The sequence below is a fragment of the Nomascus leucogenys genome, chromosome 17 (assembly GCF_006542625.1).
Source record: "Nomascus leucogenys isolate Asia chromosome 17, Asia_NLE_v1, whole genome shotgun sequence".
Lineage (NCBI taxonomy): Eukaryota > Metazoa > Chordata > Mammalia > Primates > Hylobatidae > Nomascus > Nomascus leucogenys.
Genome location: NC_044397.1, coordinates 82,188,838 through 82,327,689, shown reverse-complemented (window position 1 = coordinate 82,327,689; position 138,852 = coordinate 82,188,838). Strand labels below are relative to the sequence as shown.

The window sequence follows — 138,852 nt, the reverse complement described above, 5'->3', positions numbered from 1 at the left end:
CTAGGGAATGGGTAATAACTTTTGGGTCATCAAGTCAATGCCATGGAATAACTCCCTGGTGTCGCGATGCCAATGGTAAACTGACATGGCGCACTGATCGGCATGTCTTATGGAAAGCTCATTCCACCCCAGCCCTGTTTCAGCTAGTCCTCAATTTGGTCCAGTGTCTGAGCCCTGCCTCTGGAGTTAAGTCCCACCTCCTACCTCATAAGGAGAGACGTAAATCAGTGGAATAGAATCGAGAGTCCAGAAATAAACTCATACATCGATGATCAATTGATTTTCAACAACGGTGCCAAGACCATTCAGTGGGGGAAAGAATCATTTTCAACAAATGGTGCTGGATAACCACATCCAAAGGAGTGCAACTGGGCCCCTATCTCACACCATATACAGAAATTAAATCAAAGTGCCTCAAACACTAAGAGCTAAAACTATAACATTCTTAGAAGAATACAGGGATACATCTTTATGACCTTGATTTGGTAATTGATTTTTAGATAACACTAAAAGCACAAGCAACAATAGAAAAAAAAAAAAAAGTAAATTTGACCTCATCAAAATTTTAAACTTTTAGGCTGGGTGCAGTGGCTCACACCTCTAATCCAAGCACTTTGGGAGGCTGAAGCAGGAGGATCACTTGAGCCCAGGAGTTTGAGACCAGCCTGGCCAACATGGTGAAACCCTGCCTCTACTAAAAATATAAAAATTAGCCAGGAGTGGTGGTGGCCGCCTATACTCCCAGCTACTCGGGAGGCTGAGGCCTGAGAATCACTTGAACCCAGGGGGCGCAGGTTGCAGTGAGCCGAGATCACGCCACTGCACTCCAGCTTGGGGGACAGAGTGAGACTCTGTCTCAAAAACAAACAAACAACAACAAAAAAAACCCCCACAACTTTTGTGCATCAAAGGACACAACAAAATAATGAAAAGACAACCCACAGACTGGGAAAGAATGTTTTGCAAATTATATATCTGATAAGGGTCTAGTATCCAAAATATATAAAGAATTCTTACAACTCAACAATAAAAGATAAGCAACTCAGTTTTCAAATGGGCAAAGGACTTGAATAGGTATTTTTCCAAAGAAGATATACCAGTGTTCAGTAAGTACATGAAAAGATGTTCAACAGCATTAATCCTTAGGGAAATGCAGGTCAAAGCCACAGTGAAATACCACTTCCTACCCAGTAGGATGAATATGAGCAAAAAGAAAAAAAGAAGAAAACAACAAGTGTTGGTGATGATATGGAGAAATTACAACCCTCACACATTGCTGATGGGCATATAAAATGGCGCAGCTGCTTTAGAAAGCCGTTTGTCATTTCTTCTAAAAGCTAAACATAGAATTCTACTGTATGACACAGCAATTCTACTCCTACATATATACCCAACAGGATTTAAAACAAGTTTTCGAATAAAATATTGTACACAAATGTTCATAACTGCATTATTCATAGAGACAAAGAGTGGAAACAACCAAATGTCCTTCAACTGATGAATGGATAAACCAAAAGTGGTCCATCCATACAATGGGAAATTATTCCATCATAAAAAGGAATAGGCTGGGCGTGGAGGCTCACACCTGTAATCCCAACATTTTAGGAGGCCAAGGAGGGCAGATCACTTGAGGTCAGGAGTTTGAGACCAGCCTGGACAACATGGTGAAACCCCGTCTCTACTAAAAATACAAAAAATTAGCTAGACGTGGTGGCGGGCGCCTGTAATCCCAGCTACTCTGAAGGCTGAGGCAGGAGAATTGCTTGAACTCGGGAGGCGAAGGTTGTGGTGAGCCAGGATCACCCCTCTGTACTCCAGCCTGGGCGATGGAGCGAGACTGTGTCTCAAAACAAACATACAAAAAAGGAATGAAATACTGATATATGCTGCAATATGGATGAACCTTGAAAACATGCTAAATGAAAGAAGGTCACATATTGTATGAATCCATTTATATGAATTGCCCAGAATAGGAAAATGTGTTGAGACAGGAAATAGATTAGCAGTTGCCAGGGAGGAGGAGGAAGGATGGAGAGTGACTGCTCACAGGTACATGGTTTGTTTGGGGTGATTTGGGAACCGGATGGTGGTGATGGTTGTACAACATTGTGAATGTACCAAAAACCACTGAATTATATACAGTTTTAAATGACTAAAATAGTGATTTATATATTGTATGAATTTTACCCCCGTAAAAATGGAAAAAAAATCTAAAGTTATAATGACCGAATGAGACATATTGATTTTGTAACAAAAAGGCAAAAACAGAGCCGGTTACATTAGCACATGCTTGTAATCCCAGCTACTCAAAAGGCTGAGGCAGAAGGATCACTTGAGCCCAGGAGTTCAAGTCCAGCCTGGGCAACATAGTGAGACCCCATTTATATTTAAATAAATAAAACTTTCTTTTTTTTTTTTGAGACAGTGTCTCACTCTGTTGCCCAGGCTGGAGTGCAGTGGCACCATCTTGGCTCACTGCAACCTCTGGTTCCCAGGTTCAAGTGATTCTCGTGCCTCAGCCTCCCAAGTAACTGGGACTATAGGCACACACCACCATGCCTGGCTAATTTTTTGTATTTTTAGTAGAGACGGAGTTTCACCATGTTGGCCAGGCTGGTCTCGAACTCCTAAGCTCAGGCAACCGCTCACCTCAGCCTCCCAAATTGCTAGGATTACAGATCTGAGCCACCGTGACCAGCCAATAAAACATTTTTAAATAGCCAAAACACAGGCAGGGTGCAGTGGCTCACACCTGTAATCCCAGCACTTTGGGAGGCCGAGACAGGCGGATTTCTTGAGCCCAGGAGTTCGAGACCAGCCTGGGCAACATAGGGAAACCCCATCTCTACAAAAAATGCAAAAATTAGCCAGGCGTGGTGGCATGCGCCCGTAGTCCCAGCTACTTGGGAGGCTGAGGTGTGAGGTTCGTTTGAGCCTGGGAGGCAGAGGTTGCAGTGAGCTGAGATAGCGCCATTGCACCCCAGCCTGGGTGACAGAGAGAGACCCTGTCTCTAAAAATTAACTAATTAATTAATATTTGAAAAATCACCCAAACACAAACTTGGCATCTTGGGAGGTGCAGAGTTGGGGATGGGCAGTAATGACCTCTGTCTTTCAGAACTACTCCTAGAAGCTTTCCCCTCCTCCCAAAGAAAAATAAGAAGAAGCACCCGGTCCTTGCCTTTCCAAGCTGCTGGACTGCTTTGAATTCAAATTGACTGTGACCCTCCACTTGACCCCTATCCTTCCACCTGCTCATCTGCCACCTGGGCCCAGCTCCTGGACAGGACCAGAACACCCACCTGGGGTTGCTGTCCACACTCCTCAGAGACACTGTTGTCATGGACATGCAAAACCCACCTGGAATTGACTGCCTTGGGCATTCCCTCTTACAGCAAGGACTGAGCAGGTCTGTTTGGAATGGTCTAGCAACTTTAGGGCTGGAGGGCCCAGGCTGGAAGACCACATACTGGGGCCCCTGAACCTCTAATGAATGCACCTCCTGCCTGGGGTTCCCTAAAAACTGTAAACTCTCCGTCTCCAGGGGGCACCACGTGTGCCCTCTGGGATTGTACTTTTCTTTTTTTTTTTTTTTTTTTTTTTTGGAGACTCCCAGGCTAGAGTCCAGTGGTATGATCTCAGCTCACTGCAGCTTCGAATTCCTGGCCTCAAGTGATCCTCCCACCTCAGCCTCCCAAGGAGCTGTGACTATAGGCGCACACCACCATGCCTTTTTTGCATTTTTTGTAGAGATGGGGTTTCTCTATGTTGCCCAGGCTGGTCTTGAACTCCTGGGCTCAAGTGATCTTCCTGCCTCACCCTCCCAAAGTACTGGGATTATAGGCATGAGCCACAGCACCTGGCCTGGGATTATATTTCGTGTGTGTGTTGTCCCCTGATTATTAGGACACTGTCTCAGCCCTGAACAGTGTTCAGATCAGCTTCAACTTAGTGCTCAGCTGTACTTGCTGTGCCTGAGTCAATATCTTGAACCACATAAAACAATTCATACAGAAACAAAGAGGAAGCCACTTGGCTTTCGAAGATAGATCTCTGTGGTTAGTGGGATGTGCTTTTTTTTCTTTTTCTTTTTCTTTTTTTTTTTTTTTGAGAAGGAGTTTCGCTCTTGTTGCCCAGGCTGGTGTTCAGTGGCGTGATCTCGGCTCACCACAACCTCCGCTTCCCGGGTTCAAGCGATTCTCCTACCTCAGCCTCCCAAATAGCTGAGATTACAGGCACGCACCACCATGCCAGGCTAATTTTTTGTATTTTTAGTAGAGACGGGGTTTCTCCATGTTGGTCAGGCTGGTCTCGAACTCCCAACCTCAGGTGATCTGCCCACCTTGGCCTCCCAAAGTGCTGGGATTACAGGAGTAAGCCACCATGCCCGGCCAATTTTTGTATTTTCAGTAGAGACAGGTTTTTCACCATGTTTTCCAGGCTGGTCTCGAACTCCTGACCTCAAGTGATCCACCCACCTCGGCTGCCCCAAGTGCTAGGATTACAGGCATGAGCCACCACTCCTGGCCAGGCGAGTTTTACTTTGTACAATGTCTCTCCTTTTGCTTTTGTCTGATGTTTCTTTATAATTAGATTCAGATTATACATCTTTGGCAGGAATATCACAGAAGAGACTTTTCTGTGTGTCCCCACTGCATTTATCATGTGCTGCACGATTTCAATTTGTCCCAGTATTGATGACATTTCACCTTGATCACTTGATTTAAAGTGGTGTCGGCCAACCTTCACTGTCAAGTTACTTTACTCTTTGTAATTAGTGTTTCGTAAGTTCTATAAAACAGTGTAAATATCCCATTCTTCATCAACCTTTGGATTCATTCATTTATCTACATATATCAGTATTGACTTGTGGTTTCCTATTTTATTCAGTGGGCTACAATGTTACTCTCTGTATCCATCGGCTTGGGCTCCCGTAACAAAATTCACAGACTTGGGGGCTTCAACAACAGAAATTTACTTCTCACAGTTCCAGAAGCTGGAAGTGCAAGATCAAGGTGTTGGCATGGCCGGGCGCGGTGGCTCACGCCTGTAATCCCAACACTTTGCGAGGCTGAGGTGGGCGATCACTTGAGGTCAGGAGTTTGAGACCAGCCTGGCCAACATGGTGAATCCCCGACTCTACTAAAAACACACAAAAAATGAGATGGGCATGGTGGCTCATGCTGTAATCCCAGCTACTTGGGAGGCTGAAGCACGAGAATCACTTGAACCTGGGAGGCAGAAGTTGCAGTGAGCCAAGATCACGCCACTGTATTCCAGCCTCAGCCTGAAGGACACGAGACTCTGTCAAAAAAAAAAAAAAAAGGTGTTGGCAGGTTGATGTGTTTTTGGTTTTTATTTCTTTTGAGTGTCATGCTCTATCACCCATGCTGGAGTGCACTGGTGTGACAGTAGCTCACTGCAGCCTCAACCTCCGGGGCTCCCTGGGCTCAAGCCATCCTCCTGCCTCAGCCTCCCAGAGTAGCCGGGACTACAAGGCATGCACCACCACGCCCGTCTAATTTTTAAAATTTTTTTGGAGAGATGGAATCTCTCTTTGTTGCCCTGGCTGGTCTCGAATTCCTGGGCTCAAATGATCCTGCTACCTCAGCCATGAGCCACGGTGCCCAGCCTGGCGGGCTTGGTTTCTCTTAATGCCTCTCCTTGGCTTGCAGATGGCCGCCTTCTGGCTGTGTCCTCTCTCTCGTGGCCTTTCCTTCATGGGCACACATCCTTGTTCTCTCCTTCTTCTTATAAAGACATAGCATAATTGGCAGGGCACTGTGGCTCACGCCTGTAATCCCAGCATTTTGGGAGGCCAAGGTGGGCAGATCACCTGAGGTCAGGAGTTCAAGACCATCCTGGCCAATGTGGAAAAACCCTGTCTCTACTTAAAAATACAAAAATTATCCAGGCATGGTGGCGCATGCCGGTAGTCCCAGCTACTCGGGGAGTGAGGTGGGAGGATTGTTTGAGCCCAAGAGGCGGAGGTTGCGGTGAGCCGAGATCAAACCACTGCACTCCAGCCTGGGTGATGGAGTGAGATTCCATCTCAAAAAAAAAAAAACAAACAAAAAAACCCCAAAGCATAATGGAGTAGGGCTCCACCCTCATGACCTCATGTGATCTTAATTACCTCTCTAAAGACTCTGTCTCTAAATACAGTCACTCTAGAGATTAGGATTCAACATATGAATCTGGAGACAGAGACACAATTCCGTTCATCACACTCTTCTTATTTATTTTGGTTCTAAAATTAGCCGGGAGTGGTAGCTCACGCCTCTAATCCCAGCATTTTGGGAGGCTGAGGAGGGCAGATCACCTGAGGTCAGGAGTTCAAGACCAGCCTGATCAATATGGTGAGACCCCATCTCTACTAAAAATACAAAAATTAGCTGGGCATAATGGTACCTGCCTGTAATCCCAGCTACTCGGGAGGCTGAGGTGGGAGAATTGCTTGAACCCAGGAGGCGGAGGTTGCAGTGAGCCAAGATCGCACTATTGTGCTCCAGCCTGGGTGACAGAGGGAGACTCCATCTCAAAAACACAAATAAATAAATAAAATTGCCCCAGATTCGGCCATTGAGAGATCCTTCAGGCTGATCCCTCTGTCATTTTAATATGTCCTCATCATTCGTCAAGCACTTCCTTACTTTTCAGGCACAACGATATGTACCAGTTTCCTCTCATACTTCCATAGTGGAGGGATGTAGAAGCCAATATCTGGGTGCTTGGTGTATTCATTACTACCGGGGTGTCACCATTCCCAGGCCCTCTCAGTGGACAGAACTAGGGAGTGTGTGTGTGTGTGTGTGTGTGTGTGTGTGTATAATGTTGATAAATGAATATATGGATAGATGGAGATAAACACACATTCTATCTATATTTATTTTTATTTTTTCTTTAAAATTTTTCTTTCAACAGTCCTACTGCGGAAGATATTTATTTATCTAACTCTTTACATATATATATATATATATATATATATATATATTACAGACATGTGCCACCACACCCCACTAATTTTTTGTATTTTTAGTAGAGATGGGATTTCAACATGTCGGTCAGGCTGGTCTCAAACTCCTGACCTCAGGTGATCCGCCCACCTCGGTCTCCCAAAGTGCTGGGATTAAAGGCTTGAGCCACAGCACCCAGTCAATACTTTCCATTTCACAAGTGTTACTCCTTGAAAATGCTTTTGCACTTTTTTTTTTTTTTTGGAAGCAAGGTCTTGCTCTGTTGCCCAGGCCCAGGAGTGCAGTGGCACAATCATAGCTTGCTGCAGCCTCAACCCCCCAGGCTCAAGCAATCCTCGTGCCTCAGCCTCCTGAGTAAGTAGGACTACATGTGCACCACTATGCCCAGGTAATTTTTTATTTTTTGTAGAGACGGGATCTCACTATGTTGCCCAGGCTGGTCTCAAACTCCTGGCCTCAAGTGATCCTCCCAAAGTGCTGGATTATAAGTGTGAGGCAGCGTCTCTGGCCTGCACTTCAAAATCCATCTCAGGATTGCTTCCTAGTGAAGCAGAACCGCACAGCTTCTACCGGGAGTGGTCTGAGAAAGCAGATGGTAACATGAGGCTTGGGAACCAAATCTCTTGGCGCCTGGCTGACAATGAGGGCACCATCCCAGGGGGTAGGGGAAGCACAGTCCCTGGCACAGGTGACAGTCCAGTTGTTGAAACTGTCACCAACGGAGGCTTGGGAGAATGTGCTGGTGGAGGAGATACATGGGCAAATGAGTTGATTCAGCCTTTTGAGATGTACAGCAGGAAAACTAAATACAAGGAAAATGGAACTGGATGATTATTACCTTGTTGCCTGGACATCGTCAGGCATCAAATGAAAGACTGGGGATGAGGCTTGGCATGGTGGCTCACGCCTGTAATCCCAACACTTTGGGAGGCCGAGGCGGGTGGATCACTTGAGGTCAGGAGTTTGAGACCAGCCTGGCCAACATGGCGAAACCCCATCTCTACTAAAAATACAAAAATTGGCCAGGCACAGTGGCTCACGCCTGTAATCCCGGCACTTTTGGAGGCTGAGGCAGGAGTTCAAATTCAGCCTGGCCAACATGGAGAAACCCTGTCTCTACTAAATATACAAAAATTAGCTGGTATGGTGGCATGCACCTGTAATCCCAGCTACTCAGGAGGCTGATACAGAAGAATCGCTTGAAGCCGGGAGGCGGACGTTGTAGTGAGCTGAGATTGCACCACTGCACTCCAGCCTGGGTGACAGAGCAAGATTCCATCTCAAAAAAAAAAATTAATGGTTGAATGAGTTATCATGGGAGTGGGTGAGTTATCACCACAGTGGATTTGGTATAAAAAGCCAGTTTGGCCTTCAGTGCATTCCTCTTGGCCACGATGCCTTTTGCCATATTATGACGCAGTACAAGACCCTCACCAGAGGCTGACCAGAAAAAAACCCTCATCCTTGGACTCCCCAGCCTCCAGAACTGGAAGAAATAAACCCCTTTTCTTTATAAATTACCCAGTCTCAGGTATTCAGTCACAGCAATATAAAATGGACTAAGACAGTTCTTTAAAGGTAATTTTTCTAATTAAGTTGGATACCTGTTATAGGATTTTGGTGGGTTCCTTTTATCAGATTGAAGACTATTATCATGGCTCACTGTAGCCGCAAACTCCTGGACTCAAGCAATCCTCCTGCCTCAGCCCCCTGATTAACTGGGACTATAGGAGCGTGCCCCCACACTTGGCTAATTTTTTAATTTTTATAGAAACAAGGTCTTTCTTTGTTTCCCAGCCTGGTCTCAAACTCCTGGCTTCAAGTGATCCTCCCACCTCAGCCTCGAAAAGGGCTGGGATTAACAGGTGTAAGCCACCACGCATAGCCTAGAGTGTCAAATTCTATCAAATGATTTTTATCTTTTCATCTGTTAATACGATGTATTACATGAATATATTTTCTTTTTAAATTTTTTTTTCTCTTTTGACATGGGGTCTCTCTCTGTCACCCAGGCTGGAGTACAGGGGCAAGATCTTGGCTCATTGCAACCTCCGCCTCCTGGGTTTAAGTGATACTCCTGTATCAGCCTCCCAAGTAGCTGGGACTACAGGAGCCCACCACCACACCCAGCTAATTTTTGTATTTTAGTAGAGACGGGGTTTCACCATGTTGGCCAGGCTGGTTTTGAACTCCTGACCTTAAGTGATCCACCTGCCTCAGCTTCCCAAAGTGCTGGGATTACAGACGTGAGCCACTGCGCCCGGCCTCTTTCTAAATTTTTGTTGTCAAATACATCGTAGGTACAAAGACATGCTGGATGCTGTAATATGCCACCCACACCCCCTCTTCAGGACTGAGGCATTCTTTCTGCCAGCAGCCTGGGGTGTTGGTAGCTGATGGCTTACAGCTGCACCTCTCTCTGGGACTTCAGCTGAAGAAAGCCATCTGGCTCAAGGTTATCCCCAATCCCCAGGGGCAGCCCACATTCTATATCTGGTTCATAAGGAAGTACAAAGGCCTGGCCCCATGCCTCAGCCAGGGATCCCTCGGACAGGCCACCCCAGCTCCGCATTCTCTGCCGTCCTGGCTGAGGCTCTGGTGGCAAGCACATCACACTTCCACGCCTCCCTCTGCCCACTTTGCCCTCCTCTCTCCCTTAGAAGTTTCCCCCCACAGAGCACTCCTCCAAAACCATCTGCCTGCAAATCTCCACCTCGGAATCTGTTTCCCAGGAAACCCTACATAAGTAACAAAGTGTGTGTGCTTGTGTATTTATTTTTAAACAATAATAAAATACTTATCTGTCCACCAACTAAGTTCTGAAATGGAATATTACCAGTGCTTTAAAAGCCTGCTTTCCTTTCCCTTCCATCATACTCAGAGATCATCAATAATCTGATTTTTTTTTTTGAGACAGGGTCTTGCTCTGTCACCCAGGCTGGAGCACAGTGGTGTGATCTCAGCTCACTGCAGCCTCCATCTCCCGGGCTCAAGGGATCCTCCCACCTCAGCCTCGCAAGTAGCTGGGACTACAAGTGTGAGCCAGCACACCTGGCTAATTTTTGTTGTTGTTTTTGCTGTTGTTGCAGAGATGGGCTCTCACTATGTTGCCCAGACTGGTCTCAAACTGCTGGACTCAAGTGCTCCTCCTGCCTTGGCCTCTCAAAGTGCTGGGATTATAGGCGTGAGCCACCATGCCCGGACTCCGATTTGTTTTACTAAAGGCTCATAATGTAGGAGTCTGCAGGGCCAGGCTCCCAGCTGAGTGCTTCGAGAGGATCATCCCAGGAGTTGCCACCGACGCAGGATTTTTCTCAGCCACATTGCCCAGGTCTTGCACCGTTCCAGGTTTTTGCAGGAGGCACCCTGCCCACTCGGCCCACCAGGGCACAGCTGGATTGCACTCTGGCATGGATCTCACAGCCACCGTGACATTGCACTCAGCCCCTGGTGGGAGGGGGTGTATGAGCCAGCAAGTGTGGGGTCCCACTGGCCCCTGCAAGCACTGACACAGGGGCAGGCTCCATGTAGGGCTTGTGGCTGGACCAGGTGCGTTGCAAGCGGCTCCCACTGTGTACTCTGGCATTCAGACGAGGAGAACACAGCGGCACCCAAACAGGGAAGCCCATGACCCTGAAGTCCCAGAGCCGGTGTTATAGCATGCTAACAGCTCTGTTAGTCCCTCCATGGCCTGACGAATGGAGGCATGTTAGCAGTTCTGTCATGTTGCCCCACTCTGGCCTGTAGCTCCAGGGCTGGCCTGGTCTTGCCACTGCTTTCTGTTGCATGGGGTGGCCGCTAGGCACCAATCGGGGGGAGCTACGGTGCTACCACCTTCTTTTTGCCTACATTCGGCAGGGTCCCAAGTTCTTGTCCCACGTCCAAGAAGAATGAGATCACACTGACAATCCAAGGGTGAGAAGGGTGGAGAAGAGTTTTATTATTAAGTGACGTAAAAGCTCTCAGCAGACAGGGGACGTGAGGGTAGTCCCCCACCTGAAGTTAGGTGGTCTCTCCCTCAGTGTGGCTGGGTCTGGGGCTTTTACGGACTTAGAATGGGGGAGTGCATGCTGATTGGTTTGTGAGTATGCAAAAGAGGCTAAAACAAAGGCACCATTCAAAGATGGGCATGACAGTGTAAAAAACCAATTACAGGCCGGGAGCAGTAGCTCACGCCTGTAATCCCAGCACTTTGGGAGGCCAAGGCAGGCAGATCACCTGAGGTCAGGAGTTTGAGACCAGCCTGGCCAACATGGTAAAACCCTGTCTCTATTAAAAATTCAAAAATTAGCCAGAGGTGGTGGCAGGCACCTGTAATCCCAGCTACTTGGGAGGCTGAGGCAGGAGAATCACTTGAACCCAGGAGGCGGAGGTTGCAGTGAGCCAAGATCATGCCACTGCACTCCATCCTGGGCAACAGAGTGAGACTCCATCTCAAAAAAAGAAAGAAAAGAAAAAAAAATTAGGGAAGGGTAGGTACATGTAAAATAGATGAAGGGTGGGGAGGAATCAGAGGAAAGTGCGCCAAACGGGAAGACAAGTTCTCAATCTGGTCCGTGGATTTATCTGAGACTTGCAGCTTGGACTTCAGGCTTAAAACTGTCTTTGGCTTGAAGATGAGGTTTCACTGGGGAACCACTCCTATCTGCCAAGGGATTTGACTGCCTCCTGCCACTATCACCACCACAGATAACCACAAGCCAGGATACTAATGTGATGGATGATGGGCCCAGGCGATGCACTGCACAAGGTAAGGGACTGTAGGAACACGTGCCCTATTGCGTGGGCCATCTCTCCAGAGGCTGGAAAGTTAGATTTGTATGTGACATCCGCCCATTTTTCACTGTTTGCAATCATTGCGCCATTTTTTTTTTCTGAGTCGGAGTCTCACTTTGTTGCCTAGGCTGGAGTGCAGTGGAGCAATCTCAGCTGACTGCAGCCTCTACCTCCCAGGTTCAAGCAATCTTCACATCTCAACATCCCAAGTAGCTGGGATTACAGGCGTGTGCCACCACTCCAGGCTAATTTTTGTATTTATATTTGTATTTTTTTATATTTATTTATTTTTGAGACAAACTCTTGTTCTGTCACCCAGGGTGGAGTGCAGTGGCACAATCTCAGCTCGCTGCAACCTCCGCCTCCTGGGTTCAAGTGATTCTCCTGCCTCAGCCTCCCAAGTAGCTGGGACCACAGGTGCCCGCCACCACGCCTGGCTAATTTTTGTATTTTTAGTAGAGACAGGATTTCACTATATTGGCCAGGCTGGTCTCAAGCTCCTGACCTTCTGATCTGCCCGCCTAAAGTGCTGGGATTACAGGAGTAAGCCACTGCGCTGGCCCACTGCACCATTTTTTAAAACACAACACCTGACCAGTAAGTGCAGAAAAATGGGCAAAGGTGATTAACAGACAAATTATGTAGAAAGAAATGCAAATAGCTCTTAAACACATGAAAAGATGACCAATGTCCTTATCTTAGGAGAAATGCGAAGGAAGATACCAGGGCGATACCTTTTTTTGTTTTCTTTTCACTTCTTAGATAGGCAAAGACGTAAACTTTGTTTGTTTGTTTGTTTGTTTTGAGAAGGAGTCTTGCTCTGTTGCCCAGGCTAGAGTGCAGTGGCACAATCTCGGCTCAGTGCAACCTCCGCCTCCTGGGTTCAAGCAATCCTCCTGCCTCAGCCCTCCTAGTAGCTGGGATTGTAGACACATGCCACTACACCCAGCTAATTTTTGTATTTTTAGTAGAGACGGGGTTTCGCCACGTTGGCCAGGCTGGTCTCAAACTCCTGACCTCAGGTGATCTGCCTGCCTTGGCCTCCCAAAGTGTTGGGATTATAGGCGTGAGCCACCGCACCCCGCCTGTTTATTTGTCTTGAGATAGAGTCTTGCTCTGTCACTCAGGCTGGAGTACAGTGGCATGATTACAGCTCACTGCAGCCTTAACCTCCCAAGGCTCAGGTGGTCCTCCTGCCTCAGCCTCCCAAGTAGCTAGAACCACAGTCACACACCATCATAACCAGGTAATTTTTTAATTTTTTATAGAGATGGGGGTCTCACTATGTTGCACAGGCTGGTCTTGAACTCCTGGTCTCAAGTGATCCTGCTGCCTCCCAAAGCACTAGGATTACAGGCATGAGCCACTGTGTCCGGCCAATGTAAACATTTGATAACACATCAGATTGGCAAATGTCAGGGCCTCCTAGTTCAGTTCTTCATGGTTGATGGGAATGACAGTTGGGGTTTTATTGTGATGGAAGGCTTTAGATTTAACTGGGTAGAAACAGGCCTTGCTCAGCAGAAAGAGCTGCAAAGTAGGCACATCGGCCTGCACCACGTGAGGAGACACCAGGAACAAATGTGACTCCGAGGGAAAGCACGACCAAGACCATAAATAAAACCTCCCTTCCTGTTCAGATCCAAGCACATGGACAGGCTCTGAGTGACAACCACATTCAGTGGGCTGCCCTGCTAGGGGTTCCCCAGGCCTTTCCACCGGTCCTGAATCATCAGCCTTCCTGAAACTTGCTCCGACCTACAGCCGAAACCTCAGCAGGTCCAAGGCGGTAACCAGGGCTCCTTACATTGGGTGAGTCAAATCACACTCCCTGCAGGAAAGGAGACTAAAAACTAGAATATCAATAATAAAGAAACAAGGCCAGATGCAGTGGCTTATTCCTGTAATCCCAGCATTTTGGGAGGCCAAGGAAGGCGGATTGTTGAGCTCATGAGTTCGAGACCAGTATGGGCAGCACAGCGAAATCTCATCTCTACAAAAAATACAAAGATTAGCCGGGCATGGTGGCGTGCCCCTGTAGTCCCAGCTACTTGAGGGGCTGAGGTGGGAGGATCACTTGAGCCCAGGAGATCAAGGCTGCAGTGAGCTGTGATCATGTCACTGCACTCCAGCCTGGGTAACAGAGCCAGACACTGTCTCAAAAATAAATAAATAAATGAAAAATAAACAATTCCACTTTTTGTAATAATAACAATAATAAAGAAACAAGCTCAAATCCATGGGTATCAGCACACTGGTGACACGTGTTAGCACAAGTATGCATTAGCTTTGTAATCATTATAATAACACACAATTGCTTTGTCTATTTGTTAAGGTATTTACAATAATCGCAAACATCTGACATTAGATTTGTGAAGGCTTTAAGCGATGGCCTTTGGAAGGAATGTTGAAATGATTAAGGAAATCTGGTTTGGAGGAAGATTTAGAGGAACAAATGTTTAATGATTTTATCAAAGAACAAAGATTAGTTAGTATTCTTGTCCCTACGTACGCAATCCCCTGGATGTCAGAGAATTGAGCAGCATGAAGAAATGGCTACTTATGGCCAGGCGCGGTGGCTCACGCTTGTAATCCCAGTAGTTTGGGAGGCCAAGACAGGCAGATCACCTGAGGTCAGGAGTTTGAGACCAGCCTGGCCAACATGGCCAAACCCCCTCTCTACTAAAAGTGCAAAAATTAGCCAGGCGTGGTGGCACGTTCCTGTAATCCCAGCTACTCGGGAGGCTGAGGCACAAGAATTGCTTGAGCCCGGGAGGTGGAGCTTGCAGTGAGCCAAGATCTAGCCACTGCACTCCAGCCTGGGCAACAGAGCGAGACTCTGTCTCAAAATAATAATAATTAATAATAATAAATAATAAAATGAATTAATTAAAATAAAATAAAATAAGGAAGCTCCCTATGTAGTGATATGGAAAGAGCCTCAAAATTTATTAAATGGCCAGGCGTGATGGCACATACCTATAATCCCAGCACTTTGGGAGGTTGAAGCAGAAGGATCTCTTGGGCCCAGAAGTTCGAGACCAGCCTGGGCAACACGGCAAAACCCCATCTCTACAAAAAATACTGGGACTGAGTGCTGTGGTCCCAGCTACTCAGGTGGCTGAGGCAGGAAAATTGCTTGAACTGGGGAGGTCAAGGCTGCAGTGAGCCGAGATCACACCACTGCACTCCAGCCTGGGTGGCAGAGCGAGACCCTGTCTCAAAAAAAAAAAAAAAAGGCAGAGAAGATGGGCCCAGATGAGAGTCTGTCTGTCTGTCTGTCTGTCTGAGTCTCCTGTGCCCTCTTCTCACCCTCCTCCCCAGAGAACAGGCCACCCAACATTCATGTGTAGGAAAAACAAGAACTGAAGGGTGGTTCCCTAAAGAGCTCCAACTCTGACAGCCTGAGGTGGTAACTATGGTAGATGCTGGCATCTGAAATGGAAAAAAAAAAAAAAAAAAGGCAGCCAGCCCTACCCTGGCACTTGGGGCAGACGGGAGGAGCAGCTGGAAGTGGGGCTCTTGGACACTTCTCTGCCCACTAGTGAGACCAGCCTGTCAGCAAGCCCCTCTGCCCCACCCGAGACGCAAAGCTCCATTCATGCTCTAACGCAGGCCGGAGCTGGCGGGAAAACTGTCTGATATTTAGAATAGGAAGCACACCCCCATCACCTACAAACATCAGCCTTGTCCCTTGTTGGGAAAGTCAAGAGGCAAGCAAGGCTGACCAAATAGGAAGAGAAAAATCAGCACCAACCAATGGAACCCAAAGTCAACAGCTAATTAAGGACCCAATCAAGGTGCAACTACTATACCTGGTTGTGAAGATCTCTTTGCTCTCTTTTGTGATTATTCATACACTGACTTTCTGAAGAGTCCTGGCCAATTATCTTGGGGATGTCCCCCATTCTCAATGCATGATGATTTCCCTTTTTTTGTTTGTTTGTTTTTGTTTTTGTTTTTGAGACAGGGTCTTGCTCTGTTGCCCAGGCTGGAGTGCAGTGGTGCAATCATAGCTCAGTGTAACCTCGACCTCCTGGGCTCAAGCAATTCTCCCATGTCAGCCTCACAAGTATTAATAGCTGGGACTATAGGTGTGTACCACCACACCTGGCTAGTTTTTGTTTTTTTTTTTTTTTTTTTTTTTTTTTTTTTTTTTTTTAGAAATAGGGACTCGCTATGTGACCCAGGCTGGTCTCGAGCTCCTGGGCTCAAGTGATCCTCCCACTTCAGCCTCCCAAAGGGCTGGGATGACAAGCATGAGTCAGCAGGCCCTGCCTATTACCTCATTATTAAATTTACGTTCAAAGTTTAGGTCAGGCCAGGCAAGGTGGCTCACACCTGTAATCCCAGCACTTTGGGAGGCTGAGACAGGTGGATCACCCAAGGTCAGGAGTTCGAGACCAGCCAAACCAACATGGCTAAACCCCATCTCTACTAAAAATACAAAAAAATTAGCCAGGCATGGTGGTGTGCACCTGTAATCTCAGCCACTTAAGAGGCTGAGGCAGGAGAATCCCTTGAACCTAGGAGGTGGAGGTTGCAGTGAGCCGAGATCGTGCCACTGCACTCCAGCCTAGGCTATAGAGCGAGACTCCATCTTAAAAAAAAAAAAAAATTAGGCCTAACGCTTTTTAAAAATAAGAATTGCATATAGAACCTAGGCAGCTTGGTGAAACCCCATCTCTACAGAAAAATACAAAAACTAGCCGGATGGGGTGGTGCACACCTGTAGTTCCAGCTACTAGGGAGGCTGAGGTAGGAGGATCACTTGAGCCTGGGAGGCCGAGGCTGCAGTGAGCTGTGATTACAGTACTGCACTCTAGCCTGGGTGTCAGAGAGATACTCTGTCTCAAAAAAAAAACAAAATTTATGTAGGCAATTTTGTGTCACATCAAGAGACACTGACATCACAATGTCCCATTATTGGGATACTGTTCCATCACTTGGTTAAGAAGGTGCCTTCCAGAGTTCCCCCACCCCACTGCATAGGTACATTTTTTCCCCTTTGTAATGAATAAGGCATCTGTTGGGTGATAATTTTGGACTACTCCCCAACAACCTCTTACCAATGCTTTAGCATCCTTTGATGATCCAAATTATTTAACTTGAGACCCCCTGTGTTTCTTCTAATTTATCTGTAACAAACAGATATTATCTGTAGAAGTAAATTGTTTAGTGCCTGTAAAAGTATGTAGACTGCATCTGGCTCACAGCAGTCGCTTAATAACAGTATTAATTTTAAAAATCATCCCAGCACCAGGGCTAAAATCTCTTATCTGAAAACCTATAGTTTCTTCATAAATTAGGCCCCCAGCTCTTCAAATAGTGAGACCTGCCTGCACTCACATTAGGCTTATACCCTCTCTTCCACTAAGTGTGTATTTCTCTCCACACAAACTTTTTTTTTTTTTTTTTTGAGACAGAGTCCCTCTGTTGCCCAGGCTGGAGTGCAGTGACACGAGATCTCAGCTCACCACAACCTCTGGCTCCCAGGTTCAAGCGATTCTTCTGCCTCAGCCTCCCAAGTAGCTGGGACCACTGGTGCGCACCACATACCCCGCTAATTTTTATATCTTTATTAGAGACAGTGTTTCACCATGTTGGCCAGGCTGGTCTCGAACTCCTCACCTCGAGTGATTCACCTGCCTCGGCCTCCCAAAGTGCTGGGATTACAGGCGTGAGCCACCGTGCCCAGCCTCCACACAGACTTTGAAGCAGAAATATCATGCACTTTGGAGTACTGCCCCCACCCCCGGGGGATATTGCAGAACACTGTATGGATATCTGAACTGTATTTTAAAATCCAGGCCTGGCTCACGCCTGTAATCCCAGCTACTCAGGAGGCTGAGGCAAGACGATCCCTTGAGCCCAGGAATTCAAAGTTGCAGTGAGCTATGTTCGAGCCACTGCACTCCAGCCTGGGTGACAGAGACAGACCTGGTCTCAAAAAAACTAGATAAATAAAAAATAAATAAAATAAGACCGGGAGTGGTGGCTCACGCCTGTAATCCCAGCAATTTGGGAGGCTGAGGTGGGTGGATCACATGAGGTCAGGAGCTCGAGACCAGCCTGGCCAACCTGGTGAAACTCCATCTCTTCTAAAAAATACAAAAATTAGCTGGACGTGGTGCCGGGCACCTGTAATTCCAGCTATTCAGGAGGCTGAGGCAGGAGAATTGCTTGAACCCGAGAGGCGAAGATTGCAGCGAGCCGAGATCACGTCACTGCACTCCAGCCTGGGCAACAGAGCGAGACTCTGTCTCAAAAAAATAAAATAAAATAAAATAAACCCCCCAAAATCCGGAATGCAAAACAAACCTAGGCCTACGCCTTTCACATAAGGAACTGCGTGTGGATCTGTGCTAAAAACTCTACCAATAATACAGTAATTTTACAACCCACAGCAGAAAATGCTTTCAAAGGCGATTGGTACAAATAATGTAATAGTAGTCAAATTAGCGTTGGCTCTGAGTCCAGCACTGCGCTCCGCGCTGCACACGCAATCTCACGCCGTCCTCACGATGGCGCTGTGGGGCCTGGCTGAGGTTTCCAGGGGAAGGGTCCTTGGGCAATCCAGGCTCTCTGGCTGTGTGACCCCTCTAAGCTAGCGACTTGGACTACGTGCAACAGACCAGGTATCTCTGGACTTCAGTTTCTCAGGAGAGGCGTCCATGAGGAGGTCACGCATACAAAGCATTTAGCACAGTGGCAGATACGAGCCAGTGGGCCTGGAGAATGATTTACCAGCGTTGGGGAGGCCTGGCTTCCAGAAAACTAGCTCTGGGGTGTCTGAGATCAGTGAGGTCCCTGGTGCAATCTAGGGCCATCAGAAGGGACTGCAAAGACCCAAGGGCAGAGGTAAAGGGAGAAAATGGGTCGTGGCTCCAGCCTGACCGATACTGAACCTCCGGATTAATTCAGTTGTCTATAGCTGGGGGGATGGGGAGGACAGGGGAGTCCTAAGGTGGGAGGGTACAGGTTTGTCATTGCCACAGAGAGTGCGTGTGGTGAAGGAATTTAATTTAAGATCAGGCCCGGGCTTCTGAGAATCTGGCCCTGGGAAGCAACGTAAATACAAGAAAATCCCTGTGGCCAGGGACTTTGATCCAAGTGTTTCGAATCAGGCCCGGGGTCGGGATCACAGCTAAGCGGTTTACCAACCGTGGACCTGTGCAGGATACCATAGATGTGAGGGGTGGAGACGGCCGCAAGCAGGAGGCCAGAACCAGAAGGAAACGGAATTTGGGTGGGGGTGGGGAGCTAGGACCAGTCCCCCCGCGAGGGCGTCTTGGGGATGTGGAACTCGCCCACCCAGAGGAGGTGGCTCTCCCGGGGCGGGCCCCGGATCCTAGGGGCGCGGGGCTGGCCCCGCTCCCCGCCGGCCTCGCGGCAGCTGGGCTGCCCCCTGGCCGCACGCAGCCCTCCCAGCTCCCCCGCCCGCCCTCGCTCCCGCTGGGCCCCGCAGCCGGAGGAGGGGCGGCCTCCCGCCCCCGCCCGCTGGATCTCAGAGTCGCCGCCCCCGGCGCCGGGCTGCAGCCGCCACGCCCCGGGAGAGGACCGACCGCCCAGACCGCCGGTGCCGGGGCTCCCTGGGCCACACCGATCACTGGGAGCCCCCCGACTGCCTCCCAGAGCAAAGTGGGAAAGGGAAGCTTAGCCCGCAGCTGCCGCCTCCGAGCAGCACGCCAGGTGAGCGCCAGGACAGGTAGGGGACCCAGGTCGGGACCCAAGCGTCAGTCCCGTTCTCGCCCACAGCTGGGGCGCCCCGGGAAGGATTCCCGCGCCAGGCCCTGCCCGGAGGGGCGGGTCCCTGGGAGTCCCATAACCCGCAGCGTCCCTTCCCCGGGCCCTCCCTCGGCCTGAGGCTCCTTTAAACCCAAAGTTATACAAATGCACGTTAGAAAGCCCTAAATCTGGAAGGGCTTTGCTTTGAACGTGGGTGTTCGAACGCCCAGGCCTCTCCACCCCTGCGCTCGTCCGCGGAGGCCACCATCCAAAACCCCTGCCAAACGCTGCAAACCAACACGTGGGCGCAACAGCCCGGGGAAGGCCAGGCCGCTTTTTACCGTTGCTGGATTTTCTGTCTTCTGGCCGTTAGCCCCTTCGCAGAATCTGTGAATCAGAAGCCTTGGAGGGCGGTTTCTTGATTTAGCAACTTGGGCACATTATGTGTTTTGCTATGGCCCCAACTCTCAATTTAAATTTTGTTCTGCCAAGTTACTTTTGCAATGTTCAGTGATATGTTCTAAAGCTCTGTATACTGCCTCTTCAACTTTAGACAGCGTCTATTTACTCCATATTTTGAAAGACAAATATTATGAGAGTCTAGTTGTAAAGTAAATAATACTTGTTTAAAAATGTTCCAGTAATACACGACACAGACACGTAGGACAGGACAGAGCTTTGCATGAAAAACAACACGCCTTTAAACAACCTCTCGCTCACCACCGCCCCCAACCCCCGTCGGCCAAATACATTTTTTTGTAACTACATTACTTTTCAAAAATGGCAAGAAGTAACTCGTGATCGCTGGTGCCTCGTTTTTAACTTTTTCCACTTTTTATTCCTCTGGTATCTATTTCCAAATCTTTACAGCAGATTTTTGGATTTTTATTTCTTATTTCATCAACTTTTAGATAACGCGTCCATGGATCCCTTGCTAAAAATAGGAGACAACTTTGATCATCTCCGTGGTTTTCCTCCTCCCTATATAGTCACCTCCCTGTATAGTCAGGACATTACTTTCGGCTTCTCTATTGGCTACTTTTCTAACATAAAATAATTTTTTTAACTTGTATTTATTGTTCCATTAAATATGCCTAGTATCTGTTGACTCTCTTTTTGTAAGGCTTGGCTAAGGAGCTTCTTTTTAAAAAATATATTTTTAGGCCAGGCATGCGCGATGGCTCACGCTTGTAATCCCAGCACTTTGGGAGGCTGAGGCGGGCGGATCACCTGAGGTCAGGAGTTCAAGACCAGCCTGGCCAACATGAAACCCCCCGTCTCTACTAAAAGTACAAAAATTAGCCGGGTGTGGTGGTATGCGCCTGTAACCCTAGCTACTCAGGAGGCTAAGGAAGGAGAATCGCTTGAACCCTGGAGGTGGAGGGTGCAGTGAGCCAAGATTGTGCCACTGCAGTCCAGCCTGGGTGACAGGAGCGAGACTCTGTCTCAAAAAATATATATATAGATAGATCTATATATATTTGAGACCCCGTCTCAATCAAATCAAATCAAATAAAAACTGTGTTGCCCAGGCTGGAGTACAGTGTCATAATCATGGCTCACTGCAGCCTCGACCTCCTGGGCTCAAGAGATCCTCCCACCTCAGCCTCTTGAGTAACTAGGGTTATAGGCGCATGCCCCCCCACAAACCCCACTAATTTTTGTATTTTTTGTGGATACGGGGTTTTGCCGTGTTACCCGGGCTGGTCTCGAACTCCTGGGCTCAAGCCATCCGCTCATCTTGGCCATCAAAAGTCCTGGGATTACAGGTGTGAGACACCGGCGCCCAGACAAAAAGATATATTTTTAAAATAACATTTTTGTATTTATGTAAATATTAATTTCTTCAATTCTGATCAAGTTCTACATATGGCTTACAAATCAAATAGAAAAGTTTGCCTTAATTTTTTTCTATAATAAAAGTAATATAATCTCTTTTAGAAAAATGGAAAACGAAATGTTTTAGATTAAAAGAGATGAGTGAGACCTGCCACTCCCACTGGTGTTTGAACCCCCATGGGGATCTTGTTAGGAGGAAACAGCCACAGAAGACCTGCTAGAGACAGTAGGGGAAATTGTTCACGGAGTGGGTATTGACGGCAGAATGGATTTTTGAGACGGAATCTCGCTCTGTCACCCAGGCTGGAGTGCAGTGGCACAATCTCGGCTCACTGCAACCTCCACTCCTGGGTTCAAGCGATTCTCCTGCCTCAGCCTCCCTAGTAGCTGGGATTACAGGCATGTGCCACCACGCCTGGCTAATTTTTTTGTATTTTTAGTACAGACGGGGTTTCACCATGTTGGTCAGCCCGGTCTCGAACTCCTGACCTCGTGATCCACCTGCGTTGGCCTCCCAAAGTGCTGGAATTACAAGCGTGAGCCACTACGCCCGGCCAGGTTGCCCTTAATCTTAGGAGATTCATTAGGAAGTACTGAAGAGTAGTTCATCAAGGCCGCCAGGCGCGGTGACTTACGCCTGTAATCCCAGCACTTTGGGAGGCCAAGGAGTTCGAGACCAGCCTGGCCAACATGTTGAAACCCTGTCTCGACAAAAATAAAAATTTAGCAGGGCATGATGGCTGGTACCTGTAATCCCAGCTATTCAGGAGGCTGAGACAGGAGAATCGCTTGAACCCAGGAGGTGGAGGTTGCAGTGAGCCGAGATCGTGCCATTGCACACCAGCCTGGGTGACAAGAGCAAAAATCTGTCCAAAACGAAAAGAGAGAAAGCGCAAATATGGCAAAATGTGGAGCATGTAGCGATGTTCATTTGATTACTCTTTCAACTTGTCTATAGAATGAAATTTCATAGTAAAAATTGGGAGAAAATAAGTAAGATTATTTTGAAACAAAGAGACAGAAGACATGTATACAGTAGCACAAACTATGGAGTCCTATATACCAGGATTCAAATCCCAGCAGGTTTTTTTTTTTTCTTTGAGATGGGGTCTCACTGTGTCGCCCAGGCTGCAGTGCAGTGGCACATTCACAGCTTGCTGCAGCCTTGACCTCCTGGGTTCAAGCAATTCTCCTGCCTCAGCCTCCTGAGTAGCTGGGATTACAGGTGTGCACCACCACACCCAACTAATTTTTGTATTTTTAGTAGAGATGGGGTTTCACCATGTTGGCCAGGCTGGTCTCGAACTCCTGACCTCAGGTGATCCACCTGCCTTGGCCTCCCAAAGTGCTGGGGATAACAGGCATGAGTGAGCCACTGCGCCCGGCCTAGTTCTTTTGTTTGTTTGTTTTTTTCTATTATTCTTTTCCCTTGGTCCCACCTTATAAAACCCACCATTCTCTTACTACTCAGTGGGGGTCTCAGTCTGTTTTGTAGAATGGAGGCTGCCCCATTCAGGAATCTTGAATAAAAGCCCATTAGATTTATAACTAAATTTGTTGTAATTTTGTCTTTTGACATGGCTCTGTTGCTTCTTTGCTGGGTGACCTTGGGCACATTGCTGTCATCCTCCAAGCCTCAGTTTCCCCATGTGCCTACTTCATGGGGTGGTTTGAGGCTTCCGTGAGACTTTGTAAAGCAATTCCCACATGCCTAGAGCAAAGTAAGTGCTCAGTTAACAGTAGCTGTTAGTATTTTGTGAAGGCATTTCCTTAACTATTATAGCCTGTTCACCTATGACTAACACTGTCAACGTAATTGCTGCAGCTGGGCCCATTCTTTTTCTTTTCTTCTTCTTTTTTTTCAATTGAGACAGGGTTTCACTCTTACCCAGGCTGGAGTGCAGTGGCACAGTCTCAGCTCACTGCAGCCTCAACTTCCTGGGCTCAAGTGATCCTCCCACCTCAGCCTCCCGAGTAGCTGGGACCACAAGTGCACACCACCATGCCTGGCTACTTGTTAAATTTTGTTTGTAGAGACAGGGGCCTCACTATGTTAGCCAGGCTGGTCTTAAACTCTTGGGCTCAGGCCATCCTCCTGCCTTGGCCTCTCAAAGTGCTGGGATTACAAGCGTGAGCCACTGCAGCCAGTCACCTCTCATTTTTCTAGGGATAGATTTGGAACTTGGTATTTTCTTTTTCCTTTTGCAAATTCATCGAATGGTCGTGCCAGAGGTTCAGTTTTTGTCCTGCTGTGTTTCGCCTTGTTTTTTCCTAAGCACTTCTGTCCTTATCCCACATTCTTCTAGTCTCTGATGGCAGCATATGGAGGTGCCCACGTGGACTCTTCCAATCCCATAGCTGGGCGTTTGCTGCTAATCATAGTAACTCCTCACAGTGGCAGCAAACATTTGTCGAGGGCCAGGCCCTGATCTCATGAAATTTCCCTACAGTCGTGAGGGGCAGGGGTTATTAGAGGTCCATCATCTCTGATCCAAAACTCTTGGGGCCAGATGCATTTGGGAATCTAGACTTTGAATTTTTTTTTTTTTTTTTGAGACAGACTTTCGTTTGTCACCCAGGCTGGAGTGCAGTATTGTGATCTCGGCTGACTGCCACCTCCACCTCCCGGGTTCAAGCCATTCTCCTGCCTCAGCCTCCCAAGTAGCTGTGATTATAGGCATGCACCACCACGCCCAGATCATTTTTGTATTTTAGTAGAGATGGGTTTCACTATGTTGACCAGGCTGGTCTCGAACTCCTGACCTCAAGTGATCTGCCTGCCTTGACCTCCCAAAGTGCTGGGATTATAGGCGTGAGTCACCATGCCCAGCCTAGACTTTGAATGTTAAGCAAGTCTTACGGAGCCCATTTGATATGTTACATAAGTTCCCCAGTAGGGCTGAGGAGTATTTGTGTAATCAAACACTAATAGGCCTTCAGTGAAATGCACGTTCATTCTCAGGGGAGTAACTAAAGACTATACAAAACCTCATGACAGCTCGAGTCAGCTCCTGCCACCAAATGGGTCTGGGAAAAACTTTTGGTTTTCTGAGCTTTTGAACATGTAGATTGTGGATGACAGATGTGGACCTGCATATTTCCCATCTTGCAGAGGGGACATCCTCACACACAAAGAGAGAAAGGGCCAGCCGTGGTGGCTCATGCCTATAATCCCAGCACTTTGGGAGGCTGAGGTGGGCAGATCATTTGAGGTCAGGAGTTCAAGACTCAGCCTGGCCAACATGGTGAAACCCCATCTCTACTAAAAACACAAAAATTAGCCAGGTGTGGTGGTGTGTGCCTGTGGTCCCAGGTCCAGAGGAGGCTGAGGCAGGAGGATCGATTTAGTCCAGGAATTGGAGGCTGCAGTGAGCTATGATCATGGCCACGCACTCCAGCCTGGGCAACACAGTGAGACCCTATCTCAAAAAAAAATTTTTTTTTTTTTTTGCTTTTGATAATCATTCACGTTCTGGGTACTTGTGGCTTATTCCTTATTTTGTATTTGTAATATTTATAATATTTTTATTTGTAATATTTGTATTATTGTGCTATATAGTAGTCCATCTTATCTTATTAATGACTTCTTTGTATGTGCTACAGTGGACGGGCATCTGGGTTTTCCAATCTGAAGCTGTTAGGAACAATACCACCATGAATATTCTTGTATGTGTTTTCTGGCTCTGGGGTGGAGTTGCTGGGTCATGGGGCAGGCACATTTTCATTTTTACTTCAGTAAAAAATGTCCAATGGGCCAGGCACAATGGCTCTGGCCTATAATCCCAGCACTTTGGGAGGCCAAGGCAGGTGGATCACTTGAGCTCAGAAGGTTGAGACCAGCCTGGCCAACATGGTGAAACCCTGTCTCTACTAAAAATACAAAAATTAGCAGAGCGTGGTGGCAGGTGCCTGTAATCCCAGCTACTTGGGAGTCTGAGGCACAAGAATCACTTGAACCCAGAAGGCGGCGGTTGCAGTGATCAAGATCATGCCACTGCACTCCAGCCTGGGTGATAGAGTGAGATTCAGTCTCAAAAAAAAAAAAAAAAAAAAAAAGCCCAACGGTTTCCAAAGTGATTCCAAACGGATTCCACCGGGAATGTATGGGAGTTCTCTTTTATAGTATTTTTAATGAATTTGCAGTAATATTGCACTGTTTTGTGTTTGCTCATTTTCTTTTTTCTTTTCTTTGGAGATGGGGTCTCACTCTGTCACCCGGGCTGGAGTGCAGTGGCGGGATCTCAGCTCACTGTAGCCTCAACTTCTGGGTTCAAGCAATCCTCCCACCTCAGGCTCTCAAATTACTGGGACTACACACACGCGCCACCATGCCCTGCTAATTTTTTTGTAGAGACGGGGGTCTCACTATGTTGCCCAGGCTTGTCTTGAATTCGTGGGCTCAAGCGATCATCCCACCTCAGCCTCCCAAAGTGCTGGGATTACAGGAATGAGCCATCGCACCCGGCTGTACATTTGCTTTTACACTGTCAAGGTGGAAACATCTACAGTCTGTTCTGTTTCCGTATTTAAGCCCTACATGCTTTAACTGCAAAGTTTGCCATGTTTTTTTAATCAGCTTTTTTGAGGTGTAATTTACATACCAAAAAATTCAGCCCTGTTAAAGTGGACAACTTTGTGGTTTTTAGTGACTTCACAGAGTTGTGCAACCATTGCCACCGTAACAAAGCATGTTCATCACCCCCAAAATATCCCTTGTGCCTATTTGTAGTCACTCTGTTCCCAGCCTCGCACAAGGCAACTACTAATCTACTTTCTGATCAAATAGATTTGTCTTTTCTGGTCATTTCATAGAAGCACATCATATAATATGTGGCCTTTTGCATCTGCCTCTTTCATGTAGCATATTGCTTTGGGGTTTATTCATACTATAGCGTGTTCCTTTTTATTGCTTAACAATATTCTATTTTGTGGACATGGCATATTTTATGTATCCATTCATCAGCTAATAGACATTTGGAGTGTTTCCAAATGTATAATGCTGCTATGAACATTAGCATACGAGAGTTTGCATGCAGGTAGAAGGTGTGTTTTCATTTCTCTTGGGTAGATAATCTAGTCGTAGAATTGCTGGGTCTCATGTAAGTTTATGTTTAACTTTTTTTTACCCTTTTTTTTTTTTTTTTTAGAGATAGGGTCTTATTCTGCCTCCCAAGCTGGAGGGTGGTGGTGCATTCATAGCTCACTGCAGCCTGGAACTCCTGGACTCAGGCGATCCTCCTACCTCAGCCTCCCAAAGTGCTGAGATTACAGGCATGAGCCACTGCACCCAGCCATGTTCAACTTTTTTTTTTTTTGGAGACAGAGTCTTGCTCTGTTGCCCAGGCTAGAGTGCAGTGGTACAGTCTTGGCTCACTGCAACCTCCACCTCCCAGGTTCAAGTGATTCTCCTGCCTCAGCCTCCCGAGTATCTGGGATTACAGGCGCCCACCACCATACCTGGCTAATTTTTGTGTTTTTAGTAGAGACAGGGTTTCACCATGTTGGCCAGGCTGGTCTCGAACTCCTGACCTCAGGCCTCCCAAAGTGTTGGAATTACAGGTATGAGCCACTGAGCCTGGCCTCAACTTTTAAAGAAACTGCCTAATGGTTTTCCAGGTTGGCTGTACATCTTACATCCCCACCAGCGATGTCTGAGGGTTCCAGTTTCTTCATATCCTCGACTACACCTGTCAGCATCGTCAGTTTGAATAATAGCCAGGGTAGTGGGTATGAAGTGGTGTCTCATTGTGAATTTAATTGGCATTTCCCAGCTGGGCATGGTGGCTCATGCCCATAATCCCAGCACTTTGAGAGGTCAAAGAAGGAGGATCCTTTGATCCCAGGAGTTCAAGACCAGCCTGGGCAATATAGGAAGACCCATCTCTATAGAAAATTCAACAATTTGCTGAATGTGGTGGTGGGTGCATCTGCAGTCCCAGCTACTTGGGAGGCTGAGGTGGGAGAATCACTTGAGCCCAGGAGGTTGAGGCTGCAGTAAGCCGAGATCGTGCCACTGCACTCCAGCCTGAGCAACAGAGAAGACCATATCTCAAAAAAAAAAAAAAAAAAAAATGCATTTTCCTAATGACTAATGAAGTGGAGCATCATTTCATGTGCTCATTACTCATTTGTATATGTTCTTTGGTGAAATGTCTACTCAAATCTTTTGTCTTTCTTTCTAATTTATTTATTTTTTTTGAGACAGAGTTTCGCTCTTGTTGCCCAGGCTGGAGTGCAATGACGTGATCTCAGCTCACTGCAACCTCTGCCTCCCAGGTTCAAGCAATTCACCTGCCTCAGCCTCTTGTGTAGCTAGGATTACAGGCTAATTTTTTATATTTTTAGTAGAGACAGGGTTTCACCATGTTTGCCAGGCTGGTCTTGAACTCCTGACTTCAGGTGATCCACCTGCCTCAGCCTCCCAAAGTGCTGGGATTACAGGCGTGAGCCACTGTGCCCAGCCTTTTGTCCATTTTTTAACTGGGTTTATCTCATTGAGTTTTATGAGTTCTTTATATATTCTATACACAAGTGCTTTATCAGATCTATAATGTGCAAGTACAAAAGTTTTAACTTATGATAATGTCTAATTTATCCATTTTTTCTTTTATGAATCATAGTTTTTGGTGTTGGATCTAAAAAATCTCTGCTTAACACAAGATCATGAGATTTTCTCCTGTTTTCTTCTCAAAGTTTTATAGTTTTAACTCTTAAATTTAGATGTATGATTAATTTCATGTTGATTCTGGTATGAGGTAATGGTCTAAATTCATCTTTTTGCATATAGATTTCCAGTTGTCCCAGCACCATTTGTTGAAAAGAGTCTTTTTCTCAAGAAAACCCTTAAGTAAAGCCAATGTAAAGAGAATGCCCCTAGCCTCCAGGTCAAAAGTATTCCTTTTTTGTGAACTTTATCAAATAGCTGTAACACAGATGGAGTTTTACGTTTTTCCTAGAATTTCTCATAGCTTTAATTTTTCCATTTTGAAAGAGGCATTTTTCTGTTAGTAACTCATTCAATCCATTTCTTTGGATTTATTTTTCTTCTTGTAGACATTCTTCCTTTTATAGTATCCTGTTCTTACTCTGTTTAGAACATCTTTGCAAATCTGTGTTCCCAGGACTAGCTACATGATTTGCATGGCCCATTGCAAAATGAAAATGCAAGGCCACTTGTTCAGAAATAATTAAGAATGTTGAGGCCAGGCTCGGTGGCTGAGGCCTGTAATCCTAGCACTTTAGGAGGCTGAGACAGGAGAATAATTTGAGCCCAAGAATTTGAGACCAACCTGGGCAACATAGTGAGACCCCATCTCCACACACACACACAAAATTTTTTTAATTTAAGAGAATGTTGGCCAGGAGAGGTGGCTCATGCCTGTAATCCCAGCACTTTGGGAAGCCGAGGTGGGTGGATCACCTGAGGTCAGGAGTTTGAGACCAGCCTGACCAACATGGTGAAACCCCGCTCAACTAAAAATACAAAAATTAGCTGGGCGTGGTAGCGCGCACCTGTAGTCCCAGCTACTCAGAAGGCTGAGACAGGAGAATCGCTTGAACCCAGAAGTGGAGGTTGCAGTGAGCCAAGATCACGCCACTGCACTCCTGCCTGGGTGACAGAGTAAGACTCCATCTCAAAAAAATAAATAAATAAATAAATAAATAAGAATGTTGAGGCTGGGAGTGACAGCTCATGTCCGTAATTCCAGCACTTTGAGAGGCTGAGGTGGGCAGATTGCCTGAGGTCAGGAGTTCAAGACCAGCCTGACCAACATGGTGAAACCCCATCTCTACTAAAAATACAAAAATTAGCCGGGAACGGTGGCTCATGCCTGTAATCCCAGCACTTTAGGAGGCTGAGGCAGGTGGATCACCTGAGGTCAGGAGTTCAAGACCAGCCTGGCCAACATGGCGAAACCTTGTCTCTACTAAAAATACAAAAATTAGCCTGGCTTGGTGGTTCGTGCCTGTAATCCCAGCTACTCGGGAGGCTGAGGCTGGAGAATCACTTGAACCCAGGAGGTGGAGGTTGCAGTCAGCTGAGATCATGCCATTGCACTCCAGCCTGGGCAACAAGAGTGAAACTCTATCTCAGAAAAAAATAAAAATAAAAATACAAAAATTAGCCAGGTGTGGTGGTGGGTGCCTGTAGTCCCAGCTACTTGGGAGGCTGAGGCAGGAGAATCGCTTGAACCTGGGAGGCAGAGATTGCAGTGAGCGGAGATCATGCCGCTGCACTCCAGCCTGGGTGACAGAGTGAGACTCCATCTCAAACAAACAAAATTAATAAGGGAGAATCAGGTAGAGGACAGTATCCTGAAGATATGAAAAGGAAACCATTCTGTGCAAACTTTATAAAAAGATTGACAATACCAATACCAGGTGCTGGCAACTGCAATACCTAAAGAATTTTTGGGAATGCAGATGGCACAATCATGCTGGAAAACTGCTGGGCATTTTCTTGTAATGTTAAATATACACCTGCCATGTGACTCAAAAATTCTACTCCTAAGTATCTACTCAAGAGCAATGAAAACGGCTGGATGCGATGGCTCACTCTTGTAATCCCAGCACTTTGGGAAGCCGAGGCAGGCAGATCACTTGAGGTCAGGTGTTTGAGACCAGCCTGGCGAACATGGTGAAACCCTGTATCTACTAAAAATACAAAAATTAACCAGGCGTGGTGGCACACACCTGTAATCCCAGCTACTTGGGAGGCTGAGGCAGGAGAACTGCTTGAAACCAGGAGGTGGATGTTGCAGTGAGCCGAGATTGCACCACTGCAATCCAGCCTGGGTGACAGAGCGAGACTCTGTCTCCAAAAAAAAAAAAAAAAAGCAATGAAAACATATGTCCACACAAACACTTGTACATGAATATTCATAGCAGCTTTATTCATAATATCCCTAAGCTGGAAACAACACAAATGTCCATCATACTGAGTGGATAAACAGGTTGTAGATTATGTGTTTAGTGGACTATTACCCAGCAATAAAAAGGAATAGACTACTGATTGATACACAACAAGTGGATGGGCCAGGCACAGTGGCTCTTGCCTGTAATCCCAGCAATTTGGGAGGCCAAGCTGGGAAGATCGCTGAGCCCAAGAGTTCAAGGCTAGCCTGGGCAACATAGCAAGACCCTGTCTCAAAAAAAAATTTAAAAATTGGCCAGGCGTGGTGGCTCACGCTTGTAATCCCAGCACTTTGGGAGGCCAAGACGGGCAGATCACGAGGTCAGGAGATCGAGACCACAGTGAAACCCCGTCTCTACTAAAAAATACAAAAAATTAGCCGGGCATGGTGGTGGGCGCCTGTAGTCCCAGCTACTCGGAGAGGCTGAGGCAGGAGAATGGTGTGAACCCGGAAGGCGGAGCTTGCAGTGAGCCGAGATTGCGCCACTGCACTCCAGCCTGGGCGACAGAGTGAGACTCCATCTCAAAAAAAAAAAAAAAATTTAAAAATTAGCTAGGCATGGTGGGGTGCACCTGTGGTCCCAGCTACTTGGGAGGCTGAGATGGGAGGATTGCTTGAGCCTGGGAGGTCATGGCAGCAGTGAGCTATGATGGCACCACTGCCCTCCAGCCTGGGCAACAGAGTGAGACCCTGCCTCAAAAAAAAAAAAAAAGAGTATGAATGAATCACACAGACATTATGCTAAAGGAGAGGACAAATCACCCTAAGCCATGCCTACAACTCAAGGAATATTACAGGCATGAGCCACTGCACCTGGCCCAGATGCCTTCTTCACAAGGAGACACATACTGTGTGTATCAGTCGGGATCCAACCAGGAGACAAACCACACAGTAATTTAAACAGCGATTGTTTAATACACAGAATTGTTAACTATAATAGGGGATTAGAGTAAGAGGAACTGGTTACTAAGAAATAAAGAGAATGCTAACGAATGTAGAAATAGACTGGGCACAATGGCTCACACCTGTAATCCCAGCACTTTGGGAGGCGAGGCAGGTGGATCACCAGGTCAAGGGATCAAGACCATCCTGGCCAACATGGTGAAACCCCGTCTCTACTACAAAAAATTAGCTGGGCGTGGTGGCGTGTGTCTGTAGTCTCAGCTACTCAAGGAGGCTGAGGCAGGAGAATAGCTTGAACCCAGGAGGCAGAGGTTGCGGTGAGCCGAGATCATGCCACTGCACTCCAGTCTGGGCGACAGAGAGAGTCCATCTCAAAAAGAAAGAAAAGGAAGGAAGGGAGGGAGGGAGGGAGGAAGGGAGGAAAGAAAGAAAAGAAATAGCAGATACAAGGAGCAGCCACTCCTCCTAAGTCTAAGATAGCCCGAGAAAGATGGGAGCCCCAGGCTGAACCCCCGACCTTGCTGGAGTAGTCTTGGCCACGGCTCACCGAAGGACAAAGGCATCCCTATGGTGTGGCACCAGTAGAACGCGGCAGAAGTGCATCCAGTAAGATGGGGGGGAAAGCAGCTGACAGGGAAGTGTCTCAGCTGAGGTGGGTGCTGCTGACTGCCATATTTCAGGAGCCATGTGCCAGAGAAACTTCCTGACACTAAAGAAACCGCACGCATGTAGGAGTCAGAGGCTGGACAAGCATGCTCGCTGCAGGAGTAGCTGCACTGCAGGAGCCAAGTCTGGAAACTGGAAGCCAAACCCTTTCCTCCTACAACGTCTCTCCAGCGCCCTCTACTGAAAAAAATTTAGCATCATGTCAGTCAGCAAAGGAAGAAGATTTAAAGGGCCAAACTCCAATTATTATTTATTTATTTATTTTTATTTTTATTTATTCATTTTTTTTTGAGACGGAGTTTCGCTCTTGTTGTCCAGGCGGGAGTGCAGGCGTGAGCCACCGTTCCCGGCGCTTTTTTTTTTTTTTTTTTTAACAGCGTCCCTGGGTGGGCTAGAACCAAACTCCAGTTTCGCAGCTTAGAACAATGAGGTCGTAGGTTGATAGCCGACACACTGTATGATTCCATTTACGTGAAATTATAGAAAAGAAAAATTGACTTTATAGTAACAGAAAGCAGCCGGGCGCGGTGGCTCACGCCTGTAATCCCAGCACTTTGGGAGGCCAATGCGGGTGGATCACTTGAGCTCAGGAGTTCAAGACCAGCCTGGCCAACATGGTGAAACCCTGTCTACTAAAAATACAGAAATTAGCCGGGCATGGTAGTGCGCACCTGTAATCCCAGCTACTCCAGAGGCTGAAGTAGAAACATCTCTTGAACCCGGAAGGCGGAGGTTGCAGTGAGCCAAAATCACGCTCCTGCACTCCAGCCTGGATGACACAGCAATACTCCGTCTCAAAAAAACAAAAACAAAAAACGCAAAACAAAAAAAACACCAGAATAGTGGTTGACATTGGGTAGGAGTGAGGAGGTTGGCTGGGAAGGGATAAACCTTTTGGGGCAATAGAAATGTTCCATATCGGCTGGGCATGGTGGCTCACACCTGTAATCCCAGCACTTTGGGAGGCCGAGTTGGGTGGATCACCTGAGGTCAGGAGTTCGAGACCAGCCTGGCCAACATGGTGAAACCCCCGTCTCTACTAAAGATAGAAAACTTAGCCAGGCGTGGTGGTGCACACCTGTAATCCCAGCTACTCGGGAGGCTGACACGGGAGAATCGCTTGAACCCGGGAAGCAGAGGTTGCAGTGAGCCGAGATCATGCCATTGCACTCCAGCCTGGGCGACAGAGGAAGATTCCAAATCAAAAAAAAAAAAAAAAAAGTGGCCGGGTGCAGTGGCTTATGCTTGTAGTCCCAGCACTTTGGGAGGCCGAGGCGGGTGGCTCACCTGAGGTCAGGAGTTCAAGACCAGCCTGGCCAATATGGCGAAACCCTGTCTTCACTAAAAATACAAAAATTAGCCGGGTGTGGGTGGCACACACCTGTAATCCCAGCTACTCGGGAGGCTGAGGCAGGAGAATCCCTTGAACCTGGGAGGCGGAGGTTACAGTGAGCCGAGATCGTGCCACTGCACTCCAGCCTGGGCGACAGAGCGAGACTCTGTCTCAAAAAAAAAAAAAAAGATACTATTTGGTTTATTTCCGAAAGTAGCTGGACAGACCAGGTGAAAATAGAGAGAAATGTCTAAGGAGCACCAGCTGTTCGGGTCTCCTCACTTCAGCTGCTAGACTAGGATGGAAGAAGCCTCAGATGACCCAGCCCCATCCACCATCTGACGGCAAAGGCACGAGTTCCCTAAGTGAGGACCGCATAGCTGATCCCAGTCCCCAGAGCCATAAAAAAAAAAAAAAGAAGAATGGCTTATTATAAATATACTCTGGCAAAATTATACTCTGGACAAACCAAAAACAAACTGGTGTCATGATTCACAGAGGTATTTTTTTGTGCAGAATTTTCCAGTCAGTATAAAAAGGTCTCTGGCCTCAAAAAAACTATACAATTTGAGAATCTGCTGAGGAGATACTTATAAGCTAACTCTTAATCATTTTCACAGATTCTTCTATTTTAAAGTAGTCACATCTTTTGTTTGATGGCTTTGAGGAAAGTTTTTGGACATCTTTTTTTGTTCCTTTCCATGGACTACCATATCTGTTTTTCTTGTTTTCATCATTTTTAGCAAACGTTGAGGGTTTTGGGTATGTGTTCTGTTTGGGTGGTAGTGGTGGTGGTTTGTTTTTTTGTTTTTGGAGACAGAGTCTCACTCTGTCACCCAGGCTGGAATGCAGTAGTGCAATCATAGCTCACTGTACCCACGAACTTCTGGCCACAAGCAATCCTCTCACCTCAGCCTCCCGAGTATCTGGGACTACAAGTACACAACACCAGGTCCAGCTAATTTTTTAATGTTTATTTTTTGTAGAGATGGGTTTTTTTTTTTTTTTGTAGGCTGGTCTCAAACCCCTGGGTTCAAGCGATCCTCCCACCTCAGCCTCCCAAAGTGCTGGGATGACACGCATGAGCCATGGTACCCAGCCCATTTTTAGCAAATCTTTTATAGAAAATGCACAAATTGCACAGCCTAATGAATCCCAGCACTTTGGGAGGCTGAGGCGGGCGGATCACAAGGTCAGGAGTTCGAGACCAGCCTGGCCAACATGGTGAAATCCTGTCTCTACTAAAAAAGAAAAATACAAAAATTAGCCAGGCATGGTGGCATGCACCTGTAATGCCAGTTACTCGGGAGGCAGAGGCAGGACAATTGCTTGAACCCAGGAGGCGGAGATTGCAGTGGGCCAAGATCGGGCCACTGCACTCCAGCCTGGGCAACAGAGGAAGACTCCGTCTCAAAAAAAAAAAAGAAAAAGAAAAAAAGAAAGAAAGGCAGAGGCTGCATACTCTTTTATGATCCAGCCTCAGAAATCCCTTAGCAGGCCGGTCACAGTGGCTCATACCTGTAATCCCAGGACTTTGGGAGGCCGAGGCGACAGGATCACTTGAGCCCAGGAGGAGACCAGCCTGGGCAACATAGGGAGACCCCTCATTTCTAGAAAAAAAAAAATATAAAACAAACTAACCTGGGCATGGTGGCATGTGTCTGCAGTCCCATCTACCCAGGAGGCTGAGTTGGGAGGATCACTTGAGCCCGGGAGTTCGAGGCTTCAGTGAGCCATAATCACGGCACTACACTCCAACCAGGCGACAGAGTGAGACTTTGTCTCTTAAAAGGAGAGCGAGAAAGAGAGAGAGAATGAAATCCCTTAGCAATGTCACTTCTGCAGTGCTCTGAAAGTTGAGGCAGTTGCAAAAGCCTGCACGTGCCCAGGGGAGGAATGTGGACCCCACAGCTTCACGAGCAGTGGTGAACTGAAAGAGCGTGTCAGACAGGAAATGTTCTCATAGCCACTTCTAAAAATACAGTCTGCTGTAGTAGCATCCTGGGTCCCTTTGGGTAGCTGAGTACCAGTAGCATTGCCCAGTCACTCTGACAGCCAGTAACTTTCCTCCAAACACACACTTTCCCAAAAACCCTGGAAGCAGGCAGTACCAGGCCCTACTTGTCCTATTGTGACCCAGCCAGTAGTTGGCATTCAGTCTTGCAGTGGGTACTTTTCAACCTTTCCCAAAAAAAAATCGGCCAGAAGCCCCTCTCAGGCTTATTCTCCAAAATAAACCTGTCTTTGACTGTTGAGCCACTTTTCGTGTTTCTTTCCTCTTTCCTTTTTTTTTTTTTTTGAGACAGTTTCACTCCTGTTGCCCAGGCTAGAGTGCAGTGGCACAATCTCAGCTTACCACAACCTCCACCTCCTGGGTTCAAGGGATTCTCCCACTAGCCTCCCAAGTAGCTGAGACTACAGGAGCATGCCACCACACCTGGCTAATTTTGTATTTTTAGTAGAGACGGGGTTTCACCATGTTGGCCAGGCTGCTCTCGAACCCCTACCCTCAGGTGATCCACCCACCTTGGCCTCCCAAAGTGCTGAGATTACAGGCATGAGCCACCATGCCTGGCCACAAACTTTTTTTTTTTGAGACAGGGTCTCACTCTATCACCTGGGCTGGAATACAGTGGCCCCTTCACGATTCACCACAGCCTCCACCTCCCAGGCTCAGGTGATCCTTCCCCCCTCAGCTCCCAAGTAGCTGGGACTACAGGTGCGTGACACTATGCCTGACTAATTTTTTTGTATTTCTTTTGTAGAGGCAGGGTTTCGTCATGTTGCCTAGGCTGGTCTTGGACTCCTGGGCTCAAGCAATCCTCCCGCCTCAGCCTCCCAAAGTGCTGGGATTACAGGCGTAAGCCACCACACCGGGGCCCCATACAAGCATTTAATATGGTTTGTGTGGTATAGCTGAGGGCTCATACAGTACATTTCTTGAACATCTCTGCTCCTTGGTGAAGTCAGGCTGTCCTCATTGGGCGAGGGGCCTACCCCCAACCCCAGAGATCCTCCTTTTGCCAGTGGGAACACACTCCTAAGGAGAATAGGAACTGCCGGGCGTGGTGGCTCAAGTCTGTAATCCCAGCACTTTGGGAGGCCGAGGCAGGCAGATCACAAGGTCAGGCGTTCGAGACCAGCCTGGCCAACATGGTGCAACCCCGTCTCTACTAAAAATACAAAAATTAGCCAGGCATGGTGGCAGGTGCCTGTAATCCCAGCTACTCGGGAGGCTGAGGCAGAGAATCGCTTGAACCCGGGAGATGGAGGTTGCAGTGAGCCGAGATCGTGCCACTGCACTCCAGCCTGGGCAACAGAGTGAGACTCCATCTCAAAAAAACAAAAAAGAAGAAGAGTGGGAGCTAAGAACTCCTCCTAAGAAGAACTCCAGGAAATTAAACTCTGGTGAACATCACACCCATGCCAGGCAGGCTGGTAGACTTGTTTATAAACCTCAGGGAATTATTTATTTACTTTTGAGACAGAGTCACTCTGTCACCCAGGCTGAAGTGCAGTGAGTGGTGTGGTCTTGGCTCACTGTAACCTCCACCTCCCGGGTTCAAGCGCCGGGCCCTAGTGAACTATTAATGCAACTCAGAACCAGCTGGAGAAAAGCACAGCTTGGTCTTTGTAAAGTCTGTCTCTACAGCTTCATTCTTTCTGCAGTAGGAATGAAGATGATGTCAGGGGCTGGGCATGGTGGCTCACACCTGTGAAAATTAATATTAATATTTTAAAAATTAATGTGAAACACTAAATTATGTTAGTTGCCATTATTATGACACATCATTTTTAAAATGTGACAGCAACTATTTTATTTATTTATTTATTTTGAGGCAGAGTCTTGCTGTGTGCAGTGGCATGATCTTGGCTCACCGCAACCTCCACCTCCGAGGTTCAAACGATTCTGCTGCCTCGGCCTCCTGAGTAGCTAGGATTACAGGCTCCCGCCACCACGCCCAGCTAATTTTTGTATTTTTATTAGAGACAGTTTCGCCATATTGGACAGGCTAGTCTTGAACTGCTGACCTCAAGCGATGCACCCACCTCCGCCTCCCAAAATGCTGGGATTACAGGCATGAGCCACCGCGCCTGGCTGACAGCAACTATTTTAGCTGTGACATTTCATTTAGTGGCATTTATTGGCCCTTATTAAGCCACTGTGCTGAGCATTTAAGCTGGATCAGCTCCTGAATTCCATCATCTTGTTTAATGGGCAAAACTCTCCTTTGAGGGTGCCCTTTAATGATCTAATGCTTGTTATCTGCATGTGCCCAATAAGTGCTCAATTCATGTCAGCTATTGTCATTTTTAAACAAATTAAGGTTTTATTTAAAAAAAAAGAAATAAGCCTGTATCAGGCAAGTAGTCCATGAATGCAGCAAAAATTCCTGACATCATCTTTTTTTTTTGAGACGGAGTCTCAGTCTGTTGCCCAGGCTAGAGTGCAGAGGCACGATCTCGGCTCACTGCAACCTCCACCTCCCGGGTTCAAGTGATTCTCCTGCCTCAGCCTCCCGAGTAGCTGGGATTACAGGTGCCCACCACCACGCCCCGCTAATTTTTGTATTTTTTGTAGAGATGGGGTTTCGCCATGTTGGCCAGGCTGGTCTTGAACTCCCGACCTCAGGTGATCTGCTCACCTAAGCCTCCCAAAGTGCTGGGATTACAGGTGTGAACCATCATGCCCAGACTAATATTAAATTAATATCACTCTTGTTTAGGAGCCTGCAGGGGCTTTTCCTAAGTGCTTTAAAATACTCCTTTCATCCTCACAACAGCCCTATGATGGAGGCACCGTTAGCAGCCCCATTTTCAGAAAGGGAAACTGAGGTATAAAGAGATGAAGTGACTTGCCATTGGTCATATATTTTATAGCAAGAAGTGGAGCTGGAGCCGAGCACAGTGGCTCACACCTATAATCCCAGCACTTTCGGAGGCCAAGGCAGCAGGATCCTTTGAGCCCAAGAGTTTAAGACCAGCCCGGGCAACATGGTGAAACCCTGTCTCTACTAACAATACAAAAATTAGCAGGGCGTGGTGGCACGCACCTGTAGTCCCAGCTAATTGGGAGGCTGAGGCACGAGAATCACTTGAACGTGGAGCCAGAGGTTGCAGTGAGCTGAGATTGTGCCACTTCACTCCAGTCTGGGTGTGAGAGGGAGACTCTGTCTCAAGAAAGAAAGAAAGAAAGAGAGAGAGAGAGGAGGGAGGGAGGGAGGGAGGAGGAGGGAGGAAGGAAGGAAGGAAGGAAGGAAGGAAGGAAGGAAGGAAGGAAGGAAAATGTTTTAGAAAGAATGGAAGCAGAAAATACTGGGTAGACAGCTTTTTTAAGAAGTTTTACCACAAAGAGAAACAAAGACGCTGGATGTGGTGACTCATGCCTGTAACCCCAGCAGTTTGGGAGGCTAAGGTGGGAGGATCACTTGAGCCTGGGAGGTTGAGGCTGCAGTGAGGCGTGATCACACCACTGCACTCCCGCCTGAGTGAAGAAGCAAGACCCTGTCTCAAAAATAAAAATAAAAAATAACATTCTCAGGCCAGGCGCAGTGGCTCATGCCTGTAATCCCAACACCTTGGGAGGCTGAGGTGGGCGGATCACCTGAGGTCAGGAGTTTGAGAACAGCCTGGCCAACATGGTGAAACCCCATCTCTACTACAAATATAAAAATTAGCCAGGTGTGGTGGCAGGCGCCTGTAATCCCAGCTACTCGGGAGGCTGAGGCAGGAGAATTGCTTAAACGCGGGAGGTGGAGGTTGCAGTGAGCTGAGATCGTGCCATTGCACTCAAGCCTGGGCAACAAGAGTGAAACTGTCTCAAAAAAAAAAAAAAAAAAAACATTTTTGGCCCGGCACAGTGGCTCACACCTGTAATCCTAGCACTTTGGGAGGCTGAGGCAGGTGGATTACTTTAGGTCGGGAGTTCGAGATCAACCTGGCCAACATGGTGAAACCCTGTCTCTACTAAAAATATAAAAATTAGCCAGGCGTGGTGGCAGGGGCCTGTAATCCCAGCTACTAGGGAAGCTGAGGCAGAATCGTTTGAACCCAGGAGGCAGAGGTTGCAGTGAGCTGAAATCAGCCACTGCACTCCAGCTTGGGCGACAGAGTGAGACTCCATCTCAAAAAAGTAAATAAATAAAAAATAACACATTCTCTTGCACACACCCTTGCCCCCTTTGGCTTCCTCCTGCATGAGACCCTGGTTAAATCCAGCCTTCCTCTCTGCCGTGCCTGCATCCACACAGCTCGAATGAGCTAAAAAACAACACAGCCCCCTGCCTAGACTAATTTCAAGTCTGTGAACTTGACCCTCAGGCGGACCCCAATGCTGCCTGGCAGCCATATGACATTTCTCTGATCCCCTCCTTCCTCCTGTCTTCTAGACAACTAATTCACACCTTTTCCCTTCTCCTCTAATCCTTTCCAACACCTCCTCCCCGCCTTTCATTCTCCCTTGGCTTATTTTGCAGAGAAAATGCAAGAGATGAGAAGTGAACTTCCACAGCCGCCCCCGCCTCTACCACCTACCTGCACCCTTGCCCACAACCGTTTTCCTGCTGTGACTGTTCCATCACCTGCTCCCACCTTCCCGCCCACTTCCAGCCACCGTCCCTGGTTCTCACCTCTCTCTGCTGCTCATTCAGTTTCCCCCATGCACTGGATCTCCTGTTAGCCCACACAGCGTCCTGTCTCCCATCTCAAAACAAACCCTCTCTCGGCCGGGTGCGGTGGCTCACGCTTGTAATCCCAGCACTTTGGGAGGCCGAGGCGGGTGGATCACGAGGTCAGGAGATCGAGACCACGGTGAAACCCTGTCTCTACTAAAAATACAAAAAATTAGCCGGGCGTGGTGGCGGGCGCCTGTAGTCCCAGTTACTCGGAGAGGCTGAGGCAGGAGAATGGCGTGAACCTGGGAGGCGGAGCTTGCAGTGAGCTGAGATTGCGCCACTGCACTCCAGCCTGGGTGACAGAGCGAGACTCCGTCTCAAAAAAAAAAAAAAAAAAAAAAAAAAAAACCCTCTCTCTTTTTTTTTTGTTTTTGTTTTGTTTTGAGACAGGGTCTCACTCTGCCGCCCAGGCTGGAGTGCAGTGGCGCGATCTCAGCTCATTGCAACCTCTGCCTTCTGGGTTCAAGCAATTAACTTGCCTCGGTCTCCCGAGTAGCTGGGATTACAAGTGCGCACCACCACACCCAGCTAATTTTTGTATTTTTTGTGGAGATGGGGTTTCACCATGTTAGCCAGGCTGGTCTCAAACTACTGACCTCAAATGATCTGCCCACCTCGGCCTCTCAAAGTGCTGGGATTACAGGTGTGAGCCACCATGCCCAGCCCAAACCCTCTCTTGACCTCACCTCCCCTTATAGCTACAGCCCCACTTTTTTTGCTATTCTTTTTATTTTATTTTAGAGACAGGGTCTCGCTTTGTTGCCCAGGCTGGAGTACAGTGGCACAATCATAGCTCACTGCAGCCTCCAACTCCCGGGCTCAAGCGATCGTCCCACCTTAACCTCTGGAGTAGCTGGGACTACAGGTGGGCACCACCACATCTGGCTAATTTTTTTTATTTTATTTTTTGTACAGGTGGAGTCTCGCTGTGTTGCCCAGGCTGATCTCAAACTCCTGGCCTCAAACAGTCCTCCCACCTTGCCCTCCCAAAGTGCTGGGATTACAGGCATGAGCCAGAGTGCCAGGTCAAGAATGTTTTTAATGATTAACCATGGAATTTAAGCTGGCTAAGGAAGAAATGAGGGGATGGGAGGTGAGGGGGAGTAAAAAATGAAAGGGACAATGGATGGGAGATCACAGTGGGTTGGAAGGATCGTGGGAGTCGGGCACTGGAGGGAATGAGGTGGAAAGAGAAAGTGATGGGTGGAGAGTGAGTGTGTGAAATTGAGGTTCCGAAGAGGCTGCTGTTATTGAAACAAGGTCTGGGTTTGACTATGAGAGGGAGAGGTTGGGGAAGGATAAAGTCACTAGAGGGAGGTCAGGGAACAGAGAGGTTGGGGCTGTGGAAGAACTATCTATCTGGTTATAGAAATCACTGAGAATGATGCTAAGAGCAGCGGGAGTGGCCGAGAACCCAGAGCTAAAATTAGGGAGAAGAGAGGAGTCATGATCTGGGTCAGCAGATGATGCACGAGGCAGGGTAGTGATGAGATTCGTCGCTGGGGGTTTTGGGGAGGGTGGAGAGAGAATGGTCAGGAAGCAGCTCCCAGGAGCACAGAGACCTCCCCACTTGGAAGGCCCACAGGAGAGCTGGGTTCCAGTTAGAGCAAGAAGGTGGTAGGAATGTTCAGAGAAGTAACTGAGGCAAGAAGAGATTTTGCTGAAGATAGGTCATGGGTTCCAAAGGTCACAGTAGTTGGAACACATTGGGGTATGGGGTAGAAATTGTTTCTTCCACAGTGGCTTTCCTTGTGGGTCTGTAACCCAACCCAGGTTTGGCCACTCGACATTCGAAAGCCAAACTCAGGTCAGGCGTGGTGGCTCATGCCTGAAATCCCAGCATTTTGGGAAGCTGAGACAGGTGGATCACTTGAGGTCAGGAGTTCGAGACCAGCCGGCCAACATGGTGAAACCCCATCTCTACTACAGAAATTACTGGCTCGGTGTGGTGGCACACACCTATAATTCCAGCTACTTGGGAGGCTGAGGCAGGAGAATCGCTTGAACCCGGGAGGCGGAGGTCGCAGTGAGCTGAGATTGTGCCACTGCACTCCAGCCTGGGCAAGAGTAAGACTCAGTTTCAGAAAAGAAAGCCAAACTTGGGCTGGGCGCGGTGGCTCAAGCCTATAATCCCAGCACTTTGGGAGGCCGAGGTGGGTGGATCACCTGAGGTCTGGAGTTCGACACCAGCCTGGCCAACATGGTGAAACTCTGTCTCTCCTAAAGATACAAAAATTAGCCAGGTGTGGTGGTGCATTCCTGTAGTCCCAGCTACTCGGGAGGCTGAGGCAGGAGAATCACTTGAACCTGGGAGACAGAGGTTCCAGCCTGAGTGACAGAGTGAGGCTGCCTCAAAAAAAAAAAAAAAAATAGAAAGCCAAACTCAAGAGAGATGACAGTTGGTGGGAGGCAAAGCAAGTTTATTTGGAGAGCCAGCAAACCGAGAACACAGTGGACTATGTGTTCATCCTAAAGTACCATCTTAAATCAGTACAATTTTATTTTTTAAGGGCAGAGGGAAGAGAAGGGCATTGTGATCAAGAGGTGACCAACAGGCCAGGCGCAGTGGCTCATACCAATTCCAGCACTTTGGGAGGCTGAGGCAGGAGGATCACTTGAACCCAGGAATTCAAGACCAGCCAGGGCAATGTAGTGAGACCCCGTCTCTACAAAACAATAAATAAATAAACTAGCTGGGCATAGTGGCATGCATCTATAGTCCCAGCTACTTGGGAGGCTGAGGCAGGAGGATCACTCGAGCCCAGGAGGTAGAGGCTATAGTCCTGGTTTCTAGCTCCACAAAAAAGTAATAATAATAAAAATAAGGAGGTGACCACTGCAGACATCTGAGTGCCAGCTAGGGTCCAAGGAGGTTGGTGACTTCTTTGTCCTTGGTTGGGTCACAATGCTCCTATAAATCTTTGAAAAAACAGGCCGGGTGCGGTGGCTCATGCCTGTAATCCCAGCACTTTGAGAGGCTGAAGCGGGTGGATCACAAAGTCAGGAGTTCGAGACCAGCCTGGCCAAAATGGTGAAACCCTGTCTCTACTAAAAATACAAAAATTAGTTGGGCGTGGTGGGGGGGCGCCTGTAGTCCCAGCTACTCGGGAGGCTGAGGCAGGAGAATCGCTTGAACCCAGGAGGCGGAGGTTGCAATGAGCCAAGATCGTGCCACTGCACACTCTAGCCTGGGCAACAGAGCAAGACTCTGTCTCAAAAAAAAAAAAAATCTGTGACAAAACATAGTTGTTTACATACTTCTTTAATCCCAGAGTTAGTTTTAAAAACTACATGATTGCTGTTTTTGCATATTATCTCAGCGGTCTAAAATTAACCTAGCCTATGGGCAGGAATGGGTAAAGTCCCCTTAAACAAAAATGGGGTTAGTTATGTTAGTTCTTTTGCCATTTCACTGGCATATACGTGAAGCGCTTAGCCTGACACAAGTGAACGCCAGACGGAAGCCGTGATCAGCGGTCCTGATGAGGGTCAGAGTCAGACCAGGGGTCTTTTACCCAAGTTGGGAAGATGGGGAGAGGCCCAGGATCAGAGAGGGAAATGGGTCCCTGGTTGCCCATGGACCTAATTGGGTCTCTCCAGCAGTAGGGGCCTTGCGCCCTGGGAGGCAAGGTAGGGAGGGGGTGGCCTGGCTTCGCTGACCCGCCTACCGACCCCTCTCGACCTGCAGGACTCCGGCTGCTGGAGATGGGCGCCCGGCTCTCGCGGCGACGGCTGCCGGCGGACCCGTCCCTGGCCCTGGACGCTCTGCCCCCGGAGCTGCTGGTGCAGGTGCTGAGCCATGTGCCGCCACGCGCCTTGGTCACGCGATGCCGCCCAGTGTGCCGCGCCTGGCGCGACATAGTGGACGGGCCCACCGTGTGGCTGCTGCAGCTGGCCCGCGACCGCAGCGCCGAGGGCCGCGCACTCTATGCAGTGGCCCAACGCTGCCTGCCCAGCAACGAAGACAAGGAGGAGTTTCCGCTGTGCGCCCTGGCGCGCTACTGTCTGCGCGCGCCCTTAGGCCGCAATCTCATCTTCAACTCCTGCGGAGAGCGTGGGTGACGGGCGCAGGGCCCAGGAGGCTGGGGGGGGCGGGGTGAGCGAGGCAGGGGCGGGGCCGGGACAGAATCTGAGAGACAGCCAATGGGCAAGGCCGCTGGATGAGCCAGGGGGCGGGGCCGAGGGACGCAGTGCCCGGGCGGTAGGCCCGGTGGGCGGGGCAAGGCAGGAAGACCCTGGCTGGGCCAGGGGAGAAAGCAAGTAGTTTGATATGCAGAGGGGATGCATAACAGGACAGGGGCCAGGCGCGGTGGGAATGGCAACGCTTTGGGAGGCCAAAGCAGTAGGATCGCTTAAGCCCAGGAGTTGGAGGCTGCAGTGAGCTATGATCGTGCCATTGCACTACAGCCTGGGTAACTGAGATCTTGCCTCAAAAAAAAAAAGGGTGGGGCACAGTAGCTCACGCCTGTAATCCCAGCATTTTGGGAGGCTATGGTGGGAGGATCGCTTGAGGCCAGGAGTGCGAGACCAGCCTGAACAACAAAGTGAGACTCTGTCTCTAAAAAATTTAAAAATTAGGCCGGGCGCAGTGGCTCACGCCTGTAATCCCAGCACTTTGGGAGGCCGAGGCGGGCGGATCACCTGAGGTCAGGAATTCGAGACCAGCATGGCCAACATGGTGAAACCTCGCCTGTACTAAAAATACAAAAATTAACTGGGTGCGGTGACAGGCACCTGCAATCCCAGCTACTCAGGAGGCTGAGTCAGGAGAATCTCTTGAACCCGGGAGGCAGAGGTTGCAGTGAGCTGAGATCATGCCATTGCACTCCAGCCTGGGGGACAAGAGGGAGACATCTCAAAAAAAAAAAAAGTTAAAAAAAAAATTTAAAAATTAGGCCAGGCACGGTGGCTCACGCTTGTAATCCCAGCACTTTGGGAGGCCCAGGCAGGCAGATCACTTGAGGTCAGGAGTTCGAGACCAGTCTGACCAACATGGTGAAACCCCATCTCTACTAAAATACAAAATTAGCTGGGTGTGATGGTGTATGCCTGTAATCCCAGCTACTTGGGAGGCTGAGGCAGAAAAATTGCTTGAACCTGGGAGGCAGAGGTTACAGTGAGCTGAGATCATGCCATTGCACTCCAGCCTGGGCAGCAAGATCAAAACTCCGTCTCAAAAAAAAATAATAAATTAAAAAATTGAATTAGCCAGGCGTGGTGGCATACATCTGTGGTCCTAACTACTCTGGAGGCTGATATGGGAGGATTGCCTGAGCCCAGGAGTTTGAGGCTGCAGTGAGCTATGATGGAGCCACTGCACTCCAGCCTGGGCGACAGAGTGAGACCCTGTCTCTCTCTGTCTCACGCACACACACACACACACACATAATGAAGAGCAGGAGTGAAGGAGAAAGAGCAAGTAAGGGTGGCTGAAGAGAAGCTGAGTGCATGGGCAAGGCCGAGAGTCGCAGTTGTGGGGTAGGACCAGGAATACAGGATAATGGGAGGAAGAGTCAGTAGGAGAAGCCAGGGGGGATTGGAGCTCAAGAGGGAGGGGCTGGTGGACAACAGAAGCTGGGTGGTTGTGGGGTCTCTGCTGGGCAGGCTGGCAGGTGAACCATATGTTCAACTCTTGTTTTCCCACAGAGGGCTTCAGAGGCTGGGAGGTGGAGCATGGCGGGAACGGCTGGGCCATAGAAAAGAACCTAACACCGGTGCCTGGGGCTGCTTCGCAGACCTGCTTTGTGACATCTTTTGAGTGAGTGGCCCAAGTGAGAGGCCCCGATCCCTGAGGCAAGGGCCCCAAAGAGAGAAAGGGACCCTACCCCCCACACGGTCCTCATCGTCACCTTCGCCCTCTCCTTCCCCCATTTATTTATTCATTGATTCATTCCATCAATCAACAAATACTTGTTGAGGGTACTGTTTTATGTGCCAGAGATACAAGGAAAAATCAGGAAGGTTAGCAACCACAGGCAACAATGCTCTGTGCAACATCGCCTGCAGTTTGTGAGACAGCAGCTGGACCGCTTTGATCTAAAGACAGGGTTTTGGGCCGGGCACGGTGGCTCTCGCCTGTAATCCCAGCACTTTGGGAGGCCGAGGCGGGCAGATCAATTTAGGTCAGGAGTGCGAGACCAGCCTGGCCAACAGGGGGAAACCCTGTCACCACTAAAAAGACAAAAATTAGCTGGACGTGATGGCATGCACCTATAGTCCCAGCTACTCGGGAGGCTGAGGCAGGAGAATCGCTTGAACCCAGGAGGCAAATGTTGCAGTAAGCCGAGATTGCGCTACTGCACTCCAGCCTGGGCGATAGAGTGAGATTCTGTCTCAAAAAAAAAAAAAAAAAAAAAAAGTGAACATGGCAGATTAGCATCCAAGATGGAGTCACTTTTGCCTCCACAAGGAGTTACTCTGTACTAGACACTTTACATATAATTCTGGCAACAACCCTGTGACATAGATACTATTATTGCCCCCACTTTATAATAGGAAACTGAAGGCTGGGCATGGTGGCTCATGCCTGTAATCCCAGCACATGGGGAGGCCGATGTGGGAGGATCTCTTGAACCCAGGAGTTCGAGGTTGCAGTGAGCCTAGGATCATGCCACTGCACTCCAGCCTGGCAACAGAATAAGACCTTGACTCAAAAGAAAACAAATGAGAAGGAATCTGTTCCCCATAGAATGATGGTGCCACCTCTATGGTTTATGAAGTTTCTATGCATACCTACATCTGTCCCTGGCACTCTGTTTTTTTTGTTTTTGTTTTCTGAGATAGAGTCTCGTTTTGTTGCCCAGGCTAGAGTGCAGTGGCACAATCTTGGCTCGCTGCAGCCTCTGCCTCCTGGGTTCCAGTGATTCTCCTGCCTCAGCCTCCCTAATAGCTGGGACTACACGGGTACGCCACCATGCCTGGCTAATTTTTGTATTTTTTGTAGAGAAGAGGTTTCACCATATTGACCAGGCTTGTCTCTAACTCCTGACCTCTGGTGATCCGCCTGCCTCAGGCTCTCAAAGTGCTGGGATTACAGGTCTAAGCCACCGCGCTCGGCCAGTTCCTGGCACTTTGTTCTATTCCATTGCATTACTTACCTGTCTTTCCACCAATACTGCACAATTTATGTTATTATGGCACATTCTAGTTTGAGGAGAAGGACTGTTCACCAAGTTGTAGGCAGGAGCCCCTGAGCTAGTAACAGGAAAGGAACATTACCATCCCTAGACTACTAGAGGTGAGGGGAGGAAACAGTTACTGAAAAATGAGGAGAGAGTGCTATGGAGCTTTGCTTTTTCCTTGGGGGACAAGGCAGTCCCTTGAGAAGGACCTAAGAGGATAAATACCCGGATTTTAGTCGCCTCTTTCACTTCCATCCCCTGCTGGAGCATCCCATTGGCTGATCCAACAGGAAGCAACAGGTGACAGAGACCAGGCCATCCAGCTTTAGACCCGGGGCCCTCGCACTTTAGGAGGCCACAGAGCTCCCCACTCACATGTCTAGTATGTGGCCTTCATTGTAGTCATGTCCTGCCCCACAAAGATGAGGGTCAGGCTTTCAGAGAGGTCAGCTGCCTGGAGCCCACAGCAGGGTGGAGAATGGCAAAGGGAATCCAAGAGGCTAAGGAGAGACGTATAGCCCATCATACATCTTCAGGTCTGCTAGAGCAAACCCTGAGGGCTGCTTTAGAGAGGGTTATCAAGGGAGGCTTCTTGGAGAAGGTGGTTTTTGACTGTGACTTGAATGCCAGGACTGTTTGCCCTGCCCCCTGCCATCTCTCCTTCCTAGATGGTGCTCCAAGAGGCAGCTTGTGGACCTGGTGATGGAAGGGGTGTGGCAGGAGCTGCTGGACAGCGCCCAGATTGAGATCTGTGTGGCTGACTGGTGAGTGAGGAGCGGCACCCTGCCCCAGAGCGGCAGCAGGCTTGGCAGCGGCTCTGCAGCAGGGGCTCATTTCCTGCCCCATCAACCCCACAGGTAGCGGCTGTCACTGTGCACCCTTTGTGATGAGGCTGAGAGGGGAAGTGATGCAGAGCCAGGGAGGGTAGAGCTTTGGAGAAGCCAGAGCCCCCACTCTGCACTCCTGCCCACCCTCATCCCAGCAGGCTGGGGTGGCCCACAGGGGGCCACTGACAGGCTTGATACCTCTCTGAAACGAGACACCTCCCCTGACCCCCTTGTGGATGCCCAGGGTCTCTGAAGGGGTGGGAGCATGGTGCCCTGTGAGCTGAGGCTCAGGGAGCATAGTTGGGACAGGACTGGCTTCAGAGCCTGCAGGCTTAGGATGAATGCCTTCTTCCCAAAACACCCAGGTTCTGCCCCAAAGCATTCCAGCTCCTCCTTCAGGCTGTGGCTCTTCCACAGAAAATCTGGTCTCTTCCCTGGGGCTCTGGCTCCTCCCTGAAGTCATCAGGCACCTGCCCTGCATTGTGGTTCTTCCCCAGAGCATCCTTGCCCGTCCCCCAACTACCCACCCAAAAGCCTCCAGAATCAACCCCAGGACCACCCAGGCTTCTCCCCCAGGACCATCTAGGCTCCTCCCCCAGGACCACCCAGGCCCCACCCCAGGACCACGCAGGCTCCTCCCCCAGGTTCTGGCTACACCCCAGGATCACCCAGACTCCTCCCCCAGGACCACCCAGGCCCCTCCCCCAGGCTCTGGCTCCACCCCAGGGTCACCCAGGCTTCTCCTCCAGGTTCTGGTTCCACCCCAGGACCACCCAGGCTCTTCCCCCAGGTTCTGGCTCCACCCCAGAACCACCAAGGCTCCTCCCCTAGAGGTTCCCAGGCCAGGACGTCTCCAAATGTGGTCCAGATGTGCAGGACCCTCATCAAGATGCAGCCAGCCCTCAGCCTCCCACCCCGAAACCCAGAAAGCTGGCTGGGTGACAGGGGCATAGAGGCTGACTGCTGCCTGGCAGGTGGGGCGCTCGGGAGAACTGCGGCTGCGTCTACCAGCTCCGGGTCCGCCTTCTGGACGTGTATGAAAAGGAAGTGGTCAAGTTCTCAGCCTCACCTGACCCGGTCCTTCAGTGGACTGAGAGGGGCTGCCGACAGGTGGGTCCAGACTACCTTCCAGCTCCCCTCTGACCTGCTAAAGCCACTCGTCTGCTCGGTTTCCCTTCTGTCTCCGCTGGATATCTATAATCATAACAGCTAAGAAGTATTGAGCCCTTCTTACATCCCCAGCTCTGTGTCAAGAGGCTTACATTCATTTCATTAGCACAACCCCTTAATGTTCAACAAACACTGATTGAGCACCTACTGTGTGCTGGGCACCGCTCTATGTGTTGGAAATGCAGCGGTGAAGCAAAATCCTATCTCCATTCTAGAGTTGAGGAAACAGAGGCACAGGGAGGTTATATGGCCCAGTGCAGAGCTGGACTCAAGCCCAGTCTGGCCCTAAGACTATGCTGTCTTGATCCTCACACCTCAGTTACCACAGTAAATGTTTCGGCTGGGCACAGTGGCTCATACCTGTAATCCCACCACTTTGGGAGGCCAAGATGGGAGGACAGCTTGAGGGCAGGAGTTTGAGGCCAGCCTGGGCAATATAGCGAGACCCCCATCTCTACAAAGAAATTAAAAATTAGATGGGCATGGTGACTTGCACCTGCAGTCTCAGCTACTCAGAAGGCTGAGGTGGGAGGATGGTTGGAGCCCAGTTGGTCCCACTGCACTCCAGCCAGGGCAACAGACTGAGACCATAACTAAAAATAATAATAATAATGAGTCAGATCACAAGTCTCCCTGCTTGTAATGCTCCTGTGGCTACATCTCACAGTAAAAGCCAAAGTTATGCAGCCACGGAAAAGAAATGAAGCACCAATTCACACTGCAACGTGGATAAACTTTGAAAACATGATGCTGAAAGAGGCCAGACATGAAATGACAAATACTGTATGATTCCACATATATGAAATGTACACTAAGAAGATTGGTGACTGCCAGGGGCTGGGGGAGGGAGGACTTGGAAGTGACAGCTCATGGATGCAGAGTTTTTTCCTGGGGTGATGGGAATTAGGTAGTGGTGATGGCCACATAACATCATGAATCAACTAAAAACCACTGAATTGTACACTTTAAAAAGTGAATTTTGGGCCGGGTGTGGTGGCTCATGCCTGTAATCCCAGCACTTTGGGAGGTCAAGGCGGACGGATCACTTGAGGCCAGGAGTTCAAGACCAGCCTGCCAACATGGTGAAACCCCGTCTCTACTAAAAATACACAAATTAGCCAGGCACGGTGGTGGGCGCCTGTAATCCCAGCTTCTGGGGAGACTGAGGCAGGAGAATTTATTGAACCGGGGAAGGTGGAGGTTGCAGTGAGCTAAGATCATGCCACTGCACTCCAGCCTGGGCAATGGAGCGAGTCTTGGCCTCAAAATAAATAAATAAAATAAAATGGTAAATTTTGGCTGGGCGCAGTGGCTCACGCCTGTAATCCCAGCACTTTGGAAGACCAAGGCGGGTGGATCACCTGAGGTCAGGAGTTCAAGACCAGCCTGACCAACATGGAGAAACCCCATCTCTACTAAAAATACAAAAATTAGCCGGGCGTGGTTGTGCGTGCCTGTAATCCCAGCTACGCGGGAGGCTGAGACAGGAGAATCGCTTGAACCTGCGAGGTGGAGGTTGCATTGAGCCGAGATCATGCCACTGTACTCCAGCCTGGGCGACAGAGTGAGACTCCATCTCAAAAATAAATAAATAAATAAAATTTTGCTTTAGGAAAACTTTATCTCGACTTTTTTAAATTGAGAAAAAAAAAAGCCAAAGTCCTCCTGTGGCCCACAAGGCCATGATCTGCCCATGACCTCCCTGACCCCTCTCTTACTTCTCCCCTCACTCAGCTCCAGGCATTCTCCCACCTCAGGGCCGTTCCCGCTGCCTGGGACACCCTCCCTCCAGAGCCCCTCCTGGCTCCCTCCCCTCCTTCAGGTGTCACCTCTGTGGGGCCTTTGCTAACTCACTCTACTCACATTCCTGCCACCTTCCTGGCAGAATGCCCCTGGCCCCTCATCCCCACCTATCTCCAGCGTCCGGGCCCCCTGCTAGAATGGCAGTTCCATTCTAGGAAAAGGGCTGGGTCCTTTTCCGGCTTTATTCACTGCTCCATCCCCAGCACCTAGTGCAGGACTGGCACCTCGTCAGTCCTTTGGGCCTATCTGTTGAGGTGGAGGAAGAGAAGGGGCCCACAGGCCCTCAGCCTCTCACTCCCCTTCCCCCTGCAGGTCTCCCACGTCTTCACCAACTTTGGCAAGGGCATCCGCTACGTATCTTTTGAGCAGTACGGGAGAGACGTGAGTTCCTGGGTGGGGCACTATGGCGCCCTTGTGACCCACTCCAGCGTGAGGGTCAGGATCCGTCTGTCCTAGCGACTGGACTACTGCCTGACGTTGTCAAGTCAAGACCAGCCTTGCAGCGGGTGCGGTGGCTCACACCTGTGGAATCCCAGCACTTCAGGAGGCCGAGGTAGGAGGATCACTGGAGCTCGGGAGTTCAAGACCAGCCTGGGCAACATAGTGAGACCCTGTCTCCACAAATAATTTTTAAAAAATTAGCCAGGCATGGTGGTGCCGCCTGTAGTGCCAGCTACTCAGGAGGCTTGGGTGGGAGGATTGCCTGAGACCAGGAGGTCGAGGCTGCAGTGAGCTGTGATTTCACCACTGCACTCCAGCCTGGGTGAGAAAGCAAGACCCTGTATCAAAGAAAAAAAAAAAGACCAGCCTTGCAGCCAGAAGCCAGAGGATACCCAGGGACAGTAGGGGTCCCACGTGGCTGGTTCTCAGCACACCTTCCATGAACCCGCTTGCTGCTGGTGGCCATCATGCTGTGTGACAAATCAGGCTGTTCACAGGCTTCCTCAGCCCCCCCAAAAGAAGGGTGTCAGGAAAGAGACATTTAGTTCATTTGCCTGCAAATTGTCTTCTCCTGCAAGGATCTCGGTAGACTCAGTCACAAAACAAAGGCTAAACCAGGATTTGTAAGAGAGGGGGAAGGCCGCTGACACAGGGAGCAGAGACCTGCCGGCATGTTTTGGGGGTAACAATCATGGGCAGGGAGCAGAGGTCCACTGAGGCAGTCTGTCCTTGAGACCAACAAAGTCATCTGCTGTTTGGGGAATCTCTGGTGTTGGGAACAGGCCCCCAAATCTGGCCATAAACTGTCCCCAAAACTGGCCATAAGCAAAATCTCTGCAGCACTGTGACATGTTCGTGATGGTCACGACCGCCACGCTGAAGACTGTGGGTTTACTGGAATGAGGGCAAGGAACACCTGGCCCACCCAGGGCGGAAAACCGCTTAAAGGCGTTCCTGAACCACAAACAATAGCATGAGCAATCTGTGCCTTAAGGACATGTTCCTGCTGCAGATAACTAGCCAGACCCATCCCTTTATTTCAGCCCATCCCTTTATTTCCTGTAATAAATGCTTTTAGTTAATCTATAATCTATAGAAACAATGCTTACCACTGGCTTGCTGTCAATAAATATGTGGGTAAATCTCTGTTCGAGGCTCTCAGCTCTGAAGGCTGTGAGACCTGATTTCCCACTCCACACCCTATATTTCTGCATGTGTGTGTGTCTTTAATTCCTCTAGCACCGCTGGGTTAGGGTCTCCACGACCGAGCTGGTCTCGGCAAGTGGCGCCCATACGTGGGGGCTCAAACCCAGGTCGAAGAGTCACCGGAGTGATGGTTGGAGAACGTGGAACTAAGCAGGAGGACACCCGAGTACTCTTAAGCAGTCCCTGTGGTAAGAAGGGGAGCTCGGAAGCGTCAGGGTAACAATGGGACAAGTGTGGGGTCGTTCATTCCACGTTGGAAACTTTTCACACTGACGATGAGAGGAAGGAGAGTAAAATGAAGTAACGGAAGAGGTAACAGAGCAGATTTGTTTGCCAGTTAAAGCTAAAGCGGCAAAGGAGGAAGAGGTTCATCCCTACCCTTCTGCACCCCCTCCTTAGTGTGAAGAAAAAGAGGGGCCTGACCCTCCAGATCTTTCTTTTCCAGAGGACACTGGGCGGAAAGTAGTTGCCCCAGTGACTGTTCGAGCAGCACCTCGAGCGACTGCTCTCAGTTCCATTCAGGCAGGAATTCAGCAAGCTAGATGAGAGGGTGATTTAGAGGCTTGGCAGTTCCCTATTAGAATACACCCCCCAGATCAACAGGGAAATATTATAGCTACACTTGAGCCTTTTCCTTTTAAATTACTCAAAGAATTTAAACAAGCTATTAATCAGTATGGACCAGGTTCTCCTTTTGTAATGGGACTCTTAAAGAATGTTGCTGTTTCCAGTCAGATGATTCCTCCTGACTGGGATGCTCTTACTTGAGCTTGTCTAACTCCTGCTCAGTTCTTACAATTTAAAACTTGGTGGGCAGATGAAGCTTCCATTCAGGCTCCTCGCAATGCCCAGGCCCAACCTCAAATTGATATAACTGCAGACCAACTTTTGGGGGTCAGCGGCTGCGCTGGTTTAGATGCACAAGTGGTTATGCAGGACGACGCCATAGAGCAGCTTAGAGGAGTGTGCATCAGAGCTTGGGAAAAAATCGCTTCAGGTGGAGAACAATACCCTTCCTTTGGTGCCGTAAAACAGGGACCAAAAGAACTGTACGCAGATTTTATAGCCTGGATACAGGAGTATCTTAAGGTGATTGCAGATTCGGCTGCTCAGGATATAGTGTTGCGGTTATTAGCTTTTGACAATGCTAATCTCGATTGCCAGACTGCTCTGCAACCTATTAGAGGGAAAGCACATTTAGTTGATTATATCAAGGCCTGTGACGGTATCAGAGGTAATCTGCATAAAGCTACTTTGTTGGCACAGGCAATGGCAGGACTGAAAGTGGATAAAGGAAATACCCCATTTCCTGGAGCTCGTTTTAACTGTGGGAAGCATGGGCACACTAAGAAAGAATGTAGAAAAAATCAGCGAGTCAGGTCACCAGATAGGGGAAAAAAGAAAACTGCTGAGCCTGAAATATGTCCAAAATGTAAAAGAAGGAAAACATTGGGCTAATCAGTGTAACTCTAAGTTTGATAAAGATGGGAACCCGACTTCAGGAAATGCCATGAGGGGCCCATCCGGGGCCCCGTTTGAAACCAGGGGCATTTCCGGCTCAGGCCACTCCTTCACCCCTGTACAATGTCTGTCCCCCGCCACAGCCAGTAGTGCCGCAGGAGATTTATGCTGCACAAAAGCTGTGAGCCTTCTGCTTGGGGAATCCCCACAAAAAGTTCCAACAGGGGTCTGTGGACCCTTACCAGCGGGGACGATAGGATTACTTCTAGGGAGGTCTAGTTTAAATTTAAAAGGGGTACAAGTACAAACAGGAGTCACTGATTCAGATTACAATGGGGAAATTCAAATTGTTATATCTCCATCTGTTCCCTGGAAAGCAGAGCCAGGAGAGCACGTGGCACAGCTCCTGATTGTGCCGTTATGTGGAAATGGGGAAAAGTGAAATTAAACGAACAGGAGGATTTGGAACCACAAATAAACACGGCAAAGCAGCTTACTGGGTGAATCAAATTACTGATAAACGTCCTACCTGTGAAATAACTATTCAGGGAAAGAAATTTAAAGGTTTGGTAGATATAGGAGCAGACATTTAAATCATTTCTCTACAGCACTGGCTGTCCATGTGGCCAATTCAACCCGCTCAATTTAACATAGTTGGAGTTGGTAAAGCCCCTGAAGTGTATCAAAGTAGTTATATTTTGCATTGTGAGGGGCCCGATGGACAACCTGGGAGTATTCAACCAATTATAACTTCTGTACCTATAAATTTATGGGGAAGATATTTATACAACAATGGGGAGCACAAGTTCTAATTCCAGAACAATTATATAGCCCTCAAAGTCAACATATGATGCATGAAATGGGGTATGTCCCTGGTATGGGACTAGGAAAAAATTTACAATGTTTGAAGAAACCACTTCAAGCGGAAATACAAAGTTCCCGCCAGGGTTTAGGATATCATTTTTGATGGCGGCCATTGTTAAGCCTCCAGAACCTATACCTTTAAAATGGTTAACAGATAAGCCAATTTGGATAGAACAGTGGCCCCTAAGTAAAGAGAAACTGAAGGCTTTAGAGGACTTCGTTAATGAACAATTAGAAAACGGACACATAGCTCCAACATGTTCCCCTTGGAATTCTCCAATTTTCGTAATTAAGAAAAGAATCAGGTAAATGGAGAATGTTAACTGACTTAAGGGCCATTAATTCAGTTATACAACCTATGGGAGCATCACAGCCAGGATTGCCTTCTCCTGCTATGATTCCAAAAAATTGGCCTTTAATAGTCATAGATTTAAAAGACTGTTTCTTTACTATCCCCTTAGCTGAGAAGGACTGTGAACGGTTTGCATTTACAATTCCTGCAGTAAACAACCTGCAGCCTGCTAAGCATTTTCACTGGAAAGTATTGCCACAAGGCATGTTAAACAGTCCAACAATTTGCCAGACTTATGTAGGACAAGCAATTGAACCTACTCGTTGAAAATTTTCAGTGTTACATTATTCATTATATGGACAATATACTTTGTGCTGCCCCCACTCGAGAAATATTACTCCAATGTTATGATCACTTACAAAATTCGATTTCTCGCGCTGGTTTAATTATAGCTCCTGACAAAATTCAGACTACTACTCCTTACTCCTACGTGGGGACCTTAGTAAATGACACTACCATTGTGCCACAGAAAGTAACCATTTGTAGGAATCAATTGAAAACATTAAATGACCTTCTGTAATCAGTGCACTTATCTGCCACCCCCTCTGATCCTAAAAGACCTTGTGGCCTCATGTTTACAATCAGGAGACCCTCAGGAGGCTGTGTGTTGAGCGCCATGAGGAACTCGGAGACAGCTATGATGCACCAAACAGCTCTCAGGCATGCACCCTTATCAGCGCCATCTGGTCCAGGCTCAGAGTGTAAACCACCTGCCCAAGGTCACCCAGCCAGTAAGTACGGGAGGCAGGGCTTGGAGCAGTGCTGGGCTCCAGAGCCCAGTGATATAAACACAGTTCCAACATCATTGTTTCTTTTCTTGAGACAGAGTCTCACTCTGTCACCCGGGCTGCAGTGCAGTGGTGCTGATCTCGGCTCACTGCAACCTCCACCTCCCAGGTTCACGCGAGTCTCCTGCCTCAGCCTCCTGAGTAACTGAGATTACAGACACATGCTACCACGCTCGGGTAATTTTTGTATTTTTAGTAGAGACGGGGTTTTGCCATGTTGGCCAGGCTGGTCTCAAACTCCTGACCTCAAGTGGTCGGCCCACCTCAGCCTCCCAAAGTGTTGGGATTACAGGCATGAGCCACTGCACCTGGCCCCACTTCTTAACTCTTATGTGGCCAAAAACATGATCAGGTGCAGTCAGTATTATCATCAGTGCCATTTTCCAAGGGAGGAAACCGAGGCTCATAGGGGGAACCAACATAGCCAGGTCTCATAGCAATTATGACGGGGAGCAGGATTTGAGCTCAGGTGAGCCCAGTAATAATTTTATATTATTATATAATATAATGGTGGCTCACACCTATAATCCAGCATGTTGGGAGGCCAAGGTGGAAGGATCTCTTGAGGCCAAGAGTTTGAGACCAGCCTGGACAACAAAGCCAGATTCCCACTCTAAAAAAGTGGAAAAATTAGCCAGGTGTGGTGGCACACACCTGTGGTCCCGACTACTCAGGAGGCTGAGGCGGGAGGCTCTATTGAACCCAGGAGGTCAAGGCTGAAGTAAGCTTTGATCATACCACCGCACTCCAGCCTGGACAACACAGTGAGACTCTGTCTCTCTCTCTCTCTCTACACAAACACACACACGCACGTATAAAATAAAAGAACAGCTCCCATGTGTGGAGCAACACACCCCATTGAATCCTTTCCACACCCCTTCCACATCAACATTACAATTACTGCCACCAGATGTCCATGCTTGAGGGCAGAGTTTATGTGCCCAGAACCCATGGCCTGCAGGAAGGAGACCTGGGCCTCTGTGCCACCTACCTGACTCCTAAGCTTAAAATACAGTAGCCCTCTGCCGGGCGTGGTGGCTCACACCTGTAATCCCAGCACTTTGGGAGGCCAAGGTGGGCAGATCACCTGAGCTCAGGAGTTTGAGACCAGCCTGGCCAAGATGGTGAAACCCTGTCTCTACTAAAAATACAAAAATTAGCCAGGCCTGGTGGCGGGAGCCTATAATCCCAGCTACTCGGGAGGCTGAGGCAGGACAATCACTTGAACCCGGGGGGCAGAGGTTGCAGTGAGCTGAGATCGCGCCACTGCACTCCAGCCTGGGCAACAGAGCGAGACTTTGTCTAAAAAAAAAAAAAAAGAGTAGCCCTCCGTGCGTGTTACGCACATAGAGCATCGAATTTAATCTTCACCAAACCAAACAAGAGATACCACCAATGCAGCTATTTTCTGGAGGAGGAAAGTGAAGCTCAGAGATGTCCGTTGCTACAGCCACACTGAGGGCAAATACTCCACAAGGGGATTCACATCACAAGCGCCAGGATCTGTTTATTAAAACCCCTTCCCAGCAGAAGGCAGTACAGTGTCTTGTCCCAGCAGAAAAGGTCCTTCAGGCCACCCCTCTAAACACAGGAGCCAAGGGTGTTGACAGAGGGGCACCCTTTGCACCCCCAGGACTCCTGTGGCTTAACAGTGGTCCTGATGGAAGAGGCGGAGCCAGGACTTGAATCCATGAGTGGCCGCCTCTAGAGGTGCAAAGGCCGGCATCGGAGGACCCTGCAGCAGCCAGGAGCGGAAGGTTCATGTTCTGCAGGGGCGCCTAGCCCACTGTGCCCCCAGCCGTCACTTCTTCTGCACGTGGCCACAGTCGTACTTGCCACGCACGACGGTGAGCTTGACGCCCGGCAGGTCCTGGGTGCGGCCGCCCTCCACGAGGACAATGTGGTGCTCCTGCAAGGTGTGGCCCTCCCCAGGGATGAAGCAGACGGCCTCCTGGCCCGTGCTGAGCCGCACTCGACAGCACTTGCGATTGGCCGAGTTGGGCTTCTTCGGCTTGCGGGTGAAGGTGCACAGGACCACACCCTTCAGCTGCGGCCGGCCTTCCGTGGGGCCCAGCTTCCGAGGCGGCCGCTTGGGGGGCCCCAGGCGGTGCATCTGGTTCAGGGTAGCCATGGAGCAGGTGGCCCAGAGCCGGGGAACCAGAGCTGGGCCTGGAGAGGGCCGAAAGGGGTTATTATCCCAGAGAACAGATCCCAGGTGTAGTAGCAACTCAATTTTGGTGTTTTAGGCATTGTTTAAAGCACTTTACAAGGATGCATTTGTTCACGTCTAGTGTTATTTACAGACAAAAGTAACTCTTTATTCTTCAAGGAAGCATTACCTTTTTTTTTTTGAGACGAAGTCTCACTCTGTCGCCCAGGCTGGAGTGCAGTAGCTCAATCTCGGCTCACTGCAACCTCTGCTCCCTGGGTTCAAGCAATTCTCCTGTCTCAGCCTCCTGAGTAGCTGGGACTACAGGCACCCACCACCACGCTCGGCTAATCTTCGTATTTTTAAGTAGAGACAGGGTTTCACCATGTTGGTCAGGCTGGTCTCGAACTCCTGACCTCGGCCTCCCAAAGTGCTGGGACTACAGGCGTGAGCCACCACGCCTGGCCAGGAAGCATTATTTTTAATGCTGTTTAAAATAATAGTAGGCTCAGTGGCTCATGCATGTAATCCTAGCACTTTTGGAGGCTGTGGAGGGTCACTTGATCTCAGGAGTTAAGGCCAGACTGGGCGACGCAGGGAGACCTCCGTCTCTACAAAGAATCAAAAAGTTAGCTGGTTGTAGTTCTGCAGGCCTGTGGTCCCAGCTACTTGGGAGGCTGAGGCGGGAGGATCACTTGAGCCCAGGAGGTCGAGACTGTAGTAAGCTGTGATCACACCGCTGCACTCCAGCCTGGGCGACAGAGGGAGATCTTAAATAAATAATAAAACTGACCCAAACGCCGCTTGACACGCAGTAGCCCTCCATGCAGCTGCTTCCCACCTCTTGCTCTAGCAGCACGAGCTCTGCCAAAACCCCACCGTGTTTTTCCACCCCCGTTTCCCTTGGGGCTCCGATGGAGGCACACAAGTCCAAGAACGAATAACCCTCCTCCTCTAGCCTCGTCCCTGTAGCCCGAGTCCCCCACTCACCACAAGTTAGGGACGTGTTGAGGCCACGGAGAAGGCCAGACCAGGACATCCTGCCGTCTGGGCCGTCCCTGTGGTAGGGAATAAGAGACTCAGAAAGGAGGAAAAAGTGGCCGATCCGCAAATGCTCCCCGATCCGCTCTCAGGACCTTCTGGCTTAAATCAAAGGAAATACTTATATAGGTCTAACCACAGGCACTCATGCTGCTAACAGAAAGTCCCTCCGTAAATTTAGCCTCGCTCTGAGTGGGTTCCCGAGGGCCCAACCACTCTCGCCCGCACAAAGGAAGAAGTGGGAAACTGGGGAGATGGCCTGGTAGATTTGGAGGACCCCAGGATTCCACCGACCTCACAGGCCCTAGCGGTGAGGTCGCGGACACGCTGAATCCTGCCTCTAGCCTCTTCCGGGCACGATGATTCCACTGACCTCACAGGCCCTAGCGGTGAGGTCGCGGACACGCTGAATCCTGCCTCTAGCCTCTTCCGGGCGTCATCCGTGCAGGGATTGGCTGGTTCTGCCTTCGCGTCACTGAAGAGGCGGGACACAGACGACGATTGGGCGACAACCGACTCTATCGCGGTCAACCTTCCTCAGGATCTGACTGGCTCGTCACGATCAGGTTCGCTGCTTTGCAATTGGTCTAAACGCGGAATAGGCGGGACAAAGTGCCGCCTTGTCCCCGGTCTAAGATGGCTGCGTCCATGGCGCGGCGCTTGTGGCCTTTGTTGACTCGTCGGGGGCTCCGGCCCCGGGGAGGCTGCATCTCCAACGATAGTCCAAGGAGAAGTTTCGCTACAGAGAAACGAAACCGGAACCTCCTGTACGAGCATGCGCGCGAGGGCTACAGCGCACTCCCTCAGCTGGCCATAGAGCGGTTCTGCGCATGCCCAGAAGAAGCCGCACACGCCCTGGAGCTCCGCAAGGGGGAGCTGCGCTCGGCGGACTTGCCCGCGATCGTGAGTGCGCCTGCGCCGGCCGCGGGGTGCAGGCGTTTGCTTTACGGAAGAATTGGGTTTGCAAGATGCCCTCCGGCAGGGGGCGAACCTGTAGTAGGAATTTTAGTTCTTTCCCAAGTTAGCCAACGTCTTGTGCATGGCACCCACTTATGTGCCAGTTGTCCAGTGAGTGCTGAGGCCCTACTATGTGCCAAGAATGCCTACTGTGTCCTAGACACCCGTTATGCGCTTGTTTCATATTGCTCGCTGGGTACCTACTGTCCTCTAGGAACTTGCTAGTGACATTGCCCTCCGTGCTGCAACCTCATGCCAGCCTTTCCCTAAGACCACAAAGGAAAATGGGGAGCCAAGTGTGAATCGGACGGGGTCAGGGCTGGGGTGTGATGGAGCTCTTGCCTTTGGAGAGAGAGGTAGGGAGAGTTCTGCACCTCCGCCACACGTAAAAGGCAGTTAAATAGAGTTACTTAATGAATGAATGAATCCATTAATGAATGGTTCTATTAAACTGATACTTAAGGTGCAACTGCTATATTCTGGTGTTCTAGATGTTGCAAATATGTGGTGAATAGTAATAAAATTGCTAGCACTTATAAAAAGGAATTAGGACCGGGTTCACGATATCTCTGTGTTGAGGTGCTAAGGATAGTGGGGTCCCCACGTCTTCCCATTTCTCTCTTGGACTCCCCTGCCAGCCTGTTTGAAGTGCTTTATTCACTTTAGCCTCGTTTAATTTTCACAACAACAATTCTATGAAGTAGGTGCCATTATTTCTCCCATTTTATCAGAGGGGAAACTAAGGCTTTGAGAAGCTAATTCCCTTGCGCTAGGTCATGCAACTGGGAAGTGGCAGAGTGGGAATTTTTTTTTTTTTTTTTTTTTTTTTTTTTTTTTTTGAGGTAGGGTCTTGTTCTGTCGCCCAGGATGGAGTACGGTGATACAATTGCAGCTCACTGGAACCTTGAACTCCTGGGCTCAAATAATCCTCCCAGTCAGCCTCCCGTGTAGCTGGGACTACAGGCAGACACCACCACACCCGGCTAAACTTTTGTATTTTTTGTTGAGACAGGGACATACTATGAACTCCTGCGCCCAAGTGATCCTCCTACCCTGGCCTCCCAAAATGCTGAGATTACAGGCATGAGCCACCACACCCAGACTCCACAATCTTAAGTACCCTACTGTGCCCTCTCATGATCTGAGTTCACAGTCTAGTAAAAGACATTTTTTTTTTTGAGATAGAGTTTTGCTCTTGTCTCCCAGGCTGGAGTGCAGTGGTGCGATGTCAGCTCACTGCGACTTCTGCCTCCCAGGTTGAAGTGATTCTCCTGCCTCAGCCTCCCAAGTAGCTGGGATTACAGGCATGTGCCACCACACCTGCCTAATTTTTGTATTTTTAGTAGAGATGGGGTTTCACCATGTTGGCCAGGCTGGTCTCGAACCCTTGACCTCAAGTGATCCGCCCACCTCGGCCTCCCAAAGTGCTAGGAGTACAGACGTGAGCCACCACATCCCACTAAAAGACATTTAACATATACAACTATACATGTATACTAATTACAATCTCTGGTAAATTTGACTACCTAGAGTAATCGAATTCATAGAGACAGATATACTCATTATAATCTGTGGTAAATGCTGTGAAGGCAAAGTGGAGGACAGCCTGGGAGGACTTCTCAGGGGAGGTGGCATTAAACAAAGATCTGTGGATTGAGAAATCACCAGGGAAGAGGGAAGAAGCGTATCCCAAGTAGGGGACCAGAATATACAAAAGCCTGGAGGTAGGATGGAAAATTCCATTTGATGGCCATGTAGATAATTTAGAGCGTCACATCCTTTAGCAGGCTTTTTCAAACTTTGTGGCCAAGAGTAAGAAATACATTTCACATCCTGACCCAGTACACACACCCAAAATTGAAACCAGTTTCATTAACAGTTCTTGCTCTCACCATGTGTGATGCATTGTTGTTCTTTAATTATATTCTCTTGCATTTGTCAAGTGCTAGTTGTTGTCTTTTTTTGGGGGGAGGGGTGTTTTTTTTGTTGTTTGTTTGTTTGTTTTTTAAGACTGAGTCTTCCTGTGTCACCCAGGCCTGAGTGCAGTTGCCCAATCTCAGGTCACTGCAACCTCCGCCTCCTTGGTTCAAGTGATTCTCACGTCTCAGCCTCCCGAGTAGCTAGGGTTATAGTTGTGCACCACCACACCCGACTAAGTTTTGTATTTTTAGTAGAGACGGGTTTCACCATGTTGGCCAGGGTGGTCTCGAACTCCTAACTTCAAATGATCCACTCGCCACGGCCTCCCAAAGTGCTGGGATTACAGGCGTGAGCCACTGCGCCTGGCTATTCTCTTCATTTTCAAAGTGGTAGTTTAGATGTGCATTTGAGCAGCTATTTTTTTGTTTGTTTGTTTGTTTGAGACGGAGTCTTGCTCTGTCGCCCAGGCTAGAGTACAGTGGCGCAGTCTTGGCTCACTGCAATCTCCGCCTCCCAGGTTCAAGCAATTCTCCTGCCTTGGCCTCCCAAGTAGCTGGGATTACAGGCGCCCGCCTCCACCCCCAACTAATTTTTGTATTTTTAGTAGAGATGGGGTTTCTCCATGTTGCCCAGGCTGGTCTTGAACTCCTGGGCTCAAATGATCCACCTGCCTCAGCCTCCTGTATTATATATATTTTAACAATTTTTTTTGTTTTTGAGACAAGATGTCAATCTGTCACCCAGCTAATTTTTTTTAAGTTTTTTTTTTGTAGAGACTGGGTGCTGTGGCTCACACCTGTAATCCCAGCACTTTGGGAAGCCAAGGCAGACAGATTGCTTGAGGCTGGGAGTTCCAGACGAGCCTGGCCAACATGGTGAAACCCTGCCTCTATTAAAAAATACAAAACTTAGCCAGGTGCAGTGGCGCGTACCTGTGGTCCCAGCTACTCAGGAGGCTAAGGCAGGAGAATCACCTGAACCTGGGAGGCAGACGTTGTAGTGAGCCAAGATCGTGCCACTACACTCCAGCCTGGGCGACAGAGTGAGACTCTGTCTCAGGAAAAAAAAAAAAAAAAAAAATCTTAGAAGCAGGTCTTCCTATGTTACCCAGGCTGGTCTGGAACTCCTGGGCTCACTCAAGCAGTCTTCCCACCTAGGCCTCCCAAAGTGCCGTACCCAGCCGTGATTTTTTAAAGTGCTAGTTTAGAGATTTTTGTGTTTGTTTGAGACAGAGTTTCACTCCTGTTGCCCAGGCTGGAGTGTGTAGTGGCACAATCTCAGCTCAGTACAACCTCCACTTCCTGGTTTCAAGCGATTCTCATGCCTCAGCCTCTTGAGTGGCTGGGATTACAGGTGCCTGCCATCACGCCCGGGTGATTTTTATATTTTTAGTAGAGATGGGGTTTCACCATGTTGACCAGACTGGTCTTGAACTCCTGATCTCAAGTGATCCACCCACCTTGGCCTCCCAAAGTGCTGGGATTATAGTTATGAGCCGCTATGCTCGGCCAGTGGGTCTGAATTCTGGGCATCTGTGTGGCCAGCTGAACCTCAGGGCATTCCAGTACTGAAGGGGAGGAGGGGAGGATGGCCACTGAGGGCTAGGTAGGGACCTCTGCCTCACTCTGCTGCAGGTCCAGGTCGCCAGTGGGCTCCAGAGAGAAGGGCAGGGGCGATGGCTGCTTCACCTCCTTTCCTCTCATATCCACCCCAGATCTCGACATGGCGGGAGCTGAGGCAGCTGCGGGAGCAGATCCGGAGCCTGGAGGAAGAGAAGGCAGCTGTGACTGAGGCAGTGCGGGCCCTGCTGGTGAGCATGGGGCCCTGAATAGGTGGGGAGTGGCCGTGAGGGTGTCTCTAGACACAGGTAACAGGAAACTGAATTTAAAGAGCTTGAGCAGGCTGGCATGGTGGCTCACGCCTGTAATCCCAGCTACTCGGGAGGCCTAGGTTGGCGGATCAACTGAGGTCAGGAGTTTGAGACCAGCCTGGGCAACATGGTGAAACCCCATCTCTACTAAAAATACAAAAATTAGCCGGCATGGTGGCAGGCACCTGTAATCCCAGGTACTTGGGAGGCTGAGGCAAAAGAATCGCTCGAACCTAGGAGGCGGAAGTTGCAGTGAGCTGAGATGGCGCCACTGCACTCCAGCCTGGGTGACAGAGCGAGACTCCATAAATAAATAAATGAATAAATAAGCAAGCATGAACAATGTGGATGTGCATTACCACACATAGCAAGCTGTCCAGGACGCTGGCATCCCTAGGGCTGATTAATTAGTGGTTCTTCCAGCATCCCCAGCCCAGGTCCTTTCCCTCTCTCTGCACCGGCTACTTCACTGCACTGATCTTTCCTCAGTTTCCCCATCAGGGTTTCCAGATGGCTGCTGTAGTCCAGCCATCTCCTCACATGACTCTGCCAGGGGAAGGAGACAGAGACTTCTCTGGCTTGAGTTCCTTTTTCAGGAGCAAGTACACCTTTCCTGAAGCATCCAGCAGAGTCCCCTTGTGTCCCCTGGGCCCAGACCCCCACCCCACTCCAGTTGTCAGCCAGAGGAATGGAGTTCCGGCAGCCAGCATAGGCTGATTAGAGGCCGTCCTCCACCTGGCCCACTTCCCCTGAACTACAGGCTACCAGGGAAGGGTGAACGGAGTCTGAGTTCTGTGGGGAAGGAGGAAGAAGGGATCTTTATTTTATTTTATTTTTTTTGAGACCGAGTCTCACTCTGTTACCCAGGCTGGAGTGCAGTGGCATGATCTCGGCTCACTGCACCCTCTGCCTCCTGGGTTCAAGTAATTCTCCTGCCTCAGCCTCCCCAGTAGCTGCAATTACAGACATGTGCCACCAGGCCTGGCTAATTTTGTATTTTTAGTAGAGACGGGGTTTCCATGTTGGCCAGGCTGGTCTCGAACTCATGACCTCAGGTGATCCACCCGCCTTGGCCTCCCAAAGTGCTGGGATTACAGGTGTGAGCCACTGCACCCGGCCTGGAAGGAGGGATCTTGGGTTAGACAACCAACAGTGTCTGCCACAGACGGCTTAAAAACAATCATCAAAACAACAGCAGACCTTTATGTAGAAATCACTGTGCACCATACCAGGCGCTTTCCATACTCTTTTTTTTTTTTTTTTTTTTTTTTTGAGACGGAGTCTCGCTGTGTCGCCTAGGCTGGAGTGCAGTGGCACAATCTCGGCTCACTGCAAGCTCCGCCTCCCGGGTTCACGCCATTCTCCTGCCTCAGCCTCTCCGAGTAGCTGGGACTACAGGCGCCCGCCACCATGCCCGGCTAATTTTTTTTTTTGTATTTTTAGTAGAGATGGGGTTTCACCGTGGTCTCGATCTCCTGACCTCGTGATCCGCCCACCTCGGCCTCCCAAAGTGCTGGGATTACAAGCGTGAGCCACCGCGCCCGGCTGCTTTCCGTACTCTTAATCCTCACAGCCATTTGTGACATAGGAACAATACAAACCCAGTTTTACAGCTGGGGAAAAGTGAGGCCCTAAGAGGTTAAAATGGGCCTAAGTGGCCAGGTATGGGAGGACGCGCCTGTAGTCCCAGCTACTCTGGGGCTGAGGCAGGAAGATCACTTGAGTCTGAGAGTTTGAGGCTGCAGTTAGCTATGATCGTACCATCACACTGCAGCCTGGGCGACAGAGCGAGACCCTGTCTCCGAGAAAAAAAAACAAAAAACAGAAAAAGTACGTAAGTCTCACAGCCAGGAAGTGGGAGAGGCAAGGTTCGCACCCAGGCAGTTGGTTTTTACCACTCTGTTTGGAGGCCTCTGCCACCAAGAATCACATCTCCCAGCACCTACTGAGTGGCCAGCCCTGGGCTGTCTACATCATGGACAACCAATGAAAGCAACACCATGGATCATTTCATGTTCTTTGAGTGCTAACTCATCTTCTCAGGGAAGCTGCACAATAGCCCTGCTGAGGGAGGTCCTCTTATCACCCCACTTCACAGATGGGGATACTGAGGCTCAGAGGGGGGCAGAGATTTGCCCAAGGGCTCATAGCACATAGGTGCCCAACATGCAGACCCAGGCTGTTCGATTCCCTCAGCTGCTTAGGATCATGGAAGGTTCAGAATGTCAAGGGGCCTTGGTTGCAGGCCCTCAAATGCACACTGACAGACTTTACCTCTCCCAGCCTTCATTTTCTTTTTTTTTTTTTTTTTTTGAGACGGAGTCTCGCTCTGTCGCCCAGGCTGGAGTGCAGTGGTGCAATCTCGGCTCACTGCAAGCTCCACCTCCCGGGTTCACGCCATTCTCCTGCCTCAGCCTCTCCGAGTAGCTGGGACTACAGGCGCCCGCCACCACGCCCGGCTAATTTTTATTTTTGTATTTTTAGTAGAGACGGGGTTTCACCGTGGTCTCGATCTCCTGACCTTGTGATCTGCCCGCCTCGGCCTCCCAAAGTGCTGGGATTACAAGCGTGAGCCACTGCGCCCGGCCCGAGCCTCAATTTTTGAATCTACAGACAGGGTATATTAGTCCATTTTCTTCTTTTTTTTTTTTGAGACAGTCTCACTGTGTCACCCAGACCGGAGTACAGTGGCACAATCTCGGCTCACTGCAACCTCCACCTCCCAGATTCAAGGGATTCTCGTGCCTCAGCCTCCCGAGTCGCTGGGATTACAGGCATGTGCCGCTGCCCCCAGCTAATTTTTTTTTTTTTTTTGAGACGGAGTCTCGCACTTCTGCCTAGGCTGGACTGCAGTGGCGGTATCTCAGCTCACTGCAAGCTCCGCCTCCCGGGTTCATGCCATTCTCCTGCCTCAGCCTTCCGAGTAGCTGAGACTACAGGTGCCTGCCACCACACCCAGCTAATTTCTTTTTTTGTATTTTTTAGTAGAGACGGGGTTTTACCATGTTAGCCAGGATGGTCTCGATCTCCTGACCTCGTGATCTGCCGGCCTCGGCCTCCCAAAGTGCTGGGATTACAGGCATAAGGGACCGCGCCCAGCCTAATTTTTGTATTTTTAGTATAAGGTTTTAGAGACGAAGTTTCTCCATGTTGGCCAGGCTGGTCTCCAACTGCTGGCCTCAGGTGATCTGCCCACCTCAGCCTTCCAAAGTGCTGGGATTACAGTTGTGAGCCACCACACCTGGCCCCATTTTCACACTGCTATAAAGAATACCTGAGACTGGGCTGGGTGTGGTGGCTCACGCCTGTAATCCCAGCACTTTGGGAGACCAAGGCGGGTGGATCACGAGGTCAGGAGATCGAGACCATCCTGGCTAACACGGTGAAACCTCGTCTCTACTAAAAATACAAAAAAACATTAGCCAGTCGTGGTGGCGGGCACCTGTAGTCCCAGCTACTCTGGAGGCTGAGGCAGGAGAGTGGCGTGAACCGGGGAGGCGGAGCTTGCAGTGAGCCGAGATCGTGCCACTGCACTCCAGCCTGGGCGACGGAGCAAGACTCTGTCTCAAAAAAAAAAAAAAAAAAAAAAAAAACCTGAGACTGGGTAATTTCTAAAGAAAAGGGGTTTAATTGACTCACAGTTCCACATGGCTGGGAGGCCTCAGGAAACTTACAATCATGGCGGAAGGGGAAGCAAGGCACTTTCCCTTCCACATGGTGGCTGGAGACAGCTAGAGGGGGTAATTGCCAAACAGTTTTAAACCATCAGATCTCGTGAGAACTCACTATCACCAGAACAGCATGGGGGAACCGCCCCCAGGACCCGATCACCTCCCACCAGGTCCCTTCCTCAACAGGGGGAATTACAATTTGAGATATTATTTGGGTGGGGACGCAGCCAAACCATATCACAGGGTTTACACGAATGCCTACCTCCTAAAGTGGATTATGAAGAAATCGTGGCATGGGAGAGCCCTGTACATAGATCCTGGCATGGAGGCAGCACTTCCTACACGGAGCTGCGGCTGTGATTACTGTTAATTATCTTGCCTCCTTGTAGCATTAGCAATAGAGAAACGGAAACACAGAGTTGCAGAGGGACCCAGCTAGGCACTGACAGAGCAGGAGACTAAGATCCTCTGGCCTTGTTTGACCTTTCACCATTTTTTCTCTTCCCCACCCTCGACTTTATCAACCTAATCACCCACCCTGTCTCTTTTCTACCAGGCAAACCAGGAAAGTGGTGAAGTGCAGCAGGTACTGTGGAGAGTTGATGTCCTATCCAGGGTTGGGGGTGGGCAGGGAGGATACCCTGCCAGTCACGATTCTACTATTGTAACAGAAAACAATTCAAACAGGTTTAAGGGGGAAAAAAAAAAAAATAGGCTGTATTGATGCATGAAACTAAAACTGGCTTCAGGTGTGGCTGGATCCAGGTGCTGGCTCCATATTTGGTCCTGCATTCCTCCCATTCCCAGGCCAGCTTTCTCTCCTTGTGTAAGTGGGAGGCAAAGTCAAGCACACTTTCCTGATAGCTCCAGTTAAAGTCCTGCGGCTGATTCTCATGAGTTCAGCTGACATCAGGTGCCTGTCCCTGAGCCAGTCATTGTGGCCAAGGCAATAGAACGTTCTAGTTGGCCAGGCCTGATTCTTTTCCCCACAAACCTGCCATGTGGTGGTAAGGGAAGTTCTGCAAAGACATTCAGGATGCTGGGCCTGGAGAAGTGGCATGAATGTCCACCACAGGGGCTCTGCCTGTCAGGATCAAGGTCACACTGGATGAGGGAGTCCTGACCCTCTCCCGGGCTGACCCCACCTGTGCTGCCCCCAGGACCCCAAGTACCAGGGTCTGCGGGCACGTGGCCGGGAGACCCGGAAGGAGCTTGTTCACCTGTACTCCAGGGAGGCCCAGCTTGAGGAGCAGTTCTACCTGCAGGCGCTGAAGCTGCCCAACCAGACCCACCCAGACGTGGTGAGCACTGTGCTGGGTGGCAGGGAGGCCAGGGGCCCGCCTAGTGCCACCTTCCCATGACTCCTGCTGTCTCCCTGCAGCCCGTCGGGGATGAGAGCCAGGCTCGAGTGCTCCACGTGGTCGGAGACAAGCCAGGTGGGCCACACCCCAGGCCTGGGAGCTGACAAGCTCTGCGGTGTGGGGGTTCTGGGGTCTGGGAACATGTCTGGAGCCTGGAGAACTCCTGGCGGTACAGGAGGTGGCTCCAGCTTCCTACCTTGGCCGCGCTCGAGCTGTCTCTGAGAGGCGGTCCTTGGGTTTTCATTCTCTCCCCCTTCACCACTGGGCAGTCTCACCCTATGTTGTGTGATTGTATCGTATGTGTGTGTGTGTGTGTGTTGTGTATGTATGTGTTGTGTGACGTGTGTGTGTCGTGTGTGTCTGTGTTTGTGTCTATATCTGTGTCTGTGTGTGTGTGTGTGTATGTGTCTATGTGTGTGTCTGTATCTCTGTGTGTGTATATGTTGTCTGTGTGTGCGTGTCTATGTATCTGTGCGTGTCTTTGTGTCTGTGTCTGTCTCTGTGTGTCTGTGTGTCTGTATCTGTGTGTATCTGCATATCTCTGTGTATCTCTGTGTGTGTATGTCTGTATCTGTGTCTGTGTATGTGTGTGTCTTTTTATCTGTGTGTGCGTGTCTCTTTGTGTGTCTGTATCTGTGTGTCTGTGTCTCTGTGTCTGTATGTGTCTGTATCTGTGTGTATCTGTGTGTGTGTCTGTCTCTGTGTCTGTATGTGTCTGTATCTGTGTGTATGTCTGCGTATCTCTGTGTGTACCTCTGTGTGTGTATGTACGTGTGTGAGTGTGTGTGTGTCTCTGTCTCTGTCTCTCTGTCTGACCCCCCTGCTTTGGTCCCTGTCTCCGGGGCTTTTTCTCCCCAACTCTGTGCCTCCTTCTCTCTGATTCTCCTCCTCCCTTCCTCGTGGTGTTTCCTTCTCCTCTGGCCTCTCTCCTCTGTTTCTAACTCTGCCTTCCCCACCCCATGCCCTCTTATTCCCCTGTCTGCCTCCTCTCATTTCCTCTCCCTGTCTCTGCTTTTCTCTCCCTCCCTCCCTGTCTCTCTTTTCTTCCCTTTCCCTCTCTTTCCGTGTCTTCTTCTCCCTTCTCTCCTCCTGCCCCTCCTTTACTTTCTCTCACCATCCCTCCTCTCTGCTGTCTCTGGAAGCTTCTATCTGGGCCCCGTCCCTCTCTCCCCTCTGCCTTACACCGGTGCTTTTCACCCACATGCAGTTTTCTCCTTCCAACCTCGGGGCCACCTGGAAATTGGCGAGAAACTCGACATCATCCGTCAGAAGTGAGTCCCTCCCCTGGCTCCCTGCGCCCCTCTCCCAGCTGCCTGCATCCCGACAGCTGGCTCCTGCCTCACTGGCCTCAGCGTGAGATGTGGAAATGCCATGAATCTTTGATGCCCCAGCCCCACCCAGCAGCCGGGCCTCTTACCCCGGGTGTTTGCGTCCCCACATTCCCTGCCAGCCCGGCCCATGTGCACCCGCCTGTCTGTCTGTCTCCCAGGCGCCTGTCCCACGTGTCTGGCCACCGCTCCTATTACCTGCGTGGGGCTGGAGCCCTCCTGCAGCACGGCCTGGTCAACTTCACATTCAACAAGCTTCTCCGCCGGGTATGGGCCAAGATAGGAGGGCTGCCTGGAGGGGGTGGCATCGAAGTTGAGCTCAGAGGGCCCAACGGGGATGGGGGTGACCTCTGTTCTGCCCTAGTCACTGCTCTCAGAGCTTCATGTGTATCATTGACACATTTAGTCCTTATGACAACTTAATGAAGCGGGTGCTGTCATCATCCCCACTTTACAGAGAGGGCTTGAGGCCCAGAGAGGGAAGGTACCTATAGCCCAAGGTGCCACAGCCAGTGTGGAACTGGGCCTAGAGCCTGTGCTTGTAATCATTGCACCTCGCTGCCTGCTTGCGGTATGAAGGGAGCATTTGGGAATCATAGCATCCATTGAAACATGGCAGGGCCTGATTGCATGGAGCATTGGTCACGATGAGGGACTCAGACGTTTCCAGAGGGTACTAGGGAGCCATGGGAGGCTTTTAAGCAGGGGAGGGTGTGGCCAAATCTGTACTTTTTGGTTTTTTGAGACGGAGTCTCGCTCTGTCACCCAGGCTGGAGTACAGTGGCGCAATCTTGGCTCACTGCAACCTCCACCTCCTGGGTTCAAGTAATTCTCCTGCCTCAGCCTCCTGAGTAGCTGGGATTACAGGCACATGCCACCATACTGGCTAATTTTTTTTTTTTTCTTTTTGACAGAGTTTCGCTCTGTCGCCCAGACCGGAGTGCAGTAGCACGATCTCCATGCCGGCTAATTTTTGTCTTTTTAGTGGAGAGGGGGTTTTGCCATGTTGGCCAGGCTGGTCTCAAACTCCTGGCCTCAAGTGATCCGCCCACCTCAGGCTCCCAAAGTGTTGGGATTACAGGTGTGAGCCACTGCACCAGCCCCTGCCTCAGTTTCGTCTGAGGAGGAAGGGGCTTTGGAAGCCGCTGGCTCACTCTGCAGCACCCCTTCTTCGGGGCCGAGCTTGGGGTCTGGTAGGGGTCCCAGTTCTGCTCACTCATCCTCTCCCCTGAACAGGGCTTCACCCCCATGACGGTGCCAGACCTTCTCCGCGGAGCAGTGTTTGTGAGTGAGGCCTCTCCGCTTCCCTCGCCCACCTGGGTGTCAGGCCCTGCCGTGGGTGCCCGAGGCAGGGAAACCTGAGGAGACCGCCCTGGGGCTGGGTTGAGGGGGCCAGGCCATATCAAGGAGGCCAGGGCAGCTCCAGATGTATTCAGGGGAGGAGCTGGGGTTGTGACTGTAAAACGAGAGGCCAGGGTTACCTGTCCCCTGACCCCTGTGGCCTGGCCTCCTCCCCCAGGAAGGCTGTGGGATGACACCAAATGCCAACCCATCCCAGATTTACAATATCGACCCTGCCCGCTTCAAAGATCTCAACCTGGCTGGAACAGCGGAGGTGGGGCTTGCAGGTGAGGACCTGTGTGGGTGGTGGGGAGGAGCAGGAGGGATGTGGAAGGACAACTGGGAGCATCCAGGGAGCACTGGGGGTAACCACCTGCCCAGAGCAGCTCAGCAGCCCCAGGGCCAACACGTACGGCTGTATAGGTTGTTTACTGCACAGCAGTACAGTGACAATCAGCCCCGGCCCTTGACCTGGGGTTGCATCCACCAGAGGGAGTGCCTTTTATTCTCCCAAAGGCTTCCTCTGGGCACTGGCAGCCCTGGCTCATCCTGTGGTCTCTCCTCCCAGGCTACTTCATGGACCATGCCGTGGCCTTCAGGGACCTGCCAGTCAGGTGACACCTGGTTTCCTTAGACCTTGACCCTACCTGTGACAATCACTCTTCCCTCCATGACCCGACTTTCCCTGCTCTCTGCCAGGATGGTTTGCTCCAGCACCTGCTACCGGGCGGAGACAAACACGGGACAGGAACCCCGGGGGCTGTACCGAGTACACCATTTCACCAAGGCTGGTGTCGCTGGGACTGAACGGGGCTGGGGTGGGGGGTCACCCCAAGAGCTCAGAGCCTCCTGACTCCTGTGCCCTCTGTCCCAGGTGGAGATGTTTGGGGTGACAGGCCCTGGGCTGGAGGAGAGCTCACAGCTGCTGGAGGAGTTCCTGTCCCTTCAGATGGAGATCTTGACAGAGCTGGGCTTGCACTTCCGGTGCGGAGAGGGGCCGGGGGCCCAGGGATGGCAGGGGTGGGGTAGGGCAGGGACGAGGACCTGGCTAGCTGCTCTTCACTCTGGAACCACCTCTCCAGCCCCCTCGTTGCCCCCTTTTCCTGTACAAGGATTACAGGAGCATATACAGGATCCCAGTCTGTCTGCCGTGTGCCGGGGGCCCCTCACAGGACTGTAACAGAAGCATGAACAGCACACAGTGTGCCAGAGTGGACACCCAGGCCTCTTTCCTCCTGCTGCTCCCCATCTCTCTGGGCCGCTGCCTCATCTGTGCAGCCCAAGATGCTTTTTCACCTCCCAGTGGGGAGTGGGGGTGGAAAAGAGGGAGCCAGAGGTTGCGAGTCCCACTTCCTCTCACCCTGTCAGTCACACGCAGCTTTCAAGAGAGGCTGAGAAATGTGGACTTCTTTTCTGGGTGACCCATTGTAAAAAACTGGGAGCGTAGGCCGGGTGTGGTGGCTCACTCCTGTAAATTCCAGCACTTTTGGGAGGCCATGGCAGGAGGATTGCTTGAGGCCAGGAGTTCAAGACCAGCCTGGGCAACACAGCGAGAGCTCGTCTTTACTTTTTTTTTTTGAGACAGAGTCTCGCTCTGTTGCCCAGGCTGGAGTGCAGTGGCGCGATCTCGGCTCACTGCAAGCTCCGCCTCCCGGGTTCACGCCATTCTCCTGCCTCAGCCTCTCCAAGTAGCTGGGACTACAGGCGCCCGCCACCACGCCTGGCTAATTTTTTTGTATTTTTGGTAGAGACAGGGTTTCACCGTGGTCTCGATCTCCTGACTTCGTGATCCGCCCGCCTTGGCCACCCAAAGTGCTGGGATTAGAAGCGTGAGCCACCGCGCCCGGCCTCGTCTTTACATTTTTAAAAATTAGCCGGGTATGGTGGCACACACCTGTGGTCCCAGCTACTCGGGAGACTGAGGCAGGAGAATTGCTTGAACCCAGGAGGTGGAGGCTACAATGACCTGTGATCATGCCACTGCACTCTAGCCTGGGGCAACAGAGTGAGACCCTGTCTCTAAAAAAAAAAAATAAAGGCTATGCACGGTGGCTCACACCTATAATCCCAGCACTTTGGGAGGCTGAGGCAGGTGGATCACCTGAGGTCAGGAGTTCAAGACCAGCGTGGCCAACATGGTGAAACCCCATCTATACTAAAAATATAAAAATTAGCCGGGCATGGTGGCACACACCTGTAATCCCATCTACTCAGGAGGCTGAGACAGGAGAATCACTTGAACCCAGGAGGCGGAGGTTGCAGTGAGCCGAGATCGCGCCACTGCTCTCCAGCCTGGGCAACAGAGCCAGACTCCGTCTCAGAAAAAAAGAAAAAAGAAAAAAACCAAGGGTGCCTAGAAGGTGCAAATGTGCGATTGGCCACTGTGAACAGCCAGTGGACCCTGCCATGTGCCTTTTTCCCCTCCCATCAACCTCTTGCGCCTCCCCCTCCATGTACCACCTTCTCCATCACCACCCCTGGCCTCACAACTCTCTCCTTTGGCGCTGTCATCTCCTTTTTTTTGTTTGTTTGTTTTGAGTAGATGAGGTCTCCCTATGTTGCCCAGGCTGGTCTCAAACTCCTGAGCTTTTTCCTGCTTTTTGGCTGCCTTCTCTTCCATCGTTTCCATTTCTTCCTCCTGCTCCTCCTCTCACCTGCTGACCTTCCCCACACCTTTGTCCTTGACCGCAGGGTCCTGGACATGCCCACCCAGGAACTGGGCCTCCCCGCCTACCGCAAGTTTGACATTGAGGCCTGGATGCCAGGCCGAGGCCGCTTTGGAGAGGTGAGCCCTGTGCCGCTGGAGACGGGGTGGGCAGGAGGACGGGCCTGCCCCCATCGCTGATCTGCTCAGCCTGCCGCTGCTCCACCCCAGGTCACCAGTGCTTCCAACTGCACAGACTTCCAGAGCCGCCGCCTCCACATCATGTTCCAGACCGAGGCTGGGGAGCTGCAGTTTGCCCACACGGTGAGGCCCGCACAGCCTCCTGCCCGCGTGCCCTTGCCCGCAGCCTCCGCCACCCTAGACCACCCACCTTGGCTCCTCCCCGGGCTCGGCTTGGGGTGGGCACCTGGTTCCAAGCATGGCTGTCTCACAGGTGAACGCCACCGCCTGTGCTGTCCCCCGCCTCCTCATTGCACTCCTGGAGAGTAACCAGCAAAAGGTGAGGGGCCGAGCGGCCCACCCAGAGAGGCAGCTCAGCGCGGGGGAGGGCTGGGGCATCTGCAGTGTCCTGAGGTCTGCTCTGTCCCCAGGATGGCTCAGTGCTCGTGCCCCCTGCCCTCCAGCCCTACCTTGGCACCGATCGGATCACAGCCCCCACCCACGTGCCTCTCCAGTACATTGGCCCCAACCAGCCCCGGAAGCCTGGGCTGCCTGGCCAGCCTGCTGTAAGCTGAGAACCCACCCACAGCAGCCCTTGGGGGTGTCACTGCTTCCCGGAGCTCAGGAGACCCCGGACACCTGGGACCTGTGTTCCTGAGCCCATCCTGACATCTGTGTTCTTCCTGTCAGCTCCACGCCCGGGCCCCTGGACCCCAGGGTCCACCTCTCCTCTGTTCTTGCTGCCTCAGAGTCAGTCACTGACGGTTATCATTGAGGGTCCCAGTGGGAAGCAGGACGTCTGGGCTTTATGGTTCTAGGGACAGGAGAAGCAGAGGAAGAGGCTTCCATCCCTCCTTCCTTCTTCCCTCCCACAGTGCTAAGCAAAATGTCCCCAATAAATGGTCAGGACAAAGGCCTCTGTGGATCTGTGAACAAGGGAGATGCCCGGCTCTCCCGGAGCTGCTGAGCAACCGCTCGGAGGCACTGTCCTCAAAGGGTCTGTGGCTGCAAAGACCATGGCTGGAAGTGCCTAGCCACACCCCAGTGCACATGGAGGCTGGCCTAGGGGCCACCAGGGGAGCTGAGAGGATGCTGAATTCTCTCCCCTTCCTCTGGGACAAGCCAGAACAGAGTCACCCTCCAAGGGTTCCTTCGAGCTGACCCCGGCCCCAGCCTTACCCCTCAGTCCCCAGCTCCCCATGCAGCTGTCCCTTCTGCAGCTCCTGGTAGGGGCCCAGTGGGCATCACAAACTCAGGGAAACCACCTGGGCCTCTGATCACTTTGCCTGCACCTGCTCCTCCTCAGGCATGCCCATCCCAGGACATTTTCCTGGCTGCCCAGGCCACAACCCTTCGGGTTAGCCTTGACTTTCATCTCATATCCACATCCACTTCATTAGCAACCCTGGCAACACCACCTTCAGAATATTTCCAGAATCTGGCCAGGCGCAGTGGCTCACGCCTGTAATCCCAGCACTTTGGGAGGCCGAGGCAGGCGGATCACCTGAGGTCAGGAGTTCAAGACCAGCCTGGCCAACCTAGTCAAATCACATCTCTACTAAACATACAAAAATTAGCCAGGCATGGTGGCAGGCACCTGTAATCCCAGCTACTCGGGAGGCTGAGGCAGGAGAATCGCTTGAACCTGGGAGGCGGAGGTTGGGTTGTGGTGAGCAGAGATCGCGCCATTGCACTCCAGCCTGGGCTACGGTGCAAGAGTCCGTTTCAAAAAAAAAAAGCTGGGCATGGTGGCGGGCACCTGTAATCCTAGCTACTTGGGAGGCTGAGGCAGAATTCTCGAGCCTGGCAGGCAGAGGTTGCAGTAAGCTGAGATCACACCACTGCACTCCAGCCTGGGCGACAGAGCGAGACTTCATCTCAAAAAAGATTTCCAGACTCTGCCCACTGTTCTCCCTGACCCTACCTTGGCCCTGCTCCCCGATCCCTCCCCTTTGGTTAACCCTGGAAGCCTCTTCACTGGCTCCCTGCTCTTCATCCTCGCCACACAGCCAGAGGGACCTGTGAGTGCCTCAGCTGGGTGTCCCACCCCTGCTCAGAGGTCTCCTGTGGCTTCATCTCAGAGTAAAAGGGTAAAGTGGTCATCGAGGCCCCTAAGACCCCACCTGAGCCTTTCCACCTTCCTCTTCGGCCCATCTTTCTGTCTTGCTTGGTCCACCCAACCCGCCTTGATGTTGAAACTCTCCAAACTCCTTCCTGACTCGTGCATTTGCATCGGTGAGTCTCCCTCTCTGGCTGTCTCTCCCCTAGATGGTGTGTGCTGGCCTCCATCTTATCACTCAGGCCTTAGCTCAAATGTCACCTCTTCCAAGAAGTCTTCTGTGACCACAGTAAAACACCCCCAGCACTCAGTATCTACATCTGAGATAATTTTTTTTTTTTTGAGATGGAGTCTCACTGTCCCGGGCTGGAGTGCAGTGGTGTGATCTCGGCTCACGGCAAACTCTGAGAGATTCTTGTGCCTCAGCCTCCCGCATAGTTGGGATTACAGGCAAGTGCCACCATGCCCGGCTAATTTTTTGTATTTTAAGTAGAGACAGGGTTTCACCATGTTGGCCAGGCTGGTCTTGAACTCCTGACCTCAGGTAATGCACCCGCATTGGCCTCCCAAAGTGCTGGGATTACAGGAATGAGCCACCACACCTGGCCTGAGATACTATATTTTTGATGCATTTCTGTCTTCCTTACCTAATATGTATTGACATGTGTCAAATACCAGCTCCAGGAGGGCAGAGGTATCCCCCCATTGGCTCACTGCTGTAGCCTCAGGTCTAAAAGAGGACCTGGCATGTAGTAGATGCTCAACAAAAATTACTGGACTGAAGATGCTTGGATGTGTGCAGTTCCCAGTACCAGGCACTTCCCTAAACACCGTACACACAACTATTTAATCCTCACTGTCCAGCTGTAGAGTATGTTGTCACCAACCCTACTTACAGTGAGGAAACAGGTCTTAGAGAAGTTAAGCGGTTGTCCTGGGCTGCACAGCTGGCATGTGGTGGAACTGGGGCTTAGGCCAGAAGCCAATTGCAGCCTCTGAGGAAGCAGGTTTATGAGACCCACTCTCAGCCAAGCACAGTGGCTCACCCACACCTGTAATCCCAGCACTTTGGGAGGCCCAGGTGGGCAGATCATTTGAGGTCAGGAGTTTGAGACCAGTCTAGGCAACATAGCAAGAACCCCTCTACAAAAAATGAAAAAAATTACTGTGGCATGATAATGCAAGCCTGCAGTCCCAACTGATCTGGAGGCTGAGGCAGGAGGATCCCTTGAGTGTGAGAGTTTGAGGTTGCAGTGAGTGTCGATTGCGCCACTGCACTCCAGCCTGGGCAACTAACAAGATCTTGTCTCTTAAAGAAAAAGACCTACTGTCTGGATGAGAAAATAGGCCCAGGAAGGGAAGGAGTTGCCTGAGGTCCATCTGTGAGTGGCTGCCTCTGGGTTCCCACCCAGGTCCACCTGCCAGCGTGGAGGGCGAGTGTACCAGACCCTGCTGCTCTGGGAAGAGATCCCCCCAGGCCAGGTGTGGCACCTCAGGTCTGTAATCCCAGCACTTTGGGAGGCCCAGACGAGAGGATTGCTTGAGCCCAGGAGTCTGAGACCAGCCTGGCCAACAAAGTGAGACCCTGCCTCTACAAAAAATAAACATTAGCCAGATATGGTGGTGCACGCCTGTGGTCCCAGCTACTCAGGAGGCTGAGGTGGGAGCATTAGTTGTGTTCAGGAGCCTGCAGTGAGCTGTGATGGCGCCACTGCACTCCAGCCTGGGCGACAGAGCCAGACCCTGTCTCAAAAAAACAAAAGAAGAGAGGCCCCCACTCTGTGCTGCACTCCTGGATGGAAGCCTCGAGGGGAGCGCGTGCAGGGCGGAGGCCTCATGAATAATTGAGGGTCTCAGGCAGGCGGCCGTCCCGCAGATGTCGCCCCGCCGCAGGCGGGGAGGGGGCGGCGGTGACATCACTTCCTCCCCTGCGGGGTCCCCGTGTGGGTTATAAGGCGCTGCAACCCTGGCCCGCACAGCGCCTTGGACCCGTTGGACGCCCACCATGCCGCCCCGAGGGCCAGCCTCTGAGCTGCTGCTGCTGCGGCTGCTCCTGCTGGGGGCGGGTGAGTGCGGGACCCGCCAGGGGCCGGGGAGCAGGGACTCCAGTGGGAGTGGGTGGGCAGTGCACCCAGTGGAGGCTTCAGGGGCCGAGCCTCCAGCTGGGGACGGTACACCTGCCAGGTGGGATGGGGAGGGGATGTTTGGGGACCGGGACACCCATGGGGCTGGGGTCGGTACCGGGGACAGAAGCCCAGTGCCATCTCCTTTCTCCACAGCCACCGCTGCTCCCCTGGCACCGAGACCCTCCAAGGAGGAGGTGAGGAGTGTGGAGCCCTTGCCCTGCCTCACCTAGCTGGGGCCCTGCCCTCCCTGCACAGCCTGACCCATGATCCTTATTGCCCTCAAACCAGCCGCTCTCCTCCCCATCTCCCCTGCCCTCAACCTCCCCTCTGACCTGGCACCCCTGCCCCCCAGCTGACCCGCTGTCTGGCAGAGGTGGTCACAGAGGTGCTGACCGTGGGCCAGGTCCAGAGAGGACCCTGCACTGCTCTTCTCCACAAGGGTAAGGAGGCCCCGGCCCCCACTTGCCCTCCAGAGCACCATGGGACCCTACCCCACCCCACCCAGGGTCCTGCCCAGGTGCCTACATGCTCTCCCGCCCAGGCTACCTGGAGGAAGAGGTCCTCATTCCCAGAGCCCCGTTGCCTGGACCAGCGGGGCACTGCCCAGCATTCACACCTGACAGAGCCTGGCCACCAGCAACACCCTTGTGGCTCCCTGCAGAAGGACCAGATGGGGCAGGGAACATCCCCTCCCAGGTGGGATGAAATAGGACCCTCCCCTTGCAGTCTGGGCAGCCCCTCGTGAGACCTTCAGCAGGGCCCAGAACTCTTCAAGGCCTCAGTTTCCCAATTCGAACTCCTGACCTCAGGTGATCGGCCACCACGGCCTCCCAAAGTGCTGAGATTACAGGCGTGAGCCTCCATGCCCGGCCTCAGTTTCCCAGTTGGATGCCTAGAGAGTGTCCTTTCCCTTTCTGCCAGAGTTGTGCGGGACAGAGCCCCACGGCTGTGCGTCCACCGAGGAGAAAGGCCTGCTGCTTGGGGATTTCAAGAAGCAGGAGGCTGGGAAGACGAGGTCCAGCCAGGAGGTGAGGGATGAGGAAGAGGAGGAGGTGGCAGAGAGGACCCACAAGTCCGAGGTCCAGGAACAAGCCGTCCGCACGCAAGGGCACTGCCAGCTCCACCAGGAGGAGGAGGAGGAGAGGAAGAGGGGGCCCATGGAGACCTTTGAGGACCTGTGGCAGCGGCATCTAGAGAATGGAGGGGACCTCCAGAAGCGGGTGGCAGAGAAGGCCAGTGACAAAGAGACGGCCCAGTTCCAGGCAGAGGAGAACGGGTTGCAGGTGCTGGGCGGGGACCGCAGCCTGTGGCAGGGGGCCGAGAGAGGCGGAGGAGAGAAGCACGAAGACTCGTCCCACCACCACCACCACCACCAGCCAGAGGCTGAGGCCAGGCAGAAGGAGGAGGAGGCTTCGGAGAGGGAGGTGAGTAGGGGGATGAAGGAGGAACACTGAAACAGTTTGGAGGCAGGGTTGGATGCTCAGTGGAGTTACAACTCAACAGCCACCGGTGTTGGCCCTACACCACCAGATCCATCACTAGTGGATCACAGTGGCCAAGACTGACACCACGACTGGGTAACAACTTCCGTGCAAGGCCTCTACCTCATACTTCCATACTACTGTATGGACTACAGCAACCAAGACGGCGCCATTGCACAGAAGCAAGCCACCATCACTAGCAAGTTGGCCACTGTGAAAAGTGGCTGCTGTGCCTACTTCACTAGGTGACAGACAGACACCATTGCTGGGTCATGGAAAACAAAGTGTCACCATGATTGGTGGCACCAAAAGTGCCATAACAGGCTGGGCATGGTGGCTCACACCTGTAATCCTAGGGAGGGTTAATCCTTTCAGAGTCCAAGGCGGGAGAATCCCTTGAGGCCAGGAGTTCGAGACCAGCCTGGGCAACATAGTGAAACCCTGACTCTACAAATAATTTAAAAAATTAGCCAGGCATGGTGGCACACGCCTGTGGTCCCAGCTCTCAGGAGGCTGAGGTGGTAGGATTGCTTGAACCCAGGAGGTTGAGGCTGCATTGAGCCATAATTGTGCTACACCACTCCCGCCTGGGCAACAGAGCAAAACCGTCTTTAAAAAAAAAAAAAAAAAAAAAATGGCTGGGCGCGGTGGCTCATGCCTGCAATCCCAGCACTTTGGGAGGCTGAGGCGGGAGGATCACCTGAGGTCAGGAGTTTGAGACCAGCCTGGCCAACATGGTGAAACCCCGTCTCTACTAAAAATACAAAAAATCAGCCAGGCATGGTGGTGCGTGCCTGTAATCCCAGCTACTCGGGAGGCTGAGGCAGGAGAATCACTTGAACCCGGGAGGTGGAGGTTACAGTGAGCTGAGATCGTGCCACTGTACTACAGCCTGGGTGACAGAGCGAGACTCCATCTTAAAAATAAAAGCGCCATCACAAGGTGCTCATCCCAGGCACCTTTGCCAGTGCCAAGCCACTGCTGTTGGCTGTGGTCGCATTAGCCAGCACCACTCTTCCAGGGTTATGACAGTCAGCATGGTCATCATCACGGTCCACGACAATCAGAACGACCGCTACTGGATGCCACTATGAGAACCGACATGGCCCACAATCACAGTGACCGAGGTGGCCTGCCTTTGAAGGGGGGTGCTGACCACCCCGTTTCTGACCCCACCAGGAACAGGTGGAGCGGCTGGAGCACTTGAGAGATGAACTGAAGAAGGTGACAGAGACGCTGGGGGAGTAGCTCAGGAGGGAGGGCTGACCCCTGTCTCAGGCCCTCCTTCCTCCCGACACACCCTGTGGCTTAGGACTGTTGACCCCAAAGCCTCCACCTCACCTGGCACCCGCCACGCCACGCTACCCAAACAGGGGAGGAGACGGACGTGCCTTGGAACCACACCCAAGGAGGCGAGTCTGAGCTGGGCCAGGGGCTGGGCTCAGCCCTGACACAGGAAGCACCCCCACACCTATGTACTCCCACTCCAACCCTTCTGAGTGAATAAAGCACAAAGAAACGCACCCTGCCTCTGTGAACAGCACTTGATGTGACAGGGACGGGCCCCAGAAGGACCCGAAGGACTGGGAAGACAAAATCAGTCTGGTCTCTGGTTGTCAGAACTAGGGTTTTATTTATTAAACTGGAAATTCTATTAACAATGAAACGAATCAGACGGGGCCGGGGTCGTCAGGAAGAGGTTTTGAGGCTGGGGTGGGAGGCAGCCAGGTTTGGCTGCGGCCGCTGTGAACCACAATGTCGTCGTATTCATCCTGGGGGCAAAGGGGACCAGGCAGAGGGGCTCAGGTGGCTGTCACTTTGCCCACCACCCATGTCCTCATAGAGCACCCTAAGAATTGGGTCTCGCCTGAAAGCCCAAGTTCCCCTGCTCCTGGCTCAACCTCCCAGTTCCTAGCTCTCAGAACTCCATTTTCTTTTCTTTTCTTTATTTTTTAGATGGAGTCTCGCTGTCGCCCAGGCTGGAGTGCAGTGCTGTGATCTAGGTTCACTGCAACCTGCACCTCCCAGGTTCAAGCAATTCTCCTACCTCAGCCTCCCAAGTAGCTAGGATTATAGGCCTGCGCCACCACGCCCAGCTAATTTTTGTATTTTTAGTAGAGACAGGGTCTTGCCATGTTGGCCAGGCTGGTTTTGAACTCCTGACCTCGTGATCCGCCCGCCTCGGCCTCCCAAAGTGCTGGGATTACAGTCGTGAGCCACCGCACCTGGCCAGAACTCCATTTTCAAGGTCACTTCTACAGACCAATTTCTAGCCAGCCACCACTCCAGAGTTTCGGCAACTGAGCTGGCCCTCCTCCACCCCTTCTCTCTGCCTTTACCCAAATTCCTCCACACCCATCATTTAGCACCGTGCCTTGCCCAAGGATGGATCTGTATTGCTGGGTTCTCTTGACTATATCTCTCCCCACCGCTGGCTCGGGTCCTGTCCCACCACTGCCGGTGTTCAAATCACTGCCACCCAAGGTTTTCTTTTCGCAGTGTGAGTTCTCCAATTCTTGCTGCCTAAAATCACCCCCGGTGCTGCCGCCCACCCCTGCCTGTGTTCACCAATCACTGCGACCAAGGTCTTTTCTCCACCCCTGCCTGAGTTCTACCATTGCCACTGCCTTAGTTTTTCAGCTACTTCTGCCCAAGCTCTTCCCACCACCCCTGTCCAGGTCTCTCCTGACTAATGCCCCGTGTCACTGGCGCTGCTGCCTAAGTTCTCTAACGGCAGCCCAAGGTCGGTGCCTAATTATCTTCTTGGGCTTCTTGCCTGCCGGTCTATCCTGACCCCCCAGCTGGGCTGCCCTGTCTCTCCTGACTCACGCCCTCATCTCCGCTGTCGCTGTCGCTACTGCTGCTGCAGGGGCCGGATTTCTCGTCCTCGCCCTCGGGCTCAGGGGCTCCGTGTGCACGGAGGAGGCGGGCGAGGATGGGGTTGGGCCGGAGCATGGCACTGCCGAGTGGGGTGCGGCCGCCGTACATGCGGGCAGCAGGGTTCGCGCCTGCCCTCAGGAGAAGCTCCAGCACATCGGCCGCCTGGGCCTCCACTGCCAAATGCAGGGGGCTCCGGCCGCACGTGGGCTCCTGTGGGGGTTCAACAGAAAGGTCAGAGGGCCCGAAGAGGGGACAAGCCCCCTCCCGCTGACGGCACCTTCCCCGAGGTTGGGGCTCACCGGTTTGTCGAGGTCAGCTCCAGCATCTTGGAGCAGCCGGACCATCTCCACATCTTTGTGGATAACGGCCACGTGGAGTGGGGTGTGGCCTGGGGACAGAGTGATTGGCGTCAGATGAGGTGAGGGGTCCCCCTGCCGTGCTTTGATCCTGGGGGAGGGTCATGTGGCCTGAGGGTGATCAGGTTTGGGGACTGGTTCCTGAATTCTTGGGTATGGCAAAGAGGTACCTGGGTCCCAAATGCCTGTCTCAGATGGCCTGAGCTTGCTGGCAAGTGCTAGTGCCTGAGTTGTTTGAAGCCTGGGGCCCGTGGGTAAAGAGCCTGGGGTCTGTGGACAGGGGGCCTGGATTTTGGGGCCAGGAGGAGACCCAAGTCTCTGCTCTTATCTGTCAAAGGACCTGAGCTGGCACGCTGGTTCACACCTGTAATCCCAGCACTTTGGGAGGCCAAAGCAAGAGGATCACTTGAGCCCAGGAGTTCAAGAAGCAGCCTGGGCAACATGGCAAGACCTCGTCTCTACTAAAAATAAAAAATAAAGGCCAGGCACAGTGGCTCACGCCTGTAATTCCAGCACTTCGGGAGGCTGAGGCAGGCAGATCATTTGAGGTCAGGAGTTCCAGACCAACCTGGCCAACATGGTGAAATACTAAAAATACAAAAATTAGCTGGGCCTGGTGGGACATGCCTATAATCCCAGCTACTGAGGAGGCTGAGGCAGGAGAATCGCTTGAACCCGGGAGGCACAGGTTGCAGTGAGCCGAGATTGCACCACTGCACTCCAGCCTGGGTGACAAGAATAAAACTCCGTCTCAAAAAAAAAAAGAATAGGCCGGGCGTGGTGGCTCACGCCTGTAATCCCAGCACTTTGGGAGGCCGAGGCAGGTGGATCACGAGGTCGGGAGATCGAGACCATGCTGGCTAACATGGTGAAACCCCGTCTCTACTAAAAATACAAAAAATTAGTTGGGCATGGTGGCAGGCGCCTGTAGTCCCAGCTACTCGGGAGGCTGAGGCAGGAGAATGGCGTGAACCCAGGAGGCAGAGCTTGCAGTGAGCCGAGATGGCGCCACTGCCCTACAGTCTGGGCAACAGAGTGAGACTCCATGTCAAACAAAACAAAACAAACAAAACAAAACAAAAAAAACCTTTAAGGTTCCTGCCCAGGCACAGTGGCTCACACCTATAATCCCAGCACTTTGGAAGGCCATGGCGGGCAGATCACCTGAGGCCAGGAATTCAAGACCAGCCTGGTCAACATGGTAAAACCCCATCTCTACTAAAAATACAATAAGCTGGGCATGGTAGCATGTGCCTGTAATCCCTGTAATCCTGGCTACTCGGGAGGCTGAAGCAGGAGAATTGCCTGAACCTGGGAGGTGGAGGTTGCAGTGAGCCAAGATCACGCCACTGAACTCCACCCTGGGCAATAGAGTGAGACTCTGTCTCCAAAAAAAAAAAAAAAAAGGGTACCAAGTAGCTGAAAAGCCTGTGACCTGGGGGCGAGAGGCTAGGGGTAGGCCCTGAACACTGGGTCCTGAATGACGTCAGTCCATCTGAGGAGGGGTCTGGTCTCAGGTGGCTGGGCTTATAGGCAGGGGAACAGAAACTTGGATGTCAGGGCTGTGGGCGGATGAGCCCTTCTTCCCATGAGGCTGAGGAGGGCTGTCTCTGAACCCTGCTGCCCATCGCTGGGAACCTGGGGTGCCAGAGTTTCACAGAGGGCCTGAGCTCTGCATTCCCTGGTCCTGGGTGGGGTAGGGGTCCCAGCTGCAACACACTCTGCAGGTGGGGAGCCTGGGGGCCCAACAACTGGATCCTGGCAGCTCTGGGTCTGTGGGTGACAGGTCTGCATCCCAAGTGACCTGGGGCCTCCAGGTGGGGGTCCTGGGTCCTATATATCCAATTCTCAATCATCTGGGCCCTGAGTGGAGGTCCCTGGTCCCGATGTCTGGGCTCCTGAAGCCTAGGCATGATTTCCCAAGGAGCTCGGTCTCAAATCAGGGAAGCTGAGCCCAGGGCCAGGTGCTCTCGCCTAGCCCGGGAGCTGAGTCCTTCCCTGGTGATGACCCTCACCCTCGTAGTTTTCAGCCTCCAGCTGCAGCTTCCAGTCCTCCTCACTCTCCTCTTCTTCCTTCTCCAAGTCGGAATCGGGGTACAAGGCGACAGGGGTGTGGTTGGTGTCGGGAGTATGGTCAGGGCCCTGAGCGAGGTAGGTGTCGGGGGCTTCCCTGGGGCGCCGGGGGCGGGGCTGAAGCAGGGCACGGGCACAGGCGTGTGCCCCCACACGGCAAGCCAGGTGCAGCGCCGTGTGGCCCCTACGCTCCGCCACGCATGGCCCAGCGCCTGCTGCATACAGCTTCTCCACCGTGGATGCCTCCCCCAGGATGGCTGCCAGGTGCAGGGCCGTCTGCAGAAGCAGAGGACAGGCGGTAGGGAGTCACACTGGGAACCCTGGACCCCAAGCCCTACACCATCCCTCGTGGCTCACCTGGCCTAGGTCATTCTGCAGGTCCATGTACTCAGTGCCAGCCGAGAAGCCTAGAAGAAAATCCAGGAAGGGTTCATGCTGATGAATCACAGCCAAGTGCAGTGCCCTGGGGACAAAGACCAGGGTCAGAGGGCAAAGTTCAAGTCCTCTTGCATTCCTTCATTCAACAAACATGGGGCGCCTACTGTATGCTAGGCCTTGTGACCACAGTTCTGGAAACCCCTGTCAGCTATCTGGGAGGTCAGAGGTCAGAGTTTCATCAGCAAATTCGTGGAATCAATGTTTATTCAGTGGGATTTCCACTTCTGCCCAAAACAAAGTAACATGGACCAGAATTCACTCCCACGTGAAACAAACAAGAGTCAGATGAAATACGGTATATGAAGCAACAGTGTTGAAGACACTGGACATCGTGCAATGAATCACAGTGACCCCTGAAAGACAGGAAACACGAGGTGGGCCCCACACTCGACTGCCACAGCTTATTGTCTGGAGAGAGTTTCAAAGCCACGGTGCAGAGAGGGGAATCCAAGCAGAGCCCATTAGGTTGTCTGAGGTCAGGAGATGGATATGGAGGAAGAGTCTGTGGAGGCCAGGGTGGCTAGAGTCACAGGACAGAGTACAAAACGAAGAGAGTTGCCAAAGAAGAGATTGCTGGGGAACTGCAGGAGGTTCTCTTGTGTATTCCGGAGAATACGGATCAGCCATGCCTGTGAGTCTGTGGGGATGGGAAAACCATCCAAAAGGATTTCAGAAAAGTGCTCGTTACTCACACAGGGCCAGGAATAGTGAGTGTTCCCACCAGTCAGGCTGGAAAAACATCACAGGCTATTGGGTGGGATACTCAGGAAGGTCTTGCCTCAATAGTGGGGAATAATTAGCTGTAGATGGGGTACTGCTCAACACCCACCTAACAAACCATAAAAGCAAAACTGGAAAGACTGAAACTACTTCCGAGTAATTTAACGCCATCCCAGAATAATATTCAAGAATATTTATTTATTTATTTATTTTATTTTTTATTTTTTGACAGTCTTGCCCTGTCGCCCAGGCTGGAGCACAGTGACACGATCGCAGCTCACTGCAACCTCCACCTCCTGGGTTCAAGCGATTCTCCTGCCTCAGCCTCCCGAATAGCCGGAACCACAGGCGCATGCCACCACGCCTGGCTAATTTTTGTAGTTTTTAGTAGAGACAGGGTTTCACCACGTTGGTCAAGCTGATCTCGAACTCCTGACCTCGTGATCCACCCACCTCGGCCTCCCAAAGTGCTGGGATTATGGTTTGTTTTGACTACTCGACTCTGCTGTGTCAGTGCAAAAGCAGCCACTGACAATATGTAAATGAATGAGCTTGCTTGCATTCCAAAAGAACTTTATTTATGGAGCCTGAAATATGAATTTCATACATTTTCGCTTGCCATATAATATTATTATTCTTTTGATTTTTAGAAACTGTTTAAAAATGTAGAGACCATTCTTAGCTCACAACCATACAAAAGCAGATGGCTAGCTAGATTTTGCGTGGAGGCCATAGTTTGCCAACCCCCACCTTAAAGCAACCACTAACATAACAAAAACAGGAATATCTAAGAAGCAAACAAAAGAAATAAAATGAGGCCGGGCTTGGTGGCTCACGCCTATAATCCCAGCACTTTGGGAGACCGAGGCGGGCGGGCGGATCACGAGGTCAGGAGATGGAGACCACGGTGAAACCCCGTTTCTACTAAAAATACACACAAAAAATTAGCCGGGCGCAGTGGCAGGCGCCTGTAGTCCCAGCTACTCGGGAGGCTGAGGCAGGAGAATGGCGTGAACCTGGGAGGCGGAGCTTGCAGTGAGCCGAGATTGCACCACTGCACTCCAGCCTGGGCGACAGGGCGAGACTCCGTCTCAAAAAAAAAAAAAAAAAAAGAAATAAAATGAAAAACACTATACAGAAGGAGCAGGATTGAAAAAAAAAAAGTAACAAAAACAATACCCAATAAAAGGCAAAAAGAAAGAAAAAGAAAACATAGATAAATAGAATATATATAATAGACATGGGATAAATTTACACAATCATATCAATATCAAATTAAATGTAAATGGTCTAAACACTAATTAAAAGGCAGAGACTCTGGGCACAGAGACTGGCTGGGCACAGTTCATCCCTGTAATCCAGCACTTTGGGAGGCCAAGGTGGGAAGATTGCTTGAGCTCAAGAGTTTGAGACCACGGCTGCACACAGTGGCTCACACCTGTAATCCCAGCACTCTGAGAGGCCACAGCGGGTGGATCAACTGAGGTTAGGAGTTCGAGACCAGCCTGGCCAAAATGGTGAAACTGCTGTTGCTACTAAAAATACAAAAATTAGCCAGGTGTGGGGGCATGCGCCTGTAATCCCAAATTTGGGAGGCTGAGGCAGTAGAACTGCTTAAACCCAGGAGGAGTCAGAGGTTTCAGCGAGCAGAGATAGTGCCACTACACTCCAGCCTGGGTGACAGAACAAGACTCTGTCTCAAAAAAAAAAAAAAAAAGAGTTTGAGAACATAGGGGGACCCTGTCTCTACAAAAAAATTTAAAAGTTTGCCAGGCATGGTGGCATGTGCCTGTGGTCTCAGCTACTCAGGAGGCTGAGGTGCAAGGATCACTTGAGCCAGGAGGTCGTGGCTACAGTAAGCCATGATCATGCCACTGCACTCCAGCCTGGGTGACAGAGCAAGACACTGCCTCAAAAAAAAAAAAAGGGCAGAGATTGTTAGATTGAATAAAAAAGCAAAGGCCAGGGGTGGTGGCTCATGCCCATAATCCTAGCACTTTAGGAGGCTGAGGCAGGTGGATTGCTTGAGCCCAGGCATTCAAGATGAGCCTGGGCAACATAGCAAGATCCCGTCTCTATTAAAAACAAAGCAAAACCCAATCATACACTGTCTACGAGAAACACCCTTTAGATATAAATAAATTACCCAGACATGGTGGAGCAAACCTGTAGTCCTTGCTACTTTGGAGGCTGAGGTAGGGGGATGGCTTGGTAGGAGCTCAAGACTGCAGCGAGCCGTGATTGAGACACTGTATCCAGCCTGGGTGACAGAGTAAGACCCTGTCCATAGGTAGCCTGGCAGGCAGGCAGGCAGGCAGGCAGGCAGGTAGATAGATAGAGATAGACAGAGATTAGATAGATAGATTAGATAGATAGATAGATAGATAGATAGATAGATAGACAGACAGACAGACAGACAGACAGACAGACAGACAGAAATACAAATATTTTTGGGCCGGGTGTGGTGGCTCACACCTGTAATCCCAGAACTTTGGGAGGCCGAGGTGGGTGGATCACTTGAAGTCAGGAGTTTGAGACCAGCCTGGCCAACATGGTGAAATCCCATCTCTACTAAAAATACAAAAATTAGCTGGATGTGGCGGTGCATGCCTATAATCCCAGCTACGCGGAAGGCTGAAACATGATAATTGCTTGAACCCGGGAGACAGAGGTTGCAGTAAGCTGAGATCATTCCACTGTACTCCAGCTTCGGCGACAGAGCAAGACTCCAGTCTCAAAAAAAAAGAAAAAAAAAATACTGAATTAGGCCGGGTGTGGTGGCTCACGCCTATAATCTCAGCACTTTGGGAGGCCAAGGTAGGCAGATCATTTGAGGTCAGGAGTTTGAGACCAGCCTGGCCAACATGGTGAAACCCTGTCTCTATCAAAAAATTACAAAAATTATCTGAGCGTGGTGGCACTCCCCTGTAATCCCAGCTACTCGGGAGGCTGAGGCAGGAGAATTGCTTGAACCCAGGAGACACAGGTTGCAGTGAGCCGACACGGTGCCACTGCACTCCAGCCTGGGCGACAGAGTGAGACTCCGTTTCAAAAAAAAAGAGTCAGAACAGAGACCAATTAAAGTAAAAAAAAATTAATGAAACCAAAATTAATTAATGAAAATTAACAAGACTAGGCCGGGCGCGGTGGCTCACGCTTGTAATCCCAGCACTTTGGGAGGCCGAGGCGGGCGGATCACGAGGTCAGGAGATCGAGACCACGGTGAAACCCCGTCTCTACTAAAAATACAAAAAATTAGCCGGGCGTGGTGGCAGGCGCCTGTAGTCCCAGCTACTCGGAGAGGCTGAGGCAGGAGAATGGCGTGAACCCGGGAGGCGGAGCTTGCAGTGAGCCGAGATTGCGCCACTGCACTCCAGCCTGGGTGACAGAGCGAGACTCCGTCTCAAAAAAAAAAAAAAAAAAGAAAATTAACGAGACTATAAAGCTGGTTGAGATCAATATTTATTCAGTGCCTCCTGGGTCAGGCACTGCTTGCATCACTGGGCATATAGCAGTAAACACGACAGACAAAAAACCCAGTACAGTCCCTCATCTGGGCCTTTGCAACTGTAGTTCTTTCTCCTTGAAATGCTCTTATCTTGTTTGTCTATTGCCTCATTTTCCTGCTGTATTTTTCTCCAAAGTACTTACTACCTCTGACTTTATTTCCTTCTCGTACTTTCTATGTTTCTTTCTTTCTGCGTGTCTTTGTTTCTTCCTGTCTTTGTTTCTTTCCTTCCTTGCGGTCTTATCAATCTGCTTATTTAGCTCCACTAAAATGTATGCTCCACAAGGGCTTAAGTTTTTGTCTGTCTTCTTCACTGCCTTTATCACTAGCACCTAAACGGAGCCTGGAACGTGGTAATGTGTAAACAATATTTGTTTAACAGATGAATCCTTGGTCTCATGGTGCTTACATTCTTTTTTTTTATTTTCCTATTTTTTTTTACTTTAATTAGGAATTCAACATAGAGGAGCTTACATTCTCTCTCTTTGAATTTAAGATTTGAAGAACACTGCTCAGAAGACAAGATCTTAGAGTCAGGGACCAAGTATTAATTTCGGAAATCAAACTCTAAGGCTCAAATCGGGAACTAAGAATCAAAGATCATATTTGGAGGTTAGAAGTCAGGAGAAGCCACAGTTCTAACAAAAGTCTCAGGACTGGAGTCAGGTTTGGGTATCAGTGGATACAATGTGGATTCCAGGAGCTGAGAATCATAGTTCAAGAAAAGAAGGTAAGAAATGATTGGGTTAGGATCATAGCTGGATAGAAGATTGGTTTTGTTAAAAGTTAGCACTCGGGGGTTAGAGGTCAGGAAGTTCAGCATCAGAAGTCAGATTTAGGAGTATGAGGTTAGGAAGCCTCAGGGATCAGAGATTAATGGGGAATCTGACGCCGGGTCCTAGGGCTCCGTTTGGCAGCCTAAGGTTCACTCACGTGTCCCCATCCTCAGTGACGTAGCCGAAGACGAGGGGAGCCCACGACAGCCCCGGGCCCAACTCCGCGCCCAACCCAGGTCCTCCGGGGGCCGCTGCGTCCGGACCCAGGGAGCCCAGGCCGCTGTCGCACCATTCATCTGCGTCGGCAGCTGTTCCCAAGCACGCGACCCCAGCCATGGCCCCCGCCGCCTCAAGGGCCCTCCGCAGTCGCCCGCCTGTAGCTGGGCTTTGCCGGGAGTTCTGGCGCTTCCGCCCTGCGGGAAATTCCCCACCACGCCCCCTGATTCACCCAATGATAATATGCTGAATCGCTCACACCCCGCCCTCGTACTGCATCCTGACCAATCAGAGTATTCGGGAGGAATACGACTCTCCAGCCGTTCCCACATTTTCCGGGCGCCCTTTACCAACATGGCTGCTGACGCCACGCCTTCTGGGACTCGTAATCTGGTCCTCGCGCGCTTTCTTACCTAACTGGGGCGCTCTGGGTGTTGTACGAAAGCGCCTCTGCGGCCGCAATCTCTGCTGGGAGTTGTAGTTCTGTGCCCTATCACGGCCCCTCCCATTTCTGGTGCCGTCACCGGACAGAGCAGTCGGTGACAGGACAGAGCAGTCGGTGACGGGACACAGTGGTTGGTGACGGGACAGAGCGGTCAGTGACAGCCTCAAGGGCCTCAGCACCGCGCCCATGGCAGAGCCAGACCGTGAGTCGGGGATCCGGGTAGGAGGGTTGGGCCGCGCCGGGGCCTGGCTGAATGCTGCAGGCCCCGGGGCCCAAGGGCGGCCGCGGTGGGGCGGGAAGTAGGGAGCGCTTCGGGGAGTGGGATTCTGAGGGCTGTTGCTAAGCGATCTGTATCGCTAGGCTGGTGGGTTTCTGGGTCGCAGTGTGTTCAGGGTTCGTTTACCACATCCACTTGCCAAGTTGCCAATGAGCGTGTTTCTCGCACCTTGGTTGCTAAGGACCCTCGCTGCAAAGAACATAAGTTGCCCCGGTCCCGGTTGCTAAGGGTACCTGATTGTTAGAGGCAACCAGAGGATGCTGAGGGACCCCAGCTGTCCCCTCCTATGGCTTCCCCTTGTTCCGCGCCTCTCCTAAACCTACCGCCTCCACTGCACCACTGCACCTCCCTCCTAAACCTGCCTCCCAGCCAAAGCGTCTCTTCCCTTCTCTCTTCCTTCCTAAACTTCCCTCTGCCTTGTAAATCTAACCCTCCCCGCACACACACTCACACATGTCGTGTCCTTCCTAACTCCTCCTGAGTGTTCCTTCATGCCCTGAATCCCCTAGGTAGGAGGAGGAGGATCGCTTGAGCCCAGGAATTTGAGGCTGCAGTGAGCTATGATCGCACTATTGCACTCCAACCTGGGTGACATGAGCGAGACCCTTTCTCTAAAAAGTAAAAAAGAAAGAAAGTAAGTCAGGGCCAGAAACAATGGCTCATGCTTGTAATCCCAGTACTTTGGGAGGCCAAGGTGGTTGGATCGCTTGAGCCCGGGAGTTCAAGACCAGCCTGGGCAAAAGCCCCTACTTTCTCCCTCTCCTCCTAAATCTTCCTCTCCAGCCTCTCTGCCCCTCACTAATCACCTCTCCCAGCATCACTTTGCATGCGGATAAGATCTTTTCTCCATCCCCTCCCTCCCTCTGCTCCATTTTTACCACCATCCCATCCCAGTGTAACTAGGTTGGTAGGTGTTCTTGCCCCCTCACTGACCATTTGAACCCCTTTATTCCCCCCTTAATCGTTCTCCCCACTGTAACCACCTCTGCTCCCCTCCCCCAGCCTCTCACCCTCTGGAGACCCAGGCAGGGAAGGTGCAGGAGGCTCAGGTGAGATGGGGGAAAGGGTGGAGGGGAGGAGAGAGACGGACTTGTTCCACATCCCACACTGGGGGGAGGTGGCAAAGGGGAGACAGTCACCCCAGGGCCCTCGGCTCATTGCCCCAATCCCTCACACCACCCAGTGCAGCTTTCTGGGGAAAGGCAGATTCTGGGGATTGTCAGAGAAGAGTTTCCAGCCTCAAGTCCAGGCCTGTCCTCCCAAACTTTCCTTCTTCCTTGCCACTGCCTGCCATCCCTTCTGAACCACATTTGTCCTGGGACTGGAAGAGACAGGTGTCCCATTTGGTCTTGGAACGCACAGATCTCGTGGACAAGTGATGGGAAAAAATGATCTCACAGCATGATGAAAGTAACTCAGGGGGCTAGATGCAGTGGCTTATGCCTGTAATTCCAATAACTCAGGAGACTGAGGCGTGAGGATTGCTTGAGCCCAGGAGTTTGAGGCTGCAGTGAGCTATGATTGCGTCACTGCACTCCAGCCGGGGTGAAAGAGCAAGACCCTTTCTCTAAAAAGTAAAAAAGAAAGAAAGTAACTCAGGGCCAGTGGACACAGTGGCTCATGCTTGTAATCCCAGTACTTTGGGAGGCTGAGGTAGGAGGATCGCTTGAGCCCAGGAGTTCCAGATCAGTCTGGGCAACATAGGGAGGCCCCCACCTCTACAAAAAATTTAAAAATTAGCCATGTGTAGTGGTGCATGCCTGCAGTGCCAGCTACTCGGGAGGCTGAGTTGGGGGAGGATTGCTTAAGCCCAGGAGGTTAAGGCCGTAGTGTGCCATGATTGTGCCACTACACTCCAACCGGGGCGACAGAGCAAGACACAGTCTCAAAAAAAAAAAAAAAAAGGAAGAAAAGTAAAGAAACTCAGGGCACTGTGGGAGCACAGAGAAAACTTTCTGGGTCAAAGAAGATTCCAGCCAGGCCATTCCCTGGAGGAATCCACAGGCTGGTCTAGCTGTCCGACCAAGATACAGACATAGCATAAATGAAGAGTGACTTCGAATTTTCTTAGACAAGGTGAGAAATGGTGATCCACACAACAGGTATCGCTTGTGCGAAGACCTGGGGGGCATGAAGGAGTATGATGTGTTCCATAATTGGGTGGCTGGTGGTGGTCAGCTCGTTATGGTCGTGGTTATCATTTACTGATGGCTTACTCCAGCTGGACATACTGTTTAGCGCCAAACTTGCCTCATCTCATTTCATCTTCCTGGCATCCCTGTGAAGAGAAATGCCTATCATGGCCATTTTATAGATGCAGAATTTGAGGCAGAGCTGTTAAGTCACTTATCCCCTGTCCCTGGGCTAGAGGAGCAGGGAAGGGTTTGAGTCCCCCAGCACTGGGCACACCGCCTGCCAGAGGCTGCCAGGAGAGGTGGACAGGCAGTCTTATAGGAGCTTGAAGGTCCCCGTCAGCACCTCCAGCTCTCCCTTAGGCCAAGCTGCAGACACACGCTGGGCACAGGCCTTCCACACAGCCGCACTGTGTACAGCCTGAAAGAGTGCCAGCCCACCCACACCCCCAAGATTGCCTTTCAGACATGGGGTGGTGCAGAAGCAGGCATCAGAATACTTCACAAATGCACAGTGGAGCCTTGCTAAGGATATAAGAGCCTCCTGTTAGGCCGTGGCAACTCACTTGCCTGGCCCCCAAAGCACGACCACTGTCAGAGAAAAAGGTTGAATGTTAAAAAGGATCCTCAGTCCCAAAGAGAGAGATGCGAGGATATAAAATGCAGCATTGTCCGTCACAGGGCAAAACTGGAAACAGTCCAAATGGCTGTCAGTGGATGGGTTAAATGAACTATCTTTCATCCATACAATCCAATACTATGTAGCTGCTCTGAAAAATGAGGTGAGGCCGGGCACAGTGGCTCACACCTGTAATCCCAGCACTTTGGGAGGCAGGAGGATCACTTGAGCCCAGGAGTTTGAGACCAGCCTGGGCAACATACCAAGATGCCGTCTCTTTTTTTAAAAAATTATTTTTTAAATTAGGTGGGTCTGTGGTATATTGTTCTGCCAAAAACTCAAGATGTTGTATTGTACTATGACCTATTTCTGTAAAAATAATTAGTTTTATGCAGAGAAAACTGGAGTAATTTCCATTAAGCTTAGCTAACAGTGGTTATCTTTATAAGGGTGGGCCTGGGCAATTACAAGGCGAGTGCCCCAAGTTATATGTTGTTGAAGTATACGCGAGTATAGTCAAGGTTTTTGCAGAGGTTGTCCACTCTCTCTTTCTCTCTCTCTCTGTCATTCTCATTCTTTCTCTCTCTCTCTTTTTCTTTGAGACGGAGTCTCGCTCTGTCACCCAGGCTGGAGTGCAGTGGGGTGATCTCGCTGACTGCAACCTCCACCTCCCAGGTTCAAGCAATTCTCCTGCCTCAGCCTCCTGAATAGCTGGGACTACAGACACGTGCCACCATGCCTGGCTAATTTTTTGTATTTTTATTAGAGACGGGGTTTCATCGTGTTGGCCAGGATGGTCTTGATCTCCTGACCTCGTGATCCACCCACCTCAGCCTCCCAAAGTGTTGGGATTACAGGCATGAGCCCCCGTGCTCAGCCTTTCTCTCCCTTTTTAAATAGAGACAGAGTCTCACTGTGTTGCCCAGGCTGGTCTTGAACTCCTGACCTCAAGCAATCTTCCTGCCTCAGCCTCCCAAAGTGTTGGGATTACAGGTGTGAGCCACTGCGCCCAGCCGGAGTTGCGCAATCTTAAAAAGCAATTTTTTAAATTGTCATATGTTTGGAAGGGAGGGTCTTATTCAAAAAGGCTTGGACGCAGAGCAGTGAGTGTTGGGGGAAGGGAGTTGTCTGAGGTGGTGGCTTGGTCAGAACTGCATTTTCGTGAAATCCATTGCAGGGCCCAGCTGTGGTCCAGCCTGAAGCAGGCATTCATGCTGAGGTGGAGGAGCTCCTGGAGCCCCTGCCAGGAGCCAGTCCCTGTTCTCAGGGCTGGGCACCCAGACAAAGCCCCTGCCCTTGTGGACATCCTGGCAATTCCATAGATGTCTGGGAAGACTGGAGAAACCAGAGAGAAGGGCCTTTGAAGTGGAGAGGAGTGAGCTGACCCAGACAGCCTCACATGCAGGGCAGCAGGGTGGATGGGAGGTGGAGACTGAGGCTGGGTGGCTGGGTGGTGGGGGAGGCTGGGGCAGGACCCCCGGAGAAGAGGACAGGCTGGACCAGGTGGACCCCGGGAAGGGAAAGGGGATTGGTGGACAGACCCTTAGGAGGCTAAGGGTACATGTTCTGGATCTGAAGGGCTGTGGCAGGAGGGCGAGGAGGGAGGCGGGGGCAGGAAACATCTGGCTGACGGCGGGGACAGTATGATCGCGTTGAGATGAGGCCTGGGAGGAGGATGGGCTTGGGGGAGATGCCAGGGTCCATTTGGGACATAGTAGGAGTGAGAGGCTGGGGGGCACCTAGGGCAAGGTGTCCAGGAAGCCAGGAAACCCCGGATCTGGGGGCAGAGAGATGGTATCATGAGTGCCGAGGCAGAGGCCATTGGCATGGATGAGACAGGTAACCCCAGGAAAGTGGAAAGAGAAAGCAGAGAGGCCCTGGACAGAGTCCCAGAGACCTGCCAGTCCAGAGCTGGGCTGAGGGGAGGCTTTGAGGAAGGAGAGAGAGGTCGCTGGAGAGTGGGCAGAGAGCATCTGGGGCCTTGAACAGGGGGCACATAGGTCCTTGCAGTGAGCACCGAGGCTTCGCATTGGAATCTTTCCCAGAGTGACTTGGGACATTATTCAGAGGCCCCCAGGGCTGCTGGGAAAGGACAGCAAGCCCACGCTCCAGGGGACCCGGGAAGGAAGGGAAGACCCCAGGCTGTGATAATGTTAACAGCAACTGCCAGCGCTTACTGAGCACTTCCCCCGCCGCTGCTGCCGCGCCCAGCACCCGAGCTCCCTTTCCAAGGAGTGGGACACCCAGACTTAGAAAATCAAAGTCACAGCCAGGCACAGTGGCTCACGCCTGTAATCCCAGCACTTTGGGAGGCCGAGGCAGGAGACTTGCTTGAGCCCAGGAGTTCAAGGCCACCCTGGGCAACACAGGAAGACCTTGTCTCTACAAAAAAAACAAACAAACAAAAAGATTAGCCTGGCGTGGTGGCACGCGCCTGTGGTCCCAGCTACTTGGGAGGCTGAGGTGGGAGGATCCCTTGAGCTTGGGAGGCTGAGGCTGCAGCGAGCTGTGACTGCGCCAGTGTACTCCAGCCTGGGCGACAGAGCGAGACACTGTCTCAAAAAAGAAAAGAAAAGCGAAGCCACTCACATGAGGTCGTGCTCCTGGGGACTTGCATGGCCAGGACTCCAACCCGGGCAGCCTGTCCCAGAGCCCTCCAGCTAGCCCCAGTGCAGTCTCTCCACCACCCCGCACTTCCTCAGGCCACCTTCCTGCCAGAGCCTTTTCCCCAAACCTGGTATCACCCCCTCTCCTCCCTCCCTAATCCCACCTCTCGGGCCTGGCCACTCCACCCCACCCCTTCCAGGACTCAGATTCAGACTCTGAGGGAGGAGCCACTGGTGGAGAAGCCGACAGTGAGTATCTTCCTGGAGGGACAGGGAGCAGGGTTCTGGGGGGCGGGGGGATTTCAGGGCAGGGGTGTGGGTGATACCTCCTCAACTCCATCAGGAGTGACATTCGAAGTATGTAGCAGTGGGTTGGGTACCAGTGCCAGAGCAGGCTCCTGGAGGCCCCTGGCTGGGCCAGGCCTCGTGCCTTTAGATGTGGGGAGGCTGGGGACCCCAGGGCTGGGGCCAGGGTGCTGGAGACATCCATGCCCTCTGGCTGAATGCCCGTCCTGCCGCTGTCTCTCTTCTTTCCGGTCAGTGGACTTCCTGCGGAACTTATTCTCCCAGACGCTCAGCCTGGGCAGCCAGAAGGAGCGTCTGCTGGACGAGCTGACCTTGGAAGGGGTGGCCCGGTACATGCAGAGCGAACGCTGTGAGTCCCCTGTCAGGATTGGGCCACTTTGCCCGGTTCCTGGCCCCAAGTGACCTCCCATCCCCAGCCACTTGAACCATTTATTGAAACCTTTTCTTTACAAGTAGCAAGAAACCCAACTGGAACTGGCTTAAGCCAAAAAGGAGTGTGTTGGCTGTAATCCAGCTGGAAGCATGGCTGGGTCCAGGTGCTTCCACTTTGTTAAAAATCATAACTCTCCCTGATGCTGCTTTTCTTGTGTTGGGGTAAAGGTAACTCCTGGCAGCTGCAAATGCATGTTCCACTAGCCTAGGAGCTGCCACCAAGAGAGCACCTTTTCCCAGTAGTTCAAACCAGACAGCAGAGATTGGCTCCCATTGGTCCAGGTTGAGTCACATGCCTGCCCCCATGCCTCTGATTGGCCAGACCTGGGTCGTTTCTCCATTGCTGAGTGAATTTCTGCACTTTGATTGACCAGGCCTGTTTCATAAAATGAGGATAATGATTATAGTATCTAACTCATAAGGTTATTGGGGGGGCTAAATAAATTAATATAGGACCAGGTGCAGTGGCTCATGTATGTAATTTCAGCACTTTGGGAGGCCGTGGCGGATCACTCAATGCCAGGCTTTCAAGACCAGCCTGGGCAACATAGTGAGACCCCCCCACCATCACTACAAGAAAAAAAAAAATAGCCAGATGTGGGGGCATTGCCTGTAGTTTCAGCTACTCAGGAGGCTGAGAAGGGAGGATTGTTTGAGCCCAGGAGTTGGAGGCTGCAGTGAGTTATGATGGCACCACTGCACTGCAGCCTGGGCAACACAGTGAAACCCTGACTAAAAAATAAATAAAGTAATAAAATTTTAAAAATAAATAAAAATGCAAATGCTTAGAGCAGGGCCTGGAACATAGCGAGAGCTGTGGCAGGGTGTGCCGTGGTTATTACTACAGGAGGCTTATTTCAGATGTGGGGATAGGTGTCCACTTACTGAGTCACCATGAAATTTATATTTCTTTTTCTTTTTGTTTTTTGAGATGGAGTCTTGCTCTGTTGCCCAGGCTGGAACCTCCACCTCCTGGGTTCCAGCAATTCTCCTGCCTCAGCCTCCCGAGTGGCTGGGATTACAGACGCACACCACCATGCCTGGCTAATTTTTTGTATTTTAGTAGAGACAGGGTTTCACCATGTTGCCCAGGCTGGTCTCAAACACCTGAGCTCAGGCAATCCACTCTCCTCTGCCTCCCAAAGTGCTAGGATTAGAGGCGTGAACCACCCCGCCCGGCCTGAAATTTATATTTCTTGCCACGAGTTGAGGTCACCAAAGTCTGAGAAACCAGGCCCTCAGCGGTCCTCAACTAGAACAATCGACCCTTTGTGGCTCCTGAGCAGCCTTTTGTTGAGGACGTCTTCTCCCGTGTCCCTGTCCTCCAGCTGCCACTGTCTCCCTCCTCGGGCAGCCAGGCCCGCTGCCCTGAGCCTCCCTCTCCTGTGGCAGGCGAGCAGCTGTCTGCAGCCATCTTTTACCCTGGCCAGGCCCCAAAGACAACACAGGCAGTGGCTACAAAGCATTTGTTCCTTGTGTCCTTCTGCACCTGGATTCTGGGGTAATTGGCTCATGAGGGAGCCCAGGAGGAGATAGTAATGAATAATAACAACTAATTGAGGCCGGGCGTGGTGGTTCAGGCCTATAATCCCACCATTTTGGGAGGCTGAAAGCAGGAGGATCACTTGAGTCCAGGAGGTCAAGACCAGCCTGGGCAATAAGCGAGACCCCCTCTCTGCAAAAATTTAAAGGTGAGGCTCCAACCCTCACCTCATTGCTCTAAAAATTTATTCTTCTTATTATTATTTTGAGACAGAGTCTCACTCTGTTGCCCAGGCTGGAGTGCAGTGGTGCTATCTTGGCTCACTGCAACCTCCGCCTCCCGGGTTCAAGCGATTCTCCTGCCTCAGCCTCCCGAGTAGCTGGGACTACAGGTGCCCACCACAACGCCCGGCTAATTTTTGTACTTTTAGTAGAGATGGGGTTTCACTATGTTGGCCAGGCTGGTCTTGAACTCCTGACCTCAGGTGATATGCCCCCCCTTGGCCTCCCAAAGTGCTGGGATTACAGGAGTGAGCCACCGGGCCTGGCCCTAAAAATTTCTTTTTAACCACTTAATTGAGCCTTCACTATTTGCCAGGCACTGGGCTCAGCACTTTACAAGTGTCCTGTTATTTGGTCTTCACATTATACCTGTAAGATCATTATGGAAGTGATCTGGACAGAGGAGGAAAAGGAGGCACAAAAAGGTCATGACTCAGTGTAGGGTCAAAGAGCTGCCAAGTGGCAGAGCCAGGATTTGACCCCAGGTCCCCTGAATCCAGACCACATGTAGCCACCACTGGATTCAACCAGGCCTGGCCTGATGGCATCTCAGAGCTGAAGCTCAGGGTTGAAGCTGTGGCAGGCTTTGTGCTCTGTTCACCTTTGCTGTCCTCCCTTGGACAGGGTATCCCAGAGGCACCTGATCCACAGCATGTCACACTTGTGCCTGTCTATCAGCTGATGGGCAGATGCCAGGGTACTATGGCCTGGTGGCTACTCACCAGCCACCAGCTATTTCTGCTCAGCCCAGGGTTCTTATCCTCAAATGGCCTTTTCTCAAGTCCAAGTTGGTGTAATTTCCAACAGTGGATTCTCTCTCTCTTTTTTTTTTTCCTTTTTTTGAGATGGAGTCTTGCTCTGTCACCCAGGCTAGAGTGCAATGGCATGATCTCGGCTCACTGCAACCTCCATCTCCTGGGTTCAAGTGATTCTCCTGCCTCAGCCTCCCAAGTAGCTGGGATTACAGGCACGTGCCACCACGCCTGGCTAATTTTGTATTTTCAGTAGAGACGAGGTTTCTCTATGTTGGCCAGGCTGGTCTCAAACTCTTGACCTCAGATGACCCGCCTGCCTCAGCCTCCCAAAGTTCTGGGATTACAGGCATGAGCCACTGCACCCAGCCCAACATTGGATTCTTTATCCGCTGGCTGGCTCTTCCACAGTCGATTGTGTGACTTCTTCCCCTATCTCAGCCCCAGTTTTCTCATTTATAAAATGGGGATGTTAACACCATCCCCCTCTAGATGATTGGAAGGCCCATCATGCATCTGAGATGCTTGCCCCAGGGCCTAGCGTGGAGTAAATGGTGTCAGGGGCTGTGATGGGTGGTGGTGCTATTGTAGGGACTGAGCAAACAGTGTCATATGGTGCATAACTTCCTCTCCTCCAGGTCGCAGAGTCATCTGTTTGGTGGGAGCTGGAATCTCCACATGTAAGTAACCCTACTCCCCCAGCAGCCACCCCCAAGAATTGGCGAGTCCCTCCCAAGGGCCAGGGAGGAGCCCTATCTGAGCCCTGTCCTGGGAGGGTTAGTATGGTATAGACCAACTGCTCCCTGACCCCCTCTTTCCTAGCCGCAGGCATCCCTGACTTTCGCTCTCCATCCACCGGCCTCTATGACAACCTAGAGAAGTACCATCTTCCCTACCCAGAGGCCATCTTCGAGATCAGCTATTTCAAGGTTTGTGCTCCCCCAGGAAGGGGCGTCTGTGAGGGGTGGGGATGGGGGTCACCTGGCTTCAACCCTCATCCTGCCTGGGGCATCTGGCCCTCTGGCTATCTCTCCCACAGAAACATCCAGAACCCTTCTTCGCCCTCGCCAAGGAGCTCTATCCTGGGCAGTTCAAGGTAAGATCTTTCTTTTGCAGGGGGCGAAACAGGAAGGGTTGGGGGAGGGCACGCATGGGAAGCTCCCCCCAGGGCCCTGCAGACAAATATTATGTAGCCATTAAGTACATGGGTGCTGGGCCTAGACTGCCTCGGTTCAAGTCCTGGTTCCTCATGTCTTCATCTTACGACCTTGAGCCTCCGATTTGCCTCCTATGAACTGAAGCTGATGGTACTGTCTGAAGAGGGCTGCTGCAAGGCTTAGCTGCACTAACGATGCTGTTGAGAGCCCAGGACCCTGCAGCAGGCTGCCTGGGTGCGAATCTCAGCTTTGCAGCTTACCCACCATGTGACTTTGGCAACACAATCCCCCTCCCTGCCCTTCAGTTTCCTCCTCTGTGATCTGGGGATAGCGGTGGTCTCTCCCCGACACGGCTGCTGTGATGGTTCCCTGGGGGTAAAACAGTGGCAGTGCCTAGAACAGTTCCTGGCACATAGCAGTGGCCTGTGGCTGTTCCCTACAATCATCAGCAGTGCTGTCATTCTTCCCTGCAGCCGACCATCTGTCACTACTTCATGCGCCTGCTGAAGGACAAAGGGCTACTGCTGCGCTGCTACACCCAGGTAGGCGGATGCGAGCATCCTGGGAAGAGGACGGGCGGGTGGAATGGGCATGGTGTCCTCAGCGGAGGAGCAGAGCTGCGTGCCCAAGAGCTCAGGTGGGGACTCCAGCAATGCAGGGCCAGAGTTTGGCCTACTGCCTCCTTACTGCATGACCTGCCGTGAGTCACGTCTTCTCTGCCTCAGTTTCCCCTTCTGTCAAACAGGGGCCAGAACAGGTTTGCCCTCTCAGGTCTGCAGTGCGGTGGCAGTGACCTCCTCTCAGGGCCATCCCATGTGTGAAGTGGAAGGAGCTGAAGGGACTCTGTGTGCACTATAGGTACCCCAGATTTCACATTGGTTATGAGAGAGTTTCCAAAGTGACTTCATCTGACAAAATCCATACACTATGACAGGCATCCAACAAGTAGATGTTGTGCCTTAAGGAAGGGGCATCTTTTTATACTTTTTTATGCTTTGCCCAATTATAAACATGTCTCGTACACGTCAAATGCTTAGCCAAGGGCCTCTCCCTGGGGCATTCAAGCAAGGATGGCTCACATTGTTGGCTTCTGGTTTGGAGAGTCTCACACCCCTAACAGTAAAAAAATCTTGATGGGCTGGGCACAGTGGCTCACACCTGTAATCCCAGCACTTTGGGAGGCCAAAGCGAGAGATCGCTTGAGCCCAGGAGTTTGGGACCAGCCTGGGCAACATAGGGAGACCCTGTCTCTATAAGAAATACAAAAATTAGCTGGGCAGGGTGGTGTGTGCCTGTAGCCCCAGCTACTCAGGAGGCTGAGGTAGGGGGATTGCTTGAGTTCAGGAAGTCAAGACTGCAGTGAGCCGTGATGGTGCCACTGTACTGTAGCCTGGGAGACCTGGTTTCAAAGAAACAAAAAACAAATCAAAACAACAACAAAATGTTGCTGCCTCTACCTGTCTTATGAATATGTATAGAAATGACATGATGCACTACAACAGTATTCATTCAAGCTCTAGATCACACCTCAGAACCCCAAATTATAAAACAGGTGGCTGGACGCGGTGGCTTACACCTGTAATCCCAGCACTTTGGGACGCCGAGGTGGGCAGATCACAAGGTCAGGAGTTCGAGACCAGCCTGTCCAACATCATGAAATCTCGTCTCTACTAAAAATACAAAAATTAGCCAAGTGTGGTCGTGCCTGTAACCCCAGCTACTTGGGAGGCTGAGGCAGGAGAATCGCTTGAACCTGGGAGGCGGAGGTTGTAGCGAATCGAGATTGTACCATTGCACTCCAGCCTGGGTGACACAGCGAGACTCTGTCTCAAAAAAAAAAAAAAAAAAAAAAAAAAAAAAAAAACAGAGCGTTAACATTGAAAATAAATAAGTGTTCTAGTGTTTTCTCCCTGCACCTGGCAGTTTGGCACCTGCAGCCCCGAAAGCTACCGCCAGGGGGAGGAACAACTGGCTTTAGGTTCAGATTTCTCAGGTGGGCCAGGTGCTCCCACCTGGGGCTGGTGGGAGGCAGAGGGCAGCGGAGGCTTCCTTCTTCTAAGAGGAAGAGCCCTGTGATCCCCGCACTTTGGGAGGCCAAAGTGGGAGATCGCTTCAGCCCATGAGTTCAAGACCAGCCTGGGCAACACAGGGAGACTCCAGGCTCAGAATAAACCTTCTGCCCAGAGAGTCACCATTATTCCGGGACGTGGCTCAGATATGATAACAGCTCACTTGAAGCCAAGTGCTTTCTGTGGTTGATGTCATGACACTCACCCCAAGACCCTGCTGGCCCTTGTTTGTCAGCTTCTGTCAAAGTAAATGTTCACTGAGTTGATTCCCTACTGCAGGGAGGGAGATGATGAACAAGATGGAGACACCACATACCGAGCATGTAAGATGGTCATGGTCCCTGGAACACAGTTAAGCCGGAAGGGGAGTCAGAAACAGTGTACATGTTCGGGAAGGGGGGTGCTGATGTAAACCCCATCTCTACTAAAAATACAAAAATTAGCCAGGCGTGGTGGCACATGCCTGTAGTCCTAGTTACTCAGGAGGCTGAGGCATGAGAGTTGTTTGAACCTGGGAGGTGGAGGTTGCAGTGAGCCGAGATTGCGCCACTGCACTCCAGCCTGGGTGACAGAGACTCCATCTCAAAAAAAGAAAAAAAATGACATATTGCATACAAACTATTATATAAAGGCCAGGCGCAGTGGCTCACGTCTGTAATCTCAGCACTTTGGGAGGCCGAAGTCAACGTCAGGAGATCAAGACCAGCCTGGACAACATGGCAAAACCCTGTCTCTACTAAAAATACAAAAATTAGTCGGGTGTGGTGGTGGGTGCCTGTAATCCCAGCTACTCAGGAGGCTAAGGCACAAAGTTCGCTTGAATCTGGGAGGCAGAGGCTGCAGTGAGCCGAGATCGCACCACTGTACTCCAGTACTTCATCCTGGGTGACAGAGCAAGACTACGCTCAAACAAAACAAAACAAAACAAAAACCAATATATTATATAAAGGTGGAAAAAAATGTTCCACTCTCATATTTCATGAAACCATTTTTTTTTTTTTTTGAGACAAAGTTTCGCTCTTGTTGCCCAGGCTGGAGTGCAATGGCACAATCTCGGCTCACTGCAACCTCCACTTCCCGGGTTCAAGCAATTCTCCTGCCTCAGCCTCCCATGTAGCTGGGATTACAGGCACCTGCCACCATGCCCGGCTAATTTTTTGTATTTTTAGTAGAGACGGGCTTTCATCATGTTGGCCAGGATGGTCTCAATCTCTTGACCTCGTGATCCGCCCGCTTCAGCCTCCCAAAGTGCTGGGATTACAGGCATGAGCCACCGCGCCCAGCCTCATGAAACCATTTTATTCAAACCCTGTTCTTCAACCTCAGCCACTTTTGTCACTGACCAGTTTTCGGGAACACACTATCTTTGCTCCTTTTTGAAGAACGCAGCACTTTCGAAGCTATGTATGAGGCTATTTTCTCTCAAGACACAAGTATCCATTCAAACATTTAAACAGGTGTCTTGGTCAGGGGAGGCCTTTCTGAGAAGGTGACATTTAAGCAAAGACCTGTAGGAAGAGAGGGAGAGCGCCTCAGGGTTATCTGGGGGAAGAGTGTGTTCCGGGAAAGGGATGGTCAGTGCACAGGTGCTGAGATGAGCCTGTGTTCCGCTAGTTATGAGCCTGTATTTGGTTAGTTAAGAGAGTCCCGGCCGGGCATGGTGGCTCACGCCTGTAATCCCAGCACTTTAGGAGGCCAAGGTGGGCAGATCACCTGAGGTCGGGAGTTTGAGAACAGCCTGACCAACATGGCGAAACCCCATCTCTACTAAAAATACAAAATTAGGTGGGCATGGTGGCACATGCCTGTAATCTCAGCTACTCAAGAGGCTGAGGCAGGAGAATCGCTTGAACCTGGGAGGCGGAGGTTGCAGTGAGCCAAGATTGCACCATTGCACTCCAGCCTGGGCAACAAGAGCGAAACTCCATCTCAAAAAAAAAAAAAAGAGAGAGTCCCAAGAAGCGGGATGTGAATGAGCGATGAAGAGATTGCAGGAGAGAGTGGAGGAGCCAAGGTCAGGGAGGTGACAAAGATGGATCCTATATGGCCTTGCGGGCCGCAGGGAGGGACTTGGCCTTTACTCTGAGTGAGATGGAGCCACGGGCGGGTTCTGAGCACGGGAGGGACGTGACCTGACTCAGGCGTTCCCAGGTTCCTCTGGTAGTGTCGAGGACAGACTATGGGGCAGTGAGGAGGGAGATACAGAGACTAGACAGGAGGCGGCCATGATGGTCCAAGCAGAAGAGGGTGGAGGCTGGACCAGGGCAGGGGCCACCACCCAACTATTTTTTTTTTTCTTTTTCTTTTTTTTTTTTTTTTTTTTTGAGACAGAGTCTCGCTCTGTTACCCAGGCTGGAGTGCAGTGGTGCAATCTCAGCTCACTGCAGCCTCCACCTCCAGGGCTCAAATGATCCTGCCATCTCAGCCTCCCGAGTAGCTGGGAGTACAGGCTCCTGCCACCACGCCCAGCTAATTTTTGTATTTTTAGTAGAGACGGGATTTCACCATGTTGGCCAGGCTGGTCTTGAACTCCTAGCTTTAAGTGATCCACCCACCTTGGCCTCCCAAAGTGCTGGGATTACAGCAGTGAGCCACTGCGCCCGGCCTATGACTATTTTGAAGATGGAGAACAGGTCTTGCTGATAGAGGGGCTGTGGCCATGAGAGAAAGAGCCCAGGACCACCTGATGGCTTGCAGCCCAAACACAGGCTTATTTCTGAGATGGTGGGAAGGGGGCGGGGAACGGTGCCGGGATCAGATGAGGAGTTGGTTGGAGGCTTGTGGAGGTTGAGATATGCAACAGACTGGGGAGACAGCTGGACATGGGAGTCTGGACAGAGGAACAAAAAGGTTGTGACTTGGTGCAGGGTCACCATCCGCTTGGTGAGTGGAAAGATCCCAGCTGGAGAAGCAGCATCTAGATGATGATTAAACTCAGCAGACAGGATGAGAAACTGAGGCCTGGGATGGAGTGCCCTGTCAGCATGCTCACCGTGGTCACTGCCCAAGTCCGTCAGAAGCAAAAACCCGTGCCCACAAACCTGTTGTAATGGTGCATCAACAGTGAGCCATTGCCACACGAAAGCCAGCATAAGCACCTTCCGGGGTCAATGTGAAATACGCAGGCATCTCTCTGCTACTTGCGATATTTAATGTATGGATTTCTTTTTTTTTCTTTTTTTTTTTTCTTTTTGAGATGGAGTCTCACTCTGTCGCCTAGGCTAGAGTGCAGTGGCGCGATCTCTGCTCACTGCAACCTCCGCCTCCCAGGTTCAAGCAATTCTCCTGCCTCAGCCTCCCGAGTAGCTGGGACTACAGGCACCTACCACCACGCCCGGCTAATTTTTTTATTTTTAGTAGAGACGGGGTTTCACCATCTTGGCCAGGCTGGTCTCGAACTCCTGACCTCAAATGATCCACACGCCTCGGCCTCCCAAAGTGCTGGGATTACAGGCGTGAGCCACCGCGCCCAGCCTAATGTATGGATTTAACTGCATTTACATATTGAAAATTACAAAGTGGCTCACAGCTGTAATCCCAGTGCTTTGGGAGGCCGAGGCATGCAGACCACTTGAGCTCAGGAGTTTGAGACCAGCCTGGGCAACGTGGTGCAATTCCGTCTCTACCAAAAATACAAACATTAGTTGGGAGAGGATGGCATACACCCTTAGTTCCAGCTACTTGGGAGGCTGAGGTGGGAGGATCTTTTGAGCCCAGGAGGTCAAGGCTGCAGTGAGCTGTGATCATGCCACTGCATTCCCGCCTGGATTACATAGATCCTGTCTTAAAAAAAAACTGGGCTGGGTACAGTGGCTCACACCTGTAATCTCAGCACTTTGGGAGGCCAAGGTGGGCAGATCACTTGAGGTCAGGAGTTCCAGACCAGCTTGGCCAATGTGACAGAACCCCATCTCTACTAAAAATACAAAAATTAGCCAGGCATTGTGGCTGGCGCCTGCAGTCCCAGCTACTCAGAAGGCTGAGGCAGGAGAATCGCTTGAACCTGAGAGGTGGAGGTTGCTGTGAGCCGGGATTGCGCCACTGCACTCTGGCCTGGGCAACAGAGAGAGACCATGTCTCAAAAGAAAAAAAAAAAGGTTTATTACATGCAATATATAAAGGTGGAAAAAAATGTTCCACTCTCATGTCTCGTGAAACCATTTTACTCAAACGTGTCACCATGTTCTTCAATCTCAGCCACTTTTTGTCACTGATCCAATTTTTGGGAACACACTATCTTTGCTCCTTTTTGAATTGTGAGGATGCAGTACTTTTGAAGCTATGTATGATGCTATTTTCTCTCAAGACACAAGTATTCATGCAGACAGGTGTCTTGGTCAGGGGAGGCCTTTCTAAGAAGGTGACATTTAAGCAAGACCTGTAGGAAGAGAGGGAGAGCGCCTGGGGTTATTTGGGGAAAGAGTGTGCTCCGGGAAAGGGATGGCCAGTGCACAGGTGCTGAGGTGAGCCTGTATTCCACTAGTTATAAGCCTGTATTTGGTCAGTTCGGAGAGTCCTGAGAAGCAGGATGTGAGTGAGTGATGAGGATGGCTCCTACAGGGCCTTGCAGGCCACAGGGAGGGACTTGGCCTTTACCCTGAGTGAGATGGGGCCACGGGCGGGTTCTGAGCACGAGAGGGGCATGACCTGACTCAGGCGTTCCCAGGCTCCTCTGGCGGTCTTGGGGACAGACTGTGGGGGCAGTGAGGAAGGAGCTACAGAGACCAGACAGGAGGCCGCCGCGATGGTCCAAGCGGGAGAGGTTGGAGGCTGGACCAGGGCAGGAGTCATCATAGCGGGGAGAAGTGGGCAGGTTATGATCTGTTTTGAAGATGCAGCAACAGGACTTCCTGACAGAGGGGCTGTGGCTGTGAGAGAAAGAGCCCAGGACCACCTGAGAGCTTGCAGCCTGGTGCTGGCTGCTTTTTTCTGAGATGGGGGGAAGGGGGCAGGGAATTGTGCTGGGGCTGCATGAGGAATTGGCTTGTGGAAGCTGAAAGGCTTGATTGACCAGAGAGCCAGCAGGACTCGGGAGTCTGGACAGAGGATGAAACTGGGGCACAAAAAGGTTGTGCATTCGTGCAGGGTCACCATCCGCTTGGTGAGCAGAAAGATCCCAGCTCTGTTCTTGTGTTAGTTTGTTGCTAATTTGTTAGATGGTGATTAAACTCACCAGACAAGATGACAAACTGAGGCCTGGGATGAAGTACTCTGTCAGGATGCTCACCGTGGTCACTGCGCAAGTCCGTCAGAGGCAAGAACCCATGCCCTTAACTGTGATGGTGCATCAATGGTGAGCCATTGTCACACAAAACCAACATAAGTATGTTCCAGGGTCAACGTGAAATACCCAGGCATCTCTCCGCTACTTGCAATATTTAATGTATAGATTTAACTACACATACATATTGAAAATGGCATATTGCTGGCTGGGCAAGGTAGCTCACGTCTGTAATCCCAGCACTTTGGGAAGCCGAGGCACACAGATCTTTTGAGCTCGGGAGTTTGAGACTATCCTGGGCAACATGGTGAAATCCTGTCTTTACCAAAAATACAAAAGTTAGCTGGGCATGGTGGTATACGCCTGTAGTTCCAGCTACTTGGGAGGCTGAGGTAGGAGGATTGCTTGAGTCTGGGAGTTCGAGGCTGCAGTGAACTCTTATCACACCACTGCATTCCAGCCTGCGTGACAGAGAGTGATCCTGTTTAAAAAAAAAAAAAAAATGGGCCAGGTGTGAGGTGGGAAGATTGCTCGAGCCCAGGAGTTCAAGACCAGCCTGGGCAACATGGTGAGACCCTGTCTCTACAAAAAATAAGAAAGTAAGCCAGATGTGGTAGCAAACATCTGTAGTTCCAGCTGCTAGGGAGACTGAGGCAGGCGGTTGGCTTGTGCCCAGGAGTTCAACGCTGCCGTGAACCGTAATCAGGCCACTGCACTCTAGCCTGGACAACAGAGCAAAACTGTTTCTAAAAAAATACAAAATATTAAAATAAAATAAAGAAATAATGCTCGCTTCGGCAGCACATATACTAAAAACTGGAATGATGCAGAGAAGATTAACATGGCCCCTGTGCAAGGATGACAGGCAAATTCGTGAAGCGTTCCATATTTTTTGGCCAGGTGTGGTGGCTCACGCATGTAATCCCAACACTTTGGGAGGCAGAGGCAGGCGAATCACAAGGTCAGGAGTTTTTGAGACCAGCCTGGCCAACGTAGTGAAACTCTGTCTCTACCAAAAATACAAAAAATTAGCCGGGCGTAGTGGCGGGCGCCTGTAATCCCAGCTACTCGGGAGGCTGGGGCAGGAGAATCACTTGAACCCGGGAGGCAGAGGTTGCAGTGAGCCGAGATCATGCCACTGCCCTCTAGCCCGGGCAACAGAGTGAGACTCAGTCTAAAAAGAAAAAAAAGAAAGGTATATTGTATGCAATATGTTATATAAATGTGGAAAAAAATGTTGCACTCTCATGTCTCATGAAAGCACTTTATTCAAACATGTCACCCTGTTCTTCAACCTCAGCCACTTTTTGTTACTGACCCAGTTTTGGGGAACACACTGTCTTTGCTCCTTTTTGAATTGTGAGGATGCAGCACTTTTTGAAGCTATGTATGATGCTATTTTCTTTTAAGATACAAGTATCCATTCAAACATTTGGATAGTTGTCTTGTTCACTCGAGTTGCTGTAATGTCCACAGCAAAAAGGCTTGTAGTTCTTTTAAATTATATACATGATATTTAGGCCGGCACAGTGGCTCACACCTGTGGTCCCAGCACTTTGGGAGGCCAAGGCAGGCGGATCACTTGAGGTCAGGAATTCGAGACCAACCTGGCCAACATGGTGAAACCCTGTCTCTACAAAAAAATACAAATATTAGCTGGGCGTGGTGGTGCACACCTGTGGTCCCAGCTACTTGGGAGGCTGAGACATGAGAATCTCTTGAACCCAGGAGGCAGAGGTTGCTGTGAACTGAGCTCATGCCATTGCACTCCAGCCTGGGTGACAGAGTGAGACCCTGTCTCACAAAATAAATAAACAAATAAATAATATTCATGATATTTATACTATACAAGAGGTTCTGAATTTGGCTTTTTTTTTTTTTTTTAAACTTAACCTCTTATCTGGAAGAGCTTTCCATCTCCACACCCACATTGCAGCTTCATGCTGCAATCTCCACTCAGTGCAACCTCTGCCTCCCAGGTTCAAGCGATTCTCCTGCCTCAGCCTCTCAAGTAGTTACAGATGCCGCCACCACGCCCGGCTAATTTTAGTATTTTTAGTAGAGACGGGGTTTCACCACATTGGCCAGGCTGGTCTCGAACTCCTGACCTCAGGTGATCCATGCACCTCAGCCTCCCAAAGTACTGGGATTACAGGCGTGAGCCACCGTGCCTGGCCCGCTTCATGCTTTTTAAAAGCTTAGTCTGACTGTATTGTAGGCACTTCACTTTTGTTTTCAGGTTTAAATGTAAATGTCACAGCTGGGTAGGGTACCCCAGCCCCCCTCACCACCACTTTACTCTTCTCAGCTTAAAGATAGTTCAGTGAGGCTGGATGCAGTGGCTCACGCCTATAATCCCAGCACTTTGGAAGGCTGAGGTGGGCAGATCACGAAGTCAGGAGTTCAAGACCAGCCTGGCCAACATGGTGAAACCCTGTCTCTACTAAAAATACAAAAATTAGCCGGGTGTGGTGGTGCATGCCTGTAATCCCAGCTACTCAGGAGGCTGAGGCAGGAGAATCACTTGAACCTGGGAGGCAGAGGTTGCAGTGAGCCAAGATTGCACCATTGCACTCTAGCCTGGGCAACAGAGCGAGACTCCATCTCAAAAAAAAAAAAAAAATTAGCCAGGCATGGTAGTGCACACCTGTAGTCCCAGCTACTTGGGAGCCTGAGAGAGGAGGATTGCTTGAGCCCAGGATTTCAAGGCTACAGTGAGCTATGATCAAGCTACTGTACTCCAGCCTGGACCAGTAGAGCAATCCTGTCAAAAGAAAAAAGGAAAAAAAAAAACCATGTTGTCAAAGAATAACACAGAACGCAGAGATATTTCAGTGGTTCTTTTCCACGCTGTTCAGTTATTTGCTTACTGTTCAGTTATTTGCAAATTGCTCACTCACATGTGAGGGAGTCAGTGGGTAGACTGAGTCAAGTACCAAAGGCAAAACCAAGATTTAGAATAGCGGGCAAGGGAGGAAAGTTACAGGGCATGTGGGAACAGTGACAGTGACTCTTGTCTGTAGGCTTTGGAGATAAGGTGGTTGCTGGTAGGGAGCCCAGAAGGCAGTTAGAGCATTCATTCTGCCCTTGAAGGAAAACAAACCCTTCCCGTTGTTCGTGGAGTCTCTGGGAAACGCTGTCAGTTTGGCCCTGGGCCACACGTGACGAGCCATCTCTGTGTAACCTCTGCCGGTGTCCTCTGTCGGCACCTGCTTTAGCAACATTCCTCACAGGCAAACAAAAGCTGCTCCAAAGGGGCTAGGTGTTTTAAGAAAAATGAGGGCGCACAAATGTCTACGCAGAAAAGAACATTCCCATCTGTTTAATATGGAAAGTATCAGTCTCAAAAGAAAACAGTGGCCGGGCGTGGTAGCTCACACCTGTAATCCCAGCACTTTGGAAGGCTGAGGTGGGCGGATCACGAGGTCAGGAGATCGAGACCATCTTGGCCAACATGGTGAAAACCCGTCTCTACTGAAAATACAAAAATTAGCTAGGCATGGTGGCGCGCGCCTGTGTTCCCAGCTACCTGGCAGGCTGAGGCGGGAGAATCACTTGAACCCAGGAGATGGAGCTTGCAGTCAGCCGAGATCGCGCTACTGCACTCCAGCCTGGCAACAGAGCAAGACTCCGTCTCAAAAAAAGAAAAAAAAAAAAAAAGCCAGGCATGGTGGCGGGTGCCTATAATCTCAGCTACTTGAGAGGCGGAGGCAGGGAGAATTGCTTGAACCCAGGAGGCAGTGGTTGCAGTGAGCCAAGATCACGCCATTGTACTCCAGCCTGGGCAACAAGAGTGAAACTCCATCAGGCCGGGCGCGGTGGCTCACGCTTGTAATCCCAGCACTTTGGGAGGCCGAGGCGGGCGGATCACGAGGTCAGGAGATCAAGACCACGGTGAAACCCCGTCTCTACTAAAAATACAAAAAATTAGCCGGGCGTGGTGGCGGGCGCCTGTAGTCCCAGCTACTCGGAGAGGCTGAGGCAGGAGATGGTGTGAACCCGGGAGGCGGAGCTTGCAGTGAGCCGCGATCGTGTCACTGCACTCCAGCCTGGGTGACAAGAGCGAGACTCCGACTCAAAAAAAAAAAAAAAAAAAAGAGTGAGACTCCATCTGGAAAAAAAAAAAGAAAGAAAACAGTGGCCGGGCACAGTGTCTCATACCTATAATCCCAACACTTTGAGAGGCTGAGGTGGGGGAATCACTTGAGCCCAGGAATTCAAGACCAGCCCGGGCAACATAGGGAGACCACCCCGCCCCCCATCTCTACAAAAAAAATTTAAAAGATAAAAAATTAGCCGGGCATGGTGGCATTTGCTTGTAGCCCCAGCTACTCAGTGGGCTGAGGTGGGAGGATGGCTTGAGCCCAGGAGGTGAAGGCTACAGTAAGCCGTGATCGGACCACTACACTCCAGCCTGAGTGACAGAGCAAGACCCTGCCTCCAAAAAAACAAAAAGAATACAGGTGAATATGCCATCTATGAAATAGGCCATAGTAAGAAAGGACCCTGGCTACTAAAGGGGAAGATAGTGATTAAAGTCAAGGAAGGGCCAGGCATGATGGCTCATACTGTAATCCCAGCACGTTGGGAGGCCAAGGCAGGAGGCTTGCTTGAGCCCAGGAGCTCTAGACCAGCCTGGGCAACATAGTGAGACCCCATCTCTACAGAAAATTTTAAAAATCAGCCAGATGTGGAGGCTGAGGTGGGAGGATTGCTTGAGCCCAGGAGTTGGAGGCTGCAGTGAGCTATGATTGTACCACTGCACTATAGCCTGGGCGACAGAGTGAGACCTTGTCTCAAATACATAAAAAAACATGGCCAGGCACGGTGGCTTATGTCTATAATCCCAGCACTTTGGGAGGCCGAGGCAAGCAAAACACGAGGTCCGGAGTTCGAGACCAGCCTAGCCAACATGGTGAAACCCCATCTCTACTAAAAATACAAAAATTAGGCCGGGCGCGGTGGCTCACGCTTGTAATCCCAGCACTTTGGAAGGCCGAGATGGGCGGATCACGAGGTCAGGAGATCGAGACCACGATGAAATCCCGTCTCTACTAAAAATACAAAAAATTAGCTGGGCGTGGTGGCGGGCACCTGTAGTCCCAGCTACTCGGAGAGGCTGAGGCAGGAGAATGGCATGAACCCAGGAGACGGTGCTTGCAGTGAGCCGAGATTGCGCCACTTCACTCCAGCCTGGGCGACAGAGCTAGACTCCGTCTCAAAAAAAATAAATAAATAAAAATACAAAAATTAGCCAGTCGTGGTGGCACATGCCTGTAATCCCAGCTACTTGGGAGGCTGAGACAGGAAAATCTCTTGAACCTGGGAGTTGGAGGTTGCAGTGAGCCGAGACTGTGCCACTGTACTCCAGCCTGGGCGACAGAGCAAGACTCCATCTCAAAAAAACAAAACACCTAGTAAGCCCTCCTGATTCATTTATGTTAATGCTTGCCTGGAGCTGCCACATGCAGCTGTGCAGGGTGCACACTGCACAAGGATGCCACATCTGAGGGGGCTCCATTAATAACAGAGACATTGTAAATGTGTTAATTTCAATAATTAATGACAGGTGGCAATAAAGCATCTGGCTCTAATAAAACACTTTTTTTTTTTTTTTTTTTTTTTTTTTTTTTTTTTTTTTTTTTTCTGAAAAATGGAAGCAAATGGCCTGAATTTGCAGAATAAAAGCCACGCAGGCTGTGGAGTGGCTGTGGGCCTGGCCTCATAGATATTTAGGTTTGGGCCCTTTTTTTTTTTTTGCATTTTTTTATTTTTTGTAGAAACAGGGTCTTGCTATGTTGCTCAGGCAGGCCTTGAACTCCTGGCCTCAAGTGATCCTCCCACCTCAGCCTTATAGGCGTGAGCCGCCATGCCCAGCCTGGCCCCTGCCTTTAAGCAGCCTTGACTGTCATCCTTTAAGTGGCACCATTGGGATGAACAGAAGGGTCTTCAGATAAACCCTGCCACTTGCTTCTCCTCCCTCCCTTCTCCACCTGTCCCCACCACCTCACTGCTTCTCGTGGCCTCAACTCCCTACTGTGCCTTCTGGCCTACAAGGGGCGGCTCACTCCTCACCCCTCTCCCCTCCATCTCTCCCTCTAGAACATAGATACCCTGGAACGAATAGCGGGGCTGGAACATGAGGACTTGGTGGAGGCCCACGGCACCTTCTACACATCACACTGCGTCAGCGCCAGCTGCCGGCATGAATACCCGCTAAGCTGGATGAAAGGTGAGTCTGGAGGGCATCCTGGGGACAGGCCTCCTCTCAGCACCAGGAGCAGTGTCTCCATGCAGTGGGCACCCATTCTGTCCTGGCAAGTCTTTGGTTTTTTGTTTTGTTTTGTTTGTTTTTGAGACACAGTCTCACTCTGTCACCCATGCAGGGAGTTCAGTGGGGTGATCATGGCTCACTGCAGCCCAACTGCCTGACTGATCTCCTGTCTTTGGCTGTTTTTAATAGATCATAGTAGGCCAGGAGCGGTGGCTCACACCTGTAATCCCAGCACTTTGGGAGGCCAAGGCAGGTGGATCACCTGAGGTCAGGAGTTTAAGACCAGCCTGGCTAACATGGTGAAACCCCGTTTCTACTAGATATAAAAAAAATAAATAAAATTTGCCTGGTGTGGTGGCATGCGCCTGTAATCCCAGCTACTCAGGGGGCTGAGGCAGGAGAATCGCTTGAACCTGGGAGGCAGAGGTTGCAGTGAGCTGAGTTTGCACCATTGCACTCCAGCTTGGGCAACAAGAGCAAAACTCTGTCTCAAAAAAAAAGAAACAAGAAGTCACTTATTCCACTCATGGAAAGCCGTTTCTGACATTCTTTATGCTGATTTAACAAAGCCTCTGGTGTCCCTGTGAGATAAGGACAGCTGCAGCATTTGCAGAAGGGCCTCTGGAGTGTGGCCGTTCTGATAAAATGCCAGCTGAGTGCCCCTGGGCTGAGGATTCCTGAATAGCCCAACTGCAAGCAGCTGGGGGTAGTGTACAATTCACATTACCTCCATTATGTGTCATTGACAGCAGCGTCACAGGCAGCACCCACGGTATCATGCTGTCCATGCAGAAATATTTTAAAGAAAATTACCGACTACTGACATTGAAACAATGCTCTATAAATGTGTGCTGAATGAATGAATGGACAGTTGAGCAAATGACTTAGAATTCGGTGGATTGCAAGTGACAGAAATGCTTTCTTTTTTTTTTTTTTTTTTTGAGATGGAGTCTTGCTCTGTCACCCAGGCTGGAGTGCAGTGGCGCAATATCGGCTCACTGCAACCTCCGCCTCCCGGGTTCAAGCAATTCTCCCTGCCTCGGCCTCCCGAGTAGCTGGGATTACAGGCACGTGCTACAACCCCTGGCTAATTTTTATATTTTTAGTAGAGACGGGGTTTCACCATGTTGGCCAGGCTGGTCTCAAACTCCTGACCTCAGATGATCCACCAGCCTCAGCCTCCCAAAGTGCTGGGATTACAGGGGTGAGCCACCACACCTGGCCAGAAATGCTTTCAAGCTTCCTAAATCAATAAGCAGTAAGGCCAGGCACAGTGGCTCATGCCTGTAATCCCAACACTTTCGGAGGTCGAGGTGGGTGAATCACTTGAGCCCAGGAGTTTGAGAACAGCCTGGGCAACATAGGGAGATCCCATTTCTACAAAAAATAAAATGTAGCCAGGTGTGATGGTGCATGCCTGTGAGCCCAGCTACTCGGGAGGCTAAGGCAGGAGGATCCCTTGAGCCTGGGAGGTCGGTGGTGCAGTAAGCCATGATCACACCACTGCACTCAACCATGATTGCACCACCACACTCCAGCCTGGGCAACAGAGCGAGACCCTGTCTCAAACAAACAAACAAACCAATAAGGCCGGGCGCAGTGGCTCACATCTGTAATTGCAGCACTTTGAGAGGCCAAGGTGGGCAGATTTGCTTGAGCCCAGGAGTATGAGACCAGCCTGGGCAACATGGTGAAACCCTGTCTCTACAAAAAATACAAAATTTAGCCGGGCGTGCTGGCATGCACCTGTAATCCCAGCTACTCAGGAGGCTGAGGCAGGAGGATCACTTGAAGCTGGAGGTTGAGGCTATAGTAAGCCATGATCGTGCCACTGCACTCCAGCCTGGGCAACAGAGTGAGACCTTATCTCAAAAAACAAAACAAAACAAAAAACAAAAAAAAAACGCAACAACAAGAAGAGAGGTCTTTTCTGAGCAGAGTGGACACCTCAGGAGACACCCATTACACTCCAAGTGACGGAGGTGTGTTCATGTTAACAGTGGAAGAGGGGTGGGGGTGCTGCACCTCCAGACTCCGGCCCAGATCCTCTTACCACGTTCTCTTTCTTCCCCTTCCCCACACCCAGAGAAGATCTTCTCTGAGGTGACGCCCAAGTGTGAGGACTGTCAGAGCCTGGTGAAGCCTGGTGAGCCTCGGGTCAGGGACCTGCCCAGGTGGATTTGGGTGGGGGTCCCCTCCTCCCCCTGACCCCTTCCCAAAGGCCACACCCCCACACATCTGGCCACCTCTGTCTCTCTGAACAGTGCCCCAGATCCATCCTAGGGAGAATGGGGTGTGTGCCCCTGGCCGGTCCCCGCTGCTCCTAACTCCCACCGCAGCCTCCGGGTCTGCCATTGCTCCCACCTGTCCTCTCTGCCTCCCCATGTCACTGTCTCTGTCCGTCCATCTATCTCCACCTCAGATATTGTCTTTTTTGGTGAGAGCCTCCCAGCGCGTTTCTTCTCCTGTATGCAGTCAGTAAGTGGCCCCCCGCCCTCCCTGAATCCCCAACCTCCGCCTCCACCTGTGCTGGGCCCCATGGGGGCAGCCTGGGCCCTGCCTCAGGAAAGGTCGCCTCCCCAGCTGTGGGGGGCGGCAGGGAGGTTTGCTGCTGGGGGGCGGGGGAGGGAGCGATGGCGCAGCCTGGGCAGAGGCTCCCAAGCTCACGGCCCTCTCCGCAGGACTTCCTGAAGGTGGACCTCCTCCTGGTCATGGGCACCTCCTTGCAGGTGCAGCCCTTTGCCTCCCTCATCAGCAAGTAAGTTGGGGGCTGTGGCTGGGAGGACGGCTGGGCACCCAGGGCCAGGACAGACCCTGACCCCTTAGGCTGCCCCTCCCCACAGGGCACCCCTCTCCACTCCTCGCCTGCTCATCAACAAGGAGAAAGCTGGCCAGGTAAGAGCCCTTCTTCATGCCCCCCTCCTTACAGGCTCCCCCTTCCTTCCCTCTCACCCTTTTCCTCAGAGGGAACCCCCACTGTGGAACCCCAGCACTTTGCATTCCTCTGCTCAGAACCTGGGGCTCTAGAATCCAGAGGGGTCAGGTTCCAGGCCTCTGGGACATTCACTGCCCTTTTGAGCAAGTGATGGAATTCCAACTCAAACCAGCTGAAGCCAGATAGGAAGGCCGGGCTTCCAGGGACTGAGGAGGTGGGAGGGGGTGCGGGGGTCAGGAGAGACAGTGCGGAGGGCGGGGGGCGGGTCCACGTTCCGGGTCTCTCAGGTCTCTTTTTCCCGGGCAGCCTCAGTCTAGGGCAGCTGCTCCCTCCTGGGTGTTCCCCTCAGGGGAAGTAGGCAGGGTCACCGGGCAAGCAGCGCACACTGTGGGCAGACACTGTCCCAAGCCTTAGCCTGCATGAACTCACTGACGCCACAACCCCATCGCGGTTTCGTGATCACCCCTATTCTACAGATAAGGAAACTAAGACACAGAGAGGACAAGTCACTTGACCAAAGTCACAGAGCTGGCTGGGCGCAATAGCTCACGCCTGTAATCCCAGCAATTTGGAGGGCCAAGGCGGGTGGATCACCTGAGGTCAGGAGTTCGAGACCAGCCTGGCCAACGTGGTGAAACCCCATCTCTACTAATAATACAAAATTAGCCAGGCATGGTGGCGGGCACCTGTAATCCAAGCTACTCGGGAGGCTGAGGCAGGAGAATCGCTTGAACCCAGGAGGTGGAGGTTGCAGTGAGCCGAGATCGCATCATTGCACTCCAGCCTGGGCAACAAGAGTGAAGCTTTGTCTCAAAAAAAAACCAAGCAACAAAAAAAAACCAAAGTCACAGAGCTAGGATACAAACCCAGGCCACCTGGCTCCAGGGTCTGTGCTCTTAGCTCTCCCTTCCCTGCCCCCTGCCCCTGCCCCACCCCCTCCCTGACAGTCGGACCCTTTCCTGGGGATGATTATGGGCCTTGGAGGAGGCATGGACTTTGACTCCAAGAAGGCCTACAGGTGAGGCCCCAGCTGGGGTTGGGGGCAGCCTGGAAGGGACAGGGTGAGGTGGGAGGGAGGGCACGAAGACAGATGAGAGGAGCAGGCAGGGGCGAGCCCGCCTGGGAACTCTGATCTCCTGCTGCACCGCAGGGACGTGGCCTGGCTGGGTGACTGCGACCAGGGCTGCCTGGCCCTTGCTGAGCTCCTTGGATGGAAGGTGAGGAGCCAGGCAACCCCAGCCTGTCCTGAGCCCCGTCCCTGGACCCTCTCCCTGCCCCATGGGTCCTCTGACCTCATGATGCACAGTGACCTTTGATTTCTGTGACCTTTGCTCCTGCAGAAGGAGCTGGAGGACCTTGTCCGGAGGGAGCACGCCAGCATAGATGCCCAGTCGGGGGCGGGGGCCCCCAACCCCAGCACTTCAGCTTCCCCCAAGAAGTCCCCGCCACCTGCCAAGGACGAGGCCAGGACAACAGAGAGGGAGAAACCCCAGTGACAGCTGCATCTCCCAGGCGGGATGCCGAGCTCCTCAGGGACAGCTGAGCCCCAACCAGGCCTGGCCCCCTCTTAACCAGCAGTTCTTGTCTGGGGAGCTCAGAACATCCCCCAATCTCTTACCACTCCCTCCCCAAAACTGGGGTCCCATCAACCCTGCCCCCCACCCAACCCCAGCAAATCTCTAACACCTCCTAGAGGCCAAGGCTTGAACAGGCATCTCTACCAGCCCCGCTATCTCTAACCACTCCTGGGGTAAGGAGTAACCTCCCTCATCTCTAACTGCCCCCACGGGGCCAGGGCTACCCCAGAACTTTTAACTCTTCCAGGACAGGGAGCTTCAGGCCCCCACTCTGTCTCCTGCCCCCAGGGGTCTGTGGCTAAGTAAACCATACCTAACCTACCCCAGTGTGGGTGTGGGCCTCTGAATATAACCCACACCCAGCACAGGGGGAGTCTGAGCTGGGAGGGCTCCCGAGTCTCTGCCTTCAGCTCCCAAAGTGGGTGGTGGGCCCCCTTCACGTGGGACCCACTTCCCATGCTGGATGGGCAGAAGACATTGCTTATTGGAGACAAATTAAAAACAAAAACAACTAACAATCCGATCTGGCCTCCTGTTTTCTTTCTGTGGGCACCCAGGGAAATCTCTGAAGGGAGGGGGTTAGATCTTGGGCCACTAAGGACCAGAAAGTCTCCGGGATCTAGAGTGAGGGGTAACAAGAGGGTCCTCATGGGGGCCCCTTGTGGCTCTGACCCCTGGACTTCCAGCCTGCCAGTGTCCCTTCCTCTAAGCCCCGTCACTGAAGGCCTGAGGCCCCAGAAAGAGAGAGGAAAGTTGACTTCAGATACCCCAGCCCCGCCTCTTCCCCCTGCCTGCTCAGCTTCCTCTCTCTACTTCCTGCTACTGCAGGCCTCTCCTCCGAGAACAGGTAGGGCCCCCGGGGACCGAGCATCTGGCATCTTCAGCCCCTGCTGCCTCCCTTTGGTATGAGGCAGCTGCCCTGACCCACCCCTGCCATGCACTGCCCACAGCCTCCTCCTCTGCCACGGTACCCAAGCAGGCATCTGCTTCCCTCTCCCCTCCCTTCCCCTCCCTTCCTTCCTGCTCTTGCCTGGGCAGGGCACCTGCGCCTCCCTCCCCACCTCCCTCCTTCCTAATAACACCCTGGGCTTCTGGTCAATGGCCTAATGTATTTGTTTAGCTGCCTATTATCCATATGCTACACCTGCCCCAAACAAGAATGGAAGGCCCTGAGGGGAGGAGCCTGTCCTGTTCATCACCCTCTCTCCAGGACAGAGGCACCTAATTCCAGCCTGTATTCAGTAAATACCGGATGGATGGATGGATGGATGGATGGATGGAAGGAAGGAAGGAAGGAAGGGAGGGAGGGAGGGAGGGAGGGAGGGAGGGAGGGAGGGAGGGAGGATGGATCCTCCCCAGACCAGGTCTCCTGCTCCTGGGACTGCTGCTGGGATAAGTGCCACCCTAAGTGATAACCTACATAGGACTCTGTACCTGGTTAGGAGCTGGGGCCTGATGGGTGGATGGAGAGAGAGAGGAACAGATGTGTGATAAAGCAAGATGAGTAAAACGTTCACGGTAGAATCTCGGTAGTGGGCATATGGATGTTTCCTGTACAATTCTTTCAGCTTTACTCTATGTCTGAAATTTTTCATAATAAAATGCTGGGGGAAGAGATTCAGTGGCCCCTCCATGGTGTGGGAAGGGAGGGAGAGGGGATGATATATGGGCTGCCTACTGTGGGCCAAGAACTTCTCCAGGCACTGACTGGGTTTTGCCAAGGGCTGGCCCACATTGACACAGCTGCCATGGCTGTTAAAAATCTTAAAATGTTTCCTACCACTTAGTAAAGAGCTATTGTTTTGAGTCCTCTCCCCACACCACAAGACACACTGGCCTCTCTCCTGGGATCCCCAGATTCCCCACCATCAGGTACTAAAGATTTAACCCCTGCCGGCCGGGTTGGCCGGGTGTGGTGGCTCATGCCTGTAATCTCAGCACTTTGGGAGGCCGAGGCGGGGGGATCACTTGAGGTCGGGAGTTTGAGACCAGCCTGGGTAACATGGCAAAACCTTGTCTCTACTAAAAAATACAAAAATTACCCAGGCGTGGTGGTGCATGCCTGTAATCCCAACTACTCGGGAGGCTGAGGCACAAGAATCGCTTGAACCCAGGAGGCGGAGGTTGCAGTGAGCTGAGATCGTGCCACTGCACGCCACTCTGGGCGATACAGTGAGATTCCATCTCAAAAATAAAATAAAGAATTAACCCCTGCCACTGCAAGCGACCTCTGGGGTCCATTCTGATTGATCAGGGTCTCTGCCATATTGACTGTAAATATCTTGAACATGACCCGAGGGCTGGAGCAGCCTTGAGTCTTACCTTTCTCCCTGCCAGAGGCCAGCTCATGACTCACTGGCTTCCTGCAACCTGAGGATGGCCCAGACAGAGGACAAGGCACCTGAAGTCCCCACAGAGGGGGTGAGGTGAGGCTACTAGGGCTGAGGCTATGCCCTCCTTCCCCTACATCCAGAAACCCTTTCCATCCAATACCTCCCTCACTACAGAATCCTGAATCACATCTCTGAGCCTCTGCCCTGGGCCTGCCCCATCCTGTACCTTTGACCTCACCTCAATGTCCCACTGCCCACCTCTGACCCCTGACTCCCTGGACACTGTCCATCCCAGGCTGGTCCCACCACAGGTGAACAAAACAGACAGGACCCCTCTAGGGGTCCTCAGCACCCTAGAGCCACTTATTCGCCTGCAGAGGACATGGGGGGTGTGGCATGTGCCAGAGCTGGATACCCAGGATGCGGAGGCCCTTGTGGGGCTGTGGCCACTAGGGGTGAGTACTCACAGCTGGGGGCCCATCCTGACCCCCATGACACCCTAGATTAGGACTCTGCTGGTTACTAGCGACAAACACGACACAAATTGGGCAAACCAAAAAGGCTATTTGTTGCTGGGTGCAATGGCTCATGCCTGCAGTCCTATCTACTCAGGAGGCTGAGGTGGGAGGATCATTTGAGCTCAGGAGGTCAAGGCTGCAGTGAGCTGAGATCACGCCACTGCACTCGAGCCTGGGTGATGGAGCAAGACCCTGTCTAAAAAAAAAAAAAAAAATGTAATTTCAAGAAGGTCTGGATCCTGAACTTCAGAACACTTATAAATTCCTCTTCATCCCAAGAGGCTTTGCTTTCAACCGCGGGGAATTTTGGATATTTGGGACTGAATATAACAAACACCTGTCCTACAGCGGCTTAAACAAATAGGCATTTATCTTCCTAACATAACCAAAAAGGCAGCTGCTGGCTTTAGATCAGCAGCGCAGTGACATCAAGGCCAGCATAGCTATAACTCTCTTGGACTTCCTTCACAGCTGCCCGGGGGCTGCCCCAGGCCCAAGCACCTGTATGCATTCCAGGCAGGAAGAACGGAGGCACCACTTGCATCTGTTTATTTTACAGGAAAAATAAAGGTTTTCTTTTCTTTTCTTTTAATTTTGAGAGTTTCACTCTTGTTGCCCAGGCCAGAGTGCAATGGCATGATCTCGGCACACTGCAACTTCCGCCTCCCAGGTTCAGGTGATTCTCCTGCCTCAGCCTCCTGAGTAGCTGGGATTACAGGTATCTGCCACAACGCCCGGCTAATGTTTTTTTTTTTTTTTTTTTTTTTTTTTTTTGAGGTGGAGTCTTGCTCAGTTGGCCAGGCTGGAGTGCAGTGGCACGCTCTCGGCTCACTGCAAGCTCCACCACCCGGGTTCACGCCATTCTCTTGCCGCAGCCTCCCGAGTAGCTGGGACTAGAGGTGCCCGCCACCACGCCTGGCTAATTTTTTGTGTTTTTAGTAGAGACAGGGTTTCAGCATGTTAGCCAGGATGGTCTCGATCTCCTGACCTTGTGATCCGCCTGCCTCAGCCTCCCAAAGTGCTGGGATTACAGGTGTGAGCCACCGTCCCCGGCCAAAATAAAGGTTTTCACAACTGATTCAGAAAATATAGATGGCTGGCCGGGTGTGGTGATTCACGCCTGTAATCCAGCACTTTGGGAGGCTGAGGTAGGAAGATCGATCGCTTAAGCCTAGGAGTTCAAGACCAGCCTGGGCAACAGAGCAAGGCCCTGTTTCTTTAAAAAAAAAAAAAAAAAAAAAAAAAAAAAGAAAGAAAGAAAAAAAAAAGATGGGGCCCAGGTAGCAATATTTTTAATTTTTTAATTTTTTATTTTTATTATTATTTTTTGAGATGGAGTCTCCCTCTGTCACCCAAGCTGGAGTGCAGTGGCACGATATTGGCTCACTGCAACCTCTGCCTCCCGGGTTCAAGCGATTCTCCTGCCTCAGCCTCCTGAGTAGCTGGGATTATAGGCACCCGCCATTACACCCAGCTAATTTTTGTATTTTTAGTAAAGACTGGGATTCACCACGTTGGCCAGGGTGGTCTCGAACTCCTGACCTCAGGTGATCCACCCGCCTCGGCCTCCCAAAGTGCTGGGATTACAGGCGTGAGCCACCGTGCCCGGCTGTAGCAGTATTTTTAACAGCTCTCTTGGGACGTATACAGCCAGAGCTAAGAACCACCACCTATATCAATCATGATCCATATATCAATCACACTCATGGCTGGGTATATTAATGCCGTGAAGAAGGAATTCTGCAAAGAATGTGGAATAGATTTGGAGAGGACAGCAAACGGGGGCTACCACAGTTTCCTCCTCAGGAGGGTATCATCCTTCCCAGCTCAGAGCTGTATCCCACCAGTTTAGCAACACCAGTGTAACAAATGAAGTCTTTCCAAGAGAGCTCCAGCACGCAGTGGCTCACGCCTATTATCCCAGCACTATGAGAGGCCGAGAAGAGCGGATCACTTGAGGTCAGGAGTTCAAGACTAGCCTGGCCAACGTGGTGAAACTCTGCCCCTGCTAAAAATACAAAAACTTAGCCGGGCGTGGTGGCAGTCGCCCGTAATCCCAGCTACTTGGGAGCCTGAGGCAGGAGAATCGCTTGAACCTGGGGGGCGGAGGTTGCAGTGGGCAGAGATTGTGCCACTGCACTCCAGCCTGGGCGACAGGTGGATACTCCGTCTCAAAAAAAAAAAGAAAAAAAAAAATCCTGTGGAAGATGTCCATTGGCTGAGCTTGAGTCACATGTCCGTTCCCTGAACCAAACAGTGGGCCGAGAACACTCTCATCCTATTGGCTAGATCAGGTCCTGGGCCCACCCCGAGGGCTTGGGGGAAGTCAGCCCAACACACATGGACTGCCAGTAGGGAGAGGGTTTCCCTAAAGGAAATTTGGGATGTGGATCCCAAAATAAGGGAAATGGATGCTAGTCAGGCAAAAGTAACAGACATCTGCGCACACCTTTGTCACGCTGGCCTTTGTCTCTATCCCCCAGAGTTTCTTGGTCACAGGACGTGACCCCAGCCAGGTACTGGTGTTGAGGACAGGACCTTTACCAGGAGAAGTCAACACCTACCAGATCCAGAAAATTCCCAGAGGTAAGGCACCTCCCCTGAGTTTCCAGCCCACAGTCAATTGATCACTAAGGACTGTCAGCTGGACCGGCGCGGTGGCTCACGCCTGTAATCCTAGCACTTTGGTAGGTCGAAGCGGGTAGATCGCTTGAGGCCAGGATTTCGAGACCAGCCTGGCCAACATGGCAAAACCCCGTCTCTACAAAAAACACAAAAATTAGCCGGGCTTGGTGACGCGCGACTGTAATCCCAGCTACTTGGCAGGCCGAGGCACGAGAATAGCTTGAATCCAGGAGGCAGAGGTTGCAGTGAGCCAAGATCACACCACTGCCCTCCAGCCTTGGCAACAGAGGGAAACCCTGCCAAAACAAAACAAAACAAAACAAAAACACCTGTCAGCTTTGCTTCCAAAATATCTGATGAATATTTCCAGTCCTGTTTCCCTTTCCTTCCCGCAATCCATTCTGAGCCCAAGATATTTTTCAATATCAATCAGATGTGATACACCCCTGCCCCAAATCCTGGAAAGAACATGCAACATCCTTAGATGCAAAATGCAAACTCCTTGTCATGATCTATAAGGTGCTGTGTGATGTAGTTCCTGCCTGTCTCTCTATCTATTGCCCCTCATTCACTCTGCCCCAGACACACTGTTTCCCTCTGTGTGTCTTTAGCATGTTAAGTGTGTTCCAGCTTCAGGACCTCTGCTTGGGTTCGTCCTGTATGAATGCTTTTCCTGGAGGGGCTGGTTTAGTCTCCATCCTCCAGGCCTCTGCAGAAATGTAACCTTTCTTGACCATCATAGTTAAAAGATGGCACCTTGGTCACTTTCTTTTCCTTTTTTCTTTTTTTTTAGACAGAGTCTCACTCTGTCGCTCAGGCTGGAGTGCAGTGGCCCAATCTCGACTCTGCCACCTCTACCTCCCAGGTTCAAGCAATTCTCATGCCTCCCAAGTAGCTGGGATTACAGGTGCACACCACCACACACGACTAATTTTTTGGTTTATTTTTATTTTTATTTATTTATTTTTTTATCATAATTTAAGTTCTGGGATACATGTGCAGGATGTGCAGGTTTGTTACATAGGTATACAGGTGCCATGGTGGTTTGCTGCACCCATCAACCCATCATCTACATTAGGTATTTCTTCTAATGCTATCCCTCCCCTAGGCCCCCACCTCCCAATTTTTTGTATTTTTAGTAGAGATGGGTTTTGCCATGTTGGCCAGGCTGGCTTGAACTCCTGACCTCAAGTGATCCACCCACCTCAGCCTCCCAAAGTGATGGGATTACAGGCGTAAGTCACCATGCCTGGCCTCTTGGTCACTTCCAATCACTCCCTTTCCTTCATAGCGCTCAATAAGATATCCACTTTGTTTACTCATTTTTAAAATTTTTATTTATTTATTTATTTATTGAGATAGTCTCACTTTTGTTGCCCAGGCTGGAGTGCAATGGCTCAATCTCAGCTCACTTCAACCTCCACTTCCCGAGTTCAAGCGATTCTCCTGCCTCAGGCTCCCAAGTTTCTGGGATTACAGGCGCCCACCATCAAGCCTAGCTAATTTTTGTATTTTTAGTAGAGATGGGGTTTCGCCATGTTGGCCAGGCTGGTCTCGAACTCCTGACCTCAGGTGATCCGCCCACCTCGGCTTCCCAAAGTGCTGGAATTACAGGCGTGAGCCACGGTACCCTGACTGTTTACTCATTTATATTCTGCCTTTTCCCCCTCCACCCCCCACTAAAAGGTAAGCTACAGGAAGGCAGTGAACTTGTCTGCCTTTTGATAACTGTATCTCCAGTGCCTGGAAATGACTAAGGGCTCAGTAAATGTTTGTCTAATGAATGAATCCTTGTTGGTGGCATAAGTGGTACACAAGAGTAAAGATGGAGACTCCAAGGAGTGGGAACTTCCCTGTTCTGAAGGTCCCTGGGGGGATTCTGAAGGAATGGGGGAGCAAGAGCATCCCAGGGGACAGAAGACTGCCACCACTCAAGTTTACTTTCTCTTTCTTCCTCCCCCCACCACAGGTGTGTCCCTGGAATCCTCCAACCTCTGCATGCCAGACCTGCCCCATCTCCTTGCCTTTCTATCAGCCAGCAGGTACAGGTCACCCATCTGAGGCACTAAGGGGGACCATTCCCTAAAACACCCCACTGAAACTGCGGCTCCCACCTCTTTATTCTCAGGGATGTTCTGCCCAGAACCCTGCTCTTGCCCCCTCCCACTCTAGGGCCCAGAGATGAACACACAGGTGAGGCATGGTTCTCTAAAGAGGGCACAGCCAACCTGCCAATTTCCTTGCTCCAAGGCTATGAATGGGGCTTTGGGGCCCAGACTACTGGGTTTGAGGGGAATATAGAACTGGAGACTAGAGAGAGCTGGGGGCCTGGACTTCGTAGTCCCAGAGGGAGGAGGGGATGGGGGCCTGTATTCCTAGGTCCTAACAGAGGAGGGGATTGGAGGAGAAAGGAACTGGGAGTCGAGGACTCCTGGGCCTAAGTGAGAAGAGGACTGGGGGCCTGGACTCCTGGGTCTGACTGAGGAGGGGCCAGGTGCTAAGCCTCAGCACCTCCAGCAATGAAGCTTGGAAGTAAGTCTCCTGGTGCCTTGAGGGGACCAGGGTTGGTCTCTTGGATACCTAGGACACCTTCTCACTTCTGCTGGCCCCAGATCCTCTGCAGATCGGCAGGGTCCAACAGGACACCCCAGGGAAGGTGCTTTCCATTGTGAACCGGCTCTACCTGGAGACCCACAGAGGCTGGGGGAGGGAGCAGACCCCTCAAGAAACAGAGCCAGAGGCTGCGCAGAGACATGATCCAGGTTAGCTGGGCGGGGCCCTGGGCCTCTGAGGGAGGAGGGAGCTGCTGCCCCTGTTCTAGGGGACCGAACGCCCTCCTCACTTCCAGCCCCCAGGAACCCTGCGCCTCACGGGGTCTCCTGGGTGAAAGGCCCGCTCAGCCCGGAAGTGGACCATCCTGGGCCGGCTCTCACCAGCCTCCTGGAAGAGGAGGAAGAAGATCTTGAAGGAAAGGAGGAAGGAAGGGAGGACGACCCTGAAGAGGAAGGCCCTGAGGACGTGCTCACCATTCACGTCCAGTCTCTGGTCAGGGCCCGGAGCAGCTACGTGGCCAGGCAGTACCGAAGCCTTCGGGTGCGCATCGTCTCAGATTCTGGGGGTCCCCACGGGTCTGGGGACCCGGCCACGGAGCTGCTTCAGGATGTGCGGCACCTCCTTACTGACCTCCAGGATCACCTGGCAAAGGACTCCTACATCAGGGCTGTCTTTGGAAACAGGGGTCCTGGGGTCCCCAAGAAGGGCGAGGATCCAGGTAATGGGAGGACGGGAAGGGAGCCCCCACGGGTTCAAGTGTGCAACTTCGTCCTCTCCATCGGCGCGCACACGTTTCCTTCTGCACCCACACGCCCTTCCTACATATCCCACACGTTCTATCGCCCACGTGTGCGTGCAAGTTCACACCCAGGCTCACTCTTCCACACATGTTCACACCCATGTCTACACTCGCGGGGGACCAGAGCTAGGCAGGAGTGGCTGTGGGCCAGGGTGGGTTGTTGGAGCGCGTGGGTAGGCATGGGACAACTTGGCGGTCCTGTGCTCACCCGTCCCCCACCCCCCGCAGGCCCCGCGCTGGAGACGGCGGTGTGCCAGGCGGTGCTGGCGCCCCTGAAGCCCGCCCTATGGACACGACTCCGCACACTCCGAGCACCTGAGCTGCGGCGGCTGCGGCGGCGACAAACAGCCCTGCGGGCGGGGGCGGGGCCTCCGGGGGCACAGGCGCCGGTACCGGAGGGGCAGAGCCCCGCCCCCGCCTTGCGGAGCCGCATCCACGAGCGCCTTACGCACCTCCACGCTGCCTGCGCCCCGCGCCGCAAGGTGGCGCTCCTCTTGGAGGTGTGCAGAGATGTCTATGCGGGCCTGGCTCAGGGCGAGAACCAAGGTAAGGGAGGGGTCAACGGCTAGCGTGGTGGGGAGAGCCTTGAGGGTTGGGGGAGCCAGGCGGGAGGCGGGAGGCGAGTATGCAGGTGCACGTCGAGGGAGAGGGTAGCACTGGTGGGAGGAGTCTATGCGGTCCTGGGGATTCTGGTATGAGGCGCTGTAATGCCCGACAAGGCGGAGGGGCAGCCAGCCCTCGTGGTCCTGGGGATCGGATGGAAGGTGTCTACGCGCCCCCATCCATCTGAGGACCTTTCCTCGGGTTTTCCCAGAACCCCTGGGGGCCGACGCCTTCCTGCCTGCGCTGACCGAGGAACTCATCTGGAGCCCGGACATTGGGGAGACGCAGCTGGACGTGGAGTTTCTTATGGAGCTCTTAGATCCAGATGAGCTGCGGGGAGAGGGTGAGCCCCCAACTCCAGAATGCTGGAACCCAGCGATCCAGTACCTCCGGGATCCCAAACAGCCTCGCCCTGCAGCAGGAGGGACGGCGGGCAAACTGCAGGGGGATTTGGGGCGACCAGGGAAGCCGAGAGGACGGAGCTGACCTCCCTTTCTGTCCCCAGCTGGGTACTACCTGACCACGTGGTTTGGGGCGCTGCACCACATTGCCCACTACCAGCCCGAAACAGACCGCGCTCCCCGGGGGCTCAGCTCCGAGGCCCGCGCCTCCCTGCACCAGTGGCACCGCAGGCGGACGCTGCACAGAAAGGATCATCCCGGAGTCCGGGTGACTGCCCATCTGGCTGCAGGTAGAAGGGAGGGTGAGACCTGGTGCCCTTCTGACCCAGCTCCCACCTCTCCCCACAGGCCAACCTGCCCTTTAAGGAGCCATGGGCAGAAGAGACTGTGCCAGGGACCAGTGACAACTAGGGGTTTCACACCCCTCCGCACACCCCTCCGTTCATGCCTGTAATCCCAACATTTTGGGAGGCCAAGGTGGGAGGATTGCTTGAGCCCAGGAGTTTGAGACCAGCCTGGGCAAAACAGTGGGACCCCCAACTCTACCAAAAATAATAAACAAAAATTAGCCGGGCATGGTGGCATACTCCTGTGGTACCAGCTACACAGGAGGCTTTGCAGTTTTAGACAGGGGTATCAGAGAAAGCCTCACTGAGGTGACATCTGCAGAGAGGCCTGAAGGAGGGGAGGGGAGGGGAGGAGCAGAGTGGATATTAGCATTCCGGGAAGCAGGATGAGCCAGTGCAACGGCCCAGAGGTAGGCTGTTCCCTTTTCCTGGGACCCCTCCCTCCTCCTTGCTGCTCCTAAACCACATGGGTCAGGAGTCTGGACTGACCCAGGTACGTCTGGTATCTTGCTTGAGGAAAAGGGGGTTTTGTTTTGTTTTGAAAGAAGGTCTCTGTCTGTTGCCCAGGCTGGAGTGTAGTGGCATGATCTCGGCTCACTGCAGCCTTAACCTCCTGGCTCAAGCAATCTCCCTGCCTCTGCCTACCAGGTAGCTGAGACTACAGGCACCTACCACCATGCCTGTCTAATTTTTAAAATTTTTTATAAAGATGAGGTCTCTCTTCGTTGCCCAGGCTGGTCTGAAACTCCTAACCTCAAGCAATCCTCCCACCTTGGCCTCCCAAAGTGCTGAGATTATAGGCGTGAGCCACCGTGCCCAGTTGTGATCATTTTTCCCAAAGAATGTTATCACTTGCTAACAAACCATATATTTATTTATTTCATTGTTCATAGTAACTACAATTTAAAAAACTAAAAAGAAACAAGTGAGGCCTGGTGCGGTCACTCACGCCTGTAATCCCAGCACTTTGGGAGGCCGAGGCGGGCAGATCACCTGAGGTCGGGAGTTCAAGACCAGCCTGACAAACACGGAGAAACCCATCTCTACTAAAAATACAAACTTAGCCGGGCGTGGTGGCGCATGCCTATAATCCCAGCTACTCCAGAGGCTAAGGCAGGAGAATCGCTTGAACCCGGGAGGCGGAGATTGCGGTGAGCCGAGATCCCGCCATTGCACTCCAGCCTGGGCAACAAGAGTGAAACACCATCTCAAAAAAAAAAAAATAAGAAAAAGTAAAAAGAAACAAGTGAAGTTAACGTTAATAATAATATATTTGATTTAACACAATGTATCCCAAATATTATCACTTCAACATGTATCCATATTAAAAAGTTACTGAGATATTTAAAACTTTGTATGTTTGTGTGTGCGCATGCTAAAGCTTTGAAATTTACTCTGCATTTTACACTTAATCACATCACAGTTCGGACTAGTCACATTTCAAGTATGCACTAGCTACATGAGGTTTCTAGCTACCATTTTGGACAGCACAGCCTTAGAATGTCAGCTTGAGGAGGTTGGGGAACTCTTTTGTTTATAGCTGCATCTTCCTGAGTGCCTAGACCAGTGCCTGGTACACAGTTCAATAAATATTTGCTGGATGGGCCAGGGGTGGTGGCTCACGCCTATAATCCCAGCACTTTGGGAGACCCAGGCAGGCGGATCACGAGGTCAGGAGATTGAGACCATCCTGGCTAACATAGTGAAACCCCGTCTCTACTAAAAATACAAAAAAATTAGCCAGGTGTGGTGGCGGGCGCCTGTAGTCCTAGCTACTCGGGAGGCTGAGGCAGGAGAATGGCATGAACCCAGGAGGTGGAGCTTGCAGTGAGCAGAGATCGCGCTACTGCGCTCCAGCCTGGGCCACAGAGTGAGACTCCATCTCAAAAACAACAACAACAACAAAACAACAACAAACTTGCTGGATGAATCAATGAACAAGGTTTCTATAGTAGGCTGGAAAACAGATCCCCAAAAGATACCTGTTGATACCTGCTTTTTGTTTTTTTGTTTTTGTTTTTGTTTTTGAGACCAAGTCTTGCTCTGTCGCCCACCACCATGCCCAGCTAATTTTTTGTATTTTTAGTAGAGACGGAGTTTCATCGCGGTGGCCAGGCTAATTTCGAACTCCTGACCTCAGGTGATCCACCCGCCTCGGCCTCCCATAGTGCAAGGATTGCAGGTGTGAGCCGCCGTGCCTGGCTTGTCAATGAATTTTATAGGCTTAGGTTATATGTATGTATGTCTTTTTAACATTGTTTCAGTCATCTGATATATGCTCCAAAGTCTAGTATCTCCAATTGTTTCCCCAAAATAGCTGTTGTGTTTTTTCCCAATCTAAATTCTAATCCAAAAAAATAAATAAATAAAAAATAAAATCCAATCTAATCCAGGCTGTCTGCCTGTGTGTGGTGGCTCTCGCCTATCATCTCAGCACTTTGAGCAGCTATAGTGGGAGCATGTCTTGAACCCAGGAGTTCAAGACCAGCCTGGGTAAAATGGCAAGACCTTGTTTCTACAAAAATAAAAAAAATTAGCCGGGCATGGTGGTGAGCACCTGTGGTCCCAACTACTCAAGGGGCAGAGACAGAAGGATCTCTTGAGCCTAAGAGGTGGAGGTTGAGGCTGCAATGAGCTGTGTTCATGTCACTGCACTCCAGACTGGGTGACAGAGCAAGACCCTGTCTCAAAAAAATAGAATAAAATACAATAAAATGATACAAAATTCAAGCTGAGCACAGTGGCACATGCCTGGCCTGATGTTTGAGATATCTATATCTATACGTATAGATATACCGATATATATCGGTTTTATAATATAAATATTATAAAACAATATAACATAATAATTTATATGTATGTAACTTTTTTCGATTTGTAAATAAACTGGACAGCCTCCAAACCACAACAGGTTCAGAGAGGCTCCTGACATTGGCTTTTTTTTTTCTTACCTCGCATGTGTAGCAGCTGGATTGACCCTGGCTGTTTGAAGAGCCCTGGCCAGTTGTCCTGTGGACAGTCCCAGTTTCTGGCCTTGTCTGCTGCTTCCTCATGATTAAAATCTGTTCTGGCAGCTGTGGGGAAGAATACTGCGCAGGGACGCTGTGTCCTTCTCGGTACCTGAATCCCATCAGGGGCCGTGATTGGTAATGCTAACTTTGACCATTGAGCTAAGGAGATAGGCTAGTCGGCTGGGGCTGCCATCAAAAAGACCACCGATGGCCGGGTGTGGTGGCTCATGCTTGTAATCCCAACACTTTGGGAGGCCGAGGTGGGCGGGTCACGAGGTCAGGAGTTCGAGACCAGCCTGGCCAACATGGTGAAACCCCGTCTCTACTAAAAATACAAAAAAAAAAAAAAAATTAGCCGGGCATGGTGACGTGCCTGTAATCCCAGCTACTCGGGAGGCTGAGGCATGGTGACGCGTGCCTATAATCCCAGCTACTCAGGAGGCTAGGGCAGGAGAATCGCTTGAACCTGGGAGGTGGAGGTTGCAGTGAGCTGAGATTATGCCACTGCACTCCAGTCTGGGCGACAGAGTGAGACTCTGTCTCAAAAAAGGAAAAAAAAAAAGAAAGATCACAGACCGCGTGGCTTAAACAACAGAAATTTATTTCCTCACAGTGAAACTGCATTTGCAAAATTATGACTGAGACAGTGAAAAAGATCTAACATAATTGACTCCATCTTGCTTCTAATCTCCAAGCTGTCCTTGTTCATTCCTAGATATAGGCTGAACTAACTTTGAGAGAAACAGTTTATAGTTTAAACAAAGTTTAAAACAGCCCTTTCCCAAAGCAGATCTCCCTCTCTTTTTTTTTTTTTTTTTTTTTTTTTTTTTGTGAGACAGAGTCTGGCTGTGTCCCCCAAGCTGGAGTACAGTGGCGCAATCTCGGCTCACTGCAACCTCCACCTCCTGGGTTCAATCAATTCTCCTGCCTCAGCCTCCTGAGTATCTGGGACTACAGGTATGTGCCACCACGCCCGGCTAATTTTTGTATTTTTAGTAGAGACAAGGTTTCACCATGTTGGCCAGGATGGTCTCGGTCTCTTGACCTTGTGATCAGCCCGCCTCGGCCTCCCAAAGTGCTGGGATTACAGGCGTGAGCCACTGCACCCAACAGCAGACCTCCTTCTCATCTGGGAACTAGATTGCCTTTGTAGGACTAACATTAGTCATAAGAAAATTATGGTTTAGGAGTCATGCAGCTGGAGGCTACAAGATTCTGACCCTCCCTAGACTGCTCCTAAGATCTGCTTGGAATATTTTGCAGACCCTGCACTTGATGGATCAGTGGGCACCACCAGATCAGTAAACTGGCTCTTCTGATCTTGTGGCCCCCTATACAGGAACTGACTCAGCTCAAGAAGACAGCTTCGACTCCCTATGATTTCATTCCTGAGCTATCAGCACTCCTGGCTCACTAGCTTCCCCCCACCCACCGAGTTGTTGTTAAAAGCTCTGATCCTAGAATGCTCAGGGAGACTGATTTGAGTAATAATACAGTCTCCCACACAGTAATAATCCGGTCTCCCACACAGTAATAATCCGGTCTCCCACACAGGCTCTGGCTTCTCTGCGTGAATTACTCTTTTTTTTTTTTTGAGACGGAGTCTCGCTGTGTTGCCCAGGCTGGAGTGCAGTGGCGTGATCTCGGCTCATTGCATCACTGCAAGCTCCGCCTCCCGGGTTCACGCCATTCTCCTGCCTCAGCCTCCCAAGTAGCTGGGACTACAGGCGCCCGCCACCACGCCCAGCTAATTTTTTGTGTTTTTAGTAGAGGTGGGGTTTCACTGTGTTAGCCAGAATGGTCTCGATCTCCTGACCTCATGATCCGCCCACCTCGGCCTCCCAAAGTGCTGGGATTACAGGCGTCAGCCACCGCACCCAGCGAATTACTCTTTCTCTATTGCAATTCCCCTGTTTTGATGTATGGGCTCTGTCTAGGCAGCAGGAAACGTGAACTCCTTGGGCAGTTACAATAGTTCCGGTTCGAGGTGTCAGCACAGTAGACTTCCTTCTGAGGCCTCTCTCCTTGGCTTGCAGATGGCCATCTTCTCCCCTTGTTTTTTGTTTTATTTTTTGTTGTTGTTCGTCAGTTTGTTTTTGAGACAGGGTCTCACTCTGTCGCCTAGGCTGGAGTGCAGTGGTGTGATCTAGGCTCACTGCAATCTCCACCTCCCACGATCCTCCCACCTCAGCTTAGTAGTACTAGGACTACAGGTGCACACCACCACCATGCCCGGCTAATTTTCTGTATGTTTTGTAGAAATGGGGTTTCATCATGTTGCCCAGGCTGGTTTTGAACTCCCTACCTCAAGTGATCCACCCACCTCGGCCTCCCAAAGTGCTGGGATTATAGGCGTGAGCCTTTGAATTCTTGCATCATCTGTGGGTGTCACCTTGAGACCTGGTGACCAACCTGTTCCCCAACACCTTTCAACCAATGCTTTTAGCACTTCTCTGTTGTTGCTGAATCATTGGATTTATTTGTACTATTAGAGTCTATGTGTGCCAACTGACACTGGTTTTCCACTTCCTGGAGTGAAATGACATTTCCTGTTTAAATAAATGTGTTGAATTAAAAACAAAAGAGTGGGTTGATTTAAAGAAAATTGTTAAGCAGTGAAGTGGGCAGGTGATGCATGAATGTTTGGCAAAAAAAAAAAAAAAAAGGGACGTGAAACTCAAATGGCAGCTGTTTGGGGTATCGCTGGTTGAGGGCTTAGGGTCAAACTCAAGCTCCTGTTTGCTGTGGAGCTCTGGGCTTCATGCTAGAAGTCTCCCCTTGAGCTCTCACTCACATCATGGAAAAATAATTTTTAATAAAGGAAGTGGGCCGGGCATAGAAGCTCATGTCTGTAATCCCAGCACTTTGGAAGGTCAACGTGGAATGATTGCTTGAGCCCAGGAGGTCAAAGCTGCAGAGCTGTGATCACACCACTGCACTCTAGCCTGGGCAACAGAGCAAGACCCCACCTCAAGAAAGAAGAAAAAAAGAAAAAGGGAGGAAGTGAACAAAGAAAATGGTCATACAAAGCACACAGGGTTTTTTTGTTTTTGAAAAAAAAGTTCTAGTCCACGAAAAAAGATTCAAAGAGAAAAGTCAGAAAGCCCTTTTATATATATATATATAACTTGGGGCTGGGCGTGGTGGCTCACGCCTGTAATCCCAGCACTTTGGGAGGCCGAGGCGAGTGGATCACAAGGTCAGGAGTTCAAAACCAGCCTGGCCAACATGGTGAAACCCCGTCTCCACTAAAAATACAAAAATTAGCTGGGCGTGGTGGTGCACACCTGTAATTCCAGCTACTGGGGAGGCTGAGGCAGGAGAATGGCTTCATTGAACCCAGGAGGCAGAGGTTGCAGTGAGCCGAGATCGTGTCACTGCACTCCATCTTGGATGACAAACAAGACTCAGTCTCAAAAAAAAAACGTGGATATCAGCTTTTGATTAAGCTGACTTCTAACTATAAAGCTCTTTAAAATACTCTTAAATTTCTTATTACCAGATTTTATGTATTTATTTTATTTTTGAGATGGAGTCTCAGTCTGTTGCCCAGGCTGGAGTGCAGTGGTACAATCTCAGTTCACTGCGACCTTCGCCTCCTAGGTTCAAACAATTCTTTTGTCTCAGCCTCCCAAGTAGCTGGGACTACAGGCAGACACCACCATGCCCGGCTAATTTTTGTATTTTTAGTAGAGACAGAGTTTCACCATATTGGTCAGGCTGGTCTCAAACTCCAGACCTCAGGTGATCCACCCGCCTCGGCCTCCCAAAGTGCTGGGACTACAGGCGTGAGCCACAGCGCCCAGCCGTATTACCAGCTTTTAGCTGGGACAAACAGCTGGTATTCCTGGCTTTTGAACTTCTTCACCATAGGTACTCTCCCAAGTGAAACCTGTAAGCCTTAACCAAGGTTATGACTTAACCAAGGATGCAGGGCATCTACAGCCGTCCTCCCAAGATCTAGAACCACTCCAAAGACAGCTCAAAGAAAGGGAAGTTTTGCTAGCTGCAAATGGAGTACAGCTCACATTTCTCTCTGGCCATATTCTCTAGGGTCTCAGCTCCACAGAGTTGACTGTTTACACACAAAGGCCCAAAAGCCCTGAATGTCCTCACAGATGGAAGATAGGAAATAAAAAGTTGTCCGCGGAAGCAAAAAGAATCAATAGCGAGACCGGGCGCGGTGGCTCACGCCTGTAATCCCAGCACTTTGGGAGGTCGAGGCGGGTGGCTCTCTTGAGGTCAGGAGTTCGAGACCAGCGTGGCCAACATGGTGAAACCCCATCTCTACTAAAAATACAAAAATTAGCTGGGCGTGGTGGCAGACGCCTGTAATCCCAGCTACTTGGGAGGTTGAAGCAGGAGGATCGCTTGAACCTGGGGGAAGGAGGTTGCGGTGAGCCGAGATTGTATCATTGCACTCCAGCTTGGGCAACAAGAGCTAAACTCCGTCCCCCAAAAATAAAAATTTAATTCAATTTAAAAAACATGGGTGAACCTTGAAAACATGCTAAGAGAATCAGACACAAAAGGCTACATATTATATTTTTCCATTTATATGATGTGGGCAAAAGATTACCTAGGTGCCGAGGCAAGAGACTGAAGGCACAAACTGTTTCAGTATAATAAAGAAAATAGTTAGAATAAGAATAGTCATGATACAAATTAGATATAAAGATGATCATGGACAATTATCAATCATGATTATAAACATTATTAATCATTAGCTTTTAATATTACTCTTTGTTGCATTACTAATATAACCTAGGAATAACCGGCGGGTATAGGGTCAGGTGCTGAAGGGACATTGTGAGAAGTGACCTAGAAGGCAAGAGGTGAGCCCTCTGTCACACCCCACATAAGGGCCACTTGAGGGCTCCTTGGTCAAGCGGTAATGCCAGTGTCTGGAAAGGCACCCATTACGTAGCAGACCACGAAAGGGAGTCTCCTTTCCTTGGAGGAGTCAGGGAACACTCTGCTCCACCAGCTTCTTGTGGGAGGCTGGATATCATCCAGGCCTGCCCGCAGTCATCCAGAGGCCTAAACCCCTCCCTGTGGTGCTGTGCTTCAATGGTCACGCGCCTTGTCCACTTTCATGCTCCTCCGGCACTCCTGGATCCTCTTTGAAGTTCGTAGTAGATAGCGGTAGAAGAAATAGTGAAAGTCTTTGATCTTTCTTATAAGTGCATGGAAGAAAACGCTGACCTATGCTGCCTTCTCTCTCTGCTTCGGCTACCTAAAAGGGAAGGGCCCCACTGTCCTGTGATCACGTGACTTGCTTCACCTTGTCAATCACTTAGAGGATTCACCCTCCTTACCCTGCCCCCCTTGTCTTGTATGCAATAAACAACAGTGCACCCAGCCATTTGGGGCCACTACCGGTCTCCACGTCTTGATGATAGTGGTCCCCCGGGCCCAGCTGTTTTCTCTTTATCTCTTGGTCTTGTGTCTTCATTTATTACAATCTCTCATCTCCGCACACGGGGTGAACAACTGCTAAGTCCCGTAGCGCTGGACCCTACAATATGAAATGTCCAGACTAGACAAATCCATAGAGACAGAAAGTAAATTGGTGGCTGCCAGGGGCTGAGGGGAGTGACTGCTAAAGGGTATGGAGGCCGGGCGCGGTGGCTCATGCCTGTAATCCTAGCACTTTTGGAGGCTGAGGTGGGCAGATTGCCTTAGCTCAGGAATTCGAGACCAGCCTGGGCAACGTGGCAAAACCCTGTCTCTACTAAAAATTCAAAACATTAGCAGGGTGTGGTGGTGGGTGCCTGTAATCCCAGCTACTCCAGAGGCTGAGGCAGGAGAATCGCTTGAACCAGGAGGTGGAGGTTGCAGTGAGGCGAGATCACGCCATTACACTCTAGCCTTGGCGACAGAGCAAGACTCTGTCTCGAAAAACAAAAAAAGGGTTTGGAGTTCCTTTTGAGGGTAATATTCCAGAATCAGACAGTGATGATGGTTGCATGACTATGTGAGCATACTAAAAACCGCTCAACACTCAATCATACATACACACAAACATACACACACACACAAAAAACCTCCTCCTCCCAGGTTCAAGTGACTCTGGTGCCTCAGCCTCCAGAGTGGCTGGGACTACAGGCGTGCCCCTGGCTAATTTTTGTATTTTTAGTAGAGATGTGGTTTCGCC

General features: G+C 51.0%; 7 protein-coding genes and 1 non-coding gene across 13 annotated transcripts; 6 read left to right on the top strand and 2 right to left on the bottom strand.

Annotated features, from left to right (window-relative positions):
* Positions 1–18,271: 18,271 nt before the first annotated feature.
* FBXO17 (F-box protein 17) lies at positions 18,272–51,520 on the top strand. The gene is made up of 6 exons (XM_012496836.2): positions 18,272–19,445; positions 43,500–43,865; positions 45,458–45,569; positions 47,601–47,696; positions 48,734–48,869; positions 51,045–51,520. Exons 2-6 carry the CDS (start codon positions 43,517–43,519, stop codon positions 51,186–51,188), a joined length of 837 nt encoding a protein of 278 aa, XP_012352290.1. The 5' UTR covers positions 18,272–19,445; positions 43,500–43,516; the 3' UTR covers positions 51,189–51,520.
* Positions 51,521–57,325: 5,805 nt separating this feature from the next.
* MRPS12 (mitochondrial ribosomal protein S12) lies at positions 57,326–59,859 on the bottom strand. 2 transcript variants are annotated; one of them, XM_030796861.1, is made up of 3 exons: positions 59,408–59,859; positions 58,984–59,051; positions 57,326–58,013 (listed from the first exon to the last, which is right to left on the bottom strand). In XM_030796861.1, exons 2-3 carry the CDS (start codon positions 59,030–59,032, stop codon positions 57,646–57,648), a joined length of 417 nt encoding a protein of 138 aa, XP_030652721.1. In that variant the 5' UTR covers positions 59,033–59,051; positions 59,408–59,859; the 3' UTR covers positions 57,326–57,645. The 2 variants fall into 2 exon arrangements, with proteins under 2 accessions (XP_030652721.1, XP_030652720.1); XM_030796860.1 differs by having other exon boundaries at positions 57,329–58,013; positions 59,329–59,461.
* Positions 59,511–77,910, top strand: SARS2 (seryl-tRNA synthetase 2, mitochondrial). 4 transcript variants are annotated; one of them, XM_030796855.1, is made up of 17 exons: positions 59,646–59,937; positions 63,626–63,721; positions 68,009–68,038; positions 68,613–68,753; positions 68,834–68,888; positions 70,021–70,084; positions 70,303–70,408; positions 71,378–71,425; positions 71,661–71,769; positions 72,051–72,096; positions 72,182–72,269; positions 72,357–72,466; positions 74,174–74,267; positions 74,358–74,450; positions 74,581–74,646; positions 74,738–74,872; positions 77,682–77,910. In XM_030796855.1, the coding sequence occupies exons 1-17, from the start codon at positions 59,671–59,673 to the stop codon at positions 77,736–77,738; spliced, it is 1,605 nt and encodes a 534-aa protein (XP_030652715.1). In that variant the 5' UTR covers positions 59,646–59,670; the 3' UTR covers positions 77,739–77,910. The 4 variants fall into 4 exon arrangements, with proteins under 4 accessions (XP_030652716.1, XP_030652715.1, XP_030652718.1 ...); XM_030796858.1 differs by lacking the exon at positions 77,682–77,910 and adding an exon at positions 68,202–68,278 and having other exon boundaries at positions 59,651–59,937; positions 68,684–68,753; positions 74,738–75,220; XM_030796857.1 differs by lacking the exon at positions 59,646–59,937 and adding an exon at positions 59,991–60,347.
* A 158-nt stretch (positions 77,911–78,068) lies between these two features.
* Positions 78,069–81,495, top strand: CCER2 (coiled-coil glutamate rich protein 2). Its single transcript, XM_012496837.2, has 5 exons — positions 78,069–78,431; positions 78,645–78,685; positions 78,844–78,931; positions 79,413–79,915; positions 81,152–81,495. Exons 1-5 carry the CDS (start codon positions 78,371–78,373, stop codon positions 81,218–81,220), a joined length of 762 nt encoding a protein of 253 aa, XP_012352291.2. The 5' UTR covers positions 78,069–78,370; the 3' UTR covers positions 81,221–81,495.
* An 87-nt stretch (positions 81,496–81,582) lies between these two features.
* NFKBIB (NFKB inhibitor beta) lies at positions 81,583–91,184 on the bottom strand. Its single transcript, XM_030796859.1, has 6 exons — positions 90,881–91,184; positions 85,639–85,744; positions 85,224–85,557; positions 83,152–83,240; positions 82,802–83,062; positions 81,583–81,744 (listed from the first exon to the last, which is right to left on the bottom strand). The coding sequence occupies exons 1-6, from the start codon at positions 91,057–91,059 to the stop codon at positions 81,643–81,645; spliced, it is 1,071 nt and encodes a 356-aa protein (XP_030652719.1). The 5' UTR covers positions 91,060–91,184; the 3' UTR covers positions 81,583–81,642.
* A 211-nt stretch (positions 91,185–91,395) lies between these two features.
* SIRT2 (sirtuin 2) lies at positions 91,396–120,023 on the top strand. The gene is given in 17 exon segments (XM_003270388.4): positions 91,396–91,586; positions 92,664–92,710; positions 97,219–97,267; positions 97,560–97,673; positions 100,911–100,952; positions 101,095–101,201; positions 101,312–101,368; positions 101,903–101,971; positions 114,822–114,951; positions 117,080–117,139; positions 117,416–117,471; positions 117,675–117,751; positions 117,837–117,888; positions 118,876–118,946; positions 119,079–119,145; positions 119,269–119,317; positions 119,320–120,023. Coding segments are annotated over 17 exon segments (1,215 nt in total). The 5' UTR covers positions 91,396–91,570; the 3' UTR covers positions 119,472–120,023.
* On the top strand, positions 109,505–109,612 carry LOC115831112. The gene has a single exon (XR_004026646.1). It is a non-coding gene; the product is annotated as a U6 spliceosomal RNA (small nuclear RNA).
* A 167-nt stretch (positions 120,024–120,190) lies between the features above and the next one.
* On the top strand, positions 120,191–129,889 carry RINL (Ras and Rab interactor like). 2 transcript variants are annotated; one of them, XM_030796853.1, is made up of 12 exons: positions 120,191–120,746; positions 121,843–121,931; positions 122,134–122,293; positions 124,840–124,942; positions 126,951–127,023; positions 127,110–127,174; positions 127,594–127,743; positions 127,830–128,252; positions 128,562–128,879; positions 129,148–129,279; positions 129,442–129,605; positions 129,686–129,889. In XM_030796853.1, the coding sequence occupies exons 1-12, from the start codon at positions 120,612–120,614 to the stop codon at positions 129,746–129,748; spliced, it is 1,875 nt and encodes a 624-aa protein (XP_030652713.1). In that variant the 5' UTR covers positions 120,191–120,611; the 3' UTR covers positions 129,749–129,889. The 2 variants fall into 2 exon arrangements, with proteins under 2 accessions (XP_030652713.1, XP_030652714.1); XM_030796854.1 differs by lacking the exons at positions 120,191–120,746; positions 121,843–121,931; positions 122,134–122,293; positions 124,840–124,942 and having other exon boundaries at positions 126,969–127,174; positions 127,566–127,743; positions 127,830–128,879; positions 129,442–129,889.
* The last annotated feature ends 8,963 nt before the right edge of the window (positions 129,890–138,852 follow it).

Coding starts and splice junctions, on each gene's coding strand:
- MRPS12 (XM_030796861.1), bottom strand. CDS start 59,032: ATGTCCTGGTCTGGCCTTCTCCGTGGCCTCAACACGTCCCTAACTTGT. Junction 58,014..58,983: donor CAACACGTCCCTAACTTGTG/GTGAGTGGGGGA, acceptor GGCCCTCTCCAG/GCCCAGCTCTGGTTCCCCGG.
- FBXO17 (XM_012496836.2), top strand. CDS start 43,517: ATGGGCGCCCGGCTCTCGCGGCGACGGCTGCCGGCGGACCCGTCCCTG. Junction 43,866..45,457: donor CTTCAACTCCTGCGGAGAGC/GTGGGTGACGGG, acceptor GTTTTCCCACAG/AGGGCTTCAGAGGCTGGGAG. Junction 48,870..51,044: donor CTGAGAGGGGCTGCCGACAG/GTGGGTCCAGAC, acceptor TTCCCCCTGCAG/GTCTCCCACGTCTTCACCAA.
- SARS2 (XM_030796855.1), top strand. CDS start 59,671: ATGGCTGCGTCCATGGCGCGGCGCTTGTGGCCTTTGTTGACTCGTCGG. Junction 72,270..72,356: donor GAGTACACCATTTCACCAAG/GCTGGTGTCGCT, acceptor CCTCTGTCCCAG/GTGGAGATGTTTGGGGTGAC. Junction 74,873..77,681: donor GGCTGCCTGGCCAGCCTGCT/GTAAGCTGAGAA, acceptor TGTCTCTTAAAG/AAAAAGACCTACTGTCTGGA.
- RINL (XM_030796853.1), top strand. CDS start 120,612: ATGTATTTGTTTAGCTGCCTATTATCCATATGCTACACCTGCCCCAAA. Junction 122,294..124,839: donor TGGGGCTGTGGCCACTAGGG/GTGAGTACTCAC, acceptor TCTATCCCCCAG/AGTTTCTTGGTCACAGGACG. Junction 127,024..127,109: donor GCCTTTCTATCAGCCAGCAG/GTACAGGTCACC, acceptor CTTTATTCTCAG/GGATGTTCTGCCCAGAACCC.
- CCER2 (XM_012496837.2), top strand. CDS start 78,371: ATGCCGCCCCGAGGGCCAGCCTCTGAGCTGCTGCTGCTGCGGCTGCTC. Junction 78,932..79,412: donor CACTGCTCTTCTCCACAAGG/GTAAGGAGGCCC, acceptor CCTTTCTGCCAG/AGTTGTGCGGGACAGAGCCC. Junction 79,916..81,151: donor AGGAGGCTTCGGAGAGGGAG/GTGAGTAGGGGG, acceptor TGACCCCACCAG/GAACAGGTGGAGCGGCTGGA.
- NFKBIB (XM_030796859.1), bottom strand. CDS start 91,059: ATGGCTGGGGTCGCGTGCTTGGGAACAGCTGCCGACGCAGATGAATGG. Junction 85,558..85,638: donor TGCAGAATGACCTAGGCCAG/GTGAGCCACGAG, acceptor CTGCTTCTGCAG/ACGGCCCTGCACCTGGCAGC. Junction 83,241..85,223: donor GGAGGCTGAAAACTACGAGG/GTGAGGGTCATC, acceptor CTCTGTCCCCAG/GCCACACCCCACTCCACGTG.